Source organism: Actinia tenebrosa, unplaced genomic scaffold (genome assembly GCF_029948245.1).
Source record: "Actinia tenebrosa isolate PJP-AT-01 unplaced genomic scaffold, QUT_ActTen_1.0 PGA_scaffold15__27_contigs__length_11533743, whole genome shotgun sequence".
NCBI lineage: Eukaryota > Metazoa > Cnidaria > Anthozoa > Actiniaria > Actiniidae > Actinia > Actinia tenebrosa.
The window spans coordinates 4033460-4167452 of record NW_028292575.1 but is presented as its reverse complement, the minus strand read 5'-3'; the positions used below and the strand labels follow the sequence as shown (position 1 = coordinate 4167452).

Genomic DNA, 133993 nt, shown 5'->3' with positions numbered 1-133993 from the left:
GGCTGCGGTGGTAAGTGCAAACTTGATTTAAGAATCAATATTCATGTTCACTTCCACTTCACGGTTAGAAGAATACTACATGAAATGGGTGTTATTGCGCTGCCGGAGATGCCAACGTTTTATCCAGAGACAATAAATACGACGTTCCAGCCTACACAGACTTTGTAAGGAGTTTGGCGCTGTAGGGAAGGATTTCCGATGCACTACGGGCGCCAACAATGGCTTGGGGCATATTTGGGCTTATTGGCGGGATTGGTGGGCACGAGCTAAGCGATAAGGAAGTTCATGCGTTGAATCTACGATGGAACACTGGGTATCACCAAAGAAACTCACGACAGTAGCACCTTCTTTGAACCAAATACCAAAACCACTAAGGAAGTCAGAGACGGACCTCTGTTCAAAGACGAGGGCGGTAAGTATGCAGGGGCTAACCCGCTGATTATCAAAATTACCAACGACGAGCAAACAAAGCAATATCTTAATTTCATACCCCCAGAAGGTAAAGGACTAACCAAAGCCGGCCTTGCCCGTTTAAAACCGCAGCATAGAAGCTTACGTGTATTCTATCCTTGGAGCCCAGTTAACACCCGATCCAGCATAATCGGAAATACTGGCGCCGCAGAAGAGACGCGAGCCGAAGCCTTGATCTTATTCGAAGTTCGATCTTGGAGGGCGACATTAGCAAGGGCGTACAGCGTTTACCAACTAGCTATACAAAATTCTAAGGCAAGGTTGGACTATGCAGTAGCCCCGGGTTGTTGGTTAATGCCTAGTAATTTATCTATAAATACTGGTTCTGTAGTAGGATACAACAACAAACTTCAACGAGCTACTAAGGATATGAAGTTTGGGGTGAACGACGTGAACTCTGACACTCTTAGGAACATTCCCCATTTCGTGGAGAAGTCAAAAAAGTCGCATGAAACGAATCTACCCGTAGTTAAGAAACCATCAAAGAAGGCCCTGCCTGCGATACCTGAGGAATATGACCATAACTTACTAAAGGCCGGCTTAGCAGCTGCAAGCATTGGTCTGAGCTATTATATATGGCGATGAACAACCCCTACGTAGCTGAAGTGGATTGTGTTTATACGACTTACACAGGCGAGAAAAAATACACCCAGGCATCTTGGGTTGATGTCACCGGAATGTCCGTGAATTTGAACTACTCGGGAAAGAAGTTGATAATATGCAGCATTTGCATTGGCACGAGCAGCCATGCCAACGTGGGCTTCAGGTTCCTGGATGACAATGGCATACTGCAACCTATGCGTGTGAAGACAACAACAGGGAGCCTACGCATTTCTCCGTAGAGCCCAACCCCGGCAGCGCCGAAAACATCTCGGTTTGACTTTCCACATGGTTGCTGATTGCCATGGGAAGGTAAAGCTGCAAATGAGAGTAGACGACACGGGTGTAGTAACGATAAATAGCATACATGACCAAAGAGATCGACCTTATAATCACGCTACCATTAGCACTCTTACGGTGCTTAGCCCTTTAGAAGCAAATTTATTCCCTGAAATATATGAACCCGCACGCGAAGGAAGATTGGTTTCTCCATTACCTGGAGGAAAAGGAGTACGTGGGCGACAAGTGGCAAGACGCCGGATTGTGGGTGGAGGTTGGAGGCCTAGGATTAATCATGTGCACTATTTGTATTTCGGCGGGGTACTCATGCAATGCCGGTTTTAGGATCGTTGATGAGAATAACCACCCATTACCGCCATACAGGGTAAAAAGTAATACCAGGCATCCAGCTCATTTTTCGTCGGAGCCTGTTCCTCCGCAAGGGGAAGACATAACACCGGTAACTTTCCATATGATAGCTAATTGCCAATATGCAAAGCTTCAAGTTCGCCCCAGCGATGGTAACGGCCGCATACGAATAAATGCCGCCCCGACTGTTAACCCTTCGACGGATGCTACTTGGAATCATAAGCCCATTAGCACCATGAGCGTGCTGCCGCTAGTTCCGCATTATCAAGGCGGTGCGAATACTATCTTTACTTATCCCCAGTCGAGGACGCCTCGGCGACCGACGACGATAAGCCACCAGTAATACACAAGGATAAGATCATCCCCGAATCTTCTTCAGGAATACCACTCCAATAGCTACTACGAGGATCCAAATGTTATTCCCCACAAATTTTAGCAGTTCTCCGCCGGCCCTAAGTGCCAAGGAAACAACCGAACCCAGCAGCCCAGGAAGACCGGCTGCCATCTTTTTTCCCAAGTCCGTTAGTCCACTGCCTAATTTCTTTACGCCAGCGCCCGTAGCCTTAAGCGTGCTAAGGATGACTCCTACTACGCTCGAAATAGCGACCGCAAATGCCAGCGGAATACCATACTTCAAAAGGGCTCTTTTTATCTTTTCCTTGGTGGTAAGCCCCAGCTCCTTTTCCTTACCTTCTATTTGCGTTTGTAATTCCGCCAGTCTTTCCTGAAGGGTTTCTACTTCCTTTTGGGCTGCCTCCCTTTCTTCTTCAGGGCGAGTTTGATCTTCGATTATTACTCGCTGTCGATCTATTTCGTACTCCAAGTCTTCGACGGCCTGTTGAAGTTGTCGTATTTGTTCCTCCGCCACTGCCTTGTCCAGCATTACTTGCCTTTCTCTGTCAACAGACTCCATTAATTCTTGTCCTAAGCGCTGTAGTTCCGTGTCTTTTCCCGCCGCTTCATTCAAAGCAGCCCTTAGCTGATTCCTTGCGTCGCTTTTTTCGTCCAACGCCTTAGAAAGTCTATTCCTAAAGTCTACGATTTCGTCTGCATGGCTTTTAGTAGTTAGTTCATTTTGTTTAATGAATTCGTCTTCCAATTCTCTTATACGTTCCTGCAATGCTTGGTTTTCCTCTTGGACGGCTTCGAAGCGACTGACGAGACCGCCTTCTTTCTTGGTTACGTAGTCGAGTTGTCGCGTAAGGCCATCGATGGTTATGTCATTTTCCTGTATTTCCTTCTTAAGTGCACTTATTCTCTGCAAGTAACTCATTGAGCCTCCGGCCGCATCGCTTTCTTCAAGTCGTTTAAGTTCTTCCTGGCACTCCTCTTGCAGTCTGATTGCGGATCTGAGGGCAACTTCGCTACCCGGCAGTGAAAGGCGACTAACAAAGGCCTCCCTGGCAACTTCTGTATCCCTTTGAGTCGAAGTGCTTAGCATCGTCAAGTTGGGCGTTCCCAGCGCATTTGTGACTCCTTTTGGAAGCTGGTTGTTAAGCAGGTGGGAATTCTTCCTTGATACAGGTTGTGCCATTTTTCCCTACCCGATTCTCTAACTTGAACCTGCCCTTTATCTCCTATTTGGATGTCTAAGAGAGCCAGGTTTAGGCTTGGGTATCGCTCCCTTAGGTCCTCGATGAGGTCCGCTATTAAGTCCGACCGCACGCCAAGGGATTCCATTTGTAAGTATTCTGGAATGGGCGTGTGGGGGTTCTTAGACTTGAATTTATCTCTCAAAGAACGCATAGCATCGCGGGCCCTGACGCCATACTTGCTCAGCAATTTCTCAAAGAGACCTCGTCCGTCTACGTTGTCATTAGGAAGTAAAGACTCATATTCTTCGTCATTAATGTCGACTTGACCTTCTTCGGTAAGGGGATCAAAATCCGTTCCTTCTACTTCCATTATATATGATAAGCTCAAAGTTAAATCCCAACGTATTACCTAAGCAGGTTGGCGGGCTGAAAGCAGAACGCACCTTTCATCGGGTCACCTTTACCCCTTCTAGCGCAAAGCCTGGAGAAACGCTGTATGTGGGCGTTCCCCGCCTAACGGATAACCTAGTATTGGTTCCTGGCACCCTGGCTTTAAGGTTCGACTTAGCGGTGCAGTCTGACCCCACAGATGAAAGGATTATCGTTAACAACGTGGGTCGCAACATCGTTTCTAAGATGCGCGTAAAGTTCGCCGGGGAATCCTTGCTGGACTTAAATAGGTACGACCTGTACACCACGTACAAAGACTTATGGTTGACGGCCTTTGACCGCGCGCAAAGGATAGAACAAGGAATTGGTAGTGTTATCCTGCGTAAGGTTCGCACACCTACGAAACGCAACCTACTGACGGCAGCGGAGAAACCGCAGTGGCAGATGCAAAGCGAATAAAGACCGCCTATGGTAGTAAGTATGTCATACCGCTGGACTTTGAAGTGATTACGAATCACGGTGTGTATTACCCAAGACAGTTATCCGAACTGCAGTTTGAAGTAACTTTAGCAGATGCTAATAACATCATTGGTGGGCTGACCACTGCACTTACCACAACAACTCCATACTCCATTACCAACTTAGAGCTGCAGTACGAAACGGTATACAGCGAAGAGCTGGCCCGTAGCGCTGGCATGGAATACAGCTCCGGAAAGGCATTCCTTTACGACCACGTAGTGATGTATAAGACATTTAGCTTCTTGGATAAGACGGATGAGGTTATCAACCAAAGCATTAACCTCCCCCGAAGAAGTCTCACGGGGTTAATGCTGGTGTTTGCCAAACCCTACGAGGCTGGTAAGCGCGACTCCGAAGCCTTTCACAACCCCAACATTACTAACGTCGGCGTGAATATCAACGGAGTCCCAAACAAGGTTTACTCCCAGGGGATAAAGCCCGCAGACGTGTACAGGGAGGCAATGCGCAAGTTTGGCGACCAAATTAGCCCTGAGGAATTCTTCAAGGATAAGTATGCGCTGTGGATTGATATGCGCACCATTAACGACGAAGACCTACATGGCCAGGGTTTACGTCTAGTAAATACGCAGGACGGCATAACATTGGAGATCAAGCGCACCAAAAACACTGACGCGCAGGACGCTGACAAAATAAACTGCTACATCTTCGTCGTCTCAGACGCGCAACTGAGCGTGGAAATGAATCAACTAAAGAGTGTTGCCTATTAAGGTTAAAATATTTCTTAGATATACAATGCTTCGCGTATTCCAAAACAACGAAACCAAACTACAATGCATAGTGCAAGACGAAACTTTGTACTTCAAAGCGAAGGAGGTGGCTTTGGCGTTGGAATACGAGAACACCAAAAAGGCTATTAGTGACCACGTGTCTGAGAAGTACCAGAAAAGGCTGAGTGAGTTAAGGGTAACGAATCGTGCCCCTTCTACTATGCATCCACATTCCGTGTTCATTTCCGAACCTGGGTTGTATCAGCTGATATGTAGTTCGAAGATGCCAAAGGCCGTAAAGTTCCAGGATTGGGTCTTCGAAGAAGTCCTTCCCGCGCTGCGTAAGACGGGTAAATATGCAATAGACAAGCGCTTTGACGGTCCGAACAAGTTGGTATTCAAAATAGAAAATGAATTTGACCTGCATAAAAAGGTGGTGGACTACATCCGCAAGTTTTACCCCCAAATGCTCATAGCCCCTGGTCTAGGCGAACTGCAGGATTCGGACGGCAAACGTATAAAGTGCTGGCAGAAAGGATATCAACGCGGTCAACCCGACTTAATGATCTTGAATGCGCACACACATTACTGTGGATTCTGCATAGAGCTAAAGACCCCAAAAGGCAATGGCAGGTTATCTGAGGATCAGCAACTACTCTTACAGAGGTATGAAGAAAACGGCTATAAGGTGCTCATAAGCAGCGACTACGATGTCATTTGCAGGGAGATCACTGCGTATGCTGAACACCTACGAATTCCCTGCAGGTGGTGCTGTAAGGGCTTTAAAACCTCGGAGACTTTGGCAACACACTTAAGGATATTTCATAGAATATATGGACAAGGATAAATTTAACGAGTTAAAGTTTATACAAACGCACTGGAGGGATTTGCAGGTGGGGGAAATCTACGAGATAAAGAATTACGTGGTCTTCGAGGATTTAGACCGCCTGCGCTTGGTCTTAAAGAATAAAAAAAGAACATACACCCTTTGGGCGCCCGATAGGATAAGGTACGCCATTGAAGGGCAGGACGTTACCCATGTTATGAGTCATGGTAAAAAGGATGGCAGGTGGGTATTTGACGTGGTTAATTGGGAGCCTGAGAGTCCTCTGCATTCATAAGGACGTCTGCTAAAGTCCGCTGCTCCGCGGAGCACCAATGGGATCCTTCCAGGAATACCTTGCCGCAATGAAGGCAGGTGTATTTTTTACGCGGTTTTGGGGGCGTAATGCAGTCGGCTGGTAGTTCGCACGTAATACAGTCCATATATTGAAAGGGTGATTAGGAATCCTCCCAGAAAGGCGGCTGCGTAGGCTAGCATATACCTTTAAAGGGGGTCCTTATTTTTATTTATTATTATTAAACATCCTTGATTCATTATTCTTAATAATAATAAATAAAAATAAGAATGGGATTTGCGCAAATCCCATTCTAAAAGGGTCTCAGAATGTTGAGTATAAAGTTGTTATATTGTTAAGGACGTTTATTTGTCGAGGCAGTTGAAGATATGTTCCTCTTCTCTGATGCAACCACAGCGGTCGCACTCTTGCCTCCAATACTCCCTTTTAGTCCACGGAACGCCTTCGGCGCGTTCAAAGGAGGGGAAAGTACGGACTATTTTCTTATGGTAATCTATGCGATTCCTTAAGTAATCCTCTTTATGCGGGCAGCGACTCATCATATCCGCACATTGGTAGCAATCCACGCCTTCCAAGTCGTAGCTCCCAAAGAGAAATCGATAGTTGACTTCATGTGTTTTCCGATGCGTCTGTAAACGTTGACGACTGCTTAGTATCTTATTACAGAAACTACACTGTCTGCTTTGTTCACAGACGCCCCTTTTCAGGTGCTCGGAGGTGTTAGGAAATTCCTTATTACAGCCCTTACAAAGCCCACAAATGCGTTTGTCTTGATGTTGTCGCATCTTTTGAACGGTACTGAATTCTTTACCACAATCCTTACAAACTTTACTAATTGGTTTCTTTGTGCAAACGCCACGACGAACGTGGTATTGTAGTCTTTGCTTGGTACTGAACACCTTTTTACACATTGAACAGTTCATTTATACTTAAGTGTACCTTAACCACAATATAACGTATTTTTAACTTTATTGTTAACATTCTGAGGTATCTTTTAAGACAGGTCTACGGGAGCATACAGCTGCGTTTAAAAGACACTTCATAATGTTGAGTATGAGGTTGTTAAATTGTTAAGGATATCTTATATGAGTCGTTTAAAAGACACCTTAGAATGTTGAGTATGAGGTTGTTAAATTGTTAAGGATATCTTATATGAGTCGTTTGAAAGACACCTAAGAATGTTGAGTATAAGGTTGTTATATTGTTAAGGATATACACACGTGCTGTTTAAAAGACACTTCAGAATGTTGAAGATAAGGTTGTTATATTGTTAAAGATATATGCATGTGTCATTTAAAAGACACCTTAGAATGTTGAGTATATGGTTGTTATATTGTTAAGGACTATTATCTTTTTTTTTTAAAGAAGATACCTAAGAATAAGGTTATTTCTTTCTTTAAGGAAAGTAGTATCTTTAACAATATAACAACCTTATCTTCAACATTCTGAAGTGTCTTTTAAACAGCACACGTATGTATCTTTAACAATATGACAACCTTATCTTCAATATTCTTAGGTGTCTTTTAAATGACTTACACAATTTACATAGGATATCGCGCATGAGTCGTTTAAAAGATACCTTAGAATGTTAAAGATAAGGTTATTAAATTGTTAAGACTACTATTTTAAGAGATGTCTCAGAATAAGGTTTGTGTAAATCCCATTCTTAATGAAAACAGCGTCCTTAACAATTTAACAACCTCATACTTAACATTCTGAAGTGTCTTTTAAAGCAGCATACACACATACTTAACAATATAACAACCTTATCTTCAACATTCTGAAGTGTCTTTTAAACAGCACACGTATGTATCTTTAACAATATAACAACCTTATCTTCAACATTCTAAGACATCTTTTAAATGACTCATACGTATATCTTTAACAATATAACAACCTTATCTTCAACATTCTTAGGTGTCTTTTAAACAGCACGTGTGTATATCTTTAACAATTTAACAACCTTATCTTCAACATTCTTAGGTGTCTTTCAAACGACTCTACAGCGGATATCGCATAAAGTCCTTAATGCTTTCTTTTGCCCAACCGGCCATCGTCAAAAGCGCACCAAACCTCTCCGCGCGCTTCAGACCGCACATTTCATCGTACAACTCCTGCACGCGCTCCCGCAGCCGATCGATCTCCTCCCTTTGCATTTCTATGGTGTCTCTTTTATCTTTTGCGTCGGCGGCAATCCTTCTTACTGCTTCCACTGGGTCCATCGTATATATAATGGATCCGAACCATATTCCCTGCAATGCTCTGATAGTAGGACCCACCGGCTGCGGCAAAACGCAGTTCGTAGTGGAGCAGCTATTAGCACCCTTTAGATACCGCTTCGACTACATAGTGCTGCTTTGCCCCACCTACGTGAATAACCGCACCTGGACGGGCATAGGAGTGAAAGATGACGACTTCTTTGTGGATATCTTAGACCCTAACGAGTTATCCAGCCATTTGAAGTTTTGGCACAAGCAATTCCCCAAGAATACGCAGACTTTACTCATATTGGATGACATTGCCTGCGGGGACGACGTAAAAAGACGCACCTCCGAGCTCGTTAAGCTCGCCTTCAGCGGTAGACACGACAATATCAGCGTTTGGTTGCTCTCGCAGCAGCTTACCAGTGTCTCTAAACCCTTCAGGGAAAACATAGGTTCACTTGTCGTATTTTATACTCCGAGCAAGTCTGACCTGGAAACCATCTTAAGCGACTACGGCGGTGAGATATCCAAGGAACAGTTGCATGAATACATGCGGCATTTAAAAACGCACCAACATTCCAAAATGATCTTCTCTTTGAGGTTTCCCTACACGGTTGGAATCTATGATTCCTAATGTATATGGATATTGAGCAGCTCTTAGATGAAGTCCCCACACAGTTAGATGAAAGTAACCTTAAGGAACAACTTAACGTCCTTGTGTCTTCGGGAAAGTGTAAAGAAATGATAGGTAAGGAACTTACCCATGAGCAGGTTAATAAGTTGTCAGAAGAGGAAGTCAAAAAGTTCCATAAAAGGTACGAGGCCGCCCTTGCAAGTAAGACCACGGACGCCGTAGCAGACTCAGCTATCCGACTTGCGACTAAATTGCTTGGACTTGCGCTGCCCATAGACGACGTGGAGCAACTGCGGAAGGACATAAGCGAGGACTATGTCATCGCCCAAGAACTTAAGATAACCTGTGGGTGGTTGTCTTTGAAGTGCGGTAAGTTAATGGCAGTCGCCTCTGCGGCTTTGCACGTAGCTCAGCACGTTGACTTGAAGGAGGTACTAGGTTCCTTCGGAACATCTTGGAAGGACTTCAAGAAGGACAGAGAAGTCGAAAAGGTCTTCCAGGCAGCACTTACTGATAATCAAGTCACCTCAAGTACTTAGTCAAGTTATCCTTAAGTACTTAGTCAAGTCATTGTCAAGTACTTAGTCAAGTCATTGTCAAGTCGTCTTAAGTACTTAGTCAAGTCATCCTTAAGTACTTAGTCAAGTCATTGTCAAGTCGTCTTAAGTACTTAGTCAAGTCATTGTCAAGTCGTCCTTAAGTACTTAATCAAGTCATCCTTAAGTCATTGTCAAGTCGCCGTCAAGTTATTATCAAGTCCTTCAAGTCCTTAGATATAAGATGAGTGGCACCGAAGAACAACCTCAGGAGGAGCAGAAGATTACCAAGCCTAAATCTGCAGGCAGAGTTGCCGCGGGAAAGAAGCTCGCGGAGATGAACAGGAAGAACAAAGCAAAGAAAGAAGAAAAGGTGGAGGACGAAAGCGAATCCTTTTGGAATCCCGGCTATGTCATCGGCGCGTTAGGAATTGCTATAGCAGCAGGCAGCTTTTACTTACAATGGCGGAATATGAAGCCAGAAGTAAAGTGGGAGGCCCCAACATATCACGCACCTGTGGAGGTTAGAAAAAGCAAAATCCCTGAAATGGAATAATAACCTTCTCGCTTTGTAATATAATGTCGACCGCGTTGTTGAAAACTGTTGAAGAGGCAGCCATTATTACTTCCATTGTTGCGGGTATTGGTTGGGTAGGTAAGAAAGTGCTCAAAGAAGACTTTACTGAAGACCCAAGCAAGAGCTTCGCTAATTTTGCTAAAATGACCGCTGCCGTGGGAGGGGCTATCATGGCAAAGAATTACCTACAGAAGGAAAAGTACCTGCCTAACATATAATGGTTAGCTTAGTCGCAGGTGGAGTTATTGCAGCCTTAGCATTTACAGGGGCTAATTATGGTGGTCAGTGTTTGGATAGATTAGTCAGAGGTGATCGCAGCGGAGATTTAGCCGCCGAAAGGAAGAGACATGACTTAGCGCTGGAGAAATATCAGCGAGACGTGGCGGCTTGGAATGAAAAAAGACAAGCTTACAGGGATTGGTTGGACAAGAACTACCAAGACAAGATGCAGGCGGATAAGAACTTCGAAAATACAGACTACGCCTTTAAGCTTTATGCGCAGGCGCACCCCGCGGCATTAACGGGGTTAAGAAAGCCTCAGTTCAAGAATTACTACCAGCCTTCTAGGAAACAAAAAGACAATGAATTGGTCTTTGTAGGAGTTGCAGGGCTGGCAGGAGGCGCGGCTTTGGCGTATTTAGTCTAAGCTTGGCGCTTTGGCGCCTAGAATATAATGATCGTCTTTTTGGAAAGCGACAAGAATGACTTTACCACTTATCTGAATCCCCCCATCAAAGCCCATAAGGTTAGGCTGGTTAGTTGCTCTTTGTACAATTCTTGGTATAATTTAGTCAATGCCTTGATCACTGAGCATAAAGGCGGCGGCAATTATCAAGGCGTATTGCTGCCCGATGGACATTACACACCAATCACCCTTGCTAAGGAATTAGCAAAACACGGTTATACGCTCACCACAGGATTGCCGCACGAAATGACCTTCAAACATAATATGTCAAATTATTCGATGACTTTTGGAAAGTCTGACCCATTGGGATCTTTATTATGTGCCTCAGGCAAGACGATTACCAACACAGCCATACCTGTGAAATGGAAAGTCGCATCCTCTTACGAAGTCTATTGCGACTTGGTCAATAGTTACAACAATGGGGAAAAGTCTTCTCTTATGTCCAAGTTTCTACCTCAGGGTAATCCATTTGACCTGGTAGAATACACTCCCATTTCTTTGAGCTATGACTTGTCTAATTTGGTAGAAAGCATAAACATCACCATTAAAGTGGACGGAAAGACGGTGGATTTTAACGGACGCAAGATCAATCTCGTTTTGGAATTCATATAATGGGCCGCCTGGAGGACAAACTTAAAAGGATTTACTATGGACCTGAAGGCTATTGGAAAGGAGCATCAGCTATTAAGAAACTCGCGACCGCGGCCAGGGTATCAGAAGAAACGGCTAAGAACTGGTTAAGAAAACAAACCCTCTGGCAGGTTTATCTTCCCGTGCCTAAGTACGTTCCCAGGCCCAGCTTTACCGTAAATACCCCCAATGAAGTTCATCAGGCCGATTTGCTTTTCTTACCGCACGACAAGGTGAGAAGAAAGACCTATAGATACGCTTTGACTGTAGTTGATATCGCAAGCAGATATAAGGACGCCGAACCCATAACCAGCAAGGATTCTGGGGAAGTCGCAGAAGCCATAGGTAGGATTTATAAGCGCGTTTTGAAATGGCCTAAGCTGCTGCAAGTGGATGCGGGGACGGAGTTCATGGGCGTGGTTACTAAGACCCTGAAAGACCACGACACTAAGATTAGGAGAGCCGAAGCTGAGTACCACAGGGGTCAGAGCATTGTTGAAAGATTCAATAAAACCCTGGCTGAGCGTCTCTTTGGATACCAGTATTGGAAAGAGCTGGAAGATCCCTCCAAACGCAACAGGGAATGGACTCAGCGGCTTCCCCAGGTCGTCGCGGCTTTGAACAACGAGGCGGCCAGGGCTACGGGAATGAAACCCAAGGATGCCATAAAAAAGAAACACGTGGAACACAAGTCCTACGTCAGAAGTTCGAGGGCGGTCGGACTGAAGGAAAAAAAGCTCCCCCGCAACATAGTGGTTAGATACCTCTATCAGCCGGGGGAACTCGAAGGTGGCAGGAAGAGAGCCACGGATCCTAACTGGTCTTTGGAAACGTATGAGATTTCAAAGTCCGTCACCAAGGAAGGGCAACCCGTGTTGTATTACCTAAATGGCCCAAGTCGCGGATTTGTCAAGGAAGAGCTGCTCATAGTCCCCAAAGACTCAGAATAGTGCTGCTCCACGCGCCCGATTGCACTCTAGGCATGTCAGTCTTACGTTGCCTCTGCAATGGCCGCGTTTATTATTTATGCGATCCACGGAGAACTGCTGATCGTCATTTGGGTCAAACCTCCATAGTAGAGGTATGTTACACTTGGCACACCGCGCCCCTTCCTTATAGACGTCGTCCACGCATAGGTCGAACACCATGCCTTTTTCTTCGTCGTGTCTCTTATAGCGAAGGAGTTTCTTAGCAATGTTCTCTTTTGCTATATCTTCTGGCGTTTTATCGTAACGCAATTGCGGACCCCAAGCCCTCCGCAACTGTTTGGCGTATTCTACGCGGCTTACAGCAGTGTAGATCAAATTACTCCAACATAACCGCTGGTCTATAATCCATAAGGTTTCCTTTACGGTTAGACCTTGCGCACTGTGGACTGTCATGCAATAGCCCAAGCGCCAATCTGGATGGGAGGTTATTTTTTCAACCTTTCCCATAGGCACCCAGACTTTATCATGAGTTACCGCGTTTCGCAGTTGGACGTCGGTGCCCGGCACCCACACGTCTCTCTTCTGCATGCGGGTATCGTGGGGCTTGTAGCAAACGGGCACCAAATGGCTTGGGAATCTTTCGCGGTGTACTTTTAATAAATCTTTCTGTATTCGCGATTGTGCTGCGCGCTTGCTGCTCAACACCAAATCCTCTGGATGCCACGCGTGAAGGAAGTCCTCATAAGACTTCGCTCGGATGCGTTTACGCAAAGTCTTATTTTGCTCTGCATCGCTGAGGCCTCTCAATGATGCCTTTAAGTCTCTTACTTCGTCCTTACTGCGGTAGTCGGCGTTGATTTCCTCTGCATGGTCTACCATTCCTTTTAACCATTTATGGGGCATTTCTCCGCAAATAGGAGGCGGCTGGCATGGATCTCCGGCAAATATAACTTGACACTTTCCGCGGAGGAAGTCTACGAATTCCTGTAAGATCTCTAATGGCACGGTGCAAATCTCATCCCATAATATCACCGGAGGTATGTCGCGTATTGCTTCTGGCACCCACTTTTGACCATTCCAGCGAAAGAAGCTGTGATAAGTCTGTGCGTCGTAACCCATTTCCGTTAATTCTCTTTCCAGACGGTGCGTCGGCGTCAATACCTTCACGCGAGGGAACAATTCCAAAACCCTAGTGGTTTTACCGCTGCCTCCGGGCCCATAAAGATACGAAAAGCGTTGGTAAGAAATGGGGTCCACAACGGATGGCAATGGTTCCTCAGTGGGAACGACGGCACCTTTTACGTGTTTCCCATGATATTCCACACGTTCTCTCCAAGCTTTTATCTCTTCATCTTTCACGCGCCATTGACCACTTTCCGCGAGTTCATCGGCTGTGTAAAACTCTTGCATTTTTTCTAACACTTCAGGCTTCACGTAGAGGGAATCCGTAGCCACGCGCGGGATATCCTCTTTGTCAAACCGCAACAGCATTGACAACAGATTAATATGCGCATATGCGAGCATGCTGGCGCGCAAATGGTAATATTGCGGGCGATGATCTTGATAATAGCACAACGCATTCCATCGTTGCTCACCTTTACCTTCTATGAAATAATTCCACTTCTCTACGGACACCATCGTTCCTTGCTCATGTGCACGTTTTACGAGGAAGCTCAACTCTCCGTCGTCAGTTATCAAACGCCTTTGCATGTGCTTTTCTCCTTCTTTTGCACCCTGGGTGAATTTGCCTATGACAATTCTAGCAGTGGGGTTATGCTCTGGCAACCATTGCGTAAACGCGGAGCGGCACAATATGGCTTCATGCGCTGTGTACGTGAGCAGTTCGCGCTCTTCGAGAAACTTCAGCAGTGGTATGGGAATCCATTCTTTCTCCTGCAGATGTTTCCCATACCACGCGTAAATTATCGGATGTAAGCCCTTTGCTAACTTCCACGTGGTCAACCGCACGAACCCCGTAGACTTTGGAACATCGCACTTACCTGGCAAAGACACGCGAAAGAACTGCGAGTCTGGATGCCCGTAGAGGCCGTAATACTCCTCACAATCCCCAAGGCCTTTAAAACTGGCAGGGTAACAATGTTTCATGTCTAAGGAGACGTATTCGTTTTCGTCATACTCCATGTTCCACAGACCTCCATGGCCGTGCTCTACGCAGGCTTTGGCTATGTCTCCAAATTCCTTAGGCGTGGACTTCCATCCATTTCTTTTCTTCGCAGCTAGAAAGTCCAAACTACGGCTGCTTAAGACCTCGTCTGAAAAGTCTTCCCCTAATGTCGCACACGCATTTTGAATACGTTGGGGTTCTACTTCAGGGCGGTAGAGAGTACCATCCTGCGTCATGAACTGACTTCCTTCCGCGTCCATCAACCAAACGGAATTCTCGTGGACCAATTCTACCAACGGCGACGTCTTATAAACTTTGGTTTCCTTTTTCTTAGGGAACCTAAGTTCTCGCCAAGCGTGTCCATTGTGTTGATAGATTATTATGGGGGAACCTCTACCTCCATACTTTTTCGTCCCTTCGTAAATGCAACCGTCCGTGATGTCCTTCACGTGTATGCGGCGTTCTAAGGCGGTTTCTAACTTCTTGATGTTTTCAACGGAACCTCCGACTTTGTTAGTGTCGCGTTCCCATTTTCTTATGGCGCCCATCCTTTTGGGTGTAAGCTTACCACCACGAGAGGAATCTTTGAAGAACTCTCTTACCAAGTTTCCAACGCAATTACCCGGATGTCTCATTGGTTTGAGCTTTCTAACATCCGGCTCCTTAATCTCGTACGCGCCGTAAATGACAACGGTAACCGGGTAAGCGACCTCATAGAAGAGCATGTCAATTCCCTCCAATGCCCCCGGCCTCGTTTGCTTATTCAAGACGAACAAACTCTGCTTACCAGACGCCCTGATGGGATTACGGCCCTTTTCTATCACCCACTCGCCGTCCAAATACTTCACGAACGTCAACTCCAAGCGGTAGTCACCGTCCGGCATTCTGTCGATTATCCTTTCAGCCATCTCGTGATTCATCGTCTTGTCTATCTTTCCTTCCATAAACGTCGCAAAGACAAAATCTGCATCTGTATCCATTGCCTGATTTGCCAAACTGCGCACAGTCCTGTTTTGAATGTTGTTAACGGATGCCATAGTATATATCTAAAGAATATCTTTCCCTCCGTTTACGATCCCCAAATAGAGCAGCAGTAAGGCGCTCTTCGCGATGGAGGCTGATCGCGCAAGACCCCCTGTAGGGCGGATTACCGACCTCTAAAACACCAGGGGGGGCTGATGTTTTTCGACTTGCGATTTTTGCCAATGGAGGCTGATCGCGAGTCCCCCTTACTGCTGCTCAGGTCAGTGGTGTTAAACATATAATGTAGAATTTATTATCTATGCGGTACGATATTATGGCAACATTGATTACCGACTGATTTACTCAGGGTTTGCCTTTCCATTTCAGCGTCAGAATAAATCAAAACAATTATTATAAAATATAATAGTAATTAATTGTTAATAAATAATAGTAATAATATCTATAAAAAGCTAAAATAAAGGTAAATAAAGAAGATAGATAGATACAAATGGTAAATACGATAATGATAAAACTAATAACTGTAATCATAATCCTAACCTATAGAGACGATGACAATGACAATGATAAAATAATGATGATGATGATAATATAATAAAGTCAATGATAAAAAAGATAAAAAGTGACAATGAAAATGGCAATAATATAACTATAAAGATAATAATGATGATAAGATAATTCGGTAACTGCTTCCGAGTCAATCGGGGCGGAGGCTCCACCGTTTTCAGTCCAAGGTCCCACGGATTTATAATTAGTTTGTTTTGCTGTAAAACGGAGCATAAAAAATGAAATCTATAGATTGTCTCCAAACTCGGCAGACAGAATTATGACAATTTTTTAAAGCGAACAGGAGGACAATACTGTGAAAACCCATGTTTTAAAAATACAAGATTTAACGCAGATTTCTACGAAAAAGTATTGCACTTAAATGTGAATGTTATTTTAAGATTTCAACTTATTTTACTAAATACTTGAATAATCTGTGACAATGATAATAACCAAAGTCGACAATGAGATCAAGAATAAACAAAGAATAAAAACAGATAACATGTCACGCTTGTAACAAAATACTAAATTGTATAAAATACAAAAAGAATTAAACTTGTTAAGATGATTTTTTTTAAATTTCAACAAAACAATATATAGTGATGATAGTGATGATAACGAGGTCGATAATGGTGACGATGTTGATGATGACAATGGTGATTGTGACGTTGGTGGTGATAACGTTAATAATTATGATAAAGATTACGAAGGTTATGATGACGATGATGAAGGTGATGATGACTTGACTATGGTGATCGATGACGATAGTGGTGTTGATGATGATGATGGTGTCGATAATGGATGATGACGATGGTGATGATGGTGATGATGGTGATGATGACGGTGATGATGACGGTAGTGATGATGATGATGGTGAAGATGATGATGATTACGATGATGATGATGGTAGTGATGATGATGATTATACTGGTGATGATGACGATTACGATTGTGATGATGGTAGTGATGATGATGAAGGTAGAGATGATGATAATTACGATGGTGATGAGGATGACGATTATAATAGTAGTGATGATGATGATGATGATGGTGATGATGATGGTAGTGATGATGATGATTATATTGGTGATAATGATGATTACGATTGTGATGATGGTAGTGATGATGATAATTACAATGGTGATGATGATGATGACGATGATGATGATGATGGTAGTGATGATAATGATGGTAGTGATGATGATGATGATGATGGTGATGATGATGGTAGTGATGATGATGAAGGTAGAGATAATGATGATTACGATGAAGCTATTGACGATAAAATTAACTTTATTTTGATATGGTTACTAATAACATGACGATGAATTTAAACGCTAATTTCTTTTTCTGTCAACTTTTTTGGCCGATAAGCTGTGACATTTTGTCTTGTTTTTATTTTACCTCACTAGAAAAAAAAGCGAAAATAGACGGAATTGATCTCCCGATAGTTTAGTGTAAGTTATGTGTCGAAGCGGAAGACTAGATGATAAGTATGGAGTAAAATGTATTTATATTTATTTTATCTTATGCTTACCACACGTATCATTCGAGTTAGAAACGAGAATAGACGAGAAAGCTAAGAGACGTAAGTTTCGCCGTCCAAAGTACAATGTTGCTAGGATCTACGGCATAGGACAGAACGAAATCTTTGGTATTTATGTTTGTAATCATCATTGGCACCGCTTAATGCTATTCTTAGGCCATAATTTTTTTTTTTTTTAAGCTTATACTGCGCGCGCTATACTCTGTTTGGTTACTTATCCCCCCCCCCCCCCCTCCAAAAAAAAACAAACAACAACAACAACAACAAAAAAAAAACAGCCAACGACGTAGCCATGCCGTTCGCATGTAGAAACAACAACAACAATGGATTAAAGGAACGATTCTAAAATTAGCATAAATGATTCTAAAAATAGCATCAAAAAGGGGTTATAATGGGGAACGGGGATTCCTTCTCTAAGATTATTTTCTATTGCACAGGCTTACTATATCGAGAAGTTTAAAAGCGAAAAGACTGTTGTGGACGTAATAACCTTGTAGTAGCTTTACGGCAAAACGTTCTCGTTTGTTACTAAAGTGATAAGTGTAGTATTTTGTCTATTCTTTCCTTTCTTATATTTTTCCTTCTTTGCTAAATTTTCCCTTCCTTCTCTTTATTCTACTCCTTCCTTCCTTCTCTTTTCTTCGAATTTTTTTCTGCATTTTCACTGTCTCACCAAAATTCCTTTTTGTCAGGGTATCAATTCCACGTCACTGTGTGTGGTATCCTTGGGGGGAGAAGGAGGGGGAAAGTGTTTGTCTAAGATTCATAGACTTAGTCTCCACTCAACTTTTATTACCACAGGATTACCAGAACAACCCTGCGTCTCCTACGTTATCTTAACCAAGAAACATCGAAGGAAAATAAACACCAAGTAAAAGAACGACCTGCACCAATAAACAGAGCAATAATAGATAGGAATTATAACAAGTGATTAATATTTTTTGTAGATATTTATTAAAGATTATCAATTAAGATCTATTAATGATCTAGAATATTTATACTTTTCCTAATATAAATAATGTTCAGATAAATCATATGTGCTCAAAAATCTAGATACATGAATACCAAGTCGCAATGAACTCCGTACTACGCATGACACAAGAGAAAGACATTTGAATCTCGTACCCAGAGCCTGCGTTTCTTCTGGCCTACGGTGAAGGACGAGGGCATAATCAATTTTTTTTAAAACCAGGAATTCTTGGACTTTAGGTATAAGGGCGCATTCGTTCAAAAGCTTGCCAAAAATAAAAAAAAGTATGTTCCCGATTTCCAATTTTTATTAAAGCATGATTTTCATTGTTCATATTTCACTTCACTTGCGCATGCGCCAAAAATGGATTATGCTAGAGCCCCTTGTTTTTTTAGCCGCAGACCAGAAGAAACGCAGTCTCTGGGTACGAGATTGAACACGGCCATTATTTAGGTAGAGCATAGTTAATGAAGGGGAACTTGCTATTAACTATGGGTAGAGAAGAGCAGATTTAAAAAAAAAAAAAACTTAACGGCCTCAAATCGCGTTGAAAATTTGCCAAAAGACTGAACAAGTAAAAGCAACAACTGTAGCAAGTTTTGAGGCAAATTGTTGAGTGAAACATTTTATTGTCATGACTTTATCATAACTCCAATACATTCCCTTATAAACCATACACAGGAACCTTGTTTGGGCTGCCTGTGCTATCTTATAGCTGATTGGTGGAAGCATACGATTGCTTAACAGAGTAGTTGAATAATCAGATATCAAGATAATTTTGGGGTTCTCAAATAAAGTTATTTACCTTCGCAGTTTTTGTTCGTAATAATCATCTTTACTTATACTGTCATGTTTTATTATTTTCGTTTCAACTTTCTATTTATTGTTATATAAATCGTGTATTTGAATTCAACCAATGATTTTTTCACAGGAAATAAAACAGACTTTGAGCAGCAGTAAGGGGGACACGCGAATCGCCGGCACACCCCCAAAAATGACACGGGTATAACCCGCAGTTACGAGGCGCTACAGGGGGTCTTGCGCGATCCGTCGGCAGCCGCGCGCGATAAGTCCTTACTGCTGCTGTGTTGGGTACCGCAAACGGAGGTTAAGAAATATGTTACATATACTATGAAAAAGGAGTGGGTTTGTCCGAAATGTAGCAAGAACTTTAATAAGAGTGGTCTTATTTCTCATTTGAGGAAAAAGGTGCCATGTACTATGAAGGTAACTTGCTTAATGGCACATATTGACGAGAATTCTAACAACAACGAGGATTACATAAAGGAGTTGATGAAAAAACCTCCAGCGAATCCTAAGTTCTCCTTTACTTGCTCTTGTGGGAAGCTTTACAGGTCAGAACAACAGTTTAAGATGCACCAAGATAAGTGTTTATAAAAATGTACGATATATATACGATGCATGAATGTAAAAAGTTCACCAATGACTTCTGTATAATTTGCCTAAGATCCAAAGTTAACATACCTAAGCCCAGGGGTTTCTGGTGTTGTGGTAAGAAAATGCAAATAGAAGACGACACGTCAGCACAGTGTTACGAGTGTGGTAAGAATATTCGTAATGCCGTACCAAATGCTACCAGAGAGCAGTATTACGCCAATGGAGGTCGTAAGAAAACGCCATATAAGAGAATAAAATACTTCAGGGACTGGATGAGTCATATCCAAGGTTTACATCCGGTATATTTAAGCGACGAAGTAAAGAAGAAAATCATAGACCATTTAGAAGAGCCAACCCCGCAAAGTCTACGGAAGACATTGAAAAAATTAAAACTAGGGAAATATTACAAAGCTATTCCCTATCTTTTGTCTGAAATTACCGGTAAGTCTATTCCTCATATCCCAGATATGCAAAGGGCCGAGTGGTTATTCTGTCGGCTGAATAAGGATATTCCCTATTACCCTGACGTAATTTACGAAATATTTTACAAAATTGACTCCAACCACCCCCTGTTAGGATGGATTCCGAGAAGATGAAATGTGCAGCCAAAATCCACCTACGCTCTTTTCAAAGCAAATGTCTACTGAGCGAGTTTTCTTTGTAGTTCCTCTTTTGCCTCCTGGTAGATCTTTTTGCGAGATTCCTCGGAAAGATCTTTTACGATGGTTTTTTTATTGCCCGACTTTAATTCGCCGTATTTCTTTTCCTCCGCGAGGATCAAAGAGAACTCCATGTCGTCTATGCGGCGGTCCCGCAGAGCTTGGGAGACCAAGTCGGCGATGGTGTTAGCCTTTGCTCTTGCTAGGGCTATGTGTGTGTCGTGCTTGGATATCTTACCGGACAGTTGCTTCATAATGCCCGTAGCAACAGCCGAAATAATACCACAGGCTGCCCCAACGCTGGCCAAAGGAACGCCAACGACTATTCCAGGTCCAGTAAGCGAAGTAGCAACGCCGGTGCCTGTAAGAGCCACGGACATGGAGCCGGAAGTCATCGCGATTTTATGTAATATGCTTCGGGCTCTAGCATACTTTTTCCTGACCTCCTCATAGTGCTTCGTTTGCCCCTCTAAGTAAGTTAGGATTAAATTTGCTTTATTCAAGCGGAAGGTCTCGGCATCCTTAGGAAGTTCAGGATAAAGTGGAGGTGCTGATGGTATAACATCCATTATATATACTAATGTACGACGCCTTTGGGAATAACATACAGGAGCAGCCACATCACGACAACCGGGATTACTGGAACTGGAGGGCCTTCAGGAAGATGTTTCCGCATGCAGACCCTAGTAAGTTCGAAAGAAGACCCGATGGGATTTACTATAACGGCTCCAGAATGTACAGCAACGAGGATTTGAAGCCTACGCTGGTTAATCAAATAGACGATCAACTGAAGCATTCGCCAATGCATAAGCCAACGCCAGCGCCAACGCATGTTGAACCCGGTTGGTCAAAGGAATTATTGCTGGGTACCAGTACTTATCCAATACCCGCGGTTTCATTTGATGAACATCCAAGTTTGGACCTAACGTTGAACATGCGGATCTCTGGCAACCATTCTTTTCCGTTAAAGGTGCGAGATATCTTCAAAAACGTGCCCATTAATCATACCACCGCGAAAGAAGCCCATGAATGGTTAAGTGGTCCTAACATGCGTTATTGGCCGCAGCAGTTGAACTTTGCAGTTTGGTGCGCCACCAGTGGCTGTGGGGTAAGTGCAAACTTGATGAAGAATTCAATATTCATGTTTCACTTCCACTTCACGGTTAGAAGAATACTACATGAAATGGGTGTTATTGCGCTGCCGGGAGATGCTGCGTTTTATCCAAGAGATAATAAATACAACGTTCCTGCTTACGACCGACTTTGTAAGGAGTTTGGTGTTGTAGGGAAGGATTTTAGATGCACTGTTGGTGCTAACAATGGCTTGGGGCATATTTGGGCTTATTGGGGGATTGGTGGACATGTGCTAAGCGATAAAGAAGTTCATTCGCTGCAGTTGCGGTGGAACACTGGGTATCACAAAGAAACTCACGACAGTAGCACCTTCTTTGAACCAAATGCCAAAACCACTAAGCAAGTCCGCGATGGACCTCTGTTCAAAGACGAGGGTGGTACGTATCGTGGAGCTAATCCACTGATTATTAAGATTACCAACGACGAGCAAACGGAGCAATATCTTAATTTCATACCTCCAGAAGGTAAAGGACTAACCAAAGCTGGCCTTGCCCGTTTGAACCGCAGCATAGAAGCTTACGTGTATTCCATTTTGGGATCTCAGGTAAACACCCGATCAAATATAATTGGAAATACCGGCGCCGCAGAAGAGACGCGAGCCGAAGCCTTGATGTAATATTTCAAATCCGACAATGAGGACAGGACGGGATTTCAAGTCCGCGCAATTAGTTCCAGTCCGAGGCGAAGCCGAGGACTGGAACTAATTGCAAGGACTTTGAAATCCCGTCCTGTCCGATTTGGAGGATTTGAAATGACTTCTCATACTCATTAATTATTCGGGAGGGATGTTGTTTTTATCTTGTATTTATTTCATTGTATATGATCTTCGCTCCATTCACCTAGTTGTAATAATGACAATCTTTTGTTTTGTAATGGTTTTATTTTGCTTTCGTCCTTTGGGATTTCTTAAGATAAATGCTATCTGAATTACTTATGCAAATAGCAGTTATTTTTCTCTGAATGTATTCATTTCAACATGGCTTCTCGTCAAAGAGACAGCGATGAAGAAGCGGAGCTTCTACCTTTAAAACGCTTTCGAAAAGTGAAAAGTCAAGCCCAAGAAGAAGAACTTTTGCAAAAAGCTGTGCCAATTTCAACCCGTTACAAGAATAACTGGGCTGTGAATATTTTTGAAGAATGGAGGCAAAGTAGAGAAAACAAAGTGGCAAGTTTGGAGTCTACCTCCATGGATGTCTCGCTAGAGAGCATTCAAAATTTGGATATTGAGGCATGGGAAACTATGACAGTTCCATCCCTAAACTTCTGGCTTGACAAATTTGTTGAAGAAGCAGCAAACAAGAAAGGTTCGCCATATCCTGCTCGTACGCTTTATCAGCTTATCGCTAGCCTTAAACGCCACCTAGAGTCGAAAAACCGAAACGACGTCAATATGCTTGACAAGTCTAACATGTGGTGAGTTAATTAGAAACTTTCTGTTTATTTGCTTTACTTTGCACATGAATAAAACCTTATATTATTCTAACTGAACGTTTTTCTTTTAGTTTTTCTGGACTGAGAAAAATTCTGGATGCAGAGATGAAAAGTGTCCACGCCGAAGGGGTTACTAATAGAAAGGAAGAAAAAGAGGTGATTACAGAAGAAGAGGAAGAGACGATGTGGAGGAAAGGAGTACTAGGCCAGTCAACAGCTAAGATTTTGCTTAATACAGTGTACTTTTATAATGGTAAACTATTTGGCATGCGTTCTCAAGAACATAGGCAATTAAGGATTAGCGATATCGAAATAGAAGGCGATAATACCATAATTTATCGTGAAAATTCTTCCAAAACATTTCATGGTGGCATAGCAGATTTGAAAAAGAAAGCGAGAGTGATTAAACATGTTTGCCACGAAAAGGGCAATGAGAGCCACGAGCGTTGCTTGGTTAAGATTTATAATCGGTATTTTGACCTCGTAAACAATCTTCGTGTTAAAGCAAAAGGTTTCTATTTTCAGCCATATAAGGACGGAAAATTTGCGTACAAAAACTGTGTTGTAGGAATTCATACTCTCAATGAAATTCTTCCTAGTTTGTGCTTGGCAATTGGCAGTAAAAGGAAAACTAGCCATAGTCTTCGCGTTACATGTGTTAGCAAACTGTTTAATGCAAGTGTTGACGAAAAGCTTATAAGAAGCAGAAGTGGTCACGTTAGTGATGCTCTTTTGGCATATGAAAAAAGTAGCAAGGAGCAGGAGCAAAAAGTTTCTAACATTTTGAACCCACCAGCTCAGCCAAAACAGGTTTCATCTGAGTCAAAGAATGAAATTAAGGGAAGTGAAATTAAGAATGATATAGAAATGCCTGTATTTGATATCAATGAATTAAAATCTATATTTAATGATATCACTGGTTATGAGCACGAAGCTCAGTTAAATGAAAATACATGTTCTAATTTTTGGAGCTTTTCTTCTGACGGGCCTATCAATATATCTGGCAACTGTAATGTTACAATCAACCAGTTCAAAATCTAGCTTGCGCTTGAATGAATGCTAAAACTTATATTTATACTTATAGAAAATGCTAAGTTTACGATAGCAAATTGTTTTGAAATTTCATTAATATCTAAGTAAGTTGTTAAACGAAGTGTTGAGTATATTTGCAACTATTATTGATTATAGTTTATTGGTAATAACTTCTGAAATAAATGCTTGATGAATTAAATTTTCTGTTTTCATCTTTCTATATATTGACTTGATTCAATGCTTGGACTGAATTAATTTTGTTCCAGTCCTTGGACTGAATTAATTTTGATCCAGTTGTTGGTCGACTGAATTAATTTCTTTTGTTCCAATTCATCAGCCCCACCTCTTCCCTGCTGATATCAAAACCCTCCCCGGCTTTAAGACACTTGACCTAGTTTCAAGATACATCATGTGACCAGGTACGAGGTAATCGATTGGCTAGTTACCTCATGAATAATTAATGAGTATGAGAACTTATTCGAAAGTTCAATCTTGGAGGGCGACATTAGCAAGGGCGTACAGCGTTACCAACTAGCTATACAAAATTCTAAGGCGAGGTTGGACTATGTAGTAGCCCCGGGTTGTTGGTTAATGCCTAGTAATTTATCTATAAATACTGGTTCTGTAGTAGGATACAACAACAAACTTCAAAAGGCTACTAAAGACATGAAGTTTGGGGTAAACGACGTGAACTCTGACGCCATTAGGAGGCAGTTAGTTAAGCAGCCTAAGAAAGTGCATTACGTGCAACCACCTAAGAAAGGATTACGCCAACCACCTAAGAAAGAATCACGCCAACCGCCTAAAAAAGAAGAGGAATATGACCACAACTTACTAAAAGCCGGCTTAGCAGCTGCAAGCATTGGTCTGAGCTATTATATATGGCGATGAACAACCCCTACGTAGCTGGAGTAGATTGTGTCTATACGACTTACACAGGTGAGAAAAAATACACCCAAGCCGCTTGGGTTGATGTCACGGGCATGTCTGTAGACTTGAACTACTCGGGAAAGAAGTTAATCCTTTGTAGTATTTGCATTGGCACGACCGGCCATGCCAACGTGGGCTTTAGGTTCCTGGATGAGAATGGCGTACTGCAGCCTATGCGTGCGAAGACGAACAACAGGGAGCCTGCGCATTTCTCCGTAGAGCCGCCACCGAATAGCCCTGAGAATCTTACGACTTGGACTTTTCATATGGTCACTAACTGTCACGGGAAGGTAAAGCTACAAATAAGAGTAGACGACTCAGGGAGCGTTTGCGTGAATAGCATAGAAAATCAGAGATACGGCTTATAACCATTTAACCATTAGCACTTTGACAGTGCTTAGTCTTTAAATATATGAATCCACATCAGAGGGAAACCCACCATGTTTATTACTTAACAGATAAGACTCTTGAGCATCGCGGCTGGCGTGATATTGGAATGTGGGTTGAAGTTGGAGGTCTTGCACTGATCATTTGTAGTATTAACTTTTCCCCAGCGTATCAATCTAATATAGGACTTAGATTAATAGATGAGAATAATGAGCCTTTGGCGCCCTTTAGGATATCGGCTAATAATCGAGAGCCTTCTCATTTCTCGGCGCAACCATATCGATATAGTTCCGAGGCGTTTTACGTGTTGACGTTTCAAATGGTGGTTAATTGTGAGTACGCTAAGCTACAACTTTTCCCAGATAGTAGGCTTAGCACCCGCACGGTTTTCATAAATAGTTTACCTAACGACCCCAATGAAACTTGGCATCATAAGACCATTAGTACTATGACCGCTATACCACTAGTTCCGCATTATCAAGGCGGCGCGAATACTATCTTTACTTATCCACAGTCGAGGACGCCCAGGAGGACTGACGACGATAAGCCACCAGTAATACATAAGGACAAGATTAGCCCTTCATCTTCTTCAGGAGTACCACCCCAATAGCTACGACCAAGATCCAAATGTTATTCCCCACGAACTTCAACAGTTCTCCGCCGGTCTTCAGTACCAAACCTAAGGTGCTACCAAGCAGCCCAGGAACGCTGGCTGCCATTGTTTTTCCCAGGGTTATTAGGCCCGCACCTAATTTTTTTCCCATTTCCCCCATTTCTTTTCCCACCTTTTTTCCCATTTCCCCCATTTCTTTTCCCACCTTTTTTCCAAGCGCCTTTGCACCTGAGGCCACGCCGTTAATTGCATTCATAATTCCAGCAATAGCGCCTGCGAGCGTTACGGCGAACGCCAATGGAATGCCGTACCTCCGAAGGACCCTCAGTATTTTCTGTCTGGTGGTAAGCCCCAACTCCCTTTCCAAGCCTTCCCTTTGCGCCTGCAACTCCGCAATCCTTTCCTCTAGGGACCCTACTTGCGCCCGAGCTGCTTCTCTTTCCCCGTCGGCGCGGGTTTGATCGTCGATTATTTCCCGCTGCGATTGTATTTGCCTTTCCAGGTCCTCTATGGCTTGCTCTCTTTGTCTTAATTGCTCCCCCTTAACGATGATTTCCGTGTTTAACCGCCGCTCTTGCATTACCGAGGCTTCCAGCTGTGCGCCCACGCGTCTAAGTTCGGCGTCTCTGTCCCCAACGTCTGCAACTGCACGGTCAAAGTTCCTTCTAGCAGTATCCCTTTCATGTAGCAGTAATCCTATGCGGTGCTGAGTGTCTTCGTCTTGCGCTTCGTTGGTTTCTTGTAATTGCTGTATTGCTCTTATGTACGCCTCGTCCTTAGTATCCATTTCTTGTTTTAGATCTTCAATATGTTCCGCCTGCTGCTGTAATTCGGCGCTTTTTTCGTCTAATTGCTCCGTGAGTTTGTCAAGTTGTTCTTTGTGTTCGTCTATGATTCTTTGCTGCGCATTTTCTTCCATGTTGAGCGATTCTAAAGACTGCTGCAGCTGCAAGGCAGCGCTGCTGCCCGACGGCGTACTTGTTAGCTTTTCCTCTACGTCTTCCTTGGTAGCTTGTATTTTTTCGAGCTTTTCTTGATCCTTATCCAAAATTCCGGAGATGGCATGCATTTGACTGGTAGCCTTGGGGGTCCTAAGACCTTTGAAGAATCGCGAAGCTAACCTTGATGTTTCCTTAGTAGTTAAGCTGGACAGCACGGATAAGTCAGGCGTACCCAGTGCCGTTGTTATTTCCTTCGGTAAGGCATTGTTAAGTGCGTTAGAATTTTTGCCTTGATAAAAATCATACCACCTTTCCCTGCCTACGTAACGAATTTGGATTTGACCCTTGTCACCGCGTTGGAATTCTAAGAGAGTCGAACTGGCGTTAGGATATCTCTTACGCACGTCGGTAAGTAGCTTTTGGGGTACCGTTTCGCCGATAGCTGCCATTAAAGTTGGAGGAATTCGGGGGTCGGCAAAGAACCTTCCTTTAGCATCGCGGATGACGTAAACCTTAGCGCCGCTTCTAGCAAGCCTACCCATAATTAGTTCCCTGCCGTATTCATCTTCTTCAAACATTAGCTGCGCTTTTTCAGGCATCCACTCGGGTAGTAGCTCCTGAAGCCTGTCGAAGTCGTCCGGGGTTTCTTCTATGGATTCGTCCATTTCTCGTTGTACTTTTTGCAACCACTCGTTGCTAGGAGCTTCAGGAACTAATCCTAAGTCGTCCATTCGCATGTAAGATGGAAGAGATTTACCAGGGTTTTCCCTTTTGAACCTGTCCGTAAGGCTACGTAAGGCACCACGGGCCTTTGGACCGTACTTGCGACGTAGCTTTTCAAAGAAGCCCGGCTTATCCGCTTCCGGCAGCAGGGTTACATATTCTTCGTCGTTAATGTCGACTTGACCTTCTTCGGTAAGGGGGTCAAAATCCGTTCCTTCTACTTCCATTATATATGATAAGCTCAAAGTTAAATCCTAACGTATTACCTAAGCAGGTTGGCGGACTGAAAGCAGAACGCACCTTTCATCGGGTCACATTCACCCCCAGCAGCGCTAAGCCAGGGGAAACCCTGTACGTAGGCGTGCCCCGCCTAACGGATAACCTAGTCTTAGTCCCTGGCACCTTGGCTTTAAGGTTCGACTTAGCGGTGCAGTCAAGCCCCACAGATGAAAGGATTATCGTTAACAACGTGGGTCGCAACATCGTTTCTAAGATGAGAATCAAGTTTGCTGGGGAATCCTTGCTGGACTTAAATAGGTACGATCTGTATACCACCTATAAGGATCTATGGTTAACAGCATTTGACCGCGCGCAAAGGATAGAACAAGGAATTGGTAGTGTCATTCTACGTAAGGTTCGCACACCTACGAAAACGCAACCTACTAACGGCAGCGGAGAAACCGCAGTGGCAGACGCAAAGCGAATAAAGACCGCCTATGGTAGCAAGTATGTCATACCGCTGGACTTTGAAGTAATCACGAATCACGGTGTGTATTACCCAAGACAGTTATCCGAACTACAGTTTGAAGTAACTTTAGCAGATGCTAATAACATCATTGGTGGGCTAAGCACTGCACTTACCACAACAACCCCATACTCTATTACCAACTTAGAGCTACAGTACGAAACGGTGTACAGCGAAGAGCTGGCCCGTAGCGCCGGCATGGAATACAGCTCCGGCAAGGCATTCTTATACGACCACGTAGTAATGTATAAGACGTTCAGCTTCCTGGATAAGACGGATGAGGTTATCAACCAAAGCATTAACCTCCCCCGAAGAAGTCTCACGGGGTTAATGTTGGTGTTTGCCAAACCCTACGAAGCCGGTAAGCGCGACTCCGAAGCCTTTCACAACCCCAACATTACTAACGTAGGCGTTAGCATTAACGGCGTTCCAAACAAGGTCTACTCGCAGGGAATAAAGCCCGCAGACGTGTACAGGGAGGCAATGCGTAAGTTTGGCGACCAGGTAAGTCCCGAGGAATTCTTTAAGGATAAGTATGCGTTATGGATTGACATGCGCACCATTAACGACGAAGACCTACATGGTCAGGGTTTGCGTCTGGTAAATACGCAGGATGGCATAACATTGGAGATCAAACGCACAAAGAATCCTGACGCGCAGGACGGCGATAAGATAAACTGCTACATCTTCGTCGTCTCAGACGCGCAACTGAGCGTGGAAATGAATCAGCTAAAGAGCGTTGCCTATTGATGGCCATAAAAAATATGCTATATATACAATGCTTTGCGTATTCGAAAACAACGAAACCAAACTGCAATGCATAGTGCAAGGCGATAAACTTTACTTTAAAGGCCGCGAAGTTGCTTTAGCCCTCGGTTACGAGAATTCAAGGGACGCTTTAGGGACACACGTATCCGCTAAGTATAAGAAAAGGTGGGTCGACCTAAGGGTAGCGTCCCACGACGGTTGCCATCCAAATGCGGTGTTTATCGCGGAACCTGGGTTTTATGAGCTAGTATTCTCCTCCAAATTACCGAAGGCGGTGGAATTCCGCGACTGGGTTTTTGAGGACGTCCTGCCCACCCTCAGAAAGGCAGGGAAGTTTGAAACCGCTAATAAGTTGGTATTCAAAATCGAAAACGAATTCGACCTGCATAAGAAAGTGGTTGATTACATTCGCCGCTTCTATCCACAAATACTCCTAACGCCTGGCTTGGGAGAACTCCAAGATTCGGATAACAAACGGATAACCTGCTGGCAGAAGGGCTACCAACGGGGACAACCTGACCTCCTCATCCTAAACGCCCATAAGAAATACCGGGGTCTCCTAATCGAATTAAAGACGCCGAAAGGAAATGGTATACTCTCGCCTGACCAAAGTCATTTGATCTCCAGATACGACATGAACGGCTTTCAAACCATGGTGTGTAACGACTATGATGTTATTTGCCGCGCCATAGACGAATATGCGGAGGGCATTCGAATTCCCTGTAAGTGGTGCGTCAAACGGTTTAAGACTACGGAGACAAGGGCAACGCATTTAAGAATATTTCATAGATATAATGATCGTCAACCAAATACACTGGCGTAACCTGATTTGCGGTAAAGCATACGAAATAAAAAATTACGTCGTCTTCGAAGACATCGACCGTTTACGGTTAGTCCTCAAAGACTTAGAAGGCAAGGAATATTCCCTTTGGGCGCCGGATTGCGTGCGGTACGTAATTCAGGGCGAGGAATTCACCCACTTACGCAGCTATGGTAAGGTAAATGGCCGATGGAAGTTTGACATTGAAAGAAGAGTCACTCCATCTCCTCTTTGTAGTTAAGCGCTTCTGCTAAAGTCCGCTGCTCCGCGGAGCACCAATGCCCCACAAAGGATCCTTCCAGGAATGCACTGCCGCAATGAAGGCAGGTGTATTTTTTTACGCGGTTTTGGGGGCGTAATGCAATCGGCTGGTAGTTCGCACGTAATACAGTCCATATATTGAAAGGGTAATTAGAATGCCTCCCAGAAAGGCAGCTGCGTAGGCTAGCATATACCTTCTTTTAAAGGGGTCCTTATATTTATTAATGTATCTTCTTTTCTTATTGAGTTCTGCATACCTTCTTTTAAAGGGGTCCTTATATTTATTAATGTTTCTTCTTTTCTTATTGAGTTCTGCACACCTTCTTTTAAAGGGGTCCTTATATTTATTAATGTTTCTTCTTTTATTCTTAATAAACAATCAAAGAATATTAATAAATATAAGATCGTATTTTGAGACTCTTTGCGCGAACCCTAGTAGTATAGGGAATGGGGGTTCCAGCGCAATCTCAACACCGGGTAAGACCCGCGTCAAAAATCCACCTACGGACGACCCCCACTCCAAGTGTGGTTGAGGGCAACAGCGCACTTAAATATGTTAGTCTATATATGGAGTGCGAAGAATGTAAGAGAACTTTTAAGAAAGAAGCGGATTCGAAAAAGCATTTGAAAATGAAGACGAAGTGTATGAGCAGTTATGATTGTGGATGTGGTAAGAAGTTTGAGACTAAGGTTAAATTGTTTTGGCATTGTCAGGACTGTGAGTACGACTACGACGACCTAAAAAGTGCTTGGTATTAGGTATAAAATATTTCCTATTATATAGATGGAATCCCAAAGCAACTTCAGCACGGTGTCAATACCCGGTAACGGTGAGATTGACGTTAGACAGTTTTGGCGTCAGTCAGAAAGGAAGGTTAAAAGGACTCTCCGAAAAGGCATAGAAGAATTAGGAGCCCTGAAAGCGAGCATAATGGTAGAAGTAAGTTTGTCAAAAGGCGAGGTAATGACGACAGCAATGTTGCGATCAAAGTCGTTAGTGATATTAGAATCCACGAATCTGGATAGGTCACTCAGTGAAGCCTTAGAAGCAATAATGGAGTCGCTGTCTAACTACACGAAAGAAGGATCGGGTTGGACAGTAGAGGAGGTTGAAGGAATAGAGATAAGTATAGCCAGGTACGTATCCATACGAGGGGGGAGTTACGTACCGCTACCAACGTGGGTAGAAAGGAAGAAGGCTATTGTAAACGTGAAGAATGAAGACAATCGATGCTTTATGTGGGCAATCAGGTCTGCACTGTATCCAGCAGAGAAGGATCCCTGTAGGACAAGTAAGTATCCCACAGATGATTTAGAGTGGGATGGTGTGGAATTTCCCATGCAGTTGATAGACATCCCCATATTTGAGGAAATAAACGATCTAGCAATTAACGTTTACGGAGTCAGAGAGCAGACGATAGTACCGTTAGTTCTGTCAAAAAGTAAAGGAGAGCGCGTACATTTATTCTACCACGGCGGACACTACTCGTGGGTTGAACACATTAGCAGACTATTCTACAGACATACTAAGCACAAAGGCAAAAAGTACTTCTGTGACTGCTGCTTGCTGTCATTTACATCCTTAAATGCCCTAAAGAAACACGATGAGATCTGCCGCGGAGTCGAAGAAGTGGCGCAACGGATCCAGATACCCACCAACAAAGAGCTTTCATACGCAGACCATCAAAAGCAGATGCAAGTGCCTTACGTGATATATGCAGACTTCGAAGCGTTGATAACTAAGGAAGAGCAGAAACGTGGTGCCACGAATAAGGTAGGATTACACGAGATCTGCTCCTTTGGTTACATAGTAGTCAGATCAGACGGTAAAGCAAACCCTCCTGTGATTTACCGAGGTAAGAACGCAGCTAATGAGTTTCTAGAAGCATTGCGAGAAGAGGAGGGGGAGATTAGAGAACAATTAAGACGTCCAAAGAAGATGGAATTTACCAAAGAGAACCAGGAGGCTTTTAACAAGGCAAAAAAATGCCACATTTGTCAACATACGCTTCTTCAGTTTGGAAGACGAGCCAAGAAAGCGTGGGATGAAGATGGAAAGTATCTAGGAGAAGCTCATTTTAAATGCGGGAAGTATGCTAAGAAAGGTGAGAAGCCGGGAAAGCCCTCCACGCACTGCATTCACTGCCACAAAGCATTTGTTGAGGATTTCTATGTGGATAAGGTTAGGGATCACTGCCACATCACGGGTAAATACAGAGGAGCGGCTCATTGGAAATGCAATATAAATTTCAAAGTAAATCCAGACATGGAGATTCCGGTGTTCTTTCACAACCTCCGCGGTTACGACTCCCATTTGCTACTACAAGGAACAGACGGCTCCGACGTCAAATGCATACCCAACAACAAAGAGCGCTACATGTCCGTAACTGTGGGTAAGCTAAAGTTCTTAGATTCGCAGCAGTTTATGGCGGACTCCTTAGCAAACCTCGTAAAGTATAACACCAACTTTCCCATTTCCAGTCAATATGGCGCGGAAAGGAAAGGAGTCTACCCATATGAATACATGGATTCCTGGGATCGATTCAAAGAGTCCCTACCACCCAAAGATCGCTTCTACAGCACCCTAAACGAGTCCGGTATAAAGGATGAGGAGTACCAGCATGCGTTAGACGTGTGGGAAAAGTACTCCTGTGAGAACATGGGGGACTACCACGACATCTACCTAAGGTCTGACGTAGTGCTGCTTGCAGATGTTTTCCAAAGCTTCAGAAAGATGGCTATAGAATATTACGGATTGGATCCCGCTAATTTCTACACGGCTCCTGGGCTCAGCTGGAGTGCTTTGTTAAAGAAGACAAATGCGCAGTTGGATCTCCTAACGGAGTACGACATGTATCGGTTTATGGAAGACGGTATTCGTGGCGGCGTATGCGGACCCAGCCGACGTTACGCCCGCGCAAACAACCCCTTAGTAGAGCACGACCCAGAGAAACCAACCACATACATTTACTACCTGGATGCGAATAACCTTTATGGTTGGGCAATGTCACAGTACCTACCTGTGAGAGACTTCGAATGGGATCCAGTGAAGCCGATAGACTTCTACATGCAGGTAGGAAAGGAGGAAGACAAGGGTTACGTCTTAGAAGTGGATCTGGAGTACCCAGAGCGCCTGCACGACGAACACAATGAGTTCCCCTTAGCACCAGAAGCGATAGAGATACCATTTAAGCAGCTAAGTCCGCTGCAAAAGCAAATGTGCCCTGGTTACAAACCGTACAGGAAACTAACTATGAACCTGATGGATAAGAAGAAGTATGTGGTACGTTACCGCAACCTGCAGTTCTACGTGCGACACGGAATACGCGTAGAGAAGATCCACAGAGTCCTAAAATTCACGCAGGAACCCTGGATGCGCCCCTACATTGACTTTAACACGCAAAAGCGTACCGCAGCGAAAAATGACTTCGAGAAAAACCTCTTCAAACTGATGAACAACAGCGTGTTCGGAAAGACAATGGAGAACATCCGCAAGCGCGTAAGCGTAAAAATAGTCAGCACCAAAGAGGAAGCAGAAGCATACGTGTCACAGCCAGGCTTCGTTAGATACGTAGAAATGCTGAACTTCTACGTGATTCACATGAAAAGGGCAAACCTCTTACTAAACAAGCCCGTTTACACAGGCTTTACGGTGCTGGATCTATCGAAGCTGCTTATGTACGAGTTCTACTACGATAAGCTTAAGCCAAAGTACGGAGACCGCTGTCGCCTCCTGTACACAGACACCGACTCCCTAATTCTAGAAGTGCAAACGGAAGACGTTTACGAAGACTGCCTCCCCGACATAGACGAGTACGACACCAGCGGTTACCCGAAGGAGCACTTCCTTTACTCTGCGAAGAATAAGAAGGTAATTGGGAAGATGAAAGACGAAATGTTAGGAAAACCCATAGTAGAGTACGTGGGTCTGAAACCAAAGATGTACAGCGTGCTAAAGCTGGACGGTGTAGAAAAGAAAGCTAAAGGCGTAAAAAAGTACGTGGTTAAGAAGGACATTACGCACGAGTCCTACCTCAACGTATTACGAACACGCAAGGAACAGCGGCATAAGATGAACAGCCTGCGCAGCTATGGTCATCAGATACATAACGTCACGCAGGAGAACGTGTCACTGTCTGCATTTGACGGTAAGCGATGGATGTGTGATGACGGAGTGCATACGATAGCATTCGGACATCACACGATAAGCAGTTCTTCCATGACGAACCCACGTGTGGGGCCATCGTGAAGATAATACAAGATGGGCTGACCCTTCTTAGCTATTACGCTTCGGATCTGGTAAGTTTCCAAAGACCAATTAGGATCCGTAGCTCTTTTGGATCCTCCTTCTAATTCACCCGGTCCGTAGAGATATCGGACTGTGACATTACCTAATTTTTTTTCATGGGGGAAGACCGCCCTTGAACTTCTGACGTAGGACTTGTGCTCCACGTGTTTCTTTTTTATGGCATCCTTGGGTTTTATTCCCGTAGCCCTGGCCGCCTCGTTGTTCAAAGCCGCGACGACCTGGGGGAGCCGCTGTGTCCATTCCCTGTTGCGTTTGGAGGGATCTTCCAGCTCTTTCCAATACTGGTACCCAAAGAGACGCTCGGCCAAGGTCTTATTGAATCTTTCGACGATGCTCTGACCCCTGTGGTACTCAGCTTCAGCTCTCCTAATCTTAGTGTCGTGGTCTTTCAGGGTCTTAGTAACCACGCCCATGAACTCCGTCCCCGCATCCACTTGCAGCAGCTTAGGCCATTTCAAAACGCGCTTATAAATCCTACCTAGGGCTTCTGCGACTTCCCCAGAATCCTTGCTGGTTATGGGTTCGGCGTCCTTGTATCTGCTTGCGATATCAACTACGGTCAAAGCGTACCTATAGGTCCTTTTCCTCACCTTGTCGTGCGGTAAGAAAAGCAAATCCGCCTGATGAACTTCATTGGGGGCATTTACGGTAAAGCTGGGCCTGGGAATGTACTTGGGCACGGGAAGATAAACCTGCCAGAGGGTTTGTTTTCTTAGCCAGTTCTTAGCCGTTTCATCTGATACCCTGGCCGCGGTCGCGAGTTTCTTGATGGCCGACGCTCCTTTCCAATAGCCCTCAGGTCCATAGTAAATCCTCTTGAGTTTGTCCTCTACGCGGCCCATTATATGAATTCCAAAACAAGATTGATCTTACGTCCGTTAAAATCCACCGTCTTTCCGTCCACCTTAATGGCGATGTTTATGCTTTCTACCAAATTGGACAAGTCATAGCTCAAAGAAATGGGAGTGTATTCTACTGGGTCAAATGGATTACCTTTGGGCAGAAACTTGGACATAAGAGAAGACTTTTCTCCATTGTTGTAACTATGGACCAAGTCGCAATAGACTTCGTAAGAGGATGCGACTTTCCATTTCACAGGTATGGCTGTGTCGGTAATTGTTTTGCCCGAGGCACATAATAAAGATCCCAATGGGTCAGACTTTCCAAAAGTTACTGAATAGTTTGGCATATTATGTTTGAGGGTCATTTCGTGCGGCAATCCTGTGGTGAGCGTATAACCGTGTTTTGCTAATTCCTTAGCAAGGGTGATTGGTGTGTAATGTCCATCGGGCAGCAATACGCCTTGATAATTGCCGCCGCCTTTATGCTCAGTGACCAAGGCATTGACTAAATTATACCAAGAATTGTACAAAGAGCAACTAACCAGCCGAACCTTATGGGCTTTGATGGGGGGATTCAGATAAGTGGTAAAGTTATTCTTGTCGCTTTCCAAAAAGACGATCATATATTTCAGGAAACACAGTTTCCTTCGTTAGAGCAGATACCCCAAAGCTACGCCTCCGGCCAGCCCTGCGACTCCTACGAAGACCAACTCATTGTCTTTTTGTTTCTTAGAAGGCTGATAGTAATTCTTAAACTGAGGCTTTCTCAACCCCGTTAATGCCGCGGGGTGTGCTTGCGCATAAAGTTTAAAGGCGTAGTCTGTATTTTCAAAGTTCTTATCCGCCTGCATCTTGTCTTGGTAGTTCTTATCCAACCAATCCCTGTAAGTTTGTCTTTTTTCATTCCAAGCTGCCACGTCTCGCTGATATTTCTCCAGCGCTAAGTCGTGTCTCTTCCTTTCGGCGGCCAAATCTCCGCTTTTGTCGCCTCTAACTAATCTATCCAAATACTGACCACCATAATTAGCTCCAGTGAATGCTAAGGCTGCAATAACTCCACCTGCGACCACGAGAGATTTAGCCTTGGTAATCTTGGTATCTTCTACGGGAGCCTTTTCTGGTTGTTCTTCGGTGCCACTCATCTTATATTAAGGGACTTGAAGGACTTGACAAGTAACTTGATGACGACTTGACAATGACTTGGCAATGACTTGACAACGACTTGACTAAGTACTTGAGGTGACTTGACAACGACTTGACTAAGTACTTGAGGTGACTTGACAACGACTTGACTAAGTACTTGAGGTGACTTGACAACGACTTGACTAAGTACTTGAGGCGACTAGCAGCAGTAAGGGGGACTCGCGGTCAATGTCAAAGATTTACGGGTTTTACAGGCGGTTTAAGGAAGGCGCCGGCAGCGGGAATAAGCCGCGCGATAAGTCCTTACTGCTGCTGTGTTGGGAATCAAAGATAAGTGTTTATAAAAATGTACGATATATATACGATGCATGAATGTAAAAAGTTCACCAATGACTTCTGTATAATTTGCCTAAGATCCAAAGTTAACATACCTAAGCCCAAGGGTTTCTGGTGTTGTGGTAAGAAAATGCAAATAGAAGACGACACGTCAGCACAGTGTTACGAGTGTGGTAAGAATATTCGTAATGCCGTACCAAATGCTACCAAAGAGCAGTATTACGCCAATGGAGGTCGTAAGAAAACGCCATATAAGAGAATAAAATACTTCAGGGACTGGATGAGTCATATCCAAGGTTTACATCCGATATATTTAAGCGACGAAGTAAAGAAGAAAATCATAGACCATTTAGAAGAGCCAACCCCACAAAGTCTACGGAAAACGTTGAAAAAATTAAAGCTAGGGAAATATTACAAAGCTATTCCCTATCTTTTGTCTGAAATTACCGGTAAGTCTATTCCTGAGGTTTCTGATATGACAAAAGCCGAGTGGTTATTCTGTCGGCTGAATAAGGATATTCCTTATTATCCTGACGTAATTTACGAAATATTTTACAAAATAGACCCCAACCACCCCCTGTTAGGATGGATTCCGAGAAAATAAAAATGCAAAACTGGCGTTTATTTTGCCAGAAACCCCACTGGGGAATGCATCGCGCAGAACACCAAGCTATCCCCAGTGGGGTTTTTTGCATTTTGGGCTTACGGGGCTTATTTCATCCCGCGCCAGAGGCCCTCTAGTACATACACATATATCTTTCTTACGACCCACCAGAGGGTGAACTCCGGACAGCGTCCCGAGACACCCCCTGACTTTTCCAACTTTTCCTCGCGAAACCCCCCATCGCGGGGTTGAATCGCACTTTCTACCCCTCCCCCCACGGTTGCTGTGAGTGGGGGAGGCTTTTTTTTCACTCACAGCAACCGGTCCAAATGCATCTACAGCGAGGCTCGAACTCGGGACTTTAGGCCTCCCCAGCCCCAAAGTCCACGATCACAAGCGAACGCCAGACACATCTGGACGCTTATGTATGTGAAAATTATTATATTTAATTTGCATATGAACCAGACAGCCGGCGTTCGATATGTAAATAGAATCCCGTCACGATGTTTACTGAGCAAGCTTTCTTTGAAGCTCTTCTTTTGCCTCCTGGTAGATCTTTTTGCGAGATTCCTCGGAAAGATCTTTTACGACTGTTTTTTTATTCCTTATGTCCGACTTTAATTTCTCGTATTTGTCTTCTTCGGCCAGAATAAGCGAGAATTCTACGTCGTCTATCTTTCTGTCACGCAAAGCCTTTGAGACAAGGTCGGTAATAGTATTTACTTTAGCCCTAGACAGAGCTATTGTCGTGTCATGCTTGGATATTTTCGTGGATAGCTTTTTCATAATACCCGTAGCAACAGCCGAAATAATACCACAAGCTGCCCCAACGCCGGCCAAAGGAACTCCAACAATTATTCCCGGTCCAGTAAGCGAAGTAGCAACGCCAGAGCCCGTTAACACAACAGATATGGATCCTGAAGTTATCGCAATCTTATGTAGCGTACTCCGGGCTCTGACGTACTTTTTTCGGACTTTTTCGTAGTGTTTTGTTTGCCCTTCCAAGTAAGCCAGGATTAAGTTCGCTTTATTCAGACGAAAGTTTTCGGCGTTTAGTTCGTTAGGTGTAGTATAGGGAACATCTGGGTACAACTTAGGTGCTGATGGTATAACATCCATTATATATACTAATGTACGACGCTTTTGGGAATGATATACAGGAGCAGCCACATCACGACAACAGGGATTACTGGAATTGGAGAGCCTTTAGGAAGATGTTTCCGCATGCAGACCCTAGTAAGTTCGAAAGAAGACCCGATGGGATTTACTATAACGGCTCTAGGATGTACAGCAATGAGGATTTGAAACCTACGCTGGTCGATCAGATAGACTCTCAGCTGAAGCATCCTAAGATCTTACCGCCTGGTTATATCGAACATAAGCCCTTGCATGTCGAACCTAAACCTAGTTGGTCAAAGGAATTATTGCTGGGTACCAGTACTTATCCGATACCCGCAGTTTCATTTGATAAACACCCAAGCTTGGACCTAACGTTGAACATGCGGATCTCAAACAACCATTCCTTTCCATTAAAGGTGCGAGATATCTTCAAAAACGTTCCCATTGTTCATACCACCGCTAAGGAATCTCATGAATGGTTAAGTGGTCCTAACATGCGTTATTGGCCGCAGCAACTAAACTTTGCGGTTTGGTGTGCCACCAGCGGCTGCGGTGTAAGTGCGAAGTTGATGAAGAATTCGATATTTATGTTTCACTTCCACTTTACCGTCCGAAGAATACTGCATGAGATGGGTGTTATTGCGCTGCCGGGAGATGCTGCGTTTTATCCAAGAGATAACAAATACAGCGTGCCGGCTTATGATAGACTTTGTAAGGAGTTTGGTGTTGTAGGGAAGGATTTCCGATGCACTACGGGCGCTAACAATGGTTTGGGACATATTTGGGCTTATTGGGGGATTGGTGGGCACGAGCTAAGCGATAAGGAAGTGCATACGCTGCGGTTGCAGTGGGACACTGGGTATCACAAAGAAACTCACGACAGTAGCACCTTCTTTGAACCAAATGCCAAGACCACTAAGGAAGTCAGAGACGGACCTCTGTTCAAAGACGAGGGTGGTAAGTATGGTGGAGCTAATCCACTGATTATCAAAATTACCAACGACGAGCAAACAAAGCAATATCTTAATTTCATACCCCCAGAAGGTAAAGGACTAACCAAAGCCGGCCTTGCCCGTTTGAACCGCAGCATAGAAGCTTACGTGTATTCCATCCTTGGAGCTCAGGTAAACACCCGATCGAGTATAGTGGGGAATACCGGCGCCGCAGAAGAGACGCGAGCCGAAGCCTTGATCTTATTCGAAAGTTCGATTTTGGAGGGTGATATTAGCAAGGGCGTACAGCGTTACCAACTAGCCATACAAAATTCCAAAGCAAGGTTGGACTATGCCGTAGCCCCGGGTTGTTGGTTAATGCCCAGTAATTTATCTATAAATACTGGTTCTGTAGTAGGATACAACAACAAACTTCAACGAGCTACTAAGGATATGAAGTTTGGGGCGAATGACGTGAACTCTGATACTCTTAGGAACATTCCTCACTTCGTAGAGAAGCCAAAAAAGTCACACGAAACGAAGCTACCCGTAGTTAAGAAACCATCAAAGAAGGTCCTACCTGCGATACCTGAGGAATATGACCATAACTTACTAAAAGCCGGCTTAGCCACCGCAGGCGTTGGTCTGAGCTATTATATATGGCGATGAACAACCCCTACGTAGCTGGAGTAGATTGTGTTTATACGACTTACACAGGCGAGAAAAAATACACCCAAGCATCTTGGGTTGATGTCACGTGGATGTCTGTGAATTTGAACTACTCAGGAAAGAAGTTAATCCTTTGTAGTATTTGCATTGGCACGAGCAGCCATGCCAACGTCGGCTTTAGGTTCCTGGATGAGAATGGCGTACTGCAGCCTATGAGAAATAAGACAAACAACAGGGAGCCTGCGTATTTCTCCGTAGAGCCCAACCCAACCAGCGCCGAAAATCTATCGGTTTGGACTTTTCATATGGTCGCCGATTGCCATGGGAAGGTAAAGCTGCAGATAAGAGTAGACGGTACGGGAAAGGTTACGGTAAATAGCATAGAAAATCAAAGGGATACAGCCTATAATCACGCTACCATTAGCACCCTTACGGTAATGAGTCTATAGATATATGAACCCACACGTAAAGGAAGAAGGCTTTCATTACTATTTAGGGGAGATTTATTACCAAGGGGATGAGTGGTTTGATACCGGAATTTGGGTAAAGGTTGGGGGTTTAGGATTACTAATATGCACCCTTGACGTTAACCTACGCAATAGCTGTAATCTTGGGTTTAGGATAGTAGATGAGACCAACACTCCACTATTTCCATATAGAAAAAAAGTAAATAACAGGCACCCATCACACTTTACGTATGAGGCTTCAAGTAGTAGGGAAAATCAGTCGCCGGTGACTTTTCATATGATAGTTAATTGTCAATACGCGAAGCTTCAACTTCGCCCCAGCGACACCGCAGGAGGTGATAAGTATAAAGGCTTCGTCGTATTTAATGCCGCGACGTTTAAGGGTGACGTGGTGGACGCTGTTTGGAATCATAAGACCATTAGCACCATGAGTGTGCTGCCGCTAGTTCCGCATTATCAAGGCGGTGCGAATACTATCTTTACTTATCCCAAGTCGAGAACACCCCGGATGCCTGACGACGATAAGCCCCCAGTAACGTACCCAGATAAGATTAACCCTGAATCTTCTTCAGGAGTACCACCCCAATAGCGACGACCAAGATCCAAATGTTGTTGCCCACGAACTTCAACAGTTCACCGCCCGTCTTCAGTACCAAACCTAAGGTGCTACCAAGCAAGCCTGGAATGCTTGCTGCCATTTTTTTACCCAGCGCCGTTAACCCTGCCGCAAGTCCCGTAGTTACCTTAGCCAGCCCTGCACCCATTTCCTTACCCACCTTGGCTAGGTCGCCGCCTATTTTCTTACCCAGCGCCTTTGCCTTCGCACCTACGGCGCTAATTGCATCCATAATAGCAACCACCGCACCAGCAATACCGCCCGGAAATGCCAACGGCACGCCAATTTTTAAGAGGTACTTCATTACCGTCTTTACTTTTTGCTTAGTGGTGGTAGCCCCTCGCTCCCGCTCTGCGGTAGCAAGCCTCGTCCTTGCCTCCTCAAGCCTTTCCAGGGTTTCCTCCAATTCCCTTTGCGCAGCTACCCGCTCTTCTTCGGGGCGCGCTTGCTCAGCTATTATTTCCCGTTGTGTGTTGGCGTGGTGCTCTAAGTCTTCGACGGCGCCACTTAATTGTCGGATTTGCTCATCTTTATGGGCGACTTCATCCAACAACTGCATTCTGTGTTGCTCGACTCTAAGCAAGGTGTTGGAGGACTCCATGAGTGCTTCGTCCCTTTCATCTAAGCCTCTTATGGCGTCCTGAAGGGCCTGAAATGTTCCCCTTCGGTCTGCCTTAGCTTCGTCGAGCCTTTCCATGAGGGCTGCATATCTTCCATTCATTACGTCTCTTTCCTCTTTTACGGCTTGTAATTCCCTAGTTAATTCTCGCGGGTCTCCCCCACGGTCATATGTTAAGTCCTTGATCCTATCCACGAGCCTTGTTATTTCGGCGTCTTTTTCCCTTCTAAGGGAGGCTACTTCCGCTATCTTTCCCTGCTCCAGGTCGGATATTTCCTCATTTTGCCTTTCTATTTCCGCAGTTAGGTTTCTGATATCTTCCCTTGCAGTTTTGAAGTTGTAGGGGTTTTTGGTCTTCAGTCTTTCCACCCGCTTCAGGTGGTAGATTTGCAAGGGCGCTAAAGAATCTTTGCCTACCAATGTTTATCCGCTCCTCAGACATTTCCTCCTGTATTGCTAAGTTAGGACTTCCAATGGCCTTTTTCAACGTTTTAGGAATCTTGGGGTCGGGAAAGAAATTTCCCCGCTCGTCTCTAATTAAGTAAATCTTAGAGCCGCTTTTTGGGAGCCTACCAAGAATTATTTCCTTACCATATTCCTCATCTTCATCAAACACCATTATTGCTTTTTTAGGATCCCAATCGGGCAATAACTCCCTTAGCCTATCGAAGTCGTCCGGCTGGTCTTTGCCTATGGATTCGTCCATTTGTTCTTGGACTCTTTGAAGCCATTGGGCGTCGGGGGCTTCAGGGACCAAGTCATCCATTTGTAGATATTCCGGAATAGGCTTGTATGGATTCTTGGACTTATACTTTTCCCTTAAGGAGCGCATAGCATCGCGGAATCTACTGCCATACCTGTTAAGTAACTTACTAAAGAGGCCTCGTTTATCCACGTTGTCATCAGGAAGCAAAGACTCATACTCATCGTCGTTAATGTCTACTTGACCTTCTTCGGTAAGGGGATCGAAGTCTGGATCCGTTCCTTCTACTTCCATTATATATGATAAGCTCAAAGTTAAATCCCAACGCATTACCTAAGCAGGTTGGCGGACTGAAAGCAGAACGCACCTTTCATCGGGTCACATTCACCCCCAGCAGCGCTAAGCCAGGGGAAACCCTGTACGTAGGCGTGCCCCGCCTAACGGATAACCTAGTCTTAGTCCCTGGCACCTTGGCTTTAAGGTTCGACTTAGCGGTGCAGTCAAGCCCCACAGATGAAAGGATTATCGTTAACAACGTGGGTCGCAACATCGTTTCTAAGATGAGAATCAAGTTTGCTGGGGAATCCTTGCTGGACTTAAATAGGTACGATCTGTATACCACCTATAAGGATCTATGGTTAACAGCATTTGACCGCGCGCAAAGGATAGAACAAGGAATTGGTAGTGTCATTCTACGTAAGGTTCGCACACCTACGAAAACGCAACCTACTGACGGCAGCGGAGAAACCGCAGTGGCAGACGCAAAGCGAATAAAGACCGCCTATGGTAGCAAGTATGTCATACCGCTGGACTTTGAAGTAATCACGAATCACGGTGTGTATTACCCAAGACAGTTATCCGAACTACAGTTTGAAGTAACTTTAGCAGATGCTAATAACATCATTGGTGGGCTAAGCACTGCACTTACCACAACAACCCCATACTCTATTACCAACTTAGAGCTACAGTACGAAACGGTGTACAGCGAAGAGCTGGCCCGTAGCGCCGGCATGGAATACAGCTCCGGCAAGGCATTCTTATACGACCACGTAGTAATGTATAAGACGTTCAGCTTCCTGGATAAGACGGATGAGGTTATCAACCAAAGCATTAACCTCCCCCGAAGAAGTCTCACGGGGTTAATGTTGGTGTTTGCCAAACCCTACGAAGCCGGTAAGCGCGGCTCCGAAGCCTTTCACTACCCCAACATTACTAACGTGGGGGTCGACATAAACGGCGTTCCAAACAAGGTCTACTCCCAGGGGATAAAGCCCGCAGACGTGTACAGGGAGGCAATGCGTAAGTTTGGCGACCAAATTAGCCCCGAGGAATTCTTTAAGGATAAGTATGCGCTGTGGATTGACATGCGCACCATTAACGACGAAGACCTACATGGTCAGGGTTTACGTCTAGTAAATACGCAGGACGACATCACTTTGGAGATCAAGCGCACCAAGAACACCGATGCCGGCGACGGCGACAAAATAAACTGCTACGTCTTCGTCGTGTCTGACGCGCAACTGAGCGTAGAAATGAATCAGCTAAAGAGCGTTGCCTATTGATCCACTCGCTCATCCTTTTGATAAAAAAATATCGTTGGTATATAATGCTTCGCGTATTCGAAAACAACGAAACCAAACTGCAATGCATAGTGCAAGGCGAAACTTTATACTTCAAAGCAAAGGAAGTGGCTTTGGCGTTGGGCTATGAGCGCCCCAGAGATGCGATTAGAGCACATGTATCTGAGAAATACCAGAAAAAATGGGCTGATCTACTAGGGGCTGCGAATCACCGCTCCTTTACTACGCAACCAAATGCCGTGTTTATATCCGAACCTGGTCTGTACGAACTGACATTTAGCTCCAAACTACCCAAAGCCGTGGAGTTTCGCGATTGGGTCTTCGAAGAAGTCCTACCCGCGCTAAGGAAAGCGGGTAAGTATGCGATGGACAAGCGCTTCGACGGTCCAAACAAGTTAGTATTTAAGATCGAAAATGAAGCCGACCTACACGCGAAGGTAGTCGACTACATACGTAGGTTTTACCCCGATTTCATCATAGCGCCGGGTCTTGGCGAGCTTCAAGATTCAGACAGCAAGCGAATAACCTGCTGGCGAAAAGGCTACCAAGCCGGTCAACCCGACCTCTTAATCCTAAATGCGCATAAGGAATACCGCGGGTTGTGTATCGAGTTGAAAACCCCAAAAGGAAACGGCGTCTTATCCGCGAAGCAATCTAAGAAAATCTCGCAGCTTGACGTAAATGGTTACCTAACGATGGTTAGCAACGATTACGACGTTATCTGTCGTGCCTTAATAGGTTACGCGGATGGCATTCGTATTCCCTGTAGGGGCTGCGTGAAGCGGTTTAAGTCCTACGCCACTTTGAAAGCGCATTTAAAGATATTCCATAGGTATAATGAAGCTCAGCTTGACTCACTGGCGTGATCTTGCCCACGGTAAAGCATACGAAATAAAAAATTACGTCGTCTTCGAAGACATCGACCGTTTACGGTTAGTCCTCAAAGACTTAGAAGGCAAGGAATATTCCCTTTGGGCGCCGGATTGCGTGCGGTACGTAATTCAGGGCGAGGAATTCACCCACTTACGCAGCTATGGTAAGGTAAATGGCCGATGGAAGTTTGACATTGAAAGAAGAGTCACTCCATCTCCTCTTTGTAGTTAAGCGCGTCTGCTAAAGTCCGCTGCGCTTTAGGATCCGGGGACCACCAATGCCCTACAAAGGATCCTTCGGAGAATACCCTGTCGCAATGAAGGCAGGTGTATTTTTTACGCGGCTTACAAGGGGTAATGCAGTCGGCAGGTAGTTCGCAAGTAATGCAGTCCATATATTGAAAGGGTAATTAGGGCGCCCACAAAGAATGCCGTGAAGTAGGCTACCATATACTTAGGGGACTCTACAAGGCCCCTTTAAAGGGGTCTTTATTTTTATTTATTAATAATAATAAATAAAAATAAGGATGGGATTTGAGACTCTTTGCGCAAACCCTACCTTACTATTAAAGGCCCCAAGAAATGCTATTTCAAAAGTGTCTCAGAATGTTAACAATAAGGTTAAATCTTTGTTAAGTATGTGTGGAAACTATTTCAAAGAGTGTCTCAGAATGTTAACAATAAGGTTAAATCTTTGTTAAGACACCCCGGAAACTATTTCAAAGAGTGTCTCAGAATGTTGACGTTTAGGTTAAATCTTTGTTAAGACAGTTGAAGATATGTTCCTCTTCTCTAACGCAACCACAACGATCACACTCCTGCCTCCAATGATTTAATCTTATTGTCAACATTCTACAGGGGATATCGCATGAAGTCCTTAACGGACTCCTTAGCCCAACCGGCCATCGTCAAAAGCGCACCAAACCTTTCCGCGCGCTTCAGGCCGCACATTTCATCGTACAACTCCTGCACGCGCTCTTTTAACCGATCGATCTCCTCCCTTTGCATTTCTATGGTATCTCTTTTATCTTCTGCGTCGCCGGCAATCCTTCTTACTGCGTCCACTGGGTCCATCGTATATATAATGGATCCGAACCATATTCCCTGCAATGCTCTGATAGTAGGACCCAACGGCTGCGGAAAGACCCAATTCGTCGTGGAGCAGCTATTAGGACCCTTTAGATACCGTTTCGACTACATCGTGTTATTATGCCCCACCTACGTGAATAACCGCACCTGGACGGGCATAGGAGTGAAAGATGACGACTTCTTCGTGGATATCTTAGATCCTAACGAGTTATCCGGCCATCTTAAGTTTTGGCACAAACAATTCCCCAAGAATACGCAAACCCTCCTTATACTGGATGACATTGCCTGTGGGGACGACGTAAAAAGACGCACTTCCGAGCTCGTTAAACTCGCCTTCAGCGGTAGGCATGACAATATCAGCGTTTGGTTGCTTTCCCAGCAGCTTACCAGTGTCTCCAAGCCCTTCAGGGAAAACATAGGCTCTCTCGTAGTATTTTATACGCCCAGTAAGTCTGATCTGGAAACCATCTTAAGCGACTACGGCGGTGAGATATCCAAGGAACAGTTACACGAATACATGCGGCATTTAAAAACGCACCAACATTCCAAGATGATCTTCTCTTTGAGGTTTCCCTACACGGTTGGAATCTATGATTCCTAATGTATATGGATATTGAGCAGCTCTTAGATGAAGTCCCCACACAGCTAGATGAAAGTAACCTCAAGGAACAACTTAACATCCTGGTGTCTTCTGGGAAGTGTAAAGAAATGATAGGCAAGGAACTTACCCATGAGCAGGTTAATAAGTTGTCAGAAGAGGAGGTTAAGAAGTTCCATAAGAGGTACGAGGCCGCCCTTGCAAGTAAGACCACGGACGCCGTAGCAGACTCAGCCATTAAGCTGGCCACCAAGCTTCTCGGACTTGCGCTGCCCATAGACGACGTGGAGCAACTACGGAAGGACATTAGCGATGACTATGTCATCGCCCAAGAACTTAAGATAACCTGCGGGTGGTTGTCTTTGAAGTGCGGTAAGTTAATGGCAGTCGCCTCTGCGGCACTTCACGTAGCTCAGCACGTTGACTTGAAGGAACGTGCGGGCACCTTTGGTGCCTCTTGGAAGGACTTCAAAAAGGACAGAGAAGTCGAAAAGGTCTTCCAGGCAGCACTTGCTGAGGTACCTGATCAAGTCGCCTCAAGTACTTAGTCAAGTCGTCCTTAAGTACTTACTTAAGTCATTCTCAAGTACTTATCAAGTCCTTCAAGTCCTTAGATATAAATGAGTGAACCAGAGTCGAAGGTAGAGCAGCCCCAAGAGGATCAAAAGATTACCAAGGCTAAATCTCCAGGCAGAGTTGCCGCGGGGAAGAAGCTCGCGGAGATGAATAGGAAGAACAAAGCCAAAAAAGAAGAAAAGGTGGAGGAAAGAGAAGAGGAATCCTTTATTAATCCTGGGTACGTCATCGGCGCGTTAGGAGTTGCTATAGCAGCAGGTAGCCTTTACTTACAATGGAAGGCAACGAAAAAGGTAGAACCACCAACATATCACGCGCCCGTGCACGCACCTGTGGAGCCGGCTGTTAGAAAAAGTAAGATCCCTGAAATGGAGTAATAACCTTCTCGCTCTGTAATATAATGTCAACCGCGTTATTGAAAACTGTTGAAGAAGCAGCTATCATTACTTCCATCGTTGCGGGTATTGGTTGGGTAGGTAAGAAAGTGCTCAAAGAAGACTTTACTGAAGACCCAAGCAAGAGCTTCGCTAATTTTGCTAAAATGACCGCTGCCGTAGGCGGGGCTATCATGGAAAAGAATTACCTACAGAAGGAAAAGTACATTCCTAATGTATAAATGGCTAGCGTGGTCGCAGGTGGAGTTATTGCAGCTTTAGCATTCACTGGAGCTAATTATGGTGGTCAGTATTTGGATAGATTAGTTAGAGGTGATCGCAGCGGAGATTTAGCCGCCGAAAGGAAGAGACACGACTTAGCGCTGGAGAAATATCAGCGAGACGTGGCAGCTTGGAATGAAAAAAGACAAGCTTACAGGGATTGGTTGGATAAGAACTACCAAGACAAGATGCAGGCGGATAAGAACTTTGAAAATACAGACTACGCCTTTAAACTTTATGCGCAAGCACACCCCGCGGCATTAACGGGGTTGAGAAAGCCTCAGTTTAAGAATTACTATCAGCCTTCTAAGAAACAAAAAGACAATGAGTTGGTCTTCGTAGGAGTCGCAGGGCTGGCCGGAGGCGTAGCTTTGGCGTATCTGCTCTAACGAAGGAAACTGTGTTTCCTGAAATATATGATCGTCTTTTTGGAACACTCGACGAAAAAATGAATTTGTCATGTAGGCAAACATATAGACAAATATATGGGCAAATATCATATTTGACTAATAGTATACAATATTTGCCCAATGACTGTATATGATATGTACCTACACATTTATCCCATGGGCACAGATGGCAAAGTCCGTATGGCCCAGTAAAATCCCAAACGGCAAATATATAGCAGATATCATATCATCCATACATTTACCCGGTAGTAAATGTGAATGCTCATTTGATATGTGCACGTATTTGCCCAGCCCGTATATGTGTTTTATGCCTTACGTATACCCTGTGTTTCCCCAGGCCGTATATGTGATTCATGCCTTACATATACCCTGTATTTTCCCAGGCCGTATATGTGATTAACGCCTTACATATACCCTGTCTTTGCCCAGGCCGTATATGTGATTAATGCCTTACATATACCCTGTATTTTCCCAGGCCGTAAATGTGATTCATGCCTTACATATACCCTGTGTTTGCCCAGGCCGTATATGTGATTTATGCCTTACATATACCCTGTGTTTGCCCAGGCCGTATATGTGTTTAATGCCTTACATATACCCTGTCTTTGCCCAGGCCGTATATGTGATTAATGCCTTACATATACCCTGTGTTTGCCCAGGCCGTATATGTGATTAATGCCTTACATATACCCTGTGTTTGCCCAGGCCGTATATGTGATTAATGCCTTACATATACCCTGTGTTTGCCCAGGTCGTATATGTGATTAATGCCTTACATATAACCTGTGTTTGCCCAGGCCGTATATGTGATTAATGCCTTACATATACCCTGTATTTTCCAAGGTCGTATATGTGATTTATGCCTTACATATAAACTGTATTTTTCCAGGCCGTATATGTGATTAATGCCTTACATATACCATGCGATATGCTCTGACCGTATATGTGATTAATGCCACCTTAATGCCTTAGATGTACCAGCGCGTCTTAGCCATATTTGCTCAGTTGAATTATGCTCATCATATTTGCTAAATTTAACTATGTTATCAGTCTTCAGCTATTGTCACTTATGGCAGGCCAAAAAAAATAAAAACGATATATGTCGTGACAACCACCTCATACTTTAAACATAGCTAACCTACGCTAAGAAGCAGGAAAAAAGACATAAATCATAGTGAAACATTTTTATTGTGAATTTCCTTTTCTTGACGACTGATTAACTATGAACAATTTGTTAACTACAACTAATTAAAAATGCTAGTTCTGTAAATTAATTATAGGTGTTTGATTCATCTTGTGACAGAATTTGTGAAAGAAGATCATAATATATTTAGTTGTCAATCGATCTGTGGCTTGTGTACGATTCTTTTTAGATATTCTGTAGTAGTACACTTCATTTATAACTGCAAAAATTTAATTAAGGACACCGAACGTGGTTGGGTTTCTACGAGTTTTATGAATTAAATCTTGTGTCACTGTTCCTCCGTTCCTTTGGCCTGATTTCTAGGGTTTTCTTTCTTCTTTCGATTATTTGAACATTATACTTGTTTACTTGAAGAAATCCAAAGGTCAATAGGCTTAAATAGCCGCTGCTATACCGTTTGACCTTTGGATTTCTTCAAGTAAACGAGTATAACGTTCAAGTAATCGAAAGAAGAACGAAAACCCTAGAAATCAGGCCAAAGGAACGGAGGAACAGTGACACAAGATTTAATTCATAAAACTCGTAGAAACCCCAACCACGTTCGGTGTCCCAGTGCCCTTGATTTGATAAAAACCTTTAGGCTCTCAATGCCCATTCGGGACCTCCAGATGGCCTTGGGCGTCTTGACGGCTCCCCGATTTTCCGCTTCAAAAGCATGGTGAGACTGCGCTCTGACAGCCTCCTTTTTGACTTTCGGTCCATGCTTTCCATGAACTGGTTAGCTAGGGGGCTTCTCCATGGCAGAGGGTGTTTTATTAAAACTTTACTCTGCTTAGTAGGGCCCCCTTCGTTATCAGAGCCACTGTCCGCTGTATCGTCATCAGCCTGGTCATCCGCCTCTGACATCGACTCCTCTGATGACATATACTCCAGTTTCATAATTGCCTTGACTTTCTCTTTGTCCCCTGGTGATAGCGAGGTTGACAAGTCCGCTGCCTTGGATCTGGATTTTAGGAGCTAAAAGAAAAAAGAAAAAAAAACAAAACACTGACAGTCAAAGTTTCTTATTAAACAAAGTCATAATCGTTGCAAATTCAGTTTACTCACATTTTGTTTTCTTTGTGTTTTCCGCTGCATCTTTTGATGCCTTCCAAGGGCCCCTGAACGCTCTCTTTTGTTTCTCTTTCTTCTCGTCAGAAAGTGGCTTTTAAGGGCAGCTGAAATTATATCAAGTACCCATATATTAAAACTTGAGACAAAATTTGTTAGAAATTTTGGCATTTGGCCGACAATTATTCCTTTAGCATCCATTTGTTTTTGCTTTGTTTTGTTTTGTTTGTTTGTTTTTTTTTTTTTTGTTTTTTTTTTTCCATGTTATTTTATTTCAAACTGCTTCCCCTCCCTTCGGCATTTGAATATTTCTAAAAGGATTTCGTTACCTCCTTCCCCCCCCCCCCCCCCCCCCGACCACCACCACCACCCTTTGTCCTCACCCCTCCCCCGGGTTAACTTTGATAGGTGCATAAGGCCTTTCGCACTTCGTAATATAAAATACATAAATACCTTCTAACTCGACGGCAGAGACATCCTTATGAACATTCAGAACTCTATCCCTTATTGCGTTATTAATCTGTTCGTTGACGTCATCTCTGAAACTAATTAGGAAATGCCATATTTGAGTGGTAAGTGGAGAAACTATGGATGATTCAGACAAGATCAGTTTTATTAAATTTTCATACTTACACTTTAGTAAAATCCCATATAAGAGGGTTTTCTTCCCTGTCCCGTAATTTCTTTGCTACCAAGCGTACTTCAGACTGTAATAACATAATATAATTCATTAAAATCATAAGATGTACCTTAAGTTATTCTTAGACATAGTAATAATGTTTTCATTATTTTTATGGCTGTGATTGTATAATATTGGGGAAAAAATCGAAATCAAATCAATTCCTTTACAAAAAAGGAAATTATCATTATCATTCAGTGTCTTGTTATTGGAAATCAATAGTAAAGTTTGGTAGCATTAACCACTGCCATGGCGGGTTTCCCGCCAATTTTAGCATTGCATAAATTATACCGCTGCATAATTATACCAACTACTCTTCGCGCCAAGAATTCCCAGTAAAATTATCAATAAAAATAGCTTGCTTTCTTAAATATTGCCACTTTACTTACTGCAACAGCCTTTGAGACAGTAATCTTGGTCTTGCTGTTGTCCTTGTTCTGCTGGCTTTCTTTTAAGGCCGCTAGTATTTGGCGGTTTTGTTCTTGAAGTTCTTTAAACTGTTTTACAATCGTTTCGAAATTTGAAGAAATTTCTTCTTTTTCGCTGTCGGGGTCAACGTTCTCATTCTCGCTTGTTGCTTGCAATAGGCGATTTCTGTGTTCTCTTAGCACATCCTCGTTACCACCAGGGACAGAGGGAATAAGTATATTAAGCCTTTGAGAATTGGTGCCATTTTCAGTATGTCTACTCGTACTGCTTGTACTGGTAGTTGCAGTAACAGAATGGATTGGCATTGGGCGTCCTGGTAAAGGTGTAGATGTTCTTCCCATTTTTTGATCGCGACGAATGAACGCAATTTATAAGCAAAGATATAGAATGTGCGGGAAACTAGATGACCGACAGAGTTTGTTACCTGTTTGTGACCAAAAGGCGAATGAACGAATAAGCACATCCACCGAACAAATCTACCCCCTATCTATCACGGCGTATCACGTGACTTGTGATGACATATACGTTCATATAATGAAGTCTAATAATAAAAAAAGGAATAACTGTCTTATAAAAATGCTGAAGTTGTATCCAGGATTCATGTTAAGTAATATATTTATTATCTTAAAGCTATTTGCTCCATTTTATAAAGTTATGAATTTTTTTCTAAAGCCTAGATTCACGAAATATCATTGCAATAAACTTGATTAGCTTCTAGCTCTAAAACCATCGTACCATTATCTGCCGCCAACAGTGACAGCTCTAAGGAAAAGGGCGCGGTAATGAAGATCCGGCGTGCTTTTGTCCAATGGCATGTGGTTGATGGACGTGGAACTTTATTAGCTGGAATATGGCTGTTAGCCATTCAAAATACTTGGATTTTGAGTAATTATCCCAATGATACACACCGTCTTTTTAATTATATAGTTCTGGAAAACAAAATGTCTTCTGCGATGTCAAAGCGTTATCATTGCTTTCATTGTAACGAAGATCTACATTACAGAGTATTTTGCCGTCACAAAGAAGAATTTTATGATCCTTTAACAAATCAATGGCAATTACAGCGGAATGACGACGAAGACTCAAATGATAGTATTTTCACTCACGAGATTGACGGCCAGAACGACACTTCTTCTAATGACTACAGCGAGATAAACGTTTTGGACCAAACTGATCAAGACTCCTCTGATGTGCCAAATACAAACCAACCATCAAGTGACGAATTCTTACCAGCTACTTCACAAAAAGGTATTGATGTTATACGTTTATTTGATGATTAGATTATATAATCTTTAAATGTTAAAGTCAAACTGCATAGATAAAAGACTGAATCTTTAACAAGCGGCTGATTTGCACATGATCTAGCTCCCCTATTGGATTTACTACCAAGCATTAGTGTTATTGAAGCGAGATTAAGTTAGAGGTACAAATGATTCTTTTCTATTTCTATCTTAGCCTCGTTTTCACCGTTACTTTTAAGAAGGGTGCATTATTAAGTAATCGGCTTATGGTTGCCATTAAAACCTCAGTGTTCATTCAGAAAGGTTCATTCAAAGAGTTTATAAAATCATAGCTAGAGATAACTCATTTAAAACGCCAAAAAGAATTTACTATGTTCAAATGGATATTGCTGTACATTTTCGTCTCCAAATCAATTCATGACTGTGGTCATCCTGAGATAGCATGGTATCCGGCAAAACATGCTTGTCAAGTTAGAGAAATACAATTATAAGTAATTTATTTAATATGTCTCTTGGGTTTTTTATTTTCGATTTATCATTTTTCTTTCACGAATTATAAATTGTTGTTTTGCTGACTTAGAAATTAATATTTTATTTTCAATGGAAATCATTTATTTTCAGAGCAAAATTTGGGTCAAAATTATACATTTAGGGACCGGTCATTATTTAAGTTGGAGGGCGGGGGGGAGGGGGGGGGGGGGGGGTGGAGGAGAAATTGTCAGTGACGCAAAAAAAAAAAAAAGGCCCCCCCTTTGAAGGCATCCAAGTTTATCGAAAATCCCCCATGGATTGTATTAAAAAATTTAAAAATTTTCCCTAAAAGTCATTTTTAAATTTCAAGACCCCCCATTTTTCACTAGCAAAAATTTCAGGCCCCCCCCCCCCAAATTTTTTCTCCACCCCCCCCCCCCCCCCCAACTTAAATAATGACCGGTCCCTTAGCCCATGAGGTTTTTTTTACTGACATTTTTTTTTTCTAGTATTATAATGGTTTCAGACTTTATCTTATACTATGTTGCAGTTATACAATGCCGAATGAATAAAATACATCGTATTTGCTTATGTTTAAAGGAGACGGAATAAATAACTTTGAGGAAGAAGATCAAGTGTTTTGGGATGACAAGTTGGACAGTGAATCTGACCATGAAGAGATAAGAGGAAATGAAAGGAGATTGGTTGAAACTTGGGATATTGATATCGAAGACGTAGAAAGAGATTTTGAACAATCTAGTGCAGAAATAAGCGTTGCCGTCGAAGCAAGTTCCCGAGTGACCCTTATTAACTGGATTGCCTTGTTTGTGTGCTTTTGGTCTGCATACTTTTCTGTACCAGACCGAGGCATTGATATTCTCCTCGCCTTTTTTAAAGCGATTTTTCAGGTTTTGTGTGAGCTTTCGCCAATCATTTTCCCAACCGCAGTATTGGTTTTCCCGAGCTCCTTCAAACTCTTGAAAAATTATCTTTCTTTTAAAGATAAGCATTCAAAGTATGTTGTTTGTCCGAAATGCGACACCCTATACCGTTTTCAAGACTGCATAACAACAAGATTCGGGCGTGTCATTGCTAAACCATGTTCTCACATTGCTTTTCCGAATCACCGTCAATTGTTTCGCCGCACACCTTGTGGAGCGGAATTGCTTAAGGAAATTCGTTTGAAAAATGGACAGACGAAATTGTACCCACATAAAGTTTATTGTTATAAAAGCATCAGAGACACTCTAACTCTCTTTATTAAGCGACCAGACGTTGTACAAAAATGTGAGATTTGGAGAAATCGGAATGTACCGGACGATATTTTAGTTGATATTTACGATGGCCAAGTGTGGAAAGATTGGCAATATTTTAAGCGGCACTCCTTTCCTTGCCCAGCCTAATAATTATGCTTTTATGCTGAATGTTGACTGGTTTCAGCCTTTTAAGCACAGTGTCTATAGCGTTGGAGTCATATATATGGTCCTCCTAAATCTTCCGAGAAAAGAAAGGTACAAAGAGGAAAACGTAATAATAGTTGGGGTAATACCTGGTCCACACGAGCCCAAATTGAATATCAATACGTACTTACAACCACTTGTAGCCGAATTTAACTTATTGTGGCACGAAGGCATCCAAGTTCGGCCTCATGGGAGTAGAACAGCAAGATGTTTTCGAGCTGCCCTCCTTTGTATTGCTTGTGACATTCCTGCACTAAGAAAAGTTTGCGGTTTCTTAGGATGTACTGCTCACCGAGGGTGCTCAAAGTGCACAAGATTTTTCCCCGGAGATTTTAGTAGCATGAATTTTTCAGGTTTCGAAGATGACGATACACCAAGGACAAATGAAGAGCACCGAAGAGAGGCTCAGAAAATACTCAATGCAACAACCGCTGATGAACGAAACCAAATTGAAACTTCCACTAGAACAAGATATTCTGAACTCTTACAGTTGCCTTACTTCGATTGTACTCGTTACCATGTTGTTGATCCTATGCACAATTTGTTTTTAGGGACAGCAAAACATTTAATGAAAAATGTATGGCTAAATGCTGAAACGCCAATTATTTCTAAAGAAAATTTGAATAAAATCCAGGAAAAGGTAGATGACGTCAAAGCACCATCATTTATTGGGCGTCTCCCGAAAAAGATATCAACATCGTTTGGAGGATTTACTGCTGATCAGTGGAAAACATGGACTCTCTTGTATTCTGTATTCTGCATTTGGAATATCGTTCCAACAGACTGATTTGGAGCTGTGGAGGTTATTCGTATTGTCCTGCTTTCACCTTTGCTCTCCACTTATTACAACTGAAGAGCTACAAGAAGGACATGATTACCTAGTGGAATTTTGTAAATCGTTTGAAAAAAGATATGGAAAGGAACGTGTTACGCCAAACATGCATCTACACCTGCACCTCAGACAATGTATTTTAGATTACGGGCCTGTATATTCATTTTGGCTTTTCAGCTTCGAACGTTTCAATGGGATTTTAGGAGCGTTTCGAACTAACAATAGATCTGTTGAAATACAAATCATGAGAAAATTTCTCCAAAAGCATGAACTAAGAGATATCCCTTTACCAGAGAGATTTCGAGAAACTTTCCAACCAGTATTTCAACTTCTTCAGGAGGCACAACAAGTAGGAACACTTGGCGAAAGCATCCCATCAATACCATCAACACTTAATCTTTCAGTTGGTCAAGTACTACGTTGCTTAGAGTGGAGCAATATGAATGCATACTCATGTTTTTCACCTCGATCCATTGATGTTCTTGATGATGACTATACAGAATATCTCTTTAAAGCTTATGAAACAATTTTACCTCAACACTCGGTCATTGAATGTGTTACCGATACGTTTGAGAGAATTAATACCATTGGATATTCGGGGACAAAGCTAGGGTCCTCTGACTCTAGACTGGAACGTTCTTCCTTCATTCTTGCAAGTTGGTGTGGCCAATATAGTGGCAGTATTGAGACCGATTCATTTGACTTGCGCCCCGGTGTTGTCGATTTCTTTCTTAAACAAACCATTATAATTGATGGCAAGCAGGAATCATTGTGTATGGCAAAGGTTCGATGGTATCAGCGACATCCAGAAAGACACAGGATTGGCAGACCACATGAAATTTGGTGCAGAAACTTGTTTGAAATGGAAGGGCCCTCTACATTCATTCCCATACAAAGGATACACAGCCAGTTTGTTGCTGCTTACGATGTTATTGACAAAGAAAGAGTATTAATCGTTTGTCCTTTACAACGTAAATTGTACGGATGATGGAGATGACAGTAAAGTATCATCCATGAAAAATATTCAAAGCTATCAAAAATAAACTGTTTGAACTGTGCATCAGTAACTAGATAGTCAAAATGAAAATTGAATGAATTGTTTGATGAGTTTAAAATTAGATGAATTAAAATAATAATGAATGAAACTGCATATATTGCCAATAAAAAAGATGAATTCATATGTTTAGACTAAACAAAATTGATGCTTCAAATAATATTACAGATGTTAGCGGTTTGAAATGCAGCTGAGGTTAATGGGTTAATGAGTTTTCTTATTGTCACTGGAAAAAACGCATGTACGACTTACGCATATTATAAATACATCGTCCTCGTTTTTTCCTGTGTGTATCAACGCATATAACCTCACTTTCATGACATCAAAGCAAAACAATGATTGAATTAATGTGGTCGCAACATTGATGTCATGCGTTAGGAGAAAAAATTGACACATATGACTGAGATGGACCTGCATGCACTCCCTCCTCGTAAGTCGTAAAAACAAGCCAACATCCATCATAATTCAGTTGAAAAATTATTGATTTGTTTTGAAAAGTTTTGATTGCAATAAATTGAAACGGAAACCTCACATCGGATATACTCAGTTTGGGGTATTGTATTTGCTCCCCAGGTAAATATGGGGCAAAGCCTAGTGCAAAGTTGATTTCATATGTGCCCTTCATTTGACAATAGGGCAAATATAGGGCAAAAACGGTTATCATATATCCCCACTGGGTAAATACTTCTAAACTAAGGGCAAATATATAACATATTTACCCATGTGTTCAGATGTATGGCAAAGCAATGGCAAATTTATTAGAAATTTACCCCGACCTTTGCCTGCATAGGCAAATGTATGGGCAAATATAGAGCACCATATTTGCCCAACATTTGCCAAGCGGACATATGATGACCAAATCCATTATTTCGTCGAGTGGAAAGCGACAAGAATGACTTTACCACTTATCTGAATCCCCCCATCAAAGCCCATAAGGTTAGGCTGGTTAGTTGTTCTTTGTACAATTCTTGGTATAATTTAGTCAATGCCTTGATCACTGAGCATAAAGGCGGCGGCAATTATCAAGGCGTATTGCTGCCCGATGGACATTACACACCAATCACCCTTGCTAAGGAATTAGCAAAACACGGTTATACGCTCACCACAGGATTGCCGCACGAAATGACCTTCAAACATAATATGCCCAACTATTCAGTAACTTTTGGAAAGTCTGACCCATTGGGATCTTTATTATGTGCCTCGGGCAAGACAATTACCGACACAGCCATACCTGTGAAATGGAAAGTCGCATCCTCTTACGAAGTCTATTGCGACTTGGTCCATAGTTACAACAATGGAGAAAAGTCTTCTCTTATGTCCAAGTTTCTGCCCCAAGGTAATCCATTTGACTCAGTAGAATACACTCCCATTTCTTTGAGCTATGACTTGTCTAATTTGGTAGAAAGCATAAACATCACCATCAAAGTGGACGGAAAGACAGTGGACTTCAACGGACGTAAGATCAATCTTGTTTTGGAATTCATATAATGGGCCGCGTAGAGGACAAACTCAAGAGGATTTACTATGGGCCTAAAGGCTATTGGAGAGGAGCGTCGGCCATCAAGAAACTCGCGACCGCGGCCAGGGTATCAGAAGAAACGGCTAAGAACTGGCTAAGAAAACCAACCCTCTGGCAGGTTTATCTTCCCGTGCCCAAGTACATTCCCAGGCCCAGCTTTACCGTAAATACCCCCAATAAAGTTCATCAGGCGGATTTGCTTTTCTTGCCGCACGACAAGGTGAGAAGAAAGACCTATAAATACGCTTTGACCGTAGTTGATATCGCAAGCAGATACAAGGACGCCGAACCCATAACCAGCAAGGATTCTGGGGAAGTCGCAGAAGCCCTAGGTAGGATTTATAAGCGCGTCTTGAAATGGCCTAAGCTGCTGCAAGTGGATGCGGGGACAGAGTTCATGGGCGTGGTTACTAAGACCCTGAAAGACCACAGCACTAAGATTAGGAGAGCCGAAGCAGAGCACCACAGGGGTCAGAGCATCGTCGAAAGATTCAATAAAACCCTGGCTGAGCGTCTCTTTGGGTACCAGTATTGGAAAGAACTGGAAGATCCCTCCAAACGCAACAGGGAATGGACTCAGAGGCTCCCCCAGGTCGTCGCGGCTTTGAACAACGAGGCGGCCAGGGTTACGGGAATGAAACCCAAGGATGCTATGAAAAAGAAACACGTGGAACACAAGTCCTACGTCAGAAGTTCAAGGGCGGTCGGACTGAAGGAAAAAAAGCTCCCCCGCGACATAGTGGTCAGATACCTCTATCAGCCGGGGGAACTCGAAGGTGGCAGTAAGAGAGCCACGGATCCTAACTGGTCTTTGGAAACGTATGAGATTTCAAAGTCCGTCACCAAGGAAGGGCAACCCGTGTTGTATTACCTAAATGGCCCAAGTCGTGGATTTGTCAAGGAAGAGCTGCTCATAGTCCCCAAAGACTCAGAGTAATGCTGCTCCACGCGCCCGATTACACTCTAGGCATGTCAGTCTTACGTTGCCTCTACAATGGCCGCGCTTATTATTTATACGATCCACGGAGAACTGCTGATCGTCATTTGGGTCAAACCTCCATAGTAGAGGTATGTTACACTTGGCACACCGCGCCCCTTTCTTATAGACGTCGTCCACGCATAGGTCGAACGTCATATTTTTTTCTTCGTCGTGCCGCTTGTAGCGAAGGAGTTTCTTAGCAATGTTCTCTTTGGCTACGTCTTCTGGGGTCTTATCGTAGCGCAGTTGCGGACCCCAGGCTCTTTTTAACTGCTTGGCATACTCCACACGGCTTACGGCAGTGTAGATAAGGTTGCTCCAACACAGCCGCTGGTCTATGATCCATAAGGTTTCTTTTATGGTAAGCCCTTGCGCGCTGTGGACTCTCATGCAATAGCCTAAGCGCCAATCTGGATGGGAGGTTATTTTTTCCACCTTTTCTATGGGTACCCAGGCTTTGTCATGCGTTACCGCGTTCTGCAGTTGGATGTCGGTACCAGGTACCCAGACGTCTCTATTTTGCATGCGGGTGTCGTGGGGTTTGTAGCAAACAGGTACGGGATGCGTAGGGAAGCGCTCTCGGTGTATATTTAGCAAATCCTTTTGTATGCGAGACTGTGCTGCGCGTTTGCTGCTCAGCACCAGATCCTTTGGATGCCATGTGTAAAGGAAGTCCTCGTATTTCTTCGCTCGTACGCGTTTGCGCAGTGTTTGGCATTGGTCGGCGTCACTAAGGCCCCTTAATTCCGCTTTCAGGTTCCTTACTTGATCCTTGCTGCGGTAGTCGGCGTTAATTTCTTCAGAGTAGTCTACGAACCCCTTTAGCCATTCGTGGGGCATCTCTCCGGCTATTGGAGGAGGCTGGCAGGGATCTCCGGCGAATATTACTTGACACTTTCCACGGAGGAATTCTACGAATTCTTTGAGGATTTTCTAAAGGAACGGTGCAAATCTCATCCCAAAGTATCACCGCAGGTATGTCGTGGATGGCTTCTGGTACCCACTTTTGGCCATTCCAACGGAAGAAGCTGTGGTAGGTCTGCGCGTCGTAACCCATTTCGCAGATTTCTCTTTCCAAACGATGCGTTGGCGTTAGCACCTTTATCTTAGGAAAGAGTTCTAACACACGCGTAGTCTTACCGCTGCCTCCTGTACCGTAGAGGTAAGAGAAGCGTTGGTAGGAAATGGGGTCGGCAACCGAAGGCAGTGGCTCCCCGGTTGGTTCCACGCTGCCGGAAAGATGTTCTCCGTGATATTCTACACGTTCTCTCCATGCTTTTATCTCCTCATCTTTAACGCGCCATTGACCACTTTCCGCCAACTCATCTTCGGTGTAGAATTCTTTCATCTTCTCTAACACTTCAGGCTTAACGTACAAGGAATCCGTGGCTACGCGCGGAACGTCCTCTTTATCAAACCGTAGGAGCATCGCAAGTAGGTTAATATGCGCATATGCTAACATACTCGCACGCAGGTGGTAATATTGCGGCCTGTGGTCTTGGTAGTAACAAAGTGCATTCCATTTCTGTTCTTTCTGACCTTCTATGAAGTAGTCCCATTTCTCCACAGACACCATTGTTCCTTGTTCGTGGGCGCGCTTAATAAGGAAGCTTAACTCTCCTTCGTCTGTTATCAGGCGTCGCTGCATGTGTTTCTCGCCCTCCTTAGCGCCCTGCGTGAATTTTCCTATGACAACGCGTGCTGTGGGGTTGTGTTCTGGGAGCCATTGCGTAAAGGCGCCATGACAAAGTATGGCTTCATGCGCCGTGCATTTTAAAAGCTTGCGCTCTTCAAAGAACTTCAATAGAGGTACGGGTATCCATTCTTTCTCTTGTAGATGCTTCCCGTACCACGCGTAAATTATGGGATGTAAGTCTTTAGCCAACTTCCAAGACGTTAATCGTACGAATCCAGTTGCTGGGGCGTCGTAGTGACCGTCTAACGAAACGCGGAAGAATTGGGAGTCTGGATGTCCGTAACGGTCGTAATATTCCTTACAATCCCCTAGACCTTTAAAACTTGCAGGGTAACAGTGTTTCATATCCAGCGACACATACTCATCTTTGTCGTACTCCATGTTCCACAGACCACCGTGACCGTGTTCTACACAGGCTTTGGCTATGTCTCCGAACTCTTTTGGGGCAGGTTTCCATCCATTTCTTTTCTTTGCGGCTAAGAAGTCCAAGCTGCGACTGCTAAGGACCTCATCAGAGAAGTCTTCCCCTAAGGTCTCACAGGCGCTTTGAATGCGCTGTTGTTCAATTTCGGGTCGGTATAAAGTACCATCTTGGGTCATAAACTGACTTCCTTCTGAATCCATCAACCAATTGGAATTCTCATGAACTAATTCTGTCAATGGAGAATTCTTATAGACCTTCGTTTCCTTCTTTCTTGGGAACCGCAGTTCGCGCCAGGCGTGCCCATTGTGCTGGTAGATGACTATAGGCGCACCGCGGCCCCCATATTTGTGTGTTCCGGAGTAAATAAAGCCGTCGGTAATATCTTTCACATGGATTCGCCTCTCCAGCGCCGTTTCTAACTTCTTGATGTTGTCTATCGACCCTCCGGTCCTATTAGTATCTTTTTCCCATTTCCTGATGGCTTCTCTTCTCTTTAAAGTCAGTTTACCGCCCCGAGAGGAGTCTTCAAAGAACTCTCTTACTAACTTCCCTACGCAGTTACCGGGATGTCGCATCGGTTTCAACTTCTTAACGTCTGGCGTCTTTATCTCGTACGCACCGTAAATGACTACGGTAACCGGGTAAGCAACCTCGTAGAACAGCATGTCTATTCCTACCAATGCTCCCGGGCGTGTGTTTTCGTTTAAGACAAACAGGTCCTTCTTACCAGACGCCCTGATAGGATTGCGCCCCTTTTCTATCATCCACTCGCCGTCTAAATACTTTATGAACGTTAGCTCCAACCGGTAGTTACCTTCGGGTATTAAGTTAATTATTCTTTCAGCCCTTTCTTCTGTCATCGTCTCGTCCGTATCTCCCTCCATAAATGTTGTGAAGGCAAAGTCAGCATCCAGGCGATCCAACACCTGAGTTCGCAGTCGGCGCACAGTTTTATTTCGAATGCTTGTGATGGTGTCCATCTATATGTAAAGGATATTTTAACCTCCGTTTGCGGTTCGACAACTAGCAGCAGTAAGGACACGGCGCGCGGCTTATTCCCGCTGCCGGCGCCTTCCTTAAACCGCCTGTAAAACCCGTAAATCTTTGACATTGACCGCGAGTCCCCCTTACTGCTGCTCGACTTGATCAGGTACCTCAGCAAGTGCTGCCTGGAAGACCTTTTCAACGTCTCTGTCCTTCTTGAAGTCCTTCCAAGAGGCCGTAAGTTCCTTTAAGTCAACGTGCTGAGCTACGTGCAAAGCCGCAGAGACGACTGCCATTAACTTACCGCACTTCAAAGACAACCACCCGCAGGTTATCTTAAGTTCTAGGGCGATGACATAGTCCTCGCTTATGTCCTTCCGCAGTTGCTCCACGTCGTCTATGGGCAGTGCAAGTCCGAGGAGCTTGGTGGCCAGCTTAATGGCTGAGTCTGCTACGGCGTCCGTGGTCGTATTTGCAAGGGCAGCCTCATACCTCTTATGGAACTTCTTAACCTCTTCTTCCGACAGCTTATTAACTTGCTCATGGGTAAGTTCCTTGCCTATCATTTCTTTGCACTTCCCAGAAGACACAAGGATGTTGAGTTGTTCCTTAAGGTTACTTTCGTCTAACTGTGTGGGGACTTCATCTAAGAGCTGCTCAATGTCCATATATGTTAATGGAATACGGAAACCTCAAAGAGAAAATCATCTTGGAATGTTGGTGCGTCTTTAAATGCCGCATGTATTCGTGTAACTGTTCCTTGGATATCTCACCGCCGTAGTCGCTTAAGATGGTTTCCAGATCACTACGGCTCAGAGTATAAAATACGACAAGTGAGCCTATGTTTTCCCTGAAGGGTTTAGAGACACTGGTAAGCTGCTGGGAAAGCAACCAAACGCTGATATTGTCATGCCTACCGCTGAAAGCGAGCTTCACTAATTCGGAGGTGCGTCTTTTTACGTCGTCCCCACAGGCAATGTCATCCAATATGAGGAGCGTCTGCGTATCTTTAGGGAATTGCTTATGCCAGAACTTCAAATGGCTGGATAACTCATTAGGGTCCAAAATATCCACAAAGAAGTCGTCATCTTTCACTCCTATGCCCGTCCAGGTGCGGTTGTTCACGTAGGTGGGGCATAATAGCACGACGTGGTCGAAGCGGTATCTAAAGGGTCCTAATAGCTGCTCCACTACGAATTGGGTCTTTCCGCAGCCGGTGGGTCCTACTATCAGAGCGTTACAAGGCATGTGATCTGGGTTCATATATAGATGGAGCCAGTGGAAGCCGTAAGAAGGATTGCCGGCGACGCAAAAGATAAAAGAGACACCATAGAAATGCAAAGGGAGGAGATCGATCGGCTGCGGGAGCGCGTGCAGGAATTGTATGATGAAATGTGCGGTCTGAAGCGCGCGGAGAGGTTTGGTGCGCTTTTGACGATGGCCGGTTGGGCGAAAGAAAGCGTGCAGGACTTTATTAAGTATCCCTTATAAGGGTTAATAAATTCTTATTATATAATGAAGTGTAAGGATTGCGACAGGGAGTTCAGTAGCAAACAGGCTTTGCAATATCACCAAAAAAAGAAGGTATGTTTTAAAGAGGTGGATAACGTCACCGCCTGTGGCACTTGCAGCCGGCAGTTTAGCAGCAAACAGGCGCTGCGATATCACGTGGAAGGAAGGGTGTGTTTGAAGTCTAAGGAAAGAAGTTGTGCTGATTGCAATCGGCTCTTTAGCACGCCCCAAATGTTGCAATACCACCAAGAAAATAGGGTGTATTTAAAGGATGTGTGTGCGCGCTGCGGGGAGCTCTTAACCGACGCGTGGCATCAACATAGATGTCGTGGTAATTATGATTTGGACGTCGTATGCGAGGAGCATGGTGATATCGCTGCGAGATGTTGCCCAGCGGAAACCATAAGGAAGTTAACTCTTCGTAAGAAAGAAATAGACCAACGCTTTACGTAGTTCGACCGCGCCGAAGGTACGCGCTGGGAGAACGCAGAGTATTGGAGTGCGCCCTGTGACGCGTGTGGCGGCTTAAGGAAAGGAGATGATCATATCTGGCAGTGCTTGAGCCCGCAGCATCGCCCCCGCGGTTTTAAGGAGTACTTGGATCGTTTTGATGATTGGCATGCTCAAAACATGGAGGTAAGGAAAAGGCGTCCTTAGTTTGCGCAAAGAGTCTCAAAACACACTCGTATATTTATTAATATCCCTTGATTCTTTATTAAGAAGAAAAGAAGATACATTAATAAATATGAGGACCCCTTTTAAAAGGTATATGCTAGCCTACGCAGCCGCCTTTCTGGGAGGCATTCTAATCGCCCTTTCAATATATGGACTGTATTACTTGCGAACCACCTGCCGACTGCATTACGCCCCCAAAACCGCGTAAAAAATACACCTGCCTTCATTGCGGCAGTGCATTCCTGGAAGGATCCTTCGTTGGTCATTGGTGCTCCGCGGATCCTAAAGCGCAGCGGACTTTAGCAGACGCGCTTAACTACAAAGAGGAGATGGAGTGACTCTTCTTTCAATGTCAAACTTCCATCGGCCATTTACCTTACCATAGCTGCGTAAGTGGGTGAATTCCTCGCCCTGAATTACGTACCGCACGCAATCCGGCGCCCAAAGGGAATATTCCTTGCCTTCTAAGTCTTTGAGGACTAACCGTAAACGGTCGATGTCTTCGAAGACGACGTAATTTTTTATTTCGTATGCTTTACCGCAAATCAGGTTACGCCAGTGTATTTGGTTGACGATCATTATATCTATGAAATATTCTAAGGTGCGTCTTTAGCGTCTCGGGGCTTTTAAAGCGTTTTATACACCATTTACAAGGAATGCGGATGCCGTCCACGCAGTTATCTATGGCACGACAGACAACGTCGTAATCGTCGGACACCATGGTTCGGAAATTATTCATGTCGTACTGCGAAATTAAGTTAGACTGGTCTGCAGACAGGACGCCGTTTCCCTTGGGGGTCTTTAATTCTATGCAAAAGCCATTAAACTCCTTATGGGCGTTGGAGATTAGTAGATCTGGCTGACCGCGTTTGTAACCTTTCTTCCAACATGTTATGCGCTTGCTGGCGGAGTCCTGTAGTTCGCCTAAGCCGGGGGTTAGGATGACGTGGGGGTGAAACCGGCGTATGTAATCGACGACTTTGAAATGCAGGTCAGATTCATTCTCTATTTTGAAGACTTTCTTATTCGGGGTGTCCAACCGCCTTTCTATTTCATACTTACCTGTCTTTCTCAACGCAGGCAGGACATCTTCCAAGACCCAATCCTGGAATGTCTCCGCCGTTGGCATCTTAGAGCTAAATATCAACTGATACAACCCAGATTCGGTTACGTACAGGGAATTAGGCTGTGAATACGAGGGGAGGCGATTCACCTCCACTCTAAGTTTGCTAAGCTTTACCTTATACTTTTCACCGAACATGCACCTTAATTGCATCTTTTGGGCGTTCGTAACCCAACGCAGCCGCCACTTCCTTTGCTTTGAAGTATAGTTTATCGCCTTCCACTATGCATTGCAGTTTGGTTTCGTTGTTTTCGAATACGCGAAGCATTATATACCAACGATATTTTTTTTATCAAAAGGATGAGCGAGTGGATCAATAGGCAACGCTCTTTAGCTGATTCATTTCTACGCTCAGTTGCGCGTCAGACACGACGAAGACGTAGCAGTTTATTTTGTCGCCGTCGCCGGCATCGGTGTTCTTGGTGCGCTTGATCTCCAATGTTATGCCATCCTGCGTATTTACTAAACGTAAACCCTGGCCATGTAGGTCTTCGTCGTTAATGGTGCGCATGTCAATCCACAGCGCGTACTTATCCTTAAAGAATTCCTCGGGGCTAATTTGGTCGCCAAACTTGCGCATTGCCTCCCTGTACACGTCTGCGGGCTTTATTCCCTGCGAGTAGACCTTGTTTGGAACGCCGTTTATGTTGACCCCCACGTTAGTAATGTTGGGGTTGTGAAAGGCCTCGGAATCGCGCTTACCGGCTTCGTAGGGTTTGGCAAACACCAACATTAACCCCGTGAGACTTCTTCGGGGGAGGTTAATGCTTTGGTTGATAACCTCATCCGTCCTATCCAAGAAGCTAAATGTCTTATACATTACTACGTGGTCGTAAAGGAATGCCTTTCCGGCGCTGTATTCCATACCGGCGCTACGGGCCAGCTCTTCGCTGTACACCGTTTCGTACTGTAGCTCTAAGTTGGTAATAGAGTATGGGGTTGTTGTGGTAAGTGCAGTGCTTAGCCCACCAATGATGTTATTAGCATCTGCTAAAGTTACTTCAAACTGTAGCTCGGATAACTGTCTTGGGTAATACACACCGTGATTCGTAATCACTTCAAAGTCTAATGGTATGACATACTTGCTACCATAGGCGGTCTTTATTCGCTTTGCGTCTGCCACTGCGGTTTCTCCGCTGCCGTCAGTAGGTTGCGTTTTCGTAGGTGTGCGAACCTTACGTAGAATGACACTACCAATTCCTTGTTCTATCCTTTGCGCGCGGTCAAAGGCTGTCAACCATAAGTCTTTGTACGTGGTATACAGATCGTACCTATTTAAGTCCAGCAAGGATTCCCCGGCGAACTTTACGCGCATCTTAGAAACGATGTTGCGACCCACGTTGTTAACGATAATCCTTTCATCTGTGGGGCTTGACTGTACCGCTAGGTCGAACCTTAAAGCCAAGGTACCGGGTACTAGGACTAGGTTATCCGTTAGGCGGGGCACGCCTACGTACAAGGTTTCTCCTGGCTTAGCGCTGCTGGGGGTAAAGGTGACCCGGTGAAAGGTGCGTTCTGCTTTCAGCCCGCCAACCTGCTTAGGTAATACGTTGGGATTTAACTTTGAGCTTATCATATATAATGGAAGTAGAAGGAACAGACCCCGACTTTGATCCCACCACTGAGGAAGGTCAGGCTGACATTAACGACGGCGACGAAGAACCGCTGCTTCCCACCCAACAAGTCGACGATTCCCTAAGGGATAGGATTTCAAAGGCCCTAAGACATCCCAAAGCACGCAAGTACACGTTTCCGCGTGAGCACATAGAGCTTCAAAACATGGGCGAGCCGGAAGCAGCCGCGCGGGAAACCGTAGAGTGGGCAAAGCAGTAGCTAGAGCTGCGCTACGACAACTTTCATGCTGACGACGTAAAGCTCACGGAAAAGGGAAACAAAGTCCTCATAAGCGTCCAAGACTTAAGATTTCCCGACAAAGACCGCTGGACAAAACCGCAAAACCTCTTTGATGAGGAGGGCAACGTTAGGGGTGACGTCTTGAGATTAAGAGGCTTTCAGCGTGCTACTAGAAGCCTGTTAGAAAGGCTGCACAACTTAACCGAAAGGACCAACGCGAAATAACGTGCCGCGGATCTGCAAAGGGAGTTAAAAGAAAAAGATGTAGAATATGCAAAGCAAGGTCAGCTACTTGCCGATGCTGAAAAGAAGTCCGCCCATCAAGATGAAAGAATAAAAGAAATAGGAAATCAAGTGGATCAGGCCCTGCGCGAATTAGACAAAGCACGGGAGGACTTAGGAGAAGCCCAAAGCTCTGGCGCCTCAGTGGAAGCACTGCGGGAAACGCTGGAAGAAAGGGAGGAGGAATACATGAAGCAAAACCAGCGGCTTGCCGACGCGCATAGGAGGGAGGTCGAATTTAAAAATCAAGAAATAGCTGAGTTGGTAGACCAAAGAACCCAAATTCGACGTGAAAGAAATCAAACTCAAAGGGCTCTTAACCTCGCCCTGCAAGAGTTGGATCTAATTAAAGACGATACCGATAACCTGCAAACCACCATAGCCGGCTCTTTAGTGGAACGGCGACGGTTAATGGCTGAAATCAATACTAAGGAGGAGCAAATCCGGCAAAGAGATCAGGCCATCGAAGACCTGGAGGGGCAAATAGAGCGGCAGCAAGAAGTAATCGAGGACCAAACTCGCCCCGAAGAGGAAAGGGAAGCAGCTCAAAGGGAAGTAGAAACCCTTCAGGAAAGAGTCGCGGAATTACAAGCGCAAAAGGACAACCTGGAAAAGGAGCTGGGGCTTACCACCAAGGAAAAGGTAAAAAGAGCCCTCTTGAAGTATGGTATTCCGCTGGCATTTGCGGTTGCTATTAGCACCGTAGTAGGAGTCATCCTATCCACGCTTAAGGCTACAGGCGCGGGCGTAAAGAAATTAGGCAATGGACTAACGGACTTGGGAAAAAAGATGGCAGCCGGTCTTCCTGGGCTGCTGGGTTCGGTTGTTTCCTTGGCGCTTAGGGCCGGCGGAGAACTGCTAAAGTTTGTGGGGAATAACATTTGGATATTAGTCGTCGCTATCGGCGTGGTATTCCTGAAGAAGATTCGGGGATGATCTTATCTGGGTACGTTACTGGTGGCTTATCGTCGTCAGGCATCCGAGGTGTTCTCGACTGGGGATAGGTAAAGATAGTATTCGCACCGCCTTGGTAATGCGGAACTAGCGGCAGCACACTCATGGTGCTAATGGGCTTATGATTCCAAGTAGCATCCACCGGAGGATCTCCCACAACATTTATTCGGAAGTTGCTGGGGTTGGCTCCAGAATTAGTGGCATCGCTGGGGCGAGCTTGAAGCTTTGCATATTGACAATTAGCTATCATATGAAAAGTCACGGGCGTTAGGTCTTCTTGGGTAGGTGGATTGGGTTCACATGAAAAATGGGTTGAATGTCTAGCATTATTTTTTGACCTGTAAGGCAATAGCGGATGGTTGGCCTCATCGACGAGCCTAAACCCGACATTGCCCGAATACTCTGTCGAAATGCTAATGGTACACATGATCAATCCCAGGCCCCCAACCTTCACCCACAATCCGGTGTCATACCATTCGTCGTTTACGTAGCCCTTCTCCCCCAGGTAATGAAAAAACCAGTCCTCTTTCGTGTGCGGATTCATATATTTAAAGGCTCACCACCGTAAGAGTGCTAATGGTTGCGTGATTATAAGGCTGATCCCTCTGATTTTCTATGCTATTTACCGTGACCTTCCCCGTATCATCTACGCGTATCTGCAGCTTTACCTTCCCATGGCAATCGGCGACCATGTGGAAAGTCCAAACCGATAGGTTCTCATTACTGGCTGGGTTGGGCTCTACGGAGAAATGCGCAGGCTCCCTGTTGTTTGTCTTATTTCTCATAGGCTGCAGTACGCCATTCTCATCCAGGAACCTAAAGCCGACGTTGGCGTGACTACTCGCGCCCATGCAAATACTACAAAGGATTAACTTCCTTTCCTGAGTAGTTCAAATTCACAGACATCCCCGTGACATCAACCCAAGATGCCTGGGTGTATTTTTTCTCGCCTGTGTAAGTCGTATAGACACAATCCACTCCAGCTACGTAGGGGTTGTTCATCGCCATATATAATAGCTCAGACCAATGCTTGCAGCTGCTAGCCCGGCTTTTAGTAAGTTATGGTCATATTCCTCGGGTATCGTAGGCAGGACCTTCTTCTTTACGTTCTTTGGTGCGGGCTTTTCTACGTGCTCCTTCTTAGGCTTCTCCACGAAATGGGGGATGCTTCTAAGAGTGTCAGAGTTCACGTCGTTCACCCCAAACTTCATGTCCTTGGTAGCTCGCTGCAGCTTATTGTTGTAACCCACGACGGAATTGGCGTTGATAACCAAATTACTTGGCATCAACCAACAACCAGGTGACAAAGCGTAATCCAGTCGCACTTTAGACTGCTGCACTGCAAGTTGATATCTCTGCACCGACTTAGAGATCTCATTCTCAATAACAGCGCTTTCGAAGAGGACAAGGAATACTTGTTGCGTTTCCTGTGACGCACCGGAGGCATCTACGATGGGGCTGCGAGTGCTAACCTGGGCCCCTAGAATGCAGTAAACAAAGGCTTCGATGCTTCGATTAATCCTTGCTAGGTTTTTCAGTCCAATGCCCTTTGCGGCAAAGAAAGGCGCCCAAGGATACTTTTCTTTGCTTTCTATGTAGTAAATTAAATTACCCTTCGTTCCGCTGCCTCCTAAGTCCAAGAATTCGTAAGAGCTAGGATACCCCATGCCCGGCGTTTCTATGCTGGCACCAACATACGAAGCATAGGTGTAAGTCTCTCCTAAACCATGGGCGGTACCCTCTTTGTTACGAAAATCGGGGTTGGTAAGCTTAAACTCATTCCTTAATCGCTCCCATGCGACTTTGTCATATTTGTTATCCTTCGGGTTAGAGATAGTGTCACTAGGAAGCGGCGCTCCTAACTCAAACAATATCCTACGAATAGTAAAAGCAACATGAAATCGCAGGAAAGGAATATGGAACATATCCGAGGCTAAACCACATCCTTTAGTAGCAGCCCAGACAGCAAAGTTTAACTGCTGCGGCCAATACCGCATGTTGGGACCTGGTAACCATTCTCTGGATTCTTTCCCTGAGTTATGTTTCATGGCAGTTTCTCTAAAGATGTCTCTGACTTTTGTCTTGAAAGTCGTAGGACCCACGGGGATTTCTAAGGAGGTAACCATCTTAGCAAAGTTATCCGCTCCACCTTTGTTGTCGTAAAATGGGTAACCCTCTGTTGTCGGTAATAAATTCTCCGGGAAATTAGGCTGCCTTTCTTTATGCTTAACGGTCGCCTTTGGCTCCAAGTCCGCATTGCTGTACATTCTGGAGCCTTTAAAGTAAATCCCATCGGGTCTACGCTCAAACTTACTAGGGTCTGCATGCGGAAACATCTTCCTAAAGGCCCTCCAGTTGGCATAATCCCGGTTGTCGTGATGTGGCTGCTCCTCAATATCATTCCCAAAAGCGTCGTACATTAGTATATATAATGGATGTTATACCATCAGCACCTCAGTTGTACCCAGATGTTCCCTATACTACACCTAACGAACTAAACGCCGAAAACTTTCGTCTGAATAAAGCGAACTTAATCTTGGCTTACTTGGAAGGGCAGGCAAAACACTACGAAAAAGTCCGAAAAAAGTACGTCAGAGCCCGGAGTACGCTACATAAGATTTCGATAACTTTGGGGTCTATATCTGTTGTGTTAACGGGCTCCGGCGTTGCTACTTCGCTTACTGGGCCGGGAATAATCGTTGGAGTTCCTTTGGCCGGCGTTGGGGCAGCTTGTGGTATTATCTCGGCTGTTGCTACGGGTATTATGAAACAGTTGTCAAGCAAAATATCCAAGCATGACACGACAATAGCTCTGTCTAGGGCTAAAGTAAATACAATTACCGATCTTGTCTCAAAGGCTCTGCGTGACAGAAAGATAGACGACGTAGAATTCTCGCTTATTCTGGCCGAAGAAGACAAATACGAGAAATTAAAGTCGGACATAAGGAATAAAAAAACAGTCGTAAAAGATCTTTCCGAGGAATCTCGCAAAAAGATCTACCAAGAAGCGAAAGAAGAGCTTCAAAGAAAACTCGCTCAGTAAACATCTGCTTTGAAAAAAGCGAGACAGGATTTTATTTGCATATTGAACGACAGTCTAGATAGTTTCACAAAATATTACATCAGTTAAAAAAACCAATATCATCTAGTACTAATGTCCTTAATCGGCGTATAAACTCGCTTCAAGTTCCAATTGAATCCTGTGACTGCATTGGATATGGCGTTGCTTTTTGTAAACGCATCTTTCTCCTCCTAAGCTTGAATGCATGTTTCTGCACGATCTTTTCGTTGGCTTTGTTAGTCGTCTTATGAATTTCATCTTGCAGCACGCGTCGAGATTTCTCATTTCTAATGGCCACCCGACACTGACGAATGGTTTCTTCAATCAACTCAAACTCAGTTTCACGTTCCTCCAGGTTCTTGGCATGAAGATCATCGAAAAAATCCTGAAGATCGATCTCAATAGTAGTCTTCAAATGCTGTAGTGTGTATTCCTTAGCATCTTGTACGTTATTACAAACATATTGATAGCGTTGATCTAGCTGTTTCAAAGAGTAAGGCATCTTCACTTGAATCTTCACAAACGAAATATTCTTTCACTAAAACGTTTCACAATTGTGAAAGAAAATTGTGAAGGTTTTGATTGGCCGAGAAAAATCATACGATCATGACAATCTCGTGACAGGAAATTCCCATTACGTCATCGCCTGGGAATCCATCCTAACAGGGGGTGGTTGGGGTCAATTTTGTAAAATATTTCGTAGATTACGTCAGGGTAATAAGGAATATCCTTATCCAGCCGACAAAACATCCACTCGGCTTTTGTCATATCAGAAACCTCAGGAATAGACTTACCGGTAATTTCAGACAAAAGATAGGGAATAGCCTTTGTAATATTTCCCTAGCTTTTAATTTTTTCAATGTCTTCCGTAGACTTTGTGGGGTTGGCTCTTCCAAGTGGTCTATGATTTTCTTCTTTACTTCGTTGTCTAAATATACCGGTCGATAACCTTGGATATGACTCATCCAGTCCCTAAAGTATTTTATTCTCTTGTATGGGGTCTTCTTACGACCTCCATTGGCATAATATTGCTCTTTGGTAGCATTTGGTACGGCATTACGAATATTCTTACCACATTCGTAACACTGTGCTGACGTGTCGTCTTCTATTTGCATTTTCTTGTCACAACAAACATACTTATTTGGTGGTGGGGTAACAAACTTGGGTTTCAAGCACTTTACACAGAAATCATAAGCAAACTCTTTACAATCTTCGCACTCCATATATAGACTAACATATTTAAGTGCGCTGTTGCCCTCAACCACACTTGGAGTGGGGGTCGTCCGTAGGTGGATTTTTGACGCGGGTCTTACCCCGTGTTGAGATTGCGCTGGAACCGCCATTCCCTATACTACTAACCCTACTTTACTTACGGGCTTTCCTTACCTCCACATTTTGAGCATGCCAATCACCAAAACAATCCAAGTACTCCTTAAAACCGCGGGGATGATGTTGCGGGCACAAACACTGCCAGATACGATCATCTCCTTTCCTTAAGCCGCCACACGCGTCACAGGGCGCACTCCAATACTCTGCGTTCTCCCAGCGCGTACCTTCGGCGCGGTCGAACTCCGTAAAGCGTTGGTCTATTTCTTTCTTACGAAGAGTTAACTTCCTTATGGTTTCCGCTGGGCAACATCTCGCAGCGATATCACCATGCTCCTCGCATACGACATCCAAATCGTAATTACCACGACATCTATGTTGATGCCATGCGTCGGTTAAGAGCTCCCCACAGCGCGCACACACATCCTTTAAACACACCCTATTTTCTTGGTGGTATTGCAACATTTGGGGCGTGCTAAAGAGCCGATTGCAATCAGCACAACGTCTTTCCTTAGACTTCAAACACACCCTTCCTTCCACGTGATATCGCAGCGCCTGTTTACTGCTAAACTGCCGGCTGCAAGTGCCACAGGTGGTGACGTTATCCACCTCTTTAAAACATACCTTCTTTTTTTGGTGATATTGCAAAGCCTGTTTGCTACTGAACTCCCTGTCGCAATCCTTACACTTCATTATATAATAAGAATTTATTAAGCCTTATAAGGGATACCGCATGAAGTCCTTAACGGAATCTTTTGCCCAACCGGCCATCGTCAAAAGCGCACCAAACCTTTCTGCGCGCTTCAGACCGCACATTTCATCATACAATTCCTGCACGCGCTCTTTTAACCGGTCTATCTCTTCCCTTTGCATTTCTATGGTGTCTCTTTTATCTTTTGCGTCGGCGACAATTCTTCTTACTGCGTCCACTGGGTCCATCGTATATATAATGGATCCGAACCATATTCCTTGTAACGCTCTGATAGTAGGACCCACCGGCTGCAGAAAGACCCAGTTCGTGGTAGAGCAGCTATTAGGACCCTTTAGATACCGCTTCGACTACATCGTGCTATTATGCCCCACCTACGTGAACAACCGCACCTTTATTATAATTTTTACATACCAAATTTGAAGTACAAATGATGACCATAGTGAAGTAATCCATCAGTCAAGACATCGGTTCTTTTGTGGGCACTCATTTCTTTAGTAATACACGAGAACCTTCTCAAAAAAGACCATAACCGTTCTACTCCTTCACCATCTGTTAAACCAATACCTTCAATCCTTCTCGGACTATACTGGATCTTTAAACATGCAGCAAAATTGAGAAAATTAGTAAGCATTTGAGACACAAGAAGGATATCTATTATACAATTGGTAAAATATAGAAATTAAGATACAAAATGGCATCAGTCATAAGACCAATACAAAAATAACTGTTTTTCTTCTCACCTGGCATGAAGCCTCGTGTCCATAGCAGTGAAATATGGGTATGGCCACATCAACACCTTCTATGAGGCTTTCCTGAGAGGAGCACTATAAATTATGCAGAAATTTATAAATTAAAACAAGATAGCTAGAGTACAAACAAACCATACTTGTAAACACTATAAGATTTATTTAGTGTTTGTTACATTTTATGTGCAAAATAGCACAAAGTATTTCACACTTTTAGTGTTTGGAAATGTTGACTGAAGGGATGATTTAACACAACACATCCTACGTCAGAGTTGCATGCTATACTACATTAATATTCGTCTGCCACTTCTGACTTCAAAATACCATGGGGAAGGGTAGATGTAATTTCTGAAATTTCTGGAATATAAGCCTGCAAATAAGATTGGCATTATAGTCACCCTAAAACACTCTAAAAGTTTATATTACATAATATAAAATGCTTAATTTCATCATCTATATCTGAGTCTATGATATTACTAACCTTTAAATGCTGTGACAAAAGACAAGCAATGTCATACATGATGATAACTCTACTTTTAGCATTCTCATTAAAACTTCTAAGTTGTTTTAGCTCATAAACAGAGTATGATATTCCGTGCAGAGAAAAGAAATTTAACATTTAGTACAACAAAAACTGTTTCACATACAGTATGCATGAAGGCATAGAACCTGCAGCTTCTGATGGAATACATTTCCTTTCCTACTCAAAAAATAATTATTTACCGACAGACTATAGAGAATTCATTGACATGAAGAATCATACATTGCTTGGCAATGCCATATATTTATGATAATTTGGTATTCCGTTATTTTACATCTGTGAAAAAATGAACGGCCTAATCCTTGATATTAATTATTAAGTTACAGTTTCTTACCTTTCACCATGCTTTATGTTATGAAATCCTTTAGGAAAATCGTGTCGGCATACTCGGTCGAAGACACCTTTCTCATCAAAGAGCTTGTTTTTCCCCTTGGATCTCAAAGCAGTTAGAACCTCTCCGGCATGGAATTTACTACAGTTCTGTAAAAAATAAGGAATAAAAAACAGTCATATATAAATGCCCTTTCAATGGAGTGACAATGGAGTGACGTTGGAGTGTGCATAATAAAAAGTCATTAAACATGTCAATTTTAACAGCAAAGAGATGTAATTTTTTCTCTGAATGTAACAGAAAGAGTGGAAAATTTGTCTGGCTTAGTGGGCTACAACAAAAAAATACATTGCCATGCATGAATAATCTGAAGTAGATCGGAGAGGTTTTTACCTGTTCCATGTCTGCCCCAGCTTTACCATAGCTGTTGACAAAGTTATCAACATCATCCTGATCTGCAAATAGTAGTGTTCCATGTTTTGGTGTTCCTAAATGATGTCCCTTCTCCTTTTTCCTGCAAAGTCCAAAACACCCATCCATGCTTTCAATGAGAACACCCCCATCCTGTTGAAAAAACGAAGAAGAGTGAAAAAAGGAATCTAACAGTATATATTCATTTGAAGAAATAGAAAAATTGTGCATGCAAGTGCTTGCCAAGGGATGGTAAATATGGGTGGCTGGGGGAAGTTCTTTCATTGGTTAGTTCATTGCTAGGCTTATTATGGCCCTGGCCACGTGGCTATCAGTCTCCCTCGCATCCGTTTTTAGTGTCGGTCGTCACGCAATGCTCCCTCCGTACAGCTGCAATGCATATGCCCCTCCCCACTCACTTTGAAAAAGGCTATTCTGCCGTAATGCTATCCTGAATAAGACATATAGGTATGCACTTAATTCCAACTAATAGAATCATGATATTTATGATAGTTATAATACGAAAATAGTTGTACCGTTGGACATAAAGGACACAATGCGCCATTGTAAAGGTCTTTAACATACTTTGTCAAATGCCTGTATTCATACATGAAGTGCCTACATGTGGACAAAAAACCAGTTTAATATTGTTACTTCGATAAAATAGGGCACTGCTAAACAGCGAAACACCGGAACGAAACACCGGAACGAAACACCGGAACGAAACAGAGACAAATTCTTGATATTACAAATATCATGCAATAAAAAAATAAAAGAAAACAAAATACACGATAGTACAATGATATAAAAGCGATAAAACTTAGCTTTATGCCCGTGCTTTACGATCTGTGATCCGTATCGATCGTTTATTACCTTTTATAAACAATGTCGTTTTGCTGGCTATCAATGCAATTCTTTCTCGAATTTGAAGGATTCCAATGGATCTTTTACTGAAACAAGCATTAGTCTTAACTGCTTCTGTCTCTAGTATCTACACCAAAAAAGTTGTGAAAAAAAGCTAAAGCACTCGGGCGACGCCATGTTTATTTAAACAAAAGCACAGGAAGCCCCAAAGGAAACCCAACAATTTCGGGGCCTAAAAAGGCACATCTCTAATCCCTAAAAAATCCGAAAACTCGGATCTCCAAGCCCAAAATTAGCTAAAATGTGATCCCTGAGCCCCAAAATAACGCCGATCATTGAACGTATATACTTCGTTTTACTTACTAATCTGATACAGTACTACAATAAGCATTTTTTTATTACCATTGTACAGAGTCGCTATAGGTAATGGTAACTTGCGAAAACAACCTTAAGCTTTCCATCTTCTTGTCTATCATTATTTAAAACACTAATAATCACCACCTGCAGTTTAGGAAACGATATTTTATGACAGATTCCTTTCTCAAAATGTTGTGTCTCCTTTGTCAAGAGCTGGGCTTCCTGTGCTTTTGTATAAATAAACATGGCGTCGCCCGAGGGCTTTAGCTTTTTTTCACAATTTTTTTGGTGTAAATACTAGAGACAGAAGCAGTTAAGACTAATGCTTGTTTCAGTAAAAGATCCATTGGAATCCTTCAAATTCGAGAAAGAGTTGCATTGATAGACAGCGAAACGACATTGTTTATAAAAGGTAATAAACGATCGATACGGATCACAGATCATAAAGCACGGGCATGAAGGAAAGCGTTATCGCTTTTGTATCATTGTACTATCGTGTATTTTGATTTATTTTATTTTTTTATTGAATGATATTTGTAATATCAAGAATTTGTCTCTGTTTCGTTTCGGTGTTTCGCTGTTTAGCAGTGCCCGATAAAATAGTTCAGCAAGTCAACAAGTGAATGTTAATTGAAAGAAAATATCAGTTTAATGTAGAGTAGAACTTTCATTTCAAGCCTTTACTTTTTGGACATACGTATTAATGGGAGGCAATATTTTGCATGGCAAGTTTGATTACTCTAAACAGTTTATATACAAATACCTGAATTCTTCAAAGCAATCTGAATTCAGTATATTATAAATGGAATTCACCTAAAATACATATAAGTTAAACCATAATTAAAAAACAAAATAAACTATCACCAAAGTTATTGACCCAAGATTTTATAACATACTTTGACACAAAGGGTGGTACCATATAAAACCTACATGTGTTGGTTGCAGTTGAGGATTCAGTTCTGAAATGACTTCTGAGAAGTTTAATAGGGACACTTGACAATGAAGGAAGACCTTCTCAGCAAGTTCCATTAGTTTGAAGCTAAATCCTGTTGTGGGATTGGCTGGTGATCCTGGCCAAAACTGACATTTCAACAGTGATACTGCTTGTGGCTCACAGTCACAAACTTCAACATACTTTAGGTGATGATTTCCTGAAATGCATAGTATTTACAGAAATTAAAAGGTGTCCCAATAATAAATAAATATATTTTATAGATTACCTGAGGCATCCAAGAGTCTAAACAGTTTAGTCGTCATTGTATCGCAGGTATTGCCATAGCCAACAACTGATTCATCCGGATATAGCGGAACAAATACTCCCTCCTGTCAAGAACAAAAAGAAAGTGGCTAATTATAATATCGTTCAACTAACTAAATGAATTCTCAATGGAATCTATCACAAATTTAATTTAAGGACATGCCTTCCATTGCTTAAGTACATGAAATTTGTTTCTGTTGCTGTGTAGTGATTTTGCACATCTCGCACAAAAGAACTGGTGAGGGCCACAGTATTCACATCGTGTCGTAGCGATAGCATCCACGCAGTTTAAGCACCGCACATTTTCTGGCAGTTGCTGTTCTTTTATATAAGAACTAAATAAATTCTCTCGTACTTTATCCCAGTTATCAGAAATGCTCAAAATACGTTTTTGATGTTGTGTTTTAAATTCAGATGCCTGGTTATAAAGATCGTCGAGAGGGATGTTTTGGCTTTGTTCTGCTGTATCCTCGCTGCTTTCTCGATTTCGATTGTCCTTTTGAGACTCCGGCTTTCCAGGATCAACTCTCAGTGGAATAGATACTGTTGTCTTTTTTCCATCGCGCCCAACATTCTTGACTTTCAATGAAACGGGTTTTAATCGACGCATTTTAAGCTTAAATCTTCATAGATTACCTGTGTTATTGTTGTTAAATCTAAATGGCGTCCTTAGATATACCAAGATTCACCAGTGAAAAGATTTGATTGGTCGAATTGTATATGAATATGTAATTAGTTGCTCAGATGACTTAGATGATCATTTAAGACGGCTTCGACCCATTGATCTAAATTTAGTTTAGCCGGGTATTAGCCATTTAGATCGTGTGAATAGGGTGTCTACGGCATAGGACAGAACGAAATCTTTGGTATTTATGTTTGTAACCAACATTGGCACCGCTTATTGCTATTTTTAGGCCATAATTTGTTTATTTTTTAAAGTACGCTTATACTGCGCGCGCTATACTCTGTTTGGTTACTTATTTCCCCCCCTCCCTCCCCAAAAAAACAGCCAACGACGGAGCCATGCAGTTTGCATGTACAAACAACAACAACAACAACAACAATGGATTAAAGGAACGATTCTAAAATTAGCATAAATGATTCTAAAAATAGCATCAAAAAGGGGTTATAATGGGGAACGGGGATTCCTTCTCTAAGATTATTTTCTATTGCACAGCCTTATTATATCGAGAAGTTTAAAAGCGAAAAGACTGTTGTGGACGTAATAACCTTGTAGTAGCTTTACGGCAAAACGTTCTCGTTTGTTACTAAAGTGATAAGTGTAGTATTTTGTCTATTCTTTCCTTTCTTATATTTTTCCTTCTTTGCTAAATTTTCCCTTCCTTCTCTTTATTCTACTCCTTCCTTCTTCTCTTTTCTTCGAATTTTTTTCTGCATTTTCACTGTCTCACCAAAATTCCTTTTTGTCAGGGTATAAATTCCACGTCACTGTGTGATGTATCCTTGGGTGGAGAAGGAGGGGGAAAGTGTTTGTCTAAGATTCCTAGACTTAGTCTCCACTCAACTTTTATTACCACAGGATTACCAGAACAACCCTGCGTCTCCTACGTTATCTTAACCAAGAAACATCCAAGGAAAATAAACACCAAGTAAAAGAACGACCAGCACCAATAAACAGAGCATTAATAGATAGAAATTATAACAAGTGATTAATATTTTTGTAGATATTTATTAAAGATTATCAATTAAGATCAATTAATGATCTAGAATATTTATACTTTCGCTAATATAAATAATGTTCAGATAAATCATAGGTGCTCTAGATACATGAATACCAAGTCGCAATGAACTCCGTACTACGCATGACACAAGAGAAAGACGTTTCAATCTCGTACCCAGAGCCTGCGTTTCTTTTGGCCTACGGTGAAGGACGAGGGCATAATCCATTTTTTGAGACCAGGATTTCCTGGACTTCCGGTATAAGAGCGCATTCGTTCAAAGGCTTGCCAAAAATAAAAAAAAGTATGTTCCCGATTTCCAAGTTTTACTAAAGCATGATTTTCATTGTTCATATTTCACTTCACTTGCGCATGCGCCAAAAATGGATTATGCCAGAGCCCTCGTGTTTTTTTGCCGCAGGCCAGAAGAAACGCAAGCTCTGGGTACGATATTGAACACGACCATTATTTAGATAGAGCATAGTTAATGAAGGAGAACTTGCTATTAACTATGGGTAGAGAAGAGCAGATTAAAAAAAACAAACTTAACGGCCTCAAATCGCGTTGAACCTTCGCCAGAAGACTGAAAAAAGTAAAAGCAACAACTGTAGCAAGTTTTGAGGCAAATTGTTGAGTGAAACATTTTATTGTCATGGCTTTATCATTAACTCCCATACATTTCCTTATAAACCATACGCAGGAACCTTGTTTGGGCTGACTGTGCTATCTTATAGCTGATTGGTGGAAGCATACGATTGCGCAACAGAGTAGTTGAATAATCAGATATCAAGATAATTTTGGGGTTCTCAAATAAAGTTATTTACCTTCGTAGTTTTTGTTCGTAATAATCATCGTTACTTACACTGTCATGTTTTATTATTTTCGTTTCAACTTTCTATTTATTGTTATCTAAATCGTGTATTTGAATTCAACCAATGATTTTTTTCACAGAAAATAAAACGGACTTTGATTCTTTAAATTTTCTCATTGTTTTTGCTTTTTTGCTTTTTTTATTTATTTGTTTGTTTGCATTTAGTTATTTATTATTTGATTTCATTTTGTTTTTATTATTGTTTATCTATTAAACCAATATTTATTTAGATTTGTTTTGATTTGATTAAATTTGAATCACGTTGATATTTTTCATGCTTTGACATTCTTATTCGAATGCATACATAACTTTCTCACAGTAACCCCCAATGACGAGATCCACGTGCTCTTCTAATTCATGCAGAAAATAGAGACAACACTCACGTCACACAAAATTCCATGAAATTTCCAAGGCTATGTATCAAATTATACATTCATCGCGTGACAACAATTCAAGAAGTAAGGTCACGAGCTCATTTCCAAGAATCGCCTGACCAAAGACTGACAAACAACATTATTCAGACAACTCCCTCGTCTCGTCTCGACTCCTGAAGACATGGAATCGTTTGTTGAAGATCTTAAGAAGGAACTCCAGTGTTCTCTGTGTAATGATACTTTCACTGAACCAAAGATCTTGTCTTGTTTCCACACATTTTGTAAACCTTGCGTCAAACGACACGCCAAGCAAGTCCACCAAATCAACATCTTCAAGTGTCCTCGATGCAAATCACAGACTTCTATATCTGAACTAAGCAGCGTCGAAGATCTACAGCCAAGTCTACTACATTCCCGAATCTTGAAGGGTCTGGCGTTGGTAGAAGGAGAAAAGGCTTGTTCTGTTTCTGAGAGTCATTCGTCAGCTTCTTGGTATTGTTTTGACTGTGATCGCTCGATATGTGATGAATGCGAGAAGAGTCATTCATTGTTTATTAAAGATCACAAGGTCGTTCGTCTGGCTGATTTAAAGAAAGAAGATATTCAGTCCATATTAAAAAGAGAAAATCCTTGTACAAGTCACCCTCATCACAGGCTAGAGTTGTTCTGTGAAGATTGTGATGCCATGATTTGCAGAACATGCTTGATAGATCACAAGGACCATAAGACAATGCCATTAGATAATTTTGCTTCGATCAAGAAAGATGTATTGTCAAAGCATCTGCAGGTACTAGAGCCGTTGAGATTAGATGACAAGGAAAAGCAACAACAAGAAAAGATTGCCATCACAATCAAAGAACAAGGAGAAAAGGCAAAAAAAGAAGTCAAACGTAAAACCAAGAATATCATCCAAATACTACAAGACAACGAACGAGAATTGCTGAGACAAATCGACGAGAAGTTGGACACAGCCACAACAAACTTGAATATAATTCATCATATTCCAGCCGTCAAGGAATACATCAAGAATGTGATGGAAAGAGGACTGGCAAGTGAAATGATGAACATTCCAGAGACACAATGCTCTCAGAAATTCATCTTCAACCCCATTCCACCATCTTCTAGAATTGAATTTACTGCTAATCAAGAGCTGATGCGACTAGTGAATTCAGGGCTGGGAGAAATACAAACTTGTATGAAAACAGACCACACGAGGAGCACTATTCAGGTGAAATCTAAGGCAGAAGCTTTAAAGAAAGAAATGCTGATAGTAACGATTAAAAGCTCTATAGGAAAACTCAATCATAATCCAAAGGATGTTATAGACGTTCAAATCAAGCCTGAAGAAAATGTGAAAATAGAAAAGAAATATGTGAGAACTGATGGTAAAGTAGAAGTTGAATTCATGGCTAAAGTAGCTGGTCAGTTGACAGCAGAGGTTCAAGTAAATGGGAATCATGTATCTAACAGTCCACTTTTGGTGAACGTCAAGCCACAAGAAATGAAAACAACAGGACAGTTTAACATGAATAGCGCAAATTTTAGATCAAGAAGTTTGAGAGGTATAGCAGTAAACAGAGAAAATAGTAGGATCGCTGTTTCAAATGATTCTTCTCACTGTGTCCATGTGTTCACCACTGATGGAGATCTCTTATTGATGTATGGTAGTCAAGGTAGTGCACAGGGACAGTTGAATGGTCCTGAAGGTTTAGCATTTCTGAATGATACAGATTTAGTCATAGCTAACTATGGTAATGATAGAATATGTATAGTGAACACTATAACAGGGACATTGGTAAAAACCTTTGGTAAGCAAGGTAACGGTGATGGAGAGTTTCATTATCCATATGGAGTACACGTTGATGACGATGGTAACATCATTGTGTGTGATAATGGTAATCACCGTGTCCAAGTTTTCACAAGAGACGGTGGCTATCAATATCAGTTTGGTTTGACAACACAGGACACGTTTGATCCAATTGATGTGATAACACATGATGGACTGTTTTACGTCAGTGATCTTAATAATCACGTTATTCAGGTATTTGAGAAGAAAGGTAATGTACCGACTAGAATATCGACGATTGGTGGTGAAGGCAGAGCTGATGGTCAGCTGAATAGACCATCTGGCCTGGCTATTGATAATGACCATCATCTACTGGTTTGTGATCAAGGTAATAACCGCGTACAAAAATTCACATTGGATGGACGTTTTGTAGGAAAGACTTGTAACGTAACCAAGAAACCTAGATATATAACTGTTTTAAAGGATGGTCAGTTATTAGTTAGTACGTCGGGTTCTGGTGTCTGGTGTGTAAAGTAGAATTGCCCATTATTTTCTGTAACATACTTTGATTGGTTTGACAAATTGACATCGCAGTGTTTGACATGTCCTAAAATATGACCATTTGGAGTCATACATTTTATATCTATTTTCATTATATATCTAGGATAATACGGTCGCGCTGATTGGTTGAAAACTGTGCTTTATTAGTGAACGGAGCACAGTGCTGACCCCATCTGCTTGCGTGAAGTGCTGCTAGATCCTGCGACCGTCTTTCTTTTTGCGTAAATTAATTCAATACCGAAATAAAATTAGTAGCTATAAAACGAATAAAACAATATAATCTGTCATATAAAAGCGGCTCGTATTATTTCCGTTCTCATTCTTTTTGTTGTTTTGAAAAAAATATATATATATATAAAAGAGCTTTGTAGTAGTGAATAGCCGAGCTCCGTGCTATTTTTATCTACACGCCGATAATCGTTTACGCATACTATTAGCTTTAATTTGAATAAAGACTTTTATAGTTAACTGTTTTAAAGGATGGTCAGTTATTAGTTAGTACGTATAGTACTGGTGTCTGGTGTGTAAAGTAAAATTGTCCATCATTTTCTGTAACATACTTTGATTGGTTTAACAAATGGATACCGCAGTGTTTGACAATGTCCTTAAATATAACCATTTGGAGTTTAATATACATTTTATAATATTTTCATTGTATATCTAGGATAGTACGTGTACGCTAATTGGTGGAAAACTTTGCTTTATTTAGTGAACGGAGCACAGAGCTAAAATTAGTAACTATAAAACGAATAAAACAACTTTTTCCGAGCTCCATTCAGTAATAAAGAAGTTAGGAAGCACCATAAGCACTCAAGAAGTGTGAGAAGCACTCGCAAACTGCCCGTGCTTCTCCTTACACTTCTTTCATGCTTACGTCACTTCCTGCGTATTTTTTACTGAGCGGAGAACGGAAAAAGCTGTTTTATTTGTTGAATATCTATTTTTTACTTTTGATTTCTTTTGTTTTGATTTCGTTTCTTTCGCGGTCTTTAATTCGTTTTTGTTCTATTTTTATTCGTTCTTCCTTTTATTGATATCTTGTTCATTTTTATCGTTATTGTAGTTTTGTATTGGCCGTGATATCGTGTTATTTCAGATCTCATTTTATTTGTTGTTTTGAAAATATATATAAAAAAGAACTTTGTAGTAGTGAATAGCCAAGCTTCGTGCTATTTTTATCTCTACGTGTATATATTCTTTTTACGCATACTATTAACCTTAATTTGCCAATAAAGACTTTTATAGTTCAAACACTAGGTCCAGAGGTAATATTCGTAAGAAATTTAAAATTAAAACTTAATTAGGGACTATGGACAACAAACAATTTTGCATGTGACGACTGGGAAAAAAAGATATTTCCATAAGAAATCCTTCTTGTTGAACTCGGTATTTAGGGACTGTGCAATGATTATCGGGAGGGGGGTTCTAAAATTTATAGGGTGGTGTAATGATTTCTGTTCCTTGGTGATTTTGAAATATGGCTTTATTTTGAGTATATCAATTCGGGCTACAAATGTGTATCATACAGTCTGATAGATGGATATAGGGTTTCAGTCAATGCTATGGTATCATATGACATATAGCATGACATCCTCCTTTCCGTAAAAAACAACAACATATATATATATATATATATATATATATATGTACATGCAACGAAAACAATAGTAACAATGACTATATATCAGCTGTCCATGCATACAACTGATGTTGCGATTATGTGCTATTCTTGAACAGTTCTTTTGAAAATTATATATATCGTTCTGGTGGTTTCACGACCCTGCCACTGCGTGTTGTAATCATTCCATTATGTGGTGCTAGATTAGACACTTCTGTTCCAGGAGATTCTGCAGGCGGGCTTTGGTGTCCTATGGGGGATGGCAGTGCTTCTCTGATGTGTGTTCTGTTCCGACGTAGCTCTCCACCCTTTGGAGTAGTGACTGTATATGATCTTGGTTGGTCCAACTTTTCCTTGACTGTGGCCGGTCCCCATTTCTTTGTAGAGGGGTTTTGAATATTGATGTTCTGCCCTGGCAGAAGATCCGGGATTGTCTTGGTGTTCCGGTCATAGTAGTGCTTTTGCAGCTCTTGTCGTTTCTTTAATCTCTCTATGATCTCTTCGTTGTTCTGGTTCCTAGTTATCGAGCGCGGTAGATTGTCTTGGAGCTTCCTGCCAAGGAGTAGTTCAGAGGGTGATGGCAACTTACTGTCAATTGGAGTGGACCGAAGACAGAGTAGAGCCATGTAGGGGTCTTCGTTGGTTCTTGCGGTCTTGTGCAGGACTGCCTTAACCGTCTTGACTTGGTTTTCTATGAAACCGTTACTCTGGGGGTAGTGAGGAGAACTGGTGATATGTTCAAATCCGTATTCTTTGGCAAATTCATGAAAACTAGCACTGCTGTAGTGGGGCCCGTTGTCTGATCTTACAATCTTTGGTACTCCTTGTTCACTGAAGATCTGCTTCATCAACTCAATAACCTGCTTACTGCTACTCTGCCCTCTGGGAATTTTCCTTATGAATGGATATTTCGAGTAGTAGTCAGCTACAAGTAGATATTCAGACTCGTTGATGTAGAATAGGTCAGTAGCGATCGTGTGCCATGGTCGTGGTGGTATTTCGGTTTGTAGCAGTGGCTGTTTCGGATTACTTGGTAGAAACTCCTGGCACGTTACGCAAGATTGGGTGGTTTTGTCGATGTCGTTGTTCATGTTCTTCCAGTATACGGCTGATCTTGCTCGGAGTTTGGTTTTTTCTGCTCCTTGATGGGTAGCGTGTAGTTTGTCCAGGATTTCTTTTTGCATGGTAGAAGGAACTATGATCCGTTGTCCTTTGGTTAGGATGCCGTCGTCAATTGTGATTTCATCTCTAAAGGACCAGTATGGCTTCAGCATGTTTGATACTTACGTAATCATCGTTGGCCAACCTTCGTATACCATTTTCTTTAGGCAGGTCAGCTCTTGATCTAAGTCCGTGTTAGCTCTTATCCGCTCGATCATTTCGGTGCTGAAATGTGGATACATCTCGTGCACTTGTATTCTCTCGTTCTCTATCGGGTATTTCTCTTCTGGGGAGAGTCGTGATAGTGCATCAGCCAACAGCATGTCTTTTCCTGGTACGTATCTGATCTTGATATCGTATGGTTGTAATCTCAGCAACATTCGCTGTAATCGTGGTGGGGCTGATGTGAGGTGTTTGATGTGTATGCTTTCCAGCGGCTTATGATCGGATTGCACTGTAAATGGACGGCCAAACAGGTATGTGTGGAAACGCTCACAACCATAGACTACTGCGAGGAGCTCTCTCTCTATATTTGCATAGCGTGTTTCGACGTCGGTTAGCGCTTTGCTGGCGAATGCTATGGGCTTGCCCTCTTGCATGAGGGCTGCACCAAGGCCTTTTGTTGAGGCGTCTACCTGGAGCGTCACATCTTTTGTTTCGTCAAAATAGGTGAGGGTGATTTCTTCACTTATCGAGTTCTTGATTTTCTCGAAGGCGGCCTGGTAGTCGGCATTCCATTGGAAGGGTGTGTCTTCCTTCAATAATCCTCTCAGGGGTGCGGTCAGGATGCTTAGGTTTGCGATGAATGGGGACATGTAGGTGGCTAGCCCAAGGAATGTTTGTAGTTCGCGGCGATCAACCGGTTCTTTCATCTGCCTCAGCACTGATATTTTGGCGGGATCGGGCTGGATACCGTTTTCACTGCAGATGATGCCGTAGAACTTTATTTTGTTCTGTTTGATATGGCACTTGTCTGGGTTGAGTTTTAGGACTGTTTCTTTGCATTTCTCAACCATCGCCTTTAAATTGATGTCATGTTCTTCCTCCGTTTTTCCATAAACCACGATGTCATCCACGATGCCAATAACACCATCGCAACCCTCAAATGTCTGGTCAATCTTGGCTTGGAAAACGTCTTGCGACATTCTCAGTCCAAATGGCATTCGTTTAAACCTGTAGCGGCCAAATGGGGAATTGAAGGTAGTCAGGTAACTTGATGGTGTGTCGAGTACAACATTCCAATATCCACACTTCGCGTCTAGAATGGAGAAATATTTTGATCCGCTCAGCTTGGGTAAGATTTCCTCAAGGGTGGGTGTTACGTGATGGTCTCGTTGTATGGCAGCATTTGAATCTTTAGGGTCAAGACATATTCTAAGTCTGCCAGTGGGTTTCCTTCTGTATACTAAACTATTGACCCATGCCGTCGGCTCCCCTTCTCGTACTTTGGTGATGATACCTTGGGCGGCCATCTCATCTAGTTCCCGTTTAATGTCATCTTTGAGGCTTATTGGCACGCGTCTCGGTGAGTGAATGACAGGGGGTACATTTGGGTCCAGTGTGATGTGATATTCTCCTTGAAATTTACCTATTCCGTCAAAGCATTGGGGGTATTGCGCGAGCAGTTGTTCCTTGCTGCTTATTTTGTTCGTGTTGTTTGTGGGTCTTGCAGTTTCTTTTCGTGGTTGTATACCTTCATTCTGTGTTTCGACAGAACAGTTCAAAGAGATTAATTTGAGGTCTAGTGCTGTTGGTAACCCAATGATTGCTTGGCCTGGAGCGTCAGTGACATAAAAGAGCGCGGTCGTAGTCATGCCTTCATAGCTGCACTGTATTTCGCAAGTACCTAGTTGCTTTATTTTCGCTCCACCATATGCTGTGAGTATGGTTTTGGATGGCTTCAATGCATTTTGGTTTGGTTCACCGTCCGTCCCGACGTTCTGCGGGAACATGCTTTGATATAATTTTAATGGCAAGATGTTTGCTTGCGCACCGGTGTCGAGTTTTGCTTTCAGTTGCGCTCGGTTTTTCGGGAAATGTGGAAGTTGTATGCTGATAGTAGCGAATGCTTCGTCCCTGCGTTCCACCGGGCGTATGGTTCCAATTATTATCGATTGGAAATGTAGGGTATTGAAATCTTCATTGAAATCGTCATCTGTTTGCATTTTATGCACAGCGCGTCTGCCTTGGCGTGCTTCCCTATTGTTATTGCGTTGTTTGTATGGTTGTTCTTTTCTAGCGCTTGGGTTTTCTGATTCACTAGGGTTGCCTTTCTGACGGCATACTTTAGCCCAGTGGTTCAATCTTCAACAGAAATTGCAAGTCGAACCATATGCGGGGCATTTCTTTGGCGCGTGTTCGCCTCCGCAATTTCCGCATTTCCTGTGCCGATTCTCGTATTTCCTGACAGCTTGAACATGTTTGTCATCATCACTCTGGAGCTGGGCCACATGCGCTAATGTAGCTTCATATGTTCTAGCTATATCTATGGCTTTATCTAATGTAAGGTCGTCTCCATATTCTAGTATACGCTCTTGTGCTTTTCGATATTTGGTGCCTATGATAAGCTGCTCGATTAAGCGCTCGTTTATTTCAAGCTGGTCACGAAATTTGCATTTGTTGGCATGATTGCAACATTTGGTCATAAAATCATCAATATTCTCGTCGTTTGATTGCTTCATCTGCTGTAGCTGGTACCTAGCTGGCCTGAAATTTGTTCTCGGCGCTAAATGTTTTTCAAATTTTGACCAAATGTCCTCGGGATTTGTTTTCTCGTCTTCGCTGTCCCAAGTGAAACTATTATAGATATCTACGCCTTGACGGCCTATCCATAGTAGGATGTACGAGGATTTTTCATTATCTGACCTTTTTGCAAATGGGCCATTGAAAATTAGATTACAGTATTGCTTGAATCTGGCGAATTCGTCGTTGATATCGCTGGTTTGCCAGTTCATAACGGGTGGCGTGAACCCTGCGGCCATGATGTTCTATCACTGACGCGGTCTGCTAGCTGTTTTCTTTTATTTCCTGTCTTGGATATCTGATTTAACCACTTACCGAATGTCGATGTATGTTTTACCTTTCACTTCTGGCACCATGTAATGATTTCTGTTCCTTGGTGGTTGTGGAATATGGCTTTATTTTGAGTATATCAATTCGGGCTACAAATGTGTATCATACAGTCTGATAGATGGATATAGGGTTTTCAGTCAATGCTATGGTATCATATGACATATAGCATGACAGGTGGTCAAAAGTTAAAGTGGTAGGGTGGTTAGAAGCTAATTGCTTAAATATGGAGAGGGAGGGTCATAAGTCAATTTGGGATTTTGTTCACTATAAAATTGAAAAGATGCATATGAATGTGTTTAAAATAAACATTCATTGTTATATTGTTTACTGTATAAAGAACATAACTTGTCACAGGTGCAACCTCAAAACCATATGTGCTGAAATAATGTATAAACTGAGTATCCTTTGTAACAAAAACCGTACAAAAAACAGTAACTAAAAACAGTGCAAGTCACAACTTTCTATACTGTACTGTGGTAAAGCTATGCCACATTGATTGACTGTATATAAGATAACTGACTATGTCGTGTCTGTTTTGTTTTTGGTTGACAATAACAAAGAACTCCTCATTAGCTTCTCTTGTTAGATCAATCGAAGTGGTGGCTATTTCTTTGTTATTTATATCTCGAGGGCTTTTCAGTGATGTGGCTGTACCCCAAGAATAGCGATTTTTCCCGACTTGCATGTTTCTCTTATAGGAAACATGCAGATTTCGCGCCAAAAACTATGCCTTCAGCTTGACTGATTGACTGGACTGGACGGTAGTTTTTGTTGGTCGATACCAACAAACCTTACAAATTGCAGAGCGGAGGATTTTCGAACAGTTTAGTCGGCTACAGTTATTGACACGTGTTTTCTCGCTGTAAAGGGGTGTGCTTCTATTTCAGTTTTTATTGGCAGGTTTTAACCCTATTTGGGACTTAGAAGTAGAGAAAGAGCTCCACGTTCCCGAGCTGGTCATGATTCGGTTCGCAGTGTTGGACGAAGATGTTGGCAAGGGTGATTTCATTGGTCAATTTTCACTTCCCTTCACAAGCATTCAGGCAGGTCATTTACTAAAACTAACAGTATTCCTTGCACACTTTCTTCAAAATTATTATCAATGGGCATCTGAGTGTACATTGCGTGTAATGTTTTCCTATTTCAGACCACGTGCCATTCTCTTGACAATGATATTCTTTGTTCGAATTGTATCTATATTCATGTGTTTTCTCATGCGCAACCGTTAAACAGAGAAATGATACTCTAGGGAATGACACGTGTCTGAAATGGGAAAACATTATACCCAACTTGGTACAAAGGTCTATTCTCTCTTGTAAATCTATTCTCACGATCAATTCCAAATTCAAATTAAAAAAATCTTTTTCTTAATATTTGAATTGAAATCTACCCAGGTTATCGACATGTGCATCTCCTCAACATGAAAGGCGAACCCATTCCCCACGCGACCATCTTTGTTCACGTGACCATAGAAGATAATCCAAAATCATCCAAGTCAGCGAGATCCCACAGCGAGTCCAAACAGGTCAGTGGTGTTAAACATATAATGGAGAATTTATTATCTATGCGGTACGATATTATGGCAACATTGATTACCGACTGATTTACTCAGGGTTTGCCTTTCCATTTCAGCGTCAGAATAAATCAAAACAATTATTATAAAATATAATAGTAATTAATTGTTAATAAATAATAGTAATAATATCTATAAAAAGCTAAAATAAAGGTAAATAAAGAAGATGGATAAATACAAATGGTAAATACGATAATGATAAAACTAATAACTGTAATCATAATCCTAACCAATAGAGACGATGACAATGACAATGATAAAATAATGATGATGATAATATAATAAAGTCAATGATAATGAAGATAAAAAGTGACAATGAAAATGGCAATAATATAACTATAAAGATAATAATGATGATAAAATAATTCGGTAACTGCTTCCGAATCACTCGGGGGCGGAGGCTCCACTGTTTTCAGGTCCAAGGTCCCACGGATTTATAATTAGTTTGTTTTGCTGTAAAACGGAGCATAAAAAATGAAATCTATAGATTGTCTCCAAACTCGGCAGACAGAATTATGACAATTTTTTAAAGCGAACAGGAGGACAATACTGTGAAAACCCATGTTTTAAAAATACAAGATTTAACGCAGATTTCTATACGAAAAAGTATTGCACTTAAATGTGAATGTTATTTTAAGATTTCAACTTATTTTACTAAATACTTGAATAATCTGTGACAATGATAATAACCAAAGTCGACAATGAGATCAAGAATAAACAAAGAATAAAAACAGATAACATGTCACGCTTGTAACAAAATACTAAATTGTATAAAATACAAAAAAAAAATTAAACTTGTTAAAATGATTTTTTTTAAATTTCAACAAAACAATATATAGTGATGATAGTGATGATAACGAGGTCGATAATGGTGACGATGTTGATGATGACAATGGTGATGGTGACGTTGGTGGTGATAACGTTAATAATTATGATAAAGATTACGAAGGTTATGATGACGATGATGAAGGTGATGATGACTTGACTATGGTGATCGATGACGATAGTGGTGTTGATGATGATGGTGGTGTCGATAATGGATGATGGCGATGGTGATGATGGATGATGGTGATGATGACGGTGATGATGGTAGTGATGATGATGATGGTGAAGATGATGATGATTACGATGATGATGATGGTAGTGATGATGATGATTATACTGGTGATGATGACGATTACGATTGTGATGATGGTAGTGATGATGATGAAGGTAGAGATGATGATAATTGCGATGGTGATGATGATGACGATTATAATAGTAGTGATGATGATGATGATGATGGTGATGATGATGGTAGTGATGATGATGATTATATTGGTGATAATGATGATTACGATTGTGATGATGGTAGTGATGATGATAATTACAATGGTTATGATGATGATGACGATGATGATGATGATGGTAGTGATGATAATGATGGTAGTGATGATGATGATGATGATGGTGATGATGATGGTAGTGATGATGATGAAGGTAGAGATAATGATGATTACAATGAAGCTATTGACGATAAAATTAACTTTATTTTGATATGGTTACTAATAACATGACGATGAATTTAAACGCTAATTTCTTTTTCTGTCAACTTTTTTGGCCGATAAGCTGTGTCACTTTGTCTTGTTTTTATTTTGCCTCACTAGAAAAAAAAGCGATTCTAAAATTAGCATAAATGATTCTAAAAATAGCATCAAAAAGGGGTTATAATGGGGAACGGGGATTCCTTCTCTAAGATTATTTTCTATTGCACAGCCTTATTATATCGAGAAGTTTAAAAGCGAAAAGACTGTTGTGGACGTAATAACCTTGTAGTAGCTTTACGGCAAAACGTTCTCGTTTGTTACTAAAGTGATAAGTGTAGTATTTTGTCTATTCTTTCCTTTCTTATATTTTTCCTTCTTTGCTAAATTTTCCCTTCCTTCTCTTTATTCTACTCCTTCCTTCTTCTCTTTTCTTCGAATTTTTTTCTGCATTTTCACTGTCTCACCAAAATTCCTTTTTGTCAGGGTATAAATTCCACGTCACTGTGTGATGTATCCTTGGGTGGAGAAGGAGGGGGAAAGTGTTTGTCTAAGATTCCTAGACTTAGTCTCCACTCAACTTTTATTACCACAGGATTACCAGAACAACCCTGCGTCTCCTACGTTATCTTAACCAAGAAACATCCAAGGAAAATAAACACCAAGTAAAAGAACGACCAGCACCAATAAACAGAGCATTAATAGATAGAAATTATAACAAGTGATTAATATTTTTGTAGATATTTATTAAAGATTATCAATTAAGATCAATTAATGATCTAGAATATTTATACTTTCGCTAATATAAATAATGTTCAGATAAATCATACGTGCTCTAGATACATGAATACCAAGTCGCAATGAACTCCGTACTACGCATGACACAAGAGAAAGACGTTTCAATCTCGTACCCAGAGCCTGCGTTTCTTTTGGCCTACGGTGAAGGACGAGGGCATAATCCATTTTTTGAGACCAGGATTTCCTGGACTTCCGGTATAAGAGCGCATTCGTTCAAAGGCTTGCCAAAAATAAAAAAAAGTATGTTCCCGATTTCCAAGTTTTACTAAAGCATGATTTTCATTGTTCATATTTCACTTCACTTGCGCATGCGCCAAAAATTGATTATGCTAGAGCCCCTTGTTTTTTTTGCCGCAGGCCAGAAGAAACGCAGGCTCTGGGTACGAGATTGAACACGGCCATTATTTAGGTAGAGTATAGTTAATGAAGGGGAACTTGCTATTAACTATGGGTAGAGAAGAGCAGATTAAAAAAAAAACCTAACGGCTTCAAATCGCGTTGAAACTTCGCCAGAAGACTGAAAAAAGTAAAAGCAACAACTGTAGCAAGTTTTGAGGCAAATTGTTGAGTGAAACATTTTATTGTCATGACTTTATCATAACTCCCATACATTTCCTTATAAACCATACGCAGGAACCTTGTTTGGGCTGCCTGTGCTATCTTATAGCTGATTGGTGGAAGCATACGATTGCGCAACAGAGTAGTTGAATAATCAGATATCAAGATAATTTTGGGGTTCTCAAATAAAGTTATTTACCTTCGTAGTTTTTGTTCGTAATAATCATCGTTACTTATGCTGTCATAATTTATTATTTCAGTTCCAATTTTCTATTTATTGTTATATAAATCGTGTATTTGAATTCAACCAATGATTTTTTTCACAGGAAATAAAACAGACTTTGATTCTTTAAATTTTCTCATTTTGTTGCTTTGTTGATTTTTTTATTTATTTGTCTGTTTGCATTTATTTATTTTATTATTTGATTTCATTTTGTTTTTATTATTGTTTATCTATTAAACCAATTTTTATTTAGATTTGTTTTGATTTGATTAAATTTGAATGACGTTGATATTTTTCATACTTTGACATTCTTATTCAAATGCATACATAACTTTCTCACAGTAACCCCAACGACGTGATCCAAGTGCTCTTCTAATTTATGCAGAAAACATAGACAACACTCACGTCACACAAAATTCCATGAAATTTCCGAGACTATGTATTAAATTATACATTCATCGCGTGACAACAATTCGAGGAAGTAAGGAGCAGCAGTAACGGGGACTCGCGATCGATGCCGTATATTTGCGGGTTTAACCCGCGGAATTCCGAACGCGGGTACAGCAGATTTACGGGATTTCCCGCGGTGTGTCCTTACTGCTGCTGTGTTGGGTACCGTAAATGGAGGTTAAAATATTTGTCGGATATACGATGTATGAATGTAAAAAGTTCGCCAATGACTTCTGTGTGATTTGTCTAAGATTCAAAGTTAACATTCCAAAACCCAAGGGTTTCTGGTGTTGTGGTAAGAAAATGCAGATAGAAGATGACACGTCAGCACAGTGTTACGAGTGTGGTAAGAACATTCGTAATGCCGTACCGAATGCTACCAAAGAGCAGTATTACGCCAATGGAGGTCGTACGAAGACCCCATACAAAAGAATAAAATACTTCCGAGACTGGATGAGTCATATCCAAGGTCTACATCCGGTATATTTAGACAACGAAGTAAGGAAGAAAATCATAGACCACTTAGAAGAGCCAACCCCGCAAAGTCTACGAAAGACATTGAAAAAATTAAAGCTAGGGAAATATTACAAGCTATTCCCTATCTTTTGTCTGAAATTACCTGGTAAGTCTATTCCTGAGGTTTCTGATATGAGCAGAGCCGAGTGGATGTTTTGTCGGCTGGATAAGGATATTCCTTATTACCCTGACGTAATCTACGAAATATTTCACGAAATCCACCCCAAATACCCCCTCTTGGGATGGATTCCAAGAAGATAGTGAATCTTATGGCATAAGATGAGTAATTAGCATAAATCTTATGGCATAAGATTACGCGTAATTTCCAGACTGTCGTTCGATATGTAAACGAAATCCTGTCACGCTCTTTTCAAAGCAGATGTTTACTGAGCAAGCTTTCTTTGAAGCTCTTCTTTCGCTTCTTGATAGATCTTTTTGCGAGATTCCTCGGAAAGATCTTTTACGACTGTTTTTTTATTTCTTATGTCCGTCTTTAATTTCTCATACTTTTCCTCTTCGGCTAAGATAAGCGAGAATTCTACGTCGTCTATCTTTCTGTCACGCAAAGCCTTTGAGACAAGGTCAGTGATCGTATTTACTTTAGCCCTTGACAGAGCTATTGTCGTGTCGTGTTTTGATATTTTGCTTGACAACTGTTTCATAATACCCGTAGCAACAGCCGAGATAATACCACAGACGGCTCCAACGCCGGCCAAAGGAACGCCAACGACTATTCCAGGTCCGGTGAGTGAGGTAGCAACGCCAGTGCCTGTTAACGCCACGGACATGGAGCCGGAGGTTATCGCAATCTTATGTAGCGTACTCCGGGCTCTGACGTATTTCTTCCTAACTTTTTCATAGTGTTTTGTCTGCCCTTCCAAGTAAGCGAGGATTAGATTTGCCTTATTCAAGCGGAAGTTCTCGGCGCTTAATTCGTTAGGTCCCTCCCTAGGTAAATCAGGATAAAGTGGAGGTGCTGATGGTATAACATCCATTATATACTAATGTACGACGCTTTTGGAAATAACATAGAGGAGCAGCCACATCATGACAGCCGCTGGAATTGGAGAGCATTTAAGGAATTGTATCCCAAAGCAGTAACCTCAAAGTTTGAAAGCAGACCTGACGGGATTTACTTTAAAGAGTTTAATGACTTAGTTTACACCAATAAGGATTTGGAGGAGGGATTGAAAAAGTTACACCAGATAAGGAAAAACATGAGGAAGTTACCCCAAAGAAACCTAATTTTCCAAGGAATCTATTAATGACCAAGGAAGATTATCCATTTTACGACGCTGAAGGTGGTGTAAACAACTTTGAAAAATTGGTAACGCATTTAGAGATTTTAGTGGGTAAGCAATCATTTAACGTAATACTAAGAAATATCTATAAGAATACGATGTTGAAGCATACGTCAGGTAAAGAGGCCAGGGAATGGTTAGCAGGACCCAACATGCGGTATTGGCCACAGCAGTTAGACTTTGCTATTTGGGCTGCCACTAAAGGTTGTGGTGTTGCCGCGGACATGTTTCACATTTCATTTATGCGGTTTCACGTTGCCTTTACGGTAAGGAGGTTGTTGAAGGAGCTTAACGTACCCCTACCGGGAGATAAGGCATTTGATCCAATGAATAACCGCTACGACTCCGCAGCCCTGGAAAGGTTAATTAACGAGTTCAAACCACAGCAAAAAGATTTTCGTTATAAGGAGGGTAAGACGCATGGGCTGGGTATAATTTACGTTTGGGGTGCCAATGGTGAGAAACCGGCCGACTACGGGCATCAGGAATATCCAAGTGATGAGTTAGAGTTCGGTGATATGGGTGGTGATAAGGGCAATAATTCATTAATTACTAGAATTCAAACGAACTACCCCGGCACTTGGGATCCGTTCGTGTTAATGAAAGGAAAAGGTCTAAGAAACCTAGCCAGGATTAACCGTAGCATAGAAGCATTCGTGTACTGCATCCTGGGAGCGCAGGTAAATACCCGCAGCCCCATTGTTGGATCCCAAGGCGCTTCACAGGAAACGCAACAAGAATTCCTAACCCTGTTTGAGTCCGCGATAATAGAAAATGATATATCCAAGTCGACGCAAAGATATCAATTAGCAGTGCAGCAGTCTAAAGTGCGACTGGATTACGCTTTGTCGCCCAGTTGTTGGTTAATGCCAAGTAATTTGGTCATTAACGCTAATTCCGTTGTGGGTTATAACAACAAGCTGCAGCGAGCTACTAAGGATATGAAGTTTGGGGTGAATGACGTGAACTCTGATACTACCAAGGGCATTACTCACTTCGTAGAGAAACCAAAAAAAGAGGTAGAAAAACCATTAAAAAAGGAACACGCAGAAAAACCCGAACCAAAGAAACCAGTAAAAAAGGTTATGCCGCCTGAGGAATATGACCATAACTTACTAAAGGCCGGCTTAGCAGCTGCAAGCATTGGTCTGAGCTATTATATATGGCGATGAACAACCCCTACGTAGCTGGAGTAGATTGTGTCTATACGACTTACACAGGCGAGAAAAAATACAACCAGAGCTCTTGGGTTGATGTCACGGGCATGTCCGTGAATTTGAACTACTCAGGGAAAAAGTTAATCCTTTGTAGTATTTGCATTGGCACGAGTAGTCACGCCAACGTGGGCTTTAGGTTCTTAGATGAGAATGGCATACTGCAGCCTATGCGTACGAAAACGAACAACAGGGAGCCTGCGCATTTTTCCGTAGAGCCCAACCCAGCCAGCGCCGAAAATCTATCGGTTTGGACTTTCCACATGGTTGCCGATTGCCACGGAAAGGTAAAGCTGCAAATGCGCGTAGACGATACGGGAAAGGTCACGGTAAATAGCATAGAGGATCAAAGAGATTACGTTTATAATCACAAGAGCATCAGCACTCTTACGGTGCTTAGTCTCTAGAAGCAAACTATGTTTGCTGAAGTATATGAATCCACATGCGAAGGAAGATTGGTTCCTTTATTACTTGGAGGAGAAAGCAGCAGTAAGGGGGACTCGCATAGCGCCGGCATTTGAAAAAATGACATATCGAAAAACCCCAGCCCCCCCTGGGGTTTCGGAGGTAGGTTAAAGGCCCTACAGGGGGTCTTGCGCGGTCCGAGGGCAGCGCGCTGATTCCCTTACTGCTGCTGTATTTGGGTACCGCAAACGGAGGTTAAAATATCCTTTATATATAGATGGATACCATCAAAAGCATTAGAAATAAAACTGTGCGCAAACTGAGAACTCAGGTGCTGGACCGCTTAGACGCCGACTTTGCCTTCACGACATTTATGGAGGGAGATACAGACTAGACGATGTACGAGGAAAGAGCAGAAAGGATAATCAATTTGATGCCCGAAGGCGACTACCGTTTGGAGTTGACGTTTATAAAGTATTTAGACGGCGAGTGGATAATAGAAAAGGGCAGGAATCCAATACGGGCGTCTGGCAGGAAGGGCCTGTTTGTTTTAAACAAGGACACGCGACCGGGAGCACTTGAGGGAATAGATATGCTCTTCTACGAAGTTGCTTACCCGGTTAGCGTGGTTATTTACGGTGCGTACAAGATAAAGACGCCCGATGTTAAAGAGTTAAAACCAATGCGCCATCCAGGTAACTGCGTAGGGAAGTTGGTTAGAGAGTTCTTCGAAGATTCCTCCCGCGGTGGTAAATTAACCTTAAAGAGAAGAGAAGCCATCAGGAAATGGGAAAAAAATACTAATAGGATCGGAGGAACCATCGAAAACATCAAGAAGTTGGAAACCGCGTTAGAAAGGCGCATACACGTCAAGGATATCACCGACGGTTTTATCTACTCCGGAACGCACAAGTATGGGAGCAGAGGTGCTCCTATCGTAATTTATCAGCACAACGCACACTGCATGGAGGGAGTTAAGGTTCCCAAGAAAGAAGGAAACGAAGGTCTATAAGAATTCTCCATTGACAGAATTAGTTCATGAGAATTCCATATGGTTAATGGACGCGGAGGGAAGTCAGTTTATGACGCAAGATGGTACTTTATACCGACCGGAAATGGAACAGCTGCGCATTCAAAGCGCATGTGAATCCCTTGGTGAGGACTTCTCTGACGAAGTGCTTAGCTCCCGCAGTTTGGACTTCTTAGCGGCCAAAAAGAGAAACGGGTGGAAATCCACGCCGGAGGAGTTCAAAGACATAGCTAAATCTTGTGTAGAGCATGGTCACGGTGGTCTTTGGAACATGGAATACGATGAAGACGAATACGTGTCGCTGGATATGAAACATTGTTGCCCTGCAAGTTTTAAAGGCCTAGGAGATTGTAAGGAATATTACGACCGTTACGGACATCCAGATTCACAGTTCTTTCGTGTTGCGTTGGATGGTCAATACGACGCCCCAGCAACTGGATTCGTACGGTTAACCAGCTGGAAATTTACAAAAGACTTACATCCAATAATCTATGCGTGGTACGGGAAGCACCTGCAGGAGAAAGAATGGATACCCATACCCCTATTGAAGTTCTTTGAAGAGCGTAAACTTTTAAAATACACAGCGCATGAAGCCATACTTTGTCACAGCGGCTTTACGCAATGGTTACCGGAGCATAACCCCACAGCGCGTGTGGTCATAGGTAAATTCACGCAGGGCGCTAAGGAGGGTGAAAAACATATGCAGCGGCGCTTGATAACGGACGCCGGCGAGTTAAGCTTCCTTATAAAGCGTGCACATGATGAAGGAACGATGGTGTCTGTGGAGAAATGGGATTACCTCGTAGATGATAAACTACACAAATGGAATGCTTTGTGTTATTACCAGGACCACAGGCCGCAGTATTATTATCTGCGTGCCAGCATGCTCGCATATGCGCATATTAACCTACTTGCGATGTTACTGCGGTTTGACAAAGAGGACATCCCGCGCGTAGCTACGGATTCCTTGTACGTAAAGCCCGAAGTGTTAGAGAAGATGAAGGAATTCTACACCGAAGATGAGTTGGCGGAAAGTGGTCAATGGCGCGTTAAAGATGAGGAGATAAAAGCATGGAGAGAACGTGTAGAATATCACGGAGAAAATACTTGGGGCGTCGTAATGCCCACAATGAGGCCCATGCCAACCGTAAAGGACCCCATTTCTTACCTAACGCTTCTCCTATCTGTATGGTACGGGAGGCAGCGGTAAGACGACGCGCGTGTTAGAACTCTTTCCGGCCTTAAAAGTGCTAACGCCAACACATCGGCTGGAAAGAGAACTCTGCGGTATGGGTTACGACGCGCAGACTTACCACAGCTTCTTCCGTTGGAATGGCCAAACGTGGGTACCAGAAGCCATCCACGACATACCACCGGTGATACTTTGGGATGAGATTTGCACCGTGCCTTTGGAAATCCTCAAAGAATTCGTAGAATTCCTCCGTGGAAAATGTCAAGTAATATTTGCCGGGGATCCCTGCCAGCCTTCTCCAATAGCCGGAGAAATGCCCCACGAATGGCTGAAAGAAATGTTAGACTATGCGGAGGAAATTAACGCCGACTACCGCAGTAAGGATCAAATAAGGAACCTGAAAGCGGAATTGAGGGGCCTCAGTGACGCCGAGCAATGCAAGACACTGCGCAAACGCGTACGAGCGAAGTCTTACGAAGACTTCCTTTACGCATGGCATCCAAAGGATTTGGTGCTGAGCAGCAAACGCGCAGCACAGTCTCGCATACAAAAGGATTTGTTAAATATACACCGAGAGCGCTTCCCTAGTCATTTGGTGCCCGTTTGCTATAAACCCCACGACACCCGCATGCAAAGAAAAGATGTCTGGGTACCAGGCACGAATGTTCAACTGCAGAACGCAGTAACGCATGATAAAGCGTGGGTGCCCATGGAAAAGGTGGAAAAAATAACCTCCCATCCAGATTGGCGCTTGGGTTACTGCATGACAGTCCACAGCGCGCAAGGGCTTACCATAAAAGAAACCTTATGGATCATAGACCAGCGGCTGTGTTGGAGCAACCTTATCTACACCGCCGTAAGTCGCGTGGAGTATGCCAAACAGTTGAAAAGAGCCTGGGGTCCACAATTGCGTTACGATAAAACGCCAGAGGACATAGCAAAGGAGAACATTGCTAAGAAACTCCTTCGCTACAAAAGACACGACGAAGAAAAAAATATGACGTTCGACCTATGCGTGGACGACGTCTATAAGAAAGGGGCGCGGTGTGCCAAATGTAACATACCTCTACTATGGAGGTTTGACCCGAATGACGATCAGCAGTTCTCCGTGGATCGCATAAATAATAAACGCGGGCATTGCAGAGGTAACGTAAGACTGACATGCCTAGAGTGCAATCGGGCGCGCGGTGCAGCGCTACTCTGAGTCTTTAGGAACTATGAGCAGCTCTTCCATGACAAATCCACGACTTGGGCCATTTAGGTAATACAACACAGGTTGCCCTTCCTTGGTGACGGACTTCGAAATCTCATACGTTTCCAAAGACCAGTTAGGATCCGTGGCTCTCTTACTGCCACCTTCGAGTTCCCCCGGCTGATAGAGGTATCTGACCACTATGTTGCGGGGGAGCTTTTTTTCCTTCAGTCCGACCGCCCTCGAACTTCTGACGTAGGACTTGTGCTCCACGTGTTTCTTTTTTATGGCATCCTTGGGTTTTATTGCCGTAGCCCTGGCCGACTCGTTGTTCAAAGCCGCGATGACCTGGGGGAGCCGCTGAGTCCATTCCCTGTTGCGTTTGGAGGGATCTTCCAGCTCTTTCCAATACTGGTATCCAAAGAGACGCTCAGCCAGGGTCTTATTAAATCTTTCAACAATGCTCTGACCCCTGTGGTACTCTACTTCAGCTCTCCTAATTTTGGTGTCGTGGTCTTTCAAGGCTTTGGTAACCACGCCCATGAACTCTGTCCCCGCATCCACTTGCAGCAGCTTAGGCCATTTCAAAACGCGCTTATAAATCCTACCTAGGGCTTCCGCGACTTCCCCAGAATCCTTGCTGGTTATGGGTTCGGCGTCTTTGTATCTGCTTGCGATATCGACTACGGTCAAAGCGTACCTATAGGTCTTTTTTCGCACTTTGTCATGTGGTAAGAAAAGCAAATCTGCCTGATGAACTTCATTGGGGGCACTTACGGTAAAGCTGGGCCTGGGAATGTACTTCGGAACGGGAAGATAAACCTGCCAGAGGGTTTGTTTTCTTAGCCAGTTCTTAGCCGTTTCATCTGATACACTGGCCGCGGTCGCGAGTTTCTTAATAGCCGACGCTCCTTTCCAATAGCCTTCAGGCACATAGTAAATCCTTTTTAGTTTATCCTCCAGGCGGCCCATTATTTGAATTCCAAAACGAGATTGATCTATCGCCCGTTAAAATCCACCGTCTTTCCGTCCACTTTAATGGTGATGTTTATGCTTTCTACCAAATTAGACAAGTCATAGCTTAAAGAAATGGGAGTGTATTCTACTGGGTCAAATGGATTACCTTTGGGCAGAAACTTGGACATAAGAGAAGACTTTTCCCCATTGTTGTAACTATGAACCAAGTCGCAATAGACTTCGTAAGAGGATGCGACTTTCCATTTCACGGGTATGGCTGTGTCGGTAATTGCCTTGCCCGAGGCACATAATAAAGATCCCAATGGGTCGGACTTTCCAAAAGTTACTGAATAGTTTGGCATATTATGTTTGAAGGTCATCTCGTGCGGCAATCCCGTGGTGAGAGTATAACCGTGTTTTGCTAATTCCTTGGCCAGTGTGATTGGCGTGTAATGTCCATCGGGCAGCAATACGGCTTGATAGTTAGATCCGCCTGTATGCTCAGTGACTATGCCCCTAATCAGGTTATACTAAGAATTGTACAAAGAGCAACTAACCAGCCGGACCCTTTCCGCGCGGATGGGAGGATTCAGATAAGTAGTAAAGTTATTCTTGTCGCTTTCCAAAAAGACGATCATTATATTAGATACGCCAAGGCCACGCCTCCCGCCAGCCCTGCCAGTCCTACAAAGACCAACTCATTGTCTTTTTGTTTCTTAGAAGGCTGATAGTAATCCTTAAACTGAGGCCTTTTTAACCCCGTTAATGCCGCGGGGTGTGCCTGCGCATAAAGTTTAAAGGCGTAGTCTGTATTTTCGAAGTTCTTATCCGCCTGCATTTTGTCTTGGTAATTCTTGTCCAACCAATCCCTGTAAGCTTGTCTTTTTTCATTCCAAGCTGCCACGTCTCGCTGATATTTCTCCAGCGTTAAATCGTGTCTCTTCCTCTCAGCGGCCAAATCTCCGCTTTTGTCACCTCTGACTAATCTATCCAAATACTGACCACCATAATTAGCTCCAGTGAATGCTAAAGCTGCAACAATTCCACCTATGACCACGCTAGCCATTATATATTACACCGTAGGCAGGTACTTTTCCTTTCGTAGGTAATCCTTTAGCATGATAGCCCCGCCTACGGCAGCGGTCATCTTGGCAAAGTTAGCGAAGCTCTTGCTTGGGTCTTCAGTAAAGTCTTCTTTGAGCACTTTCTTACCTACCCAACCAATACCCGCAACGATGGAAGTAATAATGGCTGCTTCTTCAACAGTTTTCAACAACGCGGTCGACATTATATTACAAAGCGAGAAGGTTATTCCATTTCAGGGATTTTGCTTTTTCTAACAGCCGGTTCCTGCACGGGTGCGCGATATGTTGCGGCCTCCCACTTTACTTTTGGCTTCGTAGCACGCCATTGTAAGTAGAGGCTGCCTGCTGCTATATCAATTCCTATCGTGCCAATGACGTATCCAGGATTCCAAAAGGATTCCTCTTCTCTTTCCTCCGCCTTTTCCTCTTTTTTGGCTTTGTTCTTTTTATTCATCTCTGCGAGCTTCTTTCCCGCGGCAACTCTGCCTGGAGATTTAGCCTTGGTAATCTTGGTATCTTCTACGGGTGGTTGTTCTTTGGTGCCACTCATCTTATATCTAAGGACTTGAAGGACTTGACAATGACTTGACAATGACTTAAGGACGACTTGACAATGACTTAAGGACGACTTAAGGACGACTTGACTAAGTACTTGACAACGACTTAAGTAAGTACTTGAGGTGACTTAACTAAGTACTTAAGGATAACTTGACTAAGTACTTGAGGCGACTTGATCAGGTACCTCAGTAAGTGCTGCCTGGAAGACCTTTTCGACTTCTCTGTCCTTCTTGAAGTCCTTCCAAGATGTTCCAAAGGAACCTAGTACCTCCTTCAAGTCGACATGCTGAGCTACGTGCAAAGCCACAGAGGCGACTGCCATTAACTTACCGCACTTCAAGGACAACCAGCCGCAGGTTATCTTAAGTTCTTGGGCGATGACATAGTCCTCGCTAATGTCCTTCCGCAGTTGCTCCACGTCGTCTATGGGCAGCGCAAGTCCGAGAAGCTTGGTGGCAAGTCGGATAGCGGAGTCTGCTACGGCGTCCGTGGTCTTACTTGCAAGGGCAGCCTCGTACCTCTTATGGAATTTCTTAACCTCCTCTTCTGACAGCTTATTAACTTGCTCATGGTTGAGGTCCTTACCTATCATTTCTTTACACTTTCCCGAAGACACAAGGACGTTAAGTTGTTCCTTAAGGTTACTTTCATCTAGCTGTGTGGGGACTTCATCTATCAACTGCTCAATATCCATATACATTAGGAATCATAGATTCCAACCGTGTAGGGAAACCTCAAAGAGAAGATCATCTTGGAATGTTGGTGCGTTTTTAAATGCCGCATGTATTCGTGTAACTGTTCCTTGCTTATCTCACCGCCGTAGTCGCTTAAGATGGTTTCCAGGTCACTCCGACTGGGCGTGTAGAAGACGACCAGGGAGCCTATGTTTTCCCTGAAGGGCTTAGAGACACTGGTAAGCTGCTGCTGAGAGCAACCAAACGCTGATATTGTCATGTCTGCCGCTAAAGGCAAGCTTCACTAATTCGGAAGTGCGTCTTTTTACGTCGTCCCCACAGGCAATGTCGTCCAGTATGAGGAGTGTCTGCGTGTCCTTGGGGAATTGCTTATGCCAGAACTTCAAATGGCTGGATAACTCATTAGGGTCCAAAATATTCACAAAGAAGTCGTCATCTTTCACTCCTATGCCTTCCCAGGTGCGGTTATTCACATAGGTGGGGCAAAGCAGCACTATGTAGTCGAAACGGTATCTAAAGGGTCCTAATAGCTGCTCCACGACAAACTGCGTTTTGCCGCAGCCGGTGGGTCCTACTATCAGAGCATTGCAGGGAATATGGTTCGGATCCATTATATCTACGATGGACCCAGTGGACGCAGTAAGAAGGATTGCCGGCGACGCAAAAGATAAAAGAGACACCATAGAAATGCAAAGGGAAGAGATCGATCGGCTGCGGGAGCGCGTGCAGGAATTGTACGATGAAATGTGCGGTCTGAAGCGCGCAGAAAGGTTTGGTGCCTTGTTGACGATGGCCGGTTGGGCGAAAGAAAGCGTGCAGGACTTTATGCGATATCCCCTGTCGAGCTGCTTTAAAAGATACCTAAGAATGTTAAGTGTATGGTTGTTAAATTGTTAAAGATATACACATGAGTCATTTAAAAGACACCTAAGAATGTTAAAGATAAGGTTGTTAAATTGTTAAAGATATACACATGAGTCATTTAAAAGACACCTAAGAATGTTAAAGATAAGGTTGTTAAATTGTTAAAGATGTGCTGTTTTCATTAAGAATGGGATTTACACAAACCTTATTCTGAGACATCTCTTAAAATAGTAGTCTTAACAACCTTATACTTAACATTCTGAGGTATCTTTTTTTTCTTTTAAACAGCATCTTTAACAATTTAACAACCTTATCTTTAACATTCTTAGGTGTCTTTTAAATGACTCATGCGCGATATCCTATGTAAATTGTGTATGCTGCTTTAAAAGACACTTCACAATGTTAAGTATAAGGTTGTTAAATTGTTAAGGACTATTATTTCTCTTTTTAAGGAGATACCTAAGAATAAGGATATTTCTTTTCTTAAAACAAAAAAAATAATAGTCTTTAACAATATGATAACCATACGCTTAACATTCTGAGGTGTCTTTTAAGCAGCACGTGCAGACATACTTAACAATTTAATAACCTTATCTTTAACATTCTGAGGTGTCTTTCAAACGACTCATGCATATATCTTTAACAATTTAACAACCTTATACTTAACATTCTAAGACATCTTTTAAATGACTCATACGTATATCCTTAACAATATGATAACCTTATCTTTAACATTCTGAAGTGTCTTTTAAACAGCACACGCAGACATCCTTAACAATTTAACAACCTTATCTTTAACATTCTAAGACGTCTTTTAAACGCAGCTGTATGCTCCTGCAGACCTATTTTAAATGACACTGCAGAATGTTAACAATAAAGTTAAAAATACGTTATATTGTGGTTAAGGTACACTTAAGTATAAATGAACTGTTCAATGTGTAAAAAGGTGTTCAGCACCAAGCAAAGACTACAATACCACGTTCGTCGTGGCGTTTGCACAAAGAAACCAATTAGTAAAGTTTGTAAGGATTGTGGTAAAGAATTCAGTACCGTTCAAAAGATGCGACAACATCAAGACAAACGCATTTGTGGGCTTTGCAAGGGCTGTAATAAGGAATTTCCTAACGCCTCCGAGCACCTGAAAAGGGGCGTCTGTGAACAAAGCAGACAGTGTAGTTTCTGTAATAAGATACTAAGCAGTCGTCAACGTTTACAAACGCATCGGAAAACACATGAAGTCAACTATCGATTTCTCTTTGGGAGCTACGACTTGGAAGGCGTGGATTGCTACCAATGTGCGGATATGATGAGTCGCTGCCCGCATAAAGAGGATTACTTAAGGAATCGCATAGATTACCATAAGAAGATAGTCCGTACTTTCCCCTCTTTTGAACGCGCCGAAGGCGTTTCGTGGACTAAAAGGGAGTATTGGAGGCAAGAGTGCGATCGCTGTGGTTGCATCAGAGAAGAGGAACATATCTTCAACTGCCTCGACAAATAAACGTCCTTAACAATATAACAACCTTATACTCAACATTCTGAGACCCTTTTAGAATGGGGTTTGCGCAAAGAGTCTCAAATCCCATTCTTATTTTTCTTGTTGTTTGTTAAGTATCATCAAAACCCCCTTTAAAGGTATATGCTAGCCTACGCAGCCGCCTCCTTAGGAGGATTCCTAATCACCCTTTCAATATATGGACTGTATTACGTGCGAACTACCAGCCGATTGCATTACCACTCCTGCACCGCGTAAAAAATACACCTGCCTTCATTGCGACAGGGCATTCCTTGAAGAATCCTTTGTGGGGCATTGGTGCTCCGCGGAGCAGCGGACTTTAGCAGACATTATGAATGCAGAGGACTCTCAGGCTCCCAATTAACCACGTCAAATACCCACCTGCCATCCTTTTTACCATGACTCATAACATGGGTAACATCCTGCCCTTCAATAGCGTACCTTATCCTATCGGGCGCCCAAAGGGTGTATGTCCTTTTTTTATTCTTTAAGACCAAGCGCAGGCGGTCCAAGTCTTCAAAGACCACGTAATTCTTTATCTCGTAAATCTCCCCCACCTGCAAATCCCTCCAGTATGTTTGTATAAACTTTAACTCGTTAAATTTATCCTTGTCCATATATTCTATGAAATATCTTTAAGTGTGTTGCCAAAGTCTCCGAGGTTTTAAAGCCCTTAAAGCACCACCTGCAGGGAATTCGTAGGTGTTCAGCATACGCAGTGATCTCCCTGCAAATGACATCGTAGTCACTGCTTATGAGCACCTTATAGCCGTTTTCTTCATACCTCTGTAAGAGCAGTTGCTGATCCTCAGATAACCTGCCATTGCCTTTTGGGGTCTTTAGCTCTATGCAGAATCCACAGTAATGCGTATGCGCATTCAAGATCATTAAGTCGGGTTGACCGCGTTGATATCCTTTCTGCCAGCACTTTATGCGTTTGCCGTTTGAATCCTGCAGTTCGCCTAGACCAGGGGCTAAAAGTATCTTAGGGTAAAACCTGCGGATGTAGTCCACTACCTTTTTATGTAAGTCAAATTCATTTTCTATTTTGAATACTAACTTGTTTGGGCCATCAAAGCGCCTTTCATATTTACCTGTTTTCCTTAGCGCGGGTAGGACTTCTTCGAAGACCCAATCGCGAAACTTAACGGCTTGGGGTAACTTAGAGCTAAATATCAGTTCATACAAACCTGGCTCAGATATAAACACGGAATTTGGCTGTGCGTTAGCAGGGGCGCCCTGTTTTAGGGCCCCCTTTAGCTCATCCAACCTTTTCTGGTACTTTTCGGAAACGTGCTCCCTGATTGCGTTTCTCGTTTTTTCATATCCTAATGCAGCTGCCACTTCCTTTGCTTTAAAGTACAAAGTTTCGCCTTGCACTATGCATTGCAGTTTGGTTTCGTTGTTTTCAAATACGCGAAGCATTGTATATCTAAGAAATATTTTAACCTTAATATGCAACACTTTTAAGTTGGTTCATTTCTACGCTTAGCTGCGCGTCTGAGACGACGAAGATATAGCAGTTTATCTTGTCGCTGTCGCCGGCACTGGTGTTCTTGGTGCGCTTGATCTCCAATGTTATGCCATCCTGCGTATTTACCAACCGCAGACCCTGACCATGTAGGTCTTCGTCGTTAATGGTGCGCATGTCAATCCATAACGCATACTTATCATTAAAGAATTCCTCAGGGCTAATTTGGTCGCCAAACTTACGCATTGCCTCCCTGTACACGTCTGCGGGCTTTATTCCCTGGGAGTAAACCTTGTTTGGAACGCCGTTTATGTTCACGCCGACGTTAGTAATGTTAGGGTTGTGAAAGGCCTCGCTGTCGCGCTTACCGGCTTCGTAGGGTTTGGCAAACACCAACATTAACCCCGTGAGACTTCTTCGGGGGAGGTTAATGCTTTGGTTGATAACCTCATCCGTCTTATCCAAGAGGCTAAACGTCTTATACATCACTACGTGGTCGTAAAGGAATGCCTTTCCGGAGCTGTATTCCATGCCGGCGCTACGGGCCAGCTCTTCGCTGTATACCGTTTCGTACTGCAGCTCTAAGTTGGTAATAGAGTATGGGGTTGTTGTGGTAAGTGCAGTGCTTAGCCCACCAATGATGTTATTAGCATCTGCTAAGGTTACTTCAAACTGTAGCTCGGATAACTGTCTTGGGTAATACACACCATGGTTCGTAATCACTTCAAAGTCCAGCGGTATGACATACTTGCTACCATAGGCGGTCTTTATTCGCTTTGCGTCTGCCACTGCGGTTTCTCCGCTGCCGTCAGTAGGTTGCGTTTTCGTAGGTGTGCGGACCTTACGCAGAATGACACTACCAATTCCTTGTTCTATCCTTTGCGCGCGGTCAAAGGCTGTCAACCATAAGTCTTTGTACGTGGTATACAGATCGTACCTATTTAAGTCCAGCAAGGATTCCCCGGCGAACTTTACGCGCATCTTAGAAACGATGTTGCGACCCACGTTGTTAACGATAATCCTTTCATCTGTGGGGCTTGACTGCACCGCTAAGTCGAACCTTAAAGCCAAGGTGCCGGGTACTAAGACTAGGTTATCTGTTAGGCGGGGTACGCCTACGTACAAGGTTTCTCCAGGCTTTGCGCTGCTGGGCGTGAATGTGACCCGGTGAAAGGTGCGTTCTGCTTTCAGCCCGCCAACCTGCTTAGGTAATACGTTGGGATTTAACTTTGAGCTTATCATATATAATGGAAGTAGAAGGAACAGACCCCGACTTCGATCCCACCACTGAGGAAGGTCAGGCTGACATTAACGACGGTGATGAAGAACCGCTGCTTCCCACCCAACAAGTCGACGATTCCCTAAGGGATAGGATTGCAAAGGCCCTAAGACATCCCAAAGCACGCGAGTACACGTCTCCGCGTGAGCACATAGAGCTTCAAAACATGGGCGAGCCGGAAGCAGCCGCGCGGGAAACCGTAGAGTGGGCAGCGCAAGAGCTAAATGAGCTTTATCCCCACCTTGACGACGACGAGATAAGGCTCACGGAAAAAGGAAACAAAGTCCTCATAAGCGTTAAAGACATGAGGTCTCCCGACAAAGACCGCTGGACAAAACCACAGACCCTTTTCGACGAAAATGGTGCAGTTAAGGCTAACGTGGAAAGGTTAAGGGGCTTCCAAGCGGCCACCCGAAGCCTGTTAGAAAGGCTGCACAACTTAACCGAAAGGACCAACGCGGAAAAACGTGCTGAGGATCTGCAAAGGGAGTTAAGAGAAAAAGATGTAGAATACGCAAAGCAAACTCAGCTACTTGCCGATGCTGAAAAGAAGTCCGCCCATCAAAATGAAAGAATAAAAGAAATAGGAAATCAGGTGGATCAGGCCCTGCGCGAATTAGACAAAGCACGGGAGGACTTAGGAGAAGCCCAAAGCTTTGGCGCCTCCGTTGAGGCGCTGCGGGAAACGTTGGAAGAAAGGGAGGAGGAATACATGAAGCAAAACCAGCGGCTTGCCGACGCGCATAGAAGGGAGGTCGAATTCAAAGAGCAAGACATAAGGGATCTGGTAGATCAAAGGAATGAGATTCGACGTGAAAGGAATAAATTACAAAAGGATCTTGATCTCACCCTGCAGGAGTTGGACGTAAAAAATGAAAACCTGCGGGCTGAAATGTCTGACTCCTTGGTAGAAAGGCGAATGTTAATGTCTGAAATCAATGCCAAAACAGATCAAATCCAACAGAGAGACCAAGCCATCGAAGACTTGGAGTATGAAATAGAACGACAGCGGGGTATAATCGAAGACCAAGAACGCCCCGAGAAAGAAAAGGAGGCTGCTCAAAATGAAATAGAAAATCTAGAGGTACGCCTTGCGGAATTGCGGGTGGAAAAGGAGAAGCTGGAGAAAGAGCTGGGGCTTACCACCAAGGAAAAGATAAAAAGAGCCCTTTTGAAGTATGGCGTGCCGCTGGCATTTGCGATCGCTATTTCGAGCGTAGTAGGAGTTATCCTATCCACGCTTAAGGCTACGGACGCGGGCGTAAAGAAATTAGGCAATGGACTAACGGACTTGGGAAAAAAGATGGCAGCCGGCTTGCCTGGGCTGCTGGGTTCGGTTGTTTCCTTGGCACTTAGGACCGGCGGCGAACTGTTGAAGTTCGTGGGGAATACCATTTGGATATTAGTCGTAGCTATTGGGGTGGTACTCCTGAAGAAGATGAAGGGTTGATCTTATCCTCGTATGTTACTGGGGGCTTATCCTTGTCGGGCGACCGAGGCATCCTTGACTGCGGATAAGTAAATATGGTATTCGCGCCGCCTTGATAATTTGGTATCAAGGGTATGGCAGTCATAGTGCAAATCGTCTTATGATTCCAAGCAGCGTCGGGAAAAGGAGTAATGACCGGAGCAACGTTCGTTCGAATGCTGCCTTCACTTGGGTAAAATTGAAGCTTCGCATATTCGCAATTAACTATCATGTGAAAGGTTACTGGCGTTATGTCTTCCGTGCTATTCACAGGGGGTTCCGACGTAAAATGAGCCGAAATCCTATTATTATCTTTCGTCCTATAGGGTGGTAATGGGTGATCGTTCTCATCAACAATCCTAAAGCCGGCATTGCATGAGTACCCCGTCGTAATGCTAATGGTGCACACGACTACCCCCAAACCCCCAACCCTTACCCACAACCCAGTTTCATGCCATTTCTTAGCGGCGTAAAGCTCCTCCCCTAAGTAATGAAGAAACCAATCTTCTTTTACATGTGGATTCATATATTTAAAGGCTAAGCACCGTAAGAGTGCTTATGGTTAAATGGTTATACGTGGTATCCCTTTGATTTTCTATACTATTTATGCAAACGCTCCCGGTGTCATCTATGCGTATTTGCAGCTTTACCTTCCCATGGCAATCGGCGACCATATGAAAAGTCCAAACCGATAAATTCTCAGCGCTATTCGTTGGCGGCTCTACGGAGAAATGTACAGGCTCCCTGTTGTTTGTCTTCGCACGCATAGGTTGCAGTACGCCGTTGTCATCCAGGAACCTAAAGCCCCCGTTGGCATGGCTGCTCGTACCAATGCAAATACTACAAAGGATCAATTTCTTTCCTGAGTAATTCAAATTCACGGACATTCCGGTGACATCAACCCAAGATGCTTGGGTATATTTTTTCTCGCCTGTGTAAGTCGTATAGACACAATCTACTCCAGCTACGTAGGGGTTGTTCATCGCCATTATACCAATAACTTAAACATTTCGAATCTAGTTAGTTTGATATTACCTTTTATTTTATAGAGATTCATGGTACCCATAAGCGGAGCCACTCTCATTACGTAGTCTGGATATGGACAAAAAGCATACCATTTTCTATCGATCATGTTCACTAAGTATGTAAAAGTCCATTTATCTGGATCGTCGTCTAATACGAAATCCAGTGCGAAAGTATCGAAATCGGTAGCATTCTTTGTGACCCCCGGACTTACAGTTAGAGTCGTATGAAACCACGAGTGATTCGGAGTATACTTATCAACTGTAACTGCCGACGTTAAATCTATGGCATACTTCCTAGCCATTGGACCGGCTGGTCCGCGAGGTCCTTCATCACCTTTAGGACCGGCTGGTCCGCGAGGTCCTTCATCACCTTTAGGACCTCTTTTATCCACATGTGGGTTGTTTACGTCCATATATAATACCCCAAACCAACAGCCGTAACAACCAAGCCGGCTTTTAATAAGTTATGGTCGTATTCCTCCTCTTTTTTAAGGGGCGGTTTTTTCTTAGGCGCCCGGGGTAATTCCTTCTTTGGTGGTTTCTCTACCTCTTTCTTTGGCTTCTCTATGAAGTGAGTAATTCCCTTGGTGGTGTCAGAGTTCACGTCATTCACCCCAAACTTCATGTCTTTGGTTGCTCTTTGAAGTTTGTTGTTGTAACCCACGACGGAATTGGTGTTAATGACTAAATTACTGGGCATTAACCAGCAGCCTGGTGACAAAGCGTAATCCAGACGCACCTTAGACTGTTGCACCGCAAGTTGATACCTTTGAACTGACTTGGAAATGTCGTTTTCTATTATTGCGGACTCAAAGAGGGTTAGGAATTCTTGTTGCGTTTCCTGTGAGGCGCCTTGGGATCCAACGATGGGGTTGCGGGTATTTACCTGCGCTCCTAGGATGCAGTAGACAAATGCCTCTATGCTGCGGTTAATCCTGGCTAGGTTTTTTAGACCTTTTCCTTTCATTAACACAAATGGATCCCAGGTACCTGGGTAGTTAGTTTGAATCCTGGTAATCAATGAATTATTACCCTTATCACCACCCATATCACCGAACTCTAACTCATTACTTGGATATTCCTGGTGTCCGTAGTCGGCTGGCTTCTCACCTTTGGCGCCCCAAACGTAAACTATACCCAACCCATACGTTTTTCCCTCTTTGTAACGAAAATATTTTTGCTGTGGTTTGAACTCATTAATTAACCTTTCCAGGGCGGCGGAGTCGTAGCGGTTATTCATTGGATCAAATGCCCCATCTCCCGGTAGGGGTACGTTAATCTCCTTCAACAACCTCCTTACTGTAAAGGCAACGTGAAACCGCATAATTGGAATATGAAACATGTCCGCGGCAACACCACAACCTTTAGTGGCAGCCCAAATAGCAAAGTTTAACTGCTGTGGCCAATACCGCATATTGGGCCCTGCTAACCATTCCCTGGCCTCTTTACCCGACGTATGCTTCAACATCGTTTCTTTAAAGATATTTCTCGATACTATGTCAAACGATTGTTTACCCACTGAAATCTTCAGGTGCGTTACCAGCTTTTCAAAGTTGTTTACACCACCTTCAGCGTCGTAAAATGGGTAATCTTCCGTGGTTAACAATAAGTTTCTAGGAAAATTGGGTGCTTTATGCTCGGGTTTTGGTGGTTTATGAACGGGGTGTACAATTGTCAATTGCTGCACCTGATCACCTACTTGCTCCAAGTCTGCATTGCTGTACATTCTGGAGCCGTTAAAGTAAATCCCATCGGATCTTCTTTCGAACTTACTAGGGTCTGCATGCGGAAACATCTTCCTAAAGGCCCTCCAGTTGGCATAATCCCTGTTGTCGTGATGTGGCTGCTCCTCTACGTTATTCCCAAAAGCGTCGTACATTAGTATATATAATGGATGTCATACCTTCAGCACCTCCACTTTATCCTGAACTTCCTAAGGAACCTAACGAATTATATGCCGAGAACTTTCGTTTAAACAAGGCGAACTTAATCCTGGCTTACTTGGAAGGGCAAGCGAAACACTACGAAGAGGTTAGAAAAAAGTACGCCAGAGCCCGAAGCATATTACATAAAATCGCGATAACTTCCGGCTCCATGTCCGTGGCGTTAACAGGCACTGGCGTTGCTACCTCACTTACCGGGCCTGGAATAGTCGTTGGCGTTCCTTTGGCCAGCGTTGGGGCCGTCTGCGGCATCGTTTCCGCTGTTACGACAGGCATTATAAAGCAATTGTCCGGTAAGATATCCAAGCACGACACACACATAGCCCTAGCAAGAGCAAAGGCTAACACCATCGCCGATTTGGTCTCCCAAGCTTTGCGGGACCATAAAATCGACAACGCGGAGTTCTCTTTGATCCTCGCGGAGGAAAAGAAATACGGGGAGCTAAAGTCGGGCAATAAAAAAACCATCGTAAAAGATCTTTCCGAGGAATCTCGCAAAAAGATCTACCAGGAGGCAAAAGAGGAGCTGCAAAGAAAACTCGCTCAGTAGACATTTGCTTTGAAAAGAACGTAGGGGGATTTCGGCTGCACATTTCATCTTCTCGGAATCCATTCTAACAGCGGGTGCTGGGGGTCTATTTTGTAAAATATTTCGTAAATTACGTCAGGGTAATAGGGAATATCCTTATCCAGCCGACAGAATAACCACTCGGCCCTTTGCATGTCAGAAACCCCGGGAATAGACTTACCGGTAATTTCAGACAAAAGATAAGGAATAGCTTTGTAATATTTTCCTAGCTTTAATTTTTTTAATGTCTTTCGTAGACTTTGTGGGGTTGGCTCTTCTAAGTGGTCTATGATTTTCTTCTTTACTTCGTTGTTTAAATATACCGGATGTAAACCTTGGATATGACTCATCCAGTCTCGGAAGTATTTTATTCTTTTGTATGGGGTCTTCGTACGACCTCCATTGGCATAATATTACTCTTTGGTAGCATTCGGTACGGCATTACGAATATTTTTACCACACTCGTAACACTGTGCTGACGTGTCATCTTCTATTTGCATTTTTTTACCACAACACCAAAAGGGTTCTGGCTTAGGTACGATAACTTTAGGTCTTAGACAAATTATGCAAAAGTCGTTAACGAACTTCTTACATTCGTGCATCGTATATCCGACAAATATTTTAACCTCCGTTTGCGGTACCCAAATACAGCAGCAGTAAGGGAATCAGCGCGCTGCCCTCGGATCGCGCAAGACCCCCTGTAGGGCCTTTAACCTACCTCCGAAACCCCAGGGGGGGCTGGGGTTTTTCGATATGTCATTTTTTCAAATGCCGGCGCTACGCGAGTCCCCCTTACTGCTGCTGAGAAGGACTACGTGAATGATAAATGGTTTGATACCGGGTTGTTGGTAAAGGTTGGAGGCCTGGGATTAATCATGTGTAGTATTAGTATTTCAACGGGGTGGTCATGTAATGTTGGGTTTAGGATCGTTGATGAAAGTAACCGACCATTACAGCCTTACAGAAAAAAAGACAACAATAGGAACCCAGTTCATTTCTCATTTGAAGCCAACGGAAGTACCCCAGAAGATTTAACGCCCGTAACTTTTCACATGATAGCTAATTGTCAATACGCGAAGTTACAGATTCGCCCCAGTGATAAGATTACGTCGGGCGCCAATGCCGGTAAGCTGGGCCGCGTTCAAATAAATGCCGCCCCGTCAAAAAATCCCCCGACTGATGCTATTTGGAATCATAAGCCCATTAGCGCCATGACTGCTATACCCCTAATACCAAATTATCAAGGCGGCGCGAATACTATCTTTACTTATCCCCATTCGAGGACGCCTCGTGCGTCTGACGACGATAAGCCGCCAGTAACGTACCCAGATAAGATTAACCCTTCATCTTCTTCAGGAGTACCACCCCAATAGCTACGACTAATATCCAAATGTTATTCCCCACGAACTTTAGCAGTTCACCGCCGGTTCTTAATACCAGGCTTAAAACACTACCAAGCAGCCCAGGCAAGCCGGCTGCCATCTTTTTTCCCAAGTCCGTCAGCCCATTGCCTAATTTCTTTACGCCCGCGCCCGTAGCCTTAAGCGTGCTAAGGATTACACCTACCACGCTGGAAATAGCGACCGCGAATGCCAGCGGCACGCCATACTTCAAAAGGGCTCTTTTTATCTTTTCCTTGGTGGTAAGCCCCAGCTCCCTTTCCTTACCTTCTATTTGCCTTTGTAATTCCGCCAGTCTTTCCTGAAGGGTTTCTATTTCCTTTTGGGCTGCCTCCCTTTCTTCTTCAGGGCGAGTTTGATCTTCGATTATTACTCGCTGTCGATCTATTTCGTACTCCAAGTCTTCGACGGCCTGTTAAAGTTTCCCTATTTGTTCCTCCACCACTGCCTTGTCCAGCATTACTTGCCTTTCTCTGTCAACAGACTCCATTAATTCTTTTCCTAAGCGCTGTAGTTCTACGTCTTTCCCCGCCGCTTCGTTTACCGCAGTTTGTAACCTTTTTACCACAACGCTTTTTTCATCCAGCAACTTAGTCAACCTAGCTCTAAAGTCTGCAATTTCAGCGGCATGACTCTCATTGGTTAACCTACTTTGTTTCATGAAATCATCTTCCAATTCTTCTATTCTGCTTTGTAATGCTATGTTATCCTCCTTAAAATCGTCAAGGAGCTTAGTGATGCCACCCTCATCTTTGGTTAGCATATCAAGTTGTCGCGTAAGGTCATCGATGGTTATATTATTTTCCTGTATTTCATTCTTAAGTGCTTCCCTTTCAGTCCTCACTTTCTCTAAGTATCTCATTAAGCCTCCAGTCGCGTCGCTATCTTTTGGAAGTTCTTTAAGTTGTTTGCTTTTTTCCTCTTCGACGGTCTCTAATTGTTCGAGTCTTACCCGGTGCTCCTCTTGCAGTCTGATTGCGGATCTGAGGGCATCTTTAGTGGCAGGGTTCAAAATACCTCTACGGAAGGCCCTTTGAGCAGCTTCTGTTTCCTTTTCTGTCAAAGTGCTTAGCATCGTCAAGTTGGGCGTTCCAAGCGCATTTGTGACTCCTTTTGGAAGCTGGTTGTTAAGCAGGTGGGAATTCTTCCTTTGATGCAGGTTGTGCCATTTTTCCCTACCCGATTCTCTAACTTGAACCTGCCCTTTGTCTCCTATTTGGATGTCCAAAGGAGCCAGGTTTAGGCTTGGGTATCGCTCTCTTAGGTCCTTGATGAGGTCCGCTATTAAGTCCGACCGCACGCCAAGGGATTCCATTTGTAAGTATTCTGGAATGGGCGTGTGGGGGTTCTTAGACCTAAATTTATCTCTCAAAGAACGCATAGCATCGCGGGCCCTGACGCCATACTTGCTCAGCAATTTATCAAAAAGGCCTCGGGGGTCTACGTTGTCATCAGGAAGCAGGGTTTCATATTCTTCATCGTTAATGTCGACTTGACCTTCTTCGGTAAGGGGATCAAAATCCGTTCCTTCTACTTCCATTATATATGATAAGCTCAAAGTTAAATCCCAACGTATTACCTAAGCAGGTTGGCGGACTGAAAGCAGAACGCACCTTTCACCGGGTCACCTTTACTCCTTCTAGCGCAAAGCCGGGGGAAACCCTGTACGTAGGCGTACCCTGTCTAACGGATAACCTAGTATTGGTTCCTGGCACCTTGGCGCTAAGGTTTGACCTAGCGGTGCAGCCCAGCACTGTGGATGAAAGGTGTTGCGTCAATAACGTGGGCCGCAACCTTGTCTCTAAGATGAGAATTAAGTTTGCCGGGGAATCCCTTTTGGACTTAAATAGGTACGATCTGTATACCACCTATAAGGACCTATGGTTAACAGCCTTCGACCGCGCGCAAAGGATAGAACAAGGAATTGGTAGTCTCATCCTGCGTAAAGTCCGCACGCCTGTTAAGACGCAGCCCACGGACTCCAGCGGAGAAACCGCAGTAGCAGATGCGAAGCGAATAAAGACGGCCTATGGTAGAAAGTATATCATCCCGTTGGACTTTGAAGTGATTACGAGTCATGGCGTGTATTACCCAAGGCAGCTAAGTGAGTTACAGTTCGAAGTAACCTTGGCCGATACGACCAACATCCTTGGAGAGATGTCCACCGCAATTAGTGGAGCCGTTCACCCATACTCTATTACCAACTTAGAGATACAGTACGAAACGGTATACAGCGAAGAGCTGGCCCGTAGCGCCGGCATGGAATACAGCTCCGGAAAGGCATTCCTTTACGACCACGTGGTGATGTATAAGACATTTAGCTTCTTGGATAAGACGGACGAGGTTATCAACCAAAGCATTAACCTCCCCCGAAGAAGTCTCACGGGGTTAATGCTGGTGTTTGCCAAACCCTACGATGGCCGGTAAGCGCGACTCCGGAGCGTTCCACAACCCCAACATTACTAACGTGGGGGTGAACATAAACGGCGTTCCAAACAAGGTTTACTCCCAGGGAATAAAGCCCGCAGACGTCTACAGGGAGGCAAAGCGTAAGTTTGGCGACCAGGTAAGTCCCGAGGAATTCTTTAATGATAAGTACGCGTTATGGATTGACATGCGCACCATTAACGACGAAGACCTACATGGTCAGGGTCTGCGGTTGGTAAATACGCAGGATGGCATAACATTGGAAATCAAACGCACCAAGAATGCTTCCGCGGGCAATGATGATAAGATAAACTGCTACGTCTTCGTCGTCTCAGACGCGCAGCTAAGCGTAGAAATGAACCAACTTAAAAGTGTTGCATATTAAGGTTAAAATATTTCTTAGATATACAATGCTTCGCGTATTCGAAAACAACGAAACCAAACTGCAATGCATAGTGCAAGGCGAAACTTTGTACTTCAAAGCGAAGGAGGTGGCTTTGGCGTTGGAATACGAGAACACCAAAAAGGCTATTAGTGACCACGTGTCTGAGAAGTTACCAGAAAAGGCTGAGTGAGTTAAGGGTAACGAATCGTGCCCCTTCTACTATGCATCCACATTCCGTGTTCATTTCCGAACCTGGGTTGTATCAGCTGATATGTAGTTCGAAGATGCCAAAGGCCGTAAAGTTCCAGGATTGGGTCTTCGAAGAAGTCCTACCCGCGCTAAGAAAAACGGGTAAATATGAAAGGCGGTTTGACGGTCCAAACAAGTTAGTATTGAAAATAGAAAATGAGTTTGACCTGCATAAGAAAGTGGTCGATTACATCCGCAGGTTTTACCCTCAAATGCTCATAGCCCCTGGTCTAGGTGAACTGCAGGATTCGGACGGCAAACGCATAAAGTGCTGGCAGAAAGGATATCAACGCGGCCAACCCGACTTAATGATCTTGAATGCGCACACACATTACTGTGGATTCTGCATAGAGCTAAAGACCCCGAAAGGCAACGGCAGGTTATCTGAGGATCAGCAACTACTCTTACAGAGGTACAAAGAAAACGGCTATAAGGTGCTCATAAGCAGTGACTACGATGTCATTTGCAGGGAGATCACTGCGTATGCTGAACACCTACGAATTCCCTGCAGGTGGTGTTGTAAGGGCTTTAAAACCTCGGAGACTTTGGCAACACACTTAAAGATATTTCATAGAATATATGGACAAGGATAAATTTAACGAGTTAAAGTTCATACGAACGCACTGGCGCGATTTGCAGGTGGGGGAGATTTACGAGATAAAGAATTACGTAGTCTTTGAAGACTTGGACCGCCTGCGTTTGGTCTTAAAGAATAAAAAAAGAACATACACCCTTTGGGCGCCCGATAGGATAAGGTACGCCATTGAAGGGCAGGACGTTACCCATGTTATGAGTCATGGTAAAAAGGATGGCAGGTGGGTATTTGACGTGGTTAAGTATGAGCCTGAGAGTCCTCTGCATTCGTAATGTCTGCTAAAGTCCGCTGCGCTTTAGGATCCGCGGAGCACCAATGCCCCACAAAGGATTCTTCAAGAAATACCTTGCCGCAATGAAGGCAGGTGTATTTTTTACGCGGTTTTGGGGGCGTAATGCAATCGGCTGGTAGTTCGCACGTAATACAGTCCATATATTGAAAGGGCGATTAGGAATCCTCCCAGAAATGCCACAAAGTAGGCTAGCATATACCGTTAAAGGGGTCCTTATTTTTCTTGTTGATGATACTTAACAAACAACAAGAAAAATAAGATCAGGATTTGAGACTCTTTGCACAAACCCCATTCTAAAAGGGATCTCAGAATGTTGAGTATAAGGTTGTTATATTGTTAAGGACGTTTATTTGTTAAGGCAGTTGAAGATATGTTCCTCTTCTCTGACACAAGCACAACGGTCGCACTCTTGCCTCCAATACTCCCTTTTAGTCCACGGAACGCCTTCGGCGCGTTCAAAAGAGGGGAAAGTACGGACTATCTTCTTATGGTAATCTATGCGATTCCTTAAGTAATCCTCTTTATGCGGGCAGCGACTCATCAAATCCGCACATTGGTAGCAATCCACGCCTTCCAAGTCGTAGCTCCCAAAGAGAAACCGATAGTTGACTTCATGTGTTTTCCGATGCGTCTGTAAACGTTGACGACTGCTTAGTATCTTATTACAGAAACTACACTGTCTGCTTTGTTCACAGACGCCCCTTTTCAGGTGCTCGGAGGTGTTAGGAAATTCCTTATTACAGCCCTTGCAAAGCCCACAAATGCGTTTGTCTTGATGTTGTCGCATCTTTTGAACGGTACTGAATTCTTTACCACAATCCTTACAAACTTTACTAATTGGTTTCTTTGTGCAAACGCCACGACGAACGTGGTATTGTAGTCTTTGCTTGGTGCTGAACACCTTTTTACACATTGAACAGTTCATTTATACTTAAGTGTACCTTAACCACAATATAACGTATTTTTAACTTTATTGTTAACATTCTGCAGTGTCTTTTAAAACAGGTCTGCAGGAGCATATGCGTGTGTCGTTTAAAAGATGTCTTAGAATGTTAAGTATAAGGTTGTTAAATTGTTAAAGATATCTTATATGAGTCGTTTAAAAGATGTCTTAGAATGTTAAGTATAAGGTTGTTAAATTGTTAAAGATATATGTGCATGTGCTGTTTAAAAGACACTTCAGAATGTTAAAGATAAGGTTGTTAAATTGTTAAAGATATCTTATATGAGTCGTTTAAAAGACACCTAAGAGTGTTAAAGATAAGGTTATCATATTGTTAAGTATGTCTGCATGTGCTGTTTAAAAGACACCTAAGAAGGTTAAGTGTATGGTTATCATATTGTTAAAGACTATTATCTTTTTTTTCTTAAGAAAATAAATATCCTTATTCTTAGGTATGTTTTCTTAAAAAAAAGAAATAATAGTCCTTAACAATTTAACAACCTTATACTCAACATTCTGAAGTGTCTTTTAAAAGACTCATGCAGTATGTCTTTAACAATTTAACAACCATACGCTTAACATTCTGAAGTGTCTTTTAAAAGACTCATGCAGTATGTCTTTAACAATTTAACAACCATACGCTTAACATTCTTAGGTGTCTCTTAAACGACACATGCAGACATCCTTAACAATTTAACAACCATACGCTTAACATTCTTAGGTGTCTCTTAAACGACACATGCAGACATCCTTAACAATTTAACAACCATACGCTTAACATTCTTAGGTGTCTCTTAAACGACACATGCAGACATCCTTAACAATTTAACAACCTTATACTCAACATTCTGAAGTGTCTTTTAAACAGCATACGCACACATCCTTAACAATTTAACAACCTTATACTTAACATTCTAAGACATCTTTTAAACAGCACACGCACACATCCTTAACACTTTAACAACCTTATACTTAACATTCTAAGACATCTTTTAAACGACTCTACAGGGGATATCGCATGAAGTCCGGCACGCTTTCTTTCGCCCAACCGGCCATCGTCAACAAGGCACCAAACCTTTCCGCGCGCTTCAGACCGCACATTTCATCGTACAATTCCTGCACGCGCTCCCGCAGCCGATCGATCTCCTCCCTTTGCATTTCTATGGTGTCTCTTTTATCTTTTGCGTCGCCGGCAATCCTTCTTACTGCGTCCACTGGGTCCATCGTATATATAATGGATCCGAACCATATTCCCTGCAATGCTCTGATAGTAGGACCCCCCGGCTGCGGAAGGACCCAATTCATCGTGGAGCAGCTATTAGGACCCTTTAGATACCGTTTCGACTATATTGTGCTGCTTTGCCCCACCTACGTGAATAACCGCACCTGGGAAGGCATAGGAGTGAAAGATGACGACTTCTTCGTAGATATCTTAGACCCTAACGAGTTATCCAGCCATTTGAAGTTTTGGCACAAGCAATTCCCCAAGGACACGCAAACACTCCTCATATTGGATGACATCGCCTGTGGGGATGACGTAAAAAGACGCACTTCAGAGCTCGTTAAACTCGCCTTTAGCGGCAGACACGACAATATCAGCGTTTGGTTGCTCTCGCAGCAGCTTACCAGTGTCTCTAAGCCCTTCAGGGAAAACATAGGCTCCCTGGTCGTCTTCTACACGCCCAGTCGGAGTGACCTGGAAACCATCTTAAGCGACTACGGCGGTGAGATAAGCAAGGAACAGTTACACGAATACATGCGGCATCTAAAGACGCACCAACATTCCAAGATGATCTTCTCTTTGAGGTTTCCCTACGCGGTTGGAATCTATGATTCCTAATGTATATGGATATTGAGCAGCTCTTAGATGAAGTCCCCACACAGCTAGATGAAAGTAACCTTAAGGAACAACTTAACATCCTGGTGTCTTCTGGGAAGTGTAAAGAAATGATAGGTAAGGACCTCAACCATGAGCAGGTTAATAAGCTGTCAGAAGAGGAAGTCAAAAAGTTCCATAAGAGGTACGAGGCTGCCCTTGCAAGTAAGACCACGGACGCCGTAGCAGACTCCGCTATCCGACTTGCGACTAAATTGCTTGGACTTGCGCTGCCCATAGACGACGTGGAGCAACTGCGGAAGGACATAAGCGAGGACTATGTCATATCCCAAGAACTTAAGATAACCTGCGGCTGGTTGTCTTTGAAGTGCGGTAAGTTAATGGCAGTCGCCTCTGTGGCTTTGCACGTAGCTCAGCATGTCGACTTGAAGGAGGTACTAGGTTCCTTCGGAACATCTTGGAAGGACTTCAAGAAGGACAGAGAAGTCGAAAAGGTCTTCCAGGCAGCACTTGCTGAGGTACCTGATCAAGTCGCCTCAAGTACTTAGTCAAGTCGTTGTCAAGTACTTAGTCAAGTCGTTGTCAAGTACTTAGTCAAGTCGTCCTTAAGTCATTCTCAAGTCGTCATCAAGTTACTTGTCAAGTCCTTCAAGTCCTTATATATAAATGAGTGAACCAGAGTCGAAGGCAGAGCAACCTCAGGAGGAGCAGAAGATTACCAAGGCTAAATCTCCAGGCAGAGTTGCCGCGGGGAAGAAGCTCGCGGAGATGAACAAGAAGAACAAAGCCAAAAAAGAAGAAAAGGTGGAGGACGAAAGCGAATCCTTTATCAATCCTGGGTACGTCATTGGCGCGATAGGAATTGCTATAGCAGCAGGCAGCCTCTACTTACAATGGCGTGCTACGAAGCCAAAAGTAAAGTGGGAGGCCGCAACATATCGCGCACCCGTGCAGGAGCCTAGAAGCAAAATACCCGTAATGGAATAACCTTCTCGCTTTGTAATATAATGTCGACCGCGTTGTTGAAAACTGTTGAAGAAGCAGCTATTATTACTTCCATCGTTGCGGGTATTGGTTGGGTAGGTAAGAAAGTGCTCAAAGAAGACTTTACTGAAGACCCAAGCAAGAGCTTCGCTAACTTTGCCAAGATGACCGCTGCCGTAGGCGGGGCTATCATGCTAAAGGATTAACTACGAAAGGAAAAGTACCTGCCTACGGTGTAATATATAATGGCTAGCGTGGTCATAGGTGGAATTGTTGCAGCTTTAGCATTCACTGGAGCTAATTATGGTGGTCAGTATTTGGATAGATTAGTTAGAGGTGACAAAAGCGGAGATTTGGCCGCTGAGAGGAAGAGACACGACTTGGCGCTGGAGAAATATCAGCGAGACGTGGCAGCTTGGAATGAAAAAAGACAAGCTTACAGGGATTGGTTGGACAAGAATTACCAAGACAAAATGCAGGCGGATAAGAACTTCGAAAATACAGACTACGCCTTTAAACTTTATGCGCAGGCACACCCCGCGGCATTAACGGGGTTAAAAAGGCCTCAGTTTAAGGATTACTATCAGCCTTCTAAGAAACAAAAAGACAATGAGTTGGTCTTTGTAGGACTGGCAGGGCTGGCGGGAGGCGTGGCCTTGGCGTATCTAATATAATGATCGTCTTTTTGGAAAGCGACAAGAATAACTTTACTACTTATCTGAATCCTCCCATCCGCGCGGAAAGGGTCCGGCTGGTTAGTTGCTCTTTGTACAATTCTTAGTATAACCTGATTAGGGGCATAGTCACTGAGCATACAGGCGGATCTAACTATCAAGCCGTATTGCTGCCCGATGGACATTACACGCCAATCACACTGGCCAAGGAATTAGCAAAACACGGTTATACTCTCACCACGGGATTGCCGCACGAGATGACCTTCAAACATAATATGCCAAACTATTCAGTAACTTTTGGAAAGTCTGACCCATTGGGGTCATTATTATGTGCCTCGGGCAAAACAATTACCGACACAGCCATACCTGTGAAATGGAAAGTCGCATCCTCCTATGAAGTCTATTGCGACTTGGTCCATAGTTACAACAATGGAGAAAAGTCTTCTCTTATGTCCAAGTTTCTACCCAAAGGTAATCCATTTGACTCAGTAGAATACACTCCCATTTCTTTAAGCTATGACTTGTCTAATTTGGTAGAAAGCATAAACATCACCATTAAAGTGGACGGATGGTGGTGGATTTTAACGGACGTAAGATCAATCTTGTTTTGGAATTCATATAATGGGCCGCGTAGAGGACAAACTCAAGAGGATTTACTATGGGCCCGAAGGCTATTGGAAAGGAGCGTCGGCCATCAAGAAACTCGCGGCCGCGGCCAGGGTATCAGACGAAACGGCTAAGAACAGGCTAAGAAAACAAACCATCTGGCAGGTTTATCTTCCCGTGCCCAAGTACATTCCCAGGCCCAGCTTTACCGTAAATGCCCCCAATGAAGTTCATCAGGCGGATTTGCTTTTCTTACCGCACGACAAGGTGAGAAAAAAGACCTATAGGTACGCTTTGACCGTAGTCGATATCGCAAGCAGATACGAAGGACGCCGAACCCATAACCAGCAAGGATTCTGGGGAAGTCGCGGAAGCCCTAGGTAGGATTTATAAGCGCGTTTTGAAATGGCCTAAGCTGCTGCAAGTGGATGCGGGGACAGAGTTCATGGGCGTGGTTACCAAAACCCTGAAAGACCACGACACCAAGATTAGGAGAGCCGAGGCAGAGTACCACAGGGGTCAGAGCATCGTCAAAAGATTTAATAAGACCCTGGCCGAGCGTCTCTTTGGGTACCAGTATTGGAAAGAGCTGGAAGATCCCTCCAAACGCTACAGGGAATGGACTCAGCGGCTCCCCCAGGTCATCGCGGCTTTGAACAACGAGTCGGCCAGGGCTACGGCAATAAAACCCAAGGATGCCATAAAAAAGAAACACGTGGAGCACAAGTCCTACGTCAGAAGTTCGAGGGCGGTCGGACTGAAGGAAAAAAAGCTCCCCCGCAACATAGTGGTCAGATACCTCTATCAGCCGGGGGAACTCGAAGGTGGCAGTAAGAGAGCCACGGATCCTAACTGGTCTTTGGAAACGTATGAGATTTCGAAGTCCGTCACCAAGGAAGGGCAACCCGTGTTGTATTACCTAAATAGCCCAAGTCGTGGATTTGTCATGGAAGAGCTGCTCATAGTTCCCAAAGACTCAGAGTAGCGCAGCACCGCGCGCCCGATTGCACTCTAGGCATGTCAATCTTACATTGCCTCTGCAATGGCCGCGCTTATTATTTATGCGATCCACGGAGAACTGCTGATCGTCATTTGGGTCAAACCTCCATAGTGGAGGTATGTTACACTTGGCACACCGTGCCCCTTTCTTATAGACGTCGTCCACGCATAGGTCGAACGTCATATTTTTTACTTCGTCGTGCCGTTTGTAGCGAAGGAGTTTCTTAGCAATGTTTTCCTTATCTACGTCTTCTGGGGTCTTATCGTAGCGCAATTGCGGACCCCAGGCTCTTTTTAACTGTTTGGCATACTCCACACGGCTCACAGCGGTGTAGATAAGGTTGCTCCAACACAGCCGCTGGTCTATGATCCATAAGGTTTCTTTTATGGTAAGCCCTTGCGCGCTGTGGACTGTCATGCAGTAGCCCAAGCGCCAATCTGGATGGGAGGTTATTTTTTCCACCTTTTCCATGGGCACCCACGCTTTATCGTGGGTTACAGCGTTCTGCAGTTGGATGTCGGTACCAGGTACCCAGACGTCGCGGCGCTGCATGCGGGTGTCGTAGGGGTTTGTAGCAAACAGGTACGGGATGCGTAGGGAAGCGCTCTCGGTGTATATTTAGCAAATCCTTTTGTATGCGAGACTGTGCTGCGCGTTTGCTGCTCAGCACCAGATCCTTTGGATGCCATGCGTATAGAAAGTCCTCGTAGGACTTCGCTCGTACGCGTTTGCGCAGCGTTTTGCATTGCTCGGCATCACTAAGGCCCCTTAATTCCGCTTTCAGGTTTCTTACTTGATCCTTACTGCGGTAGTCGGCGTTAATTTCCTCCGCATGGTCTACCATTTCTTTTAGCCATTCATGGGGCATCTCTCCGGCTATTGGAGAAGGCTGGCAGGGATCTCCGGCGAATATTACTTGACACTTTCCACGGAGGAATTCTACGAATTCTTTGAGGATTTCTAAAGGAACGGTACAGATTTCGTCCCAAAGTATCACCGGAGGTATGTCGTGGATGGCTTCATGGTACCCACTTTTGGCCATTCCAGCGAAAGAAGCTGTGGTAGGTTTGTGCGTCGTGGCCCATACCGCAGAGTTCTCTTTCCAAACGGTGCGTTGGCGTTAGCACTTTTAAGGCCGGAAAGAGTTCTAACACACGCGTAGTCTTACCGCTGCCTCCCGTACCGTAGAGGTAAGAGAAGCGTTGGTAGGAAATGGGGTCCTTTACGGTGGGCATGGGCCTCATTGTGGGCATTACGACGCCCCAAGTATTTTCTCCGTGATATTCTACACGTTCTCTCCATGCTTTTATCTCCTCATCTTTAACGCGCCATTGACCACTTTCCGCCAACTCATCTTCGGTGTAGAATTCCTTCATCTTCTCTAACACTTCGGGCTTTACGTACAAGGAATCCGTAGCTACGCGCGGGATGTCCTCTTTGTCAAACCGCAGTAACATCGCAAGTAGGTTAATGTGCGCATAGGCTAACATGCTGGCACGCAGATGGTAATACTGCGGTCGATGGTCTTGGTAGTAACACAAAGCATTCCATTTGTGTAGTTTATCATCTACGAGGTAATCCCATTTCTCTACAGACACCATTGTTCCTTCATCATGTGCACGCTTGATGAGGAAGCTTAGCTCACCTTCGTCCGTTATTAGGCGCCGCTGCATATGTTTTACGCCTTCTTTTGCGCCCTGCGTGAATTTACCTATGACCACACGCGCCGTGGGGTTATGCTCTGGTAACCACTGCGTAAAGGCGCTGTGACAAAGTATGGCTTCATGCGCTGTGTATTTTAAAAGTTTGCGCTCTTCAAAGAACTTCAATAGGGGTATGGGTATCCATTCTTTCTCCTGCAGGTGCTTCCCGTACCACGCATAGATTATTGGATGTAAGTCTTTTGTAAATTTCCAGCTGGTTAACCGTACGAATCCAGTTGCTGGGGCGTCGTAGTGACCATCCAACGCAACACGAAAGAACTGTGAATCTGGATGTCCGTAACGGTCGTAATATTCCTTACAATCTCCTAGGCCTTTAAAACTTGCAGGGTAACAATGTTTCATATCCAGAGACACGTATTCGTCTTCATCGTACTCCATGTTCCAAAGACCACCGTGACCATGCTCTACACAAGCTTTAGCTATATCTTTGAACTCCTCCGATGTGGATTTCCACCCGTTTCTTTTCTTTGCGGCTAAAAAGTCCAAACTGCGGGAGCTAAGCACTTCGTCGGAGAAGTCTTCCCCTAAGGTCTCACAGGCGCTTTGAATGCGCAGCTGTTCCACTTCAGGACGATACAAAGTGCCGTCTTGGGTGATGAATTGACACCCCTCCGCGTCCATTAACCATATGGAATTCTCATGAACTAATTCTGTCAATGGTGACTTTTTATAGACCTTTGTTTTCTTCTTTTTAGGAAACCTTAACTCCCTCCACGCATGTGCGTTGTGCTGGTAAATTACGATAGGAGCACCCCGGCCCCCATACTTGTGCGTCCCAGAGTAGATAAAACCGTCGGTGATATCCTTGACGTGTATGCGCCTTTCTAACGCGGTTTCCAACTTCTTGATGTTTTCGATGGTTCCTCCGGTTTTACGAGTAGCATGCTCCCATTTCCTGATGGCTTCTCTTCTCTTTAAGGTTAATTTACCACCGCGGGAGGAATCTTCGAAGAACTCTCTAACCAGCTTCCCTACGCAGTTACCTGGATGGCGCATTGGTTTTAACTCTTTAACATCCGGCGTCTTTATCTTGTACGCACCGTAAATAACCACGGCTAACCGGGTAAGCAACTTCGTAGAACAGCATGTCTATTCCCTCAAGTGCTCCCGGTCGCGTGTCCTTGTTTAAAACAAACAGGTCCTTCCTGCCAGACGCCCGTATTGGATTCCTGCCCTTTTCTATTATCCACTCGCCGTCTAAATACTTTATAAACGTCAACTCCAAACGGTAGTCGCCTTCGGGCATCAAATTGATTATCCTTTCTGCTCTTTCCTCGTCCATCGTCTCGTCTGTATCTCCCTCCATAAATGTCGTGAAGGCAAAGTCGGCGTCTAAGCGGTCCAGCACCTGAGTTCTGAGCTTGCGCACAGTTTTATTTCTAATGCTTTTGATGGTATCCATCTATATATAAAGGATATTTTAACCTCCATTTACGGTACCCAACACAGCAGCAGTAAGGACACACCGCGGGAAATCCCGTAAATCTGCTGTACCCGCGTTCGGAATTCCGCGGGTTAAACCCGCAAATATACGGCATCGATCGCGAGTCCCCCTTACTGCTGCTTAAGGTCACGCTCATTTCCAAGAATCGCCTGACAATATACTTACAAACAACATTATTCAGACAACTCCCTCCTCTCGTCTCAACTCCCAAAGACATGGAATCGTTCGTTAAAGATCGTAAGAAGGAACTCCGATGTTCCCTGTGTAATGATACTTTCACTGAACCAAAGATCTTGTCTTGTTTCCACACATTTTGTAAGCCTTGCGTCAAACGACACGCCGAGCAAGTCGACCAAATCAACATCTTCAAGTGTCCTCGATGCAAATCACAGACTTCTCTACCAGAACTAAGCAGCGTCGACGATCTACAGCCAAGTCTAATACATTCAAGAATCTTGAAGGTTCTGGCGTTGATAGAAGGAGAAAAGGCTTGTTCGGTTTCTGAGAGTCATTCGTCAGCCTCTTGGTATTGTTTTGACTGTGATCGCTCGATGTGTGATGAATGCGAGAAGAGTCATTCATTGTTTATCAAAGATAACAAGATCGTTCGTCTGGCCGATTTGAAGAAAGAAGATATTCAGTTCGTAATCACAAGAGAAAATCCTTGTACAAGTCACCCGTCATCACAGGCTAGAGTTCTTCTGCGAAGATTGTGATGCAATGATTTGCTTGACATGCTTGAAAGATCACAGGGATCATAAGACAATGCCGTTAGATAAGTTTGCTTCTATCAAGAAAGCTGTATTCTCAAAACATCTGCAGGTACTAGAGCAGTTGAGATTAGATGACAAGGGAGAGCATCAACAAGAAAAGATTGCTAACACAATCAAACAACAAGGAGAAAAGGCAAAAAAAGAAGTCAAAGACAAAACCAAGAACATCATCCAAATACTACAAGACAACGAACGAGAATTGCTGAGACAAGTCGATGAGAAGTTGAACACAGCCACAACAAACTTGAATATAATTCATCATATTCCAGCCGTCAAGGAATACATCAAGAATGTGATGGAAAGAGGACTGGCAAGTGAAATGATGAACATTCAAGAGACACAATGCTCTCAGAAATTTGCCTTCAACCCCATTCCACCATCCTCTAGAATTGAATTAATTCCTAATCAAGAGCTGATGCGACAAGCTGAATTCAGGGCTGGGAGAAATACAAACTTGTTTGAAAACAGACCATACTAAGAGCACTATTCATGTGAAATCTGAGACAGAAGCTTTAAAGAAAGAAAATCTGATAGTAACGACTAAAAGCTCTGTAGGAGAACTCAATCATGATCCAAGGGATGTTATGGACGTTCAAATCAAGCCTGAAGAAAATGCGAAAATAGAAAAGAAATATGTGAGAGCTGATGGTAAAGTAGAAGTTGAATTCATGGCTAAAGTAGCTGGTCAGTTGACAGCAGAGGTTCAAGTGAATGGGAATCATGTATCTAACAGTCCACTAGTGGTGAATGTCAAGCCACAAGAGATGAGAACAACAGGACAGCTTAACATGAAAGGTGTAAATATAGGCGATTGTAGTTGGTTGACAGGTATAGCAGTAAACAGAGACAATAGCAGAATCGCTATTTCAAATGATTCTTCTCACTGTGTCCATGTATTCACCACTAATGGAGATCTCTTACTGACGTATGATAGTCAAGGTAGTGTACAGGGACAGTTGGATGGTCCTGAAGGTTTAGCATTTCTGAATAATACAGATTTAGTCATAGCAGACTGGGGTAATGATAGAATATGTATAGTGAACACTACAACAGGGACATTGGTAAAAACCTTTGGTAACCAAGGTAACGGTGATGGACAGTTTCATTATCCATGGGGAGTACACGTTGATGACGATGGTAACATCATTGTGTGTGATCGTGATAATCATCGTGTTCAAGTCTTCACAAGAGACGGTGACTATCAATATGAGTTTGGTTTCACAACACAGGACAAGTTTGATCCATATGATGTGATAACACATGATGGACTGTTTTACGTCAGTGATTATTATAATCACATTATTCATGTATTTGAGAAGAAAGGTAACGTACCGACTAGAATATCGACGATTGGTGGTCAAGGCAGTGCTGATGGTCAGCTGAATAGACCATCTGGCCTGGCTATTGATAATGACCATCATCTACTGGTGTGTGATAATGGTAATAACCGCGTACTAAAATTCACATTGGATGGTCGTTTTGTAGGAAAGACTTGTGATGTAATGAAGAAACCTAAATATATAACTGTTTTAAAGGATGGTCAGTTATTAGTTACGCATGGTTCTGGTGTCTGGTGTGTAAAGTAGAATTGCCCATTATTTTCTGTAACATACTTTGATTGGTTTGACAAATTGATATTGAGTGTTTGACATGTCCAAAAATATGACCATTTGGAGATTAATATGCATTTTATATCTACTTTTATTTTATAGTTAGGATAGTTCGCGCGCGCTGATTATTCGAAAATTTTGGCTTTATTCAGTGAACGGGGCAGTGCTGATGCCATCTGCGCGCGCCCAGTGCTACTAGATCCAGCGGCTGTTTTTCTTTTTGCATAAATAAATTCAATACCGAAATATAATTAGTAACTATATAATAAAACGAATAAAACAGCTTTTTCTGAGCTCCGATCAGTAATAAAGGGCTTATTAGGCGCCATAAGCACTCAAGAAGTGTGAGAAGCGCTCGCAAACTGCTCGTGCTTCTCCTTACACTTTTTTCGTGCTTACGTGACTTCCTGAACGGAGCACGGAAAAACTGAGCTGTTTTATTTGTTGAATAATTATTTTTTACTTTTGATTTCTTTTGTTTTTATTTGGTTTCTTTCGCGTTGTTTCCGTTTCATTTTTGTGTTATTTTAACTCGTTCTTCCTTTTATTAATATCTTATTCATTTTTATCGTTTTTTTGTAGTTTTGTATTGGCCGTGATATAATCTTTCATAACAAAGCGGCTCGTATTATTTAAGATCTCATTATATTTGTTGTTTTAAAAAAACTATAAAAAAGAACTTTGTAGTAGTGAATAACCGAGCTTCGTGCTATTTTTATCTCTACGTGTATATAATACTTTTACGCATACTATTAACCTTAATTTGAATAAAACTTTTATAGTTAAAACACTAGGTACAAAGGTAATATTCGTAAGAAATTTAAAATTAAAACTTAATTAGGGTCTCTGAACAACAAACATTTTTGTACCTGGGCCCGGTTGTACAATAAGGGTGGATATTGCTATCCGACGGATAAATCCTTATCCAGTGGATAAATCAATGCTGTTTTCCAATAAATCCATCTATCAATGAATAGGATTTATCCGTTGGATAGCGCTATCCGCCCTTCGTACAAGCGGGCCTGACGATTGGAAAATATATATATTACCATAAGAAATGCATCTTGTTGAACTCATCAGTATATAGTTTACGGCTTGTTTTTGCAGTAATATCTGTTGATGATGGTGATGATGACGATGATGATGGTGATGATGATGGTATTGATGATGATCGTAGTGATGATGATGATGATAGTGATGATGATGGCTAACAATGTGGTGGTGGTGGTTATATAAAGATGATAAAAATGATGCTGTTACTAACGCTGTTTATGCTTGATGTTGATGATGATGTCTTGTTTGTTTATGATACTAATGATGATTGTTTGTCAAGGATAATTATGATGAAATTGAAGCTATTGATGATGAAATTAGCTAGCGCTATTGTTGATATAGATGGTAATAATGTGATGTTGATGATTAAAATTATGATGATGGTAATCATGACTGATGAGGGCCTTCTCATTTTTTCTTCTCCCTCCTTCCTTCCTTTACCTCTTTCTGCGCATTTTCACAGGATCACCAAAATTTCTTTTTGTTGGAATATAAATTCCACGTCACTGTGTGTGGTATCCTTGGGGGGAGAAGGAGGGAAAGTGTTTGTTGAAGATTATTTCCAAAGAATTAGTCTCCACTCAACTTTTATTACCACAGGATTACCAGAACAACCCTGCGTCTCCTACGTTATCTTAACCAAGAAACATCCAAGAAAAATAACACCAAGTTTATGCACGACCTGCACCAATAAACAGAGCAATAATAGATAGGAATTATAATAAGTGATTAATGCTTTTGTAGATTTTTATTAAAGATTATCAATTAAGATCAATGAATGATCTAGAAAATTTATACTTTTGCTAATATGAAAGATTTTCAGATAAATCAAACGTAATCAAAAATCTAGATACACGAATACCAAGTCGATATGAACTCCGTACTACGCATGACACCAGAGAAAGACGTTTTATTCTCGTACCCAGAGCCTGCGTTTCTTCTGATCTGCGGTGAAGAACGAGGGCTCTGGCACAATCTGTTTTTTGAGACCGGGATATCTTGGACTTCCTGTATAACAGCGCATGCGTTCAGAAACTTGCCAAAAATAAAAAGGTTCCCGATTACTA

General features: G+C 43.2%; 7 protein-coding genes across 9 annotated transcripts; 4 read left to right on the top strand and 3 right to left on the bottom strand.

Annotated features, from left to right (window-relative positions):
• Positions 1 to 16312: 16312 nt before the first annotated feature.
• LOC148910885 (uncharacterized) lies at positions 16313 to 19205 on the top strand. Of its 2 annotated transcripts, none has more exons than XM_089030118.1 (2): positions 16313 to 17334; positions 18225 to 19205. In XM_089030118.1, the coding sequence occupies exon 1, from the start codon at positions 16636 to 16638 to the stop codon at positions 17197 to 17199; it is 564 nt and encodes a 187-aa protein (XP_088886244.1). In that variant the 5' UTR covers positions 16313 to 16635; the 3' UTR covers positions 17200 to 17334; positions 18225 to 19205. The 2 variants fall into 2 exon arrangements, with proteins under 2 accessions (XP_088886244.1, XP_088886245.1); XM_089030119.1 differs by having other exon boundaries at positions 16313 to 17370.
• A 3015-nt stretch (positions 19206 to 22220) lies between these two features.
• LOC148910884 (zinc finger MYM-type protein 2-like) lies at positions 22221 to 24250 on the top strand. The gene is made up of 2 exons (XM_089030789.1): positions 22221 to 22997; positions 23087 to 24250. The coding sequence occupies exons 1-2, from the start codon at positions 22561 to 22563 to the stop codon at positions 24054 to 24056; spliced, it is 1407 nt and encodes a 468-aa protein (XP_088886915.1). The 5' UTR covers positions 22221 to 22560; the 3' UTR covers positions 24057 to 24250.
• Positions 24251 to 36736: 12486 nt separating this feature from the next.
• On the top strand, positions 36737 to 92143 carry LOC148910880 (uncharacterized). Its single transcript, XM_089030659.1, has 3 exons — positions 36737 to 37314; positions 90427 to 90658; positions 91939 to 92143. Exons 1-3 carry the CDS (start codon positions 36876 to 36878, stop codon positions 92141 to 92143), a joined length of 876 nt encoding a protein of 291 aa, XP_088886785.1. The 5' UTR covers positions 36737 to 36875.
• On the bottom strand, positions 50059 to 52512 carry LOC148910883 (uncharacterized). Its single transcript, XM_089030137.1, has 5 exons — positions 51698 to 52512; positions 51263 to 51336; positions 51083 to 51174; positions 50627 to 50736; positions 50059 to 50536 (listed from the first exon to the last, which is right to left on the bottom strand). The coding sequence occupies exons 1-5, from the start codon at positions 52076 to 52078 to the stop codon at positions 50156 to 50158; spliced, it is 1038 nt and encodes a 345-aa protein (XP_088886263.1). The 5' UTR covers positions 52079 to 52512; the 3' UTR covers positions 50059 to 50155.
• On the bottom strand, positions 71838 to 72408 carry LOC148910882 (uncharacterized). The gene has a single exon (XM_089030768.1). The coding sequence runs from the start codon at positions 72358 to 72360 to the stop codon at positions 71980 to 71982; it is 381 nt and encodes a 126-aa protein (XP_088886894.1). The 5' UTR covers positions 72361 to 72408; the 3' UTR covers positions 71838 to 71979.
• On the bottom strand, positions 74312 to 79034 carry LOC148910881 (uncharacterized). Of its 2 annotated transcripts, XM_089030895.1 has the most exons (9): positions 78568 to 79034; positions 78367 to 78469; positions 78077 to 78297; positions 77910 to 77959; positions 76462 to 76543; positions 75908 to 76078; positions 75518 to 75663; positions 74637 to 74720; positions 74312 to 74488 (listed from the first exon to the last, which is right to left on the bottom strand). In XM_089030895.1, exons 1-8 carry the CDS (start codon positions 79012 to 79014, stop codon positions 74696 to 74698), a joined length of 1245 nt encoding a protein of 414 aa, XP_088887021.1. In that variant the 5' UTR covers positions 79015 to 79034; the 3' UTR covers positions 74312 to 74488; positions 74637 to 74695. The 2 variants fall into 2 exon arrangements, with proteins under 2 accessions (XP_088887021.1, XP_088887022.1); XM_089030896.1 differs by lacking the exons at positions 74312 to 74488; positions 74637 to 74720 and having other exon boundaries at positions 75578 to 75655.
• A 37562-nt stretch (positions 92144 to 129705) lies between the features above and the next one.
• LOC148910879 (tripartite motif-containing protein 2-like) lies at positions 129706 to 132482 on the top strand. The gene is made up of 3 exons (XM_089030658.1): positions 129706 to 130156; positions 130236 to 130577; positions 130732 to 132482. Exons 1-3 carry the CDS (start codon positions 129706 to 129708, stop codon positions 131847 to 131849), a joined length of 1911 nt encoding a protein of 636 aa, XP_088886784.1. The 3' UTR covers positions 131850 to 132482.
• The last annotated feature ends 1511 nt before the right edge of the window (positions 132483 to 133993 follow it).

Coding starts and splice junctions, on each gene's coding strand:
- LOC148910882 (XM_089030768.1), bottom strand. CDS start 72,360: ATGCCTTACTCTTTGAAACAGCTAGATCAACGCTATCAATATGTTTGT.
- LOC148910884 (XM_089030789.1), top strand. CDS start 22,561: ATGGCTTCTCGTCAAAGAGACAGCGATGAAGAAGCGGAGCTTCTACCT. Junction 22,998..23,086: donor CTTGACAAGTCTAACATGTG/GTGAGTTAATTA, acceptor TTTTTCTTTTAG/TTTTTCTGGACTGAGAAAAA.
- LOC148910883 (XM_089030137.1), bottom strand. CDS start 52,078: ATGGGAAGAACATCTACACCTTTACCAGGACGCCCAATGCCAATCCAT. Junction 51,337..51,697: donor CTGTCTCAAAGGCTGTTGCA/GTAAGTAAAGTG, acceptor ATGTTATTACAG/TCTGAAGTACGCTTGGTAGC. Junction 50,537..50,626: donor AAACACAAAGAAAACAAAAT/GTGAGTAAACTG, acceptor TTTTTCTTTTAG/CTCCTAAAATCCAGATCCAA.
- LOC148910880 (XM_089030659.1), top strand. CDS start 36,876: ATGTACGATATATATACGATGCATGAATGTAAAAAGTTCACCAATGAC. Junction 37,315..90,426: donor TCTTTTGTCTGAAATTACCG/GTAAGTCTATTC, acceptor TTTTATTGGCAG/GTTTTAACCCTATTTGGGAC. Junction 90,659..91,938: donor GAGTGTACATTGCGTGTAAT/GTTTTCCTATTT, acceptor AACAATATATAG/TGATGATAGTGATGATAACG.
- LOC148910881 (XM_089030895.1), bottom strand. CDS start 79,014: ATGCGTCGATTAAAACCCGTTTCATTGAAAGTCAAGAATGTTGGGCGC. Junction 78,470..78,567: donor ATGTACTTAAGCAATGGAAG/GCATGTCCTTAA, acceptor TGTTCTTGACAG/GAGGGAGTATTTGTTCCGCT. Junction 76,544..77,909: donor GATTGCTTTGAAGAATTCAG/GTATTTGTATAT, acceptor GTCCACATGTAG/GCACTTCATGTATGAATACA.
- LOC148910885 (XM_089030118.1), top strand. CDS start 16,636: ATGACGATAGTGGTGTTGATGATGATGATGGTGTCGATAATGGATGAT.
- LOC148910879 (XM_089030658.1), top strand. CDS start 129,706: ATGGAATCGTTCGTTAAAGATCGTAAGAAGGAACTCCGATGTTCCCTG. Junction 130,157..130,235: donor AATCACAAGAGAAAATCCTT/GTACAAGTCACC, acceptor CATGCTTGAAAG/ATCACAGGGATCATAAGACA. Junction 130,578..130,731: donor GATGGAAAGAGGACTGGCAA/GTGAAATGATGA, acceptor GTTTGAAAACAG/ACCATACTAAGAGCACTATT.